This window comes from Mobula birostris, chromosome 10 (assembly GCF_030028105.1).
Source record: "Mobula birostris isolate sMobBir1 chromosome 10, sMobBir1.hap1, whole genome shotgun sequence".
NCBI classification, from domain to species: domain Eukaryota; kingdom Metazoa; phylum Chordata; class Chondrichthyes; order Myliobatiformes; family Myliobatidae; genus Mobula; species Mobula birostris.
The window spans coordinates 12,560,549-12,704,727 of NC_092379.1; the positions used below are offsets into that span (position 1 = coordinate 12,560,549).

Below are 144,179 nucleotides of genomic sequence, written 5' to 3' on the forward strand. Positions count from 1 at the left end.
CACCTCTCACTTCTCCACACATCCACCCATCTGCCACGTCTGCACCCACTCACTCAACCAGTCTATGTTCCCTCGGTGCCTCTGTAAATCCTCCTCACCACTCCTGTCCAGCTTTGTATTGCCAGCAGACTTGGATATATGCTGCTTGATCCCCTCATGTGAGCAATTGGGATCCCAGCACCCATCTCTGCAACAACTGACTCGACATGTGTTCCCAAACAAAAAATTGACCCATCTCAGGTTCTTCTTCAGCTTTTTGCCTCTTCCACCTATCACCACTGAGCTTCCTACACCATTGAAGTTCAAGTTCACTTGATCGTCATTCAGCTGTATACATGTATACCGTCAAATGAGACAACGTTCGTTCGGACCAAGGTGCACAACACAATTCATACTACTTACACACATAACTCATATGTGGCACGGTGGTGTAGTGTGGCTCAGGTTCAATTCCCGCCGCTGCCTCTCAGGAGTTTTTATGTTCTCCCCCTGACCACGTGGGTTTCCTCTGGGTGCCCTGGTTTCCTCCCACAGTCCACTTCATGGTTTTGTATGCTTGAAGCATGTTGTCAACCAGCTGCACGTAGTTTGCTGCGCTGTAGTTGCTAAGAAAATTTTCAACAACATCCTTGAATGCCTTCCATGCAATTTTCTCCAGTCCCACTAGAAGTGCTTCAAATTGCCTGTCGTTGATGACCTGTTTGATTTGTGCACCAGCAGAAATGCCGTTAGTTATTCTGACTTGAATTATGAATTGAAATAACAATTATAGACGATTTAAAAATGGTGATTTTCAAGTTCAGCAGCCCAAAATCCGTAAGATACACCCGAAAGTATTCAGGAAGCAAAATCTTTTTTGTCCAGTGTAACCAGTCCTCCTTCCACAACAGGATATTCCCCGCAATATTGTGCACTCACGTTTAACCTCCTCTGGTGCCTTGCACAAACACTAGGCTGAATTGCATAGAACACAGGTCAACGGCACTTCTATGTCATCAAAAACTTAGGCATACGTCTATAGATGTGTAGTGGTGAGTGTACTGACTGGCTGCATCATGGCCTGGAATGGAAAATCCTACAAAAGGTAGTGGATTTGGCCTAATACATCACAGGTAAAGGCCTCCTAACCATTGGATGGAACACTGTCGTAAGAACTCAGCATCCACCTGTTGGAGATCCTCCAACATGAGACAATCTGCAGATGCTAGAAATCCAAAGCAAAGCTCAGCGGGCCAGGCAGCATCTGCGGAAAAGAGTAAACAGTCGACGTTTCGGGCCGAGATCCTTCAGCAGGACTGGTAAAAAAGATGGGAAGTCAGAGTGAGAAGGTAGGCGGAGAGGAGGAAGAAGTACAAGGCGGTAGGTGATAGGAAAGGGGGAGGGAGTGAAGTAAAGAACTGGGAAGTTGATTGGTGAAAGTGATAAAGGGCTGGAGGAGGGAAGATCTGATGCGAAAGGGGAGAAGACCATGGAAGAAAGGGAAGGGGGAGGAGCACCAGAGGGAGGTGATGGGCAGGTAAGGAGAGAAGGTTAGAGAGGGAAACAGGAATGAGGAATGGTGAAGGAGGGGGAGGCGTTGTCATTACTGGAAGTTCAAGAAATCAATGTCCATGCCATCAGGTTGGAGGCTACCCAGACGGAATATAAGGTGTTACTCCTCCAGCCTGAGTGTGGCCTCATCGCGGCAGTGGAGGAGGCCATGGACTGACATGCCAGAATGGGAAGGAGATTTGAAATGGGTTGCTACTGCCATCACAGAGAAGGTACAAGTGCCTCAGGACTCACACCATCAGGTTCAAGAACAGTTACTACCCCTCAACCATCAGGCTCTCGAACAATACACTCACTTGCCCCATCATTGTGATGTTCCCACAACCAATTATCTCACTTTAAGAACTCTTTATCTTATTATTTCATGTTTGGGTTATTTATTGCTATTATTTACATTGGCATTTGCATGGTTTGTTGTCTTCTGTTTGATCGTTCATTGATCACAAGACAAAGGAGCAGAAGTAGGCCATTCGGCCCATCGAGTCTGCTCTGCCACTCCACCATGAGCTAAACTATTCTCCCATCTAGTTCCAATTTTCGGCTTTTCCCCCCATATCCCTTGATACCCTGACTATTGAGGCATCCATTAGTCTTGCGAGACCATGGATCTGCGCCTGGAAAGGCTTCACACTCCAGGGCGCAGGCCTGGGCAAGGTTGTATGAAAGACAGGCAGTTGCCCATGCTGCAAGTCTCCCCTCTCCACAACACTGATGTTGGCCAAGGGAAGGGCATTAGGACCCACTGGTGTCGTCGCAGAGCAATGTGCGGTTAAGTGCCTTGCTCAAGGACACAACACGCTGCCTCGAACTCACGACCTTCAGGTCGCTAGTCGAATGCCTTAACCACTTGGCCACGTGCCCACTACCCTGACTAATTAGATACCTATCAATCTTCTCCTTAAACACCCTCAGTGATCAATGATTGATCCTGTTACAGTTAGTACTCTATAGATTTACCGAGTACGTCCGCAGGAAAACGAATCTCAGTATCGCGTGTGGAGACATACTGTCCATGTACTCTATTCATAATAAAATTACTTTGAACTTTGAACACTAACCCCTGTTCCCTACACCTTCTAATCACATTGTGCAGACCCCGGGCTGCAATACACACATGTAGACTGGGAGATCTATCACGCAGACCCCAGGCTGAAATATATATATATAACTACATGGTGCTGAAAAGACGCAAATCCCAGTGAGTATTTCATCAACCCACGGTTCAGTTACACAAACGATAAACAGTGTCGCACAGACAACCGTCTGGATGACACAGGCAACAGGCTGCGATAGGGGGGAACCAGCCGACTGTAACCACCTCAAGGTAGGGGGTACAGCTTTCCTGAGGCGCTCCCTCTCCCCTGACCTTTTCTCTCTCCATTGCCACGCTCCCCTCCCAGCTCCCCGAGGAACCCCTGGGTCTGAGGTGATGCAGCGGCTGACGGGGAAGGGAATGTGTTTGTTTTGGCGGGGGAGGCGGGTGGGAGGAAGGATCCTGGAGTGACGCCACACGCGCATCCGCGCCGCCCAGGCAAGCGGGAGCGCGCAAGAGCCGCGTGCCCGCGCCCGGAGTCGAGTGGCTGTGTTGGGTGAGCGAGGCGGAGGAGACGGCAGCGCATCGCCGGCTGTGGGCTTTAAACGGGAGGCAGGAAGGTAAGGGGGGGGGGTTAGTGCGAGGGCATAGGGTGGGGTGGAGGGTTGGCATTGCCCACTCTGCACTGCCCGGACACAGCAAATGAAACCTTGCCCCGTTCGCTGTGGTGAATCCCAGCCGTTCTCTCTCATTATTAACGTGTTAGTGTGAGTTAGGTCGCTGGAACTGGTCTCACTGTGTTGTGCTCTGCCGTACCAGCCTTACATCTGCTGCCCACTCGCTCCTCTTCCCTGGGCACCAAACCGCTCAGTCAGTGTCACCGCCGGCTCTCTTCCCTGGCGAGCGCTCAGTTCAGAGACTGTCTGTTTATCTGAATCGAACCCCTTTATTAGTATCAGTAGCTGGCTGGCAGTCCGCTTGTTCCTTTTGATTTAAATTTGTCGTGACTTACCCGGCATAACACAGTTTAAAAAAAAGACACTGGTGCATTCCGTTGTATATTTATATATTATTGCCCTAGTTTTCATAATGTTGCTTGGAAGCTCTTGCCTTCTGTAGGCAGCCCTCGCTGTCTTGTGCCCACTCACCGCTCTGTTTAGGAGGTATATTGGGCACACTCTGGTTTCTGTTCAATACGATGTACTGTATGTACCTTCCCCTGGACCAGCTCAGTCGGGGCACGTCTGGGCATTGCTCGTCTGGTCACACAGTCGTGTCATAGGTTCACCCTCTGTCTTGTGTCTCTGGACCTCGTTCCCTGATGCCCCACCAGTGCCCTGCTGCCCCTCGCCGGTGCCCAGATGCATCATTGCCATGTCCGCCAGTGTCCAGTGCCCTGATGCCCCTGTGATGTGCCCACCTGTGTCCAGACATGCCTACCAGTGCCCCAATCCCCCCCACTGTCATGCCTGCCAGTGTCCAGTGCCCTGATGCCCCTGTGAGGCACCGACCTGTGTCCTGACATGCCTGCCAGTGCCCCAATCCCCCCCCACTGTCATGCCTGCCAGTGTCATGTCCTGATGCACCCACCATCATGCCTGTCAGTCTCCAGTGCCCCGATGCCCCCACTGTCATGCCTGCCAGTGTCCAGTGCCCTGAGGCCCCTGTGAGGTGCTCACCAGTGTCCTGATGCCCCCCACCATGCCTGCCAGTGCCCAGTGTCCTGATGCCCCCACCGTCATGCCCACCAGTGCCCTGCTATGCTCACTGCCATGACTGCCAGTGCCTTCCCCACCTCATGCCCCTGTCTTGTGCCCTGGTAGTTTTTCTCCTTGCTTGCTCACTGTCCTATACCTGACGTTTCCCCCCCCATACATTTGTGCTCATACTTGTCTTCAGTAGTACCCTTGCTATTTTCCGCCAGACCTTCCTCTCACAAATTCGCTCTCTGGAGCTGCATCTAACAGCTCTTGGTGTTACAAGGAAAGGCTGGCAGTCTTGCAGTCTGTACAGTTCCCACTGTTGCATCTGAGCACCTGCTTACAGAGGAAATGCCGCTTATAAAACTTCCTTTTGCTCCATAATTCTCAGTATTACTTTGTGCAGCCAATTGCAATAGACCCTACCCATCCCCTGCCCTGATTTGCTAAGCCTTTATAGAATAGGGCAGAACGTGGGCAGGGTGGGGGAGAAGCCTGGTGATCACAACTGGGCTAGCTCTCCTGGAGAGCGACTTAACGAGTCCCACTCTCCAGTTCTGAACCCTAAGCCCTGCAAAAACTTCCTCTTCAAAGTCGAATTGAATCTGCTTCTGCTGCCTTCTCAGACCGTGGAACTCTGTCCTCAGTAGCGCACTCCGTAGGAGAGCAGAGACCTCCACCTCTGGCTCACGTGGAGAACCTTCAGCGAAATGGTTTTCACTTGCACAGTTGCAGTGCCTGAGGGTGGTTGGGATCAGGCTGCATTGGAAAATAAGAATAATTTCATGAAAGACATTGCTTATTTTGTTTAAAGGTACATTCTTTAAAGCATGTATACACTCTGTGGATTAGATACAGAAGCCACTCAGTGTAAAGTAACACTCATGGTTTTCTGCTGCTGTAGCCCATCCACTTCAGAGATGTTCTTCTGCACACCACTGTTGCAATGCATGGTTATTTGAGTTACTGTTGCCTTTCTCTCAGCTTGAACCAATCTGGTCATTCTCCTCTGACCTCTCTGATTAACAAAGTGTTCTCACCCACAGAACTGCTGCTCACTGGATTTTTTTTTTGTTTTTTTTTCCCCCTGGCCAGACTCCGTAAACTATAGAGACTGTTGTGGGTGTAAATCCCAGGAGATCAACAGTTTCTGAAATACTCCGAGCACCCTGTCTGGCACCAACAATCATTTCACAGTCAAAGTCACTTAGATCACATTTTTTTCCCCCATTTTCAGTGTTTGGTCTGAACAATAACTGAACCTCTTGACCATGTCTGCATGCTTTTATGTATTGAGTTGCTGCCACGTGATTGGCTGATTAGATAAACACATTAATGAGTAGGAGTACCTAATATAGCCAGCCTTTGGTGTGGTGGTATCAGCACCAGACCTTGAGGTGAGTTGTGTTGTTATGTAACCCTTCTTGGTGTGAAAGGGAGCACCTCTTTTTCCCTTTATTAGGGAAAGAGAGAGAGAGAGAGAGCCTGTGGCGTGTCGAATTGTCGGGTGAATGATTAGCTTTTGTTATACTGCAGATTATGGTCTTTATTGGGGGCCTTGCAATTGCATGCTTAGTGGGTGGAGGGTGCCAATGCTTCTTTTTGTGGAAGTGGGGGTGGAGGAGGGCTGCTGCTTGTGAGTGAGGGGCTTTTGGGTTCTAACATTTTAACTGTCACCCATTCTTTGGGGCACTCCTCCGTTTTCGTGGATGTCTGCGAAGCAAAAGAATTTCAGGATGTATATTGTATAGATTTTCTGATATTAAATGGAGCTATTGAACTATTGGTCCTTGGTTCGAATCCGGCCGGCTCCTTGCAGGCTTTCCATCCATGCAGAGTTGAGCGTCGAGCTAGCAACTCGGCCTTGTAAAAAAAAAAGCAGGCAAATGCTGAAACAGCAGGCTTGCTGCCCGAGGTGTCACAGGGCACGGAGAGGAACAACTAGTCTATGAAGGTTCTCAGTCATCCAGGTCATTGTATGTCAAGCAATAGTAAATCAAGGCAACTGGGCTTGCTGTGTTGTCGAGAAGACGTTTTGCCACTCGCCCAAGAGGCTTCTTCAGTTCTGATCTATGGTGGGTAGTTCTCCAGTTTATAAACTCTGTGAGTTGTTTAAAGGCATAGCAATCACATGAGAGTCGTTAAGAGTCGTAGAGGTAATGAGAGGGTCATTAGTCTTATCTTTGCATGAATGAAGCTGTCAACTGTTGTGGAGATGCCGAGGTAGAGATGTTAAGACTGCTTTGTAAGTAGCCGATAGGTAGTGTTGAACCCCGACCCTCTCTGTTCAGGGATGGGTTTTTCAGTTTGACAAAGATGGCTTCCTTAACCCCTCTTTCAAGCCACCTGCCCTCCCTGTCCAAGATGTGCACTTTGATATCATCAAAGGAGTGTCCCCTATCCTTTAGGTGTAGATATACAGCCGAGTCTTGACCTGTGTTTTTCCAACCTACGAACACACTCGGACAGAAACTTGTCCACACCAGGGATCCTACACCCAAACATAAACAGAGCAATATTGTACATGCTATCCAATGCAATGAGAACCGCACAAATCTGTATATCGGCGAGACAAAACCACCATTTCACAAACAGATGGCCCAGCATAGGCGGGCTAACACCTCGGGTTAAGACTCAGCTGTATATCTACACCTAAAGGACAGGGGACACTCCTTTGATGATATCAAAGTGCACATCTTGGACAGGGAGGAGAGGTGGCTTGAAAGAGGGGTCAAGGAAGCCATCTTTGTCAAACTGGAAAACCCATCCCTGAACAGAGAGGATGGGGGTGCAACACCACCTATCGGCTACTTACAAAGCAGTCCTAACATCTCTACCCTGGCTCCTCCACAACAGTTCACACCTCCATTCATGCAAAGATAAGACTAATGACCCTCTCATTGCCTCTACGACTCTTAACAACCCTCATGTGATTACTAAAGCTTTAAACAACTCACAGAGTTTATAAGTCGGAAAATTTACCCAACATGGATCAGAACTGAAGAAGCTTCTCGGTCGAGTGGCAAAACATCTTCTAGACAACACAGCAAGCCCAGTTGCCTTGATTTACTGCTGCCTGATAGAGGAACAGCTACCTAATATAGTGACCACTGAGTGTATCCTTTAAAGCATGCATGATATCGCTCTGAGCTGAGCTCAGTGTAACGTGATCACTTTCACTTCCTCGTTTCCTCCGCTTTCACATAGAATACTTTTGCTGCTGTAACGGGTATTGTGTGTGCCCCACTTGAAAGTTCTGAGTGCTCTGTTTTGCACTGACTAGTCTTGTGCATTTTTTTAACCGCAATTATCTTAATATGTGTTTTGACACCTTGTGTCACATTGTGTTGAACACAGTCACTATGCTGTGAGTTCTGCCACTGTGGTATTGTACGTTGCGCTCACTTTTGTTTAACTTCACTCAGAATGCAGCGCGTTGCTATGTTGTATTGTGGCCTGATCGCCTGCACTTGTGGGTGCCACTAAGATCCTACCCATCCTGACCATGTATGGGGCACAGAACACAGTCATAGTAGTATTGTGAAGACTCAAGTCAGGTGATGCCACCTTCTCATTGCTATCACCAGGGAGGAGGTACAGGACCCGGAAGATATACACAACGATTTAGGAATGGCTTCTTCCCCTCTGCCATCAGATTTCTGAATGGGCTTTGAACCCATGAACACTACCTCACTACTTATTAATTTCTCTTTTTGCACTACTTAATAAATTTAACTTGGAAAAAATCTATACTTGAATTCACAGTTTTTATCATTATGCATTGTACTGCTGCTGCATAACAACAGATTTCGTGAATGTGCTGACTGTATTCTTCCTGTCCCATGTTCTGCTCTCTTGTTGTCAGTCATCTCTGTGAATTTGTGCCCCTGGTAGTTGGAGGATTTGGCTGGGCGACCTTCTTGGAGCAGGTCCAAGGCTTGGTGCTCGGCCCATAGCTATTTGACATCGACGTCAATGAGAATCCAGCATCTGCAGATTTTCTCTTGTCTTTGAACAAATTTCAAGACATTTGCCAGTGACTTTAAAACTGATTCTGAAGTATGATGTCCTCCTAAGGGGTTGTCTATTGGTAGGTGCTCAGGAGGCCATAGTTCCATATATTTTGGCCTCTTGCTGATCGTGCCACGGGACTTAGTCCGGCATGTTACAGTGGATCCCCTTAATAGAGAACGCCTGTGAGTGACGTTGTTTAACGTGTGGATGCTGAGGTACAGGCAGCCACCACAAAGTCCTTGACAGATTGACGCCAGGGTCCAGTGGCTTGGGCTACAAGCCAGTTGGGAACCCTTCACTGCTTCAGCTTTCCTCTGCCTTCACTGCTGTTGTGATGTATCATCATCTTCCACTGGCTCCACCATTAAGGTCTTGGTTGGATTGGTCTTTGTCTAGAACTTCCCTCTTGACCTTACCAGCGAGGGTGACCCTACTAGGAGCTGAGAGCCAGATGGCTGCGCTCCAGACAGCATCATTCTTGGGATCTCAGGCACTCCCAGGCCCCTCTACCATGAACAAGGAAACAATCCTTGGAGAGGGACACAATGCGCAGAATAGCAAAGTCCAGGAACTTGACCTTCGACTCACAATGCTGTGCTGAAAAAGTAAACTAGCAATTAAGTGCCTGCACCCTTTAATCTGCAAACAGCGAACACATTTTGAATTTAGTGGTAGTAGGCTGCCGTCGATCCCAGGGGATCATGGGTTTGCGCCTCTGGTGGACTGTGTCCTCTCCAGGGCACAAGCCTGGGCGGGAAGATTTGAAGAACCGGCTGTTGCCCACACAGCGGGTTCCCCCTCTCCACGTCACTGATGTAGCCCAAGGGAAGGGCAAGTGCCGGTACAGCTTGGCACCGGGTGTCATCGCAGAGGTTGCCAGAGTGAAGTTGTAAACAACACCAAACTGCCTTAGGGACCCCGGCTCCGGATTTCTTCCTCGGGGTTTACTCCCGAAGCCTTTCCCGTGGGTGGGTATGGCTGCGAGGCAGTGGAGGTTTAAAATCAAGAGTTTTCCTTCTCCTAGGCGGGCTGCCGACAAGGCTGACGAGCCCTACCTGCCCGAAGCAGCTGGTTTTGAGGCGCCAGTGGTCCGCCTTTGCCCCTTGTCAGTAGAAACAGTTCCACCGGGCCTAGTAGCTAAGCCACACATTAAGACCAAGAGTTGGACTTGGTTGTCGGAGGCTGTTAGAGTCACACGCCATTTGGAGTAATTTATAGGTAATGGGATCTTATCCCCATTACCATCCCCGGCTATGACATTTGAATTTAATCATGTTGTATTACTAGTTGAATAAACTAACTCTGAGTTTGATTCCTTTGCATCACTGTCTGGTATGGGGGTGTGAGGCATGGTGGGGGGAATGCTACTGCACAGGATCAAAATAAGCTGCAGAGATTTGTAAACTCAGTCAGCTCCATCATGGGCACCAACCTCCATGGTAGCTGAGACATCTTCAAGGCGCAATGCTTCAAAAAGGCTACATGCATCATTAAGGATCCCCATCTCCCAGGACATGCCCTGGTCTCATTGCTACTATCAGGAACGAGGTTCTTATAAGAGTTATTTATTTAAGTAACTAAATATTTACTTATTTAACTATTTGATATACATATATACGTATACTTACTCTAATTCAGTTTTTAAAAATTTATTTACAGGATGTGGTTGTTGCCAGCTAAACTAGCATTTATTGCCCATCCCTAGTTGCCCTTGAGAAGGTGGTGATGATCTATATTATCATGTATTGATAGATAGATTATTGATCCCAAAGGAAATTAGTCACAGTAGCATTCCAAGTGCACAGATATACAAATATTGGAAGAGAAGGAAGAAAGAATAAAAATTAACTTACCTTAAACAGTCGAACAAGAGGTTGTCATCATTTCCCCGGCTACAGATTGACTCATCATGCAGCCTAATGGGCTAATTGGATTGTACTGCTGCCGCGAAGTTAACAACTTTCATGACACATGCTGGTGATATTAAAATTTATTCTGATCCTGATGCCCTCTTCTCATTGCTACCATCAAGAAGAAGGTACTGGAGCCTGAAGGCACACACGCAATGATTCAGGAACAGCTTCTTCCCCTCTGCCGTCCGATTTCTGAATGGACATCGAACCCGTGACACTACATCAATACTTTTATTTTCTCCCTTTTTGCACTGCATATTTAATTGAACTTTTTAACTACCTAGGTGTGTGTATGCATATATAATCTAATTTACAGTTAATATTATGTATAACAATGTCCTGCTGCTACAAGGACAACAGATTTCATGAAATATGCTGTTCATATTAAATCTGATTCAGATGCCTTGAACACATTGACTATTCTTCCTGTCCCACGTTCTGCTCTCTTATTATCAGTCATCTCTATGAATTAGTGTCCCTTATAGTTCGAGGATTTGGCTGGACGATCTTCTTGAGCAGGTCCGAGCTTTGGTGCTCGGCCCATTGCTATTTGTCATCGATGTCAATGATTTGGATGAGAGTGAACGAGGCATGGCCATTAGGTTTGCAGATGACACTAAAACAGGCGATGCCGTTAACAGTGAACATATTTATCAGGACTTGTGGAAGCACCTTGGTCAGCCGGGTTATTGAGCCGAGGAACGGCAAATGGATGGGCTGAGTTGTTCTCTGATCTTGGCAATTTACTTGCAAACATTCCATCACTGTATGAGGAGACATCAGCATTGACTAGATGGGCTGAATGGCCTGTTTCTTGTGCTGTAGTTTTCTACGGCTCTATGATTCTAGCTCTTACCCACTGACACCCTCCTCCAAAAAAAAAAGTCTTGATAAAGGGTTCCAGCCCGAAATATCGACTGTTTATTCCTCTCTATGAATGCTGAGATCCTTCAGCATTTTATGTGTGTATTGCTCAAGATTCTTAGCATTTTCTGAATCTCTTGTGGCAGAGGTGACGCTGGCAACAAAGGGCCTGATTTATAAGGAAAGATTGGATAGCCTAGGGCTTTTTTTCTGGAGCACAGGAGACTGAGGGGTGATCGTATGGAGGATTGGAAAATCATGAGGGGCATGGATAAGGTGAATAGTTTGAGATCCCATCCCCCACCCCAGGAGAAAGGAGATAAAAAAAAGACGATAGGTCACAGGTTGAGGGTGAGAGGGGAAAGATATAAAATGGGGCAACTTAGTCACACAAAGGGGTTTTCCAAGATATAATCAAGAGAGAGGATGGTTGATTTTAAAGCTATCACAGAATAAAATACAATTTAACATTACAGTATTTGGCAAAAAGATCACAGAATGAGTGAGTGAGGACTCTGTTAGTCAGAGTTGACCATGGATTCTGCGTCCTAGCTGTCAAGATATGCAAGCCAGGGCAGTACGATATAGAACATAGAACGGTACAGATCCTTCGGCCCACAATGTTCTGCCGACCCTCAAACCCTGCCTCCCATATAACCCCCTACCTTAAATTCCTCAAGGTGACTAAGGAGAGCAAGCTGTTGCCCATGCAGCAAGCTCCCCCTCTCCACGCATCTGATGAACCCAAAGGAACGGCAGAGACCGACACGGTTTGGCACCAGCAGTGTCTCAGGAGTTGCTAGTCAGTGTTGAACTCAATGTAGAATTGCCTTAGAGACTCCAGCTCTGGAGTTTTCCTTGGGGATTACTCCCGAAGTCTTCCCCATGAGTGGATATGGCCTCAAGGCAGCGGAGATTCAAGATCAGAGCTTTCCTTCTAGATGAGCTGCCAACCATCTGCCTGAAGTGACTGGTTTTAAGGCATCAGTAACCCGCCTTTGTCCCTCCTCCTGTCAGTAGAAACGGTTCTGCCGGGCTTAGTAGCTAAGCCACACGTGAAGGCCAGGAGCTGGACTTGGTTGTCAGAAGCTATCTGAGGTGTACGCTACTGGGAGCATTTAATAGGTAGTGGGAGCTTAAACCCATTACTACCCTTGACTGTAACAACCTTAAGGAACCTCACAGGATTATTGCTTTAAATACATAGTGCAGTTCCTTAAGAAGGCATCTTACCCCTTCCTTTCCAGTCCTGAAGAAGGGTCTCAGCCTGAAACGTTGACTGTTTAATCGTTTCTATAGATGTTACCTGACTGTTGAGTTCCCCCGGCATTTTGTGGGTGTTCTTTAAGAATACAGGTCTTTTTTTAAAGAATCTATTTATTTTCATTTATTGAGATGCAGCATGGAATAGGCCTTCGAGCCGCGCCACCCAGTAACCCCCGATTTAATCCTAGCCTAATCACGGGTCAATTTACAATGACCACTTAACCTACCAACCGGTATGTCTTTGGACTGTGGGAGGAAACCGGAGCACCTGGAGGAAACCCACGCGGTCACTGGGAGAACGTACAAACTCCTTACAGGTAGGATACAAATATATATATAAAATATATGAGTATTTAGATATCCTGACCCACACTTCAGTTCAGAAAGTGGTGCTAATGCACCTTAAAGCCACAGAAGATGAAGAGGGTGGTTGGGATATAGAGCGAGCTGTCAGAGAAAGTAATTGAGGCAGGTATAGTAACAATGTACTGTGTAAAGGACATTTGGAATGTACATTGATAGGAAAGGTTTAGTGCAGGGTTGCCAACCTGGGAACCCCTGGCTTAGAGGGATATGCACCAAATTCGGGCAACTGAGACTACATCACATGTTTAGCCCGGTCGAGTTCAGAATCAGGTGTATTGGAACTGAGATATATTGTGAAATTCCCCAGCTATGGGTAAATAGCCCCACTGCCTTGTGGACAACCTCGAGAGAGACGAAGGCTACGGAAGTAAAGCTGGACAGAAAATCCAGAGTGGAATCCCTAAGACGGCTGGACATCACTGAGCATCCTTCCGGCAGCTCCTGCAGCCAAGCTGGTGCCAAACGTATTGCTTTGCTTTCTTTTGGACAACACCGGGCTGGGCGACTGGGCATCCCAAGATCTCCATACCTTCCGCCCAGGCTTGTGCCCTGTAGAGGTCAGTCCAGTGCCACTGTTCGTTGTGACAGAACGGACTGACCCATTCGAGACAGGTGGAAGCCATTATCATCGTCACGGTAATATTGTGAAATGTATTGTTTTGCGGGAACAGTACTATACATAAAATATATTATACATTACAATAAGAAATACATATTAAATAAGTAGTGCAAAAAGAGAAAAAATAGTGAGGTAGTGTTCTTGAATTCGTGGGCCATTCAGAAGTATGATGGCAGAGGGGAAGAAGCTGTTCCTCAAATGATGAATGTGTGTGTCTTCAGTCTCCTGTACCTCCTTCCTGATGGTAGCAATCAGAAGAGGGCTTGGGAATCCTTAACCATTAATGCCACCTTTTGAAGATGCCCTCTGGTGCCCATGATGCAGCTGGGTGAGTTTACAGCACCCCCCCCCCCCCCTGCAACCTATTCCACTCCCGTGCAGCAGATGGTAATGCAGCCAGTTAGAATGCTGTCCAGGGTATGTGTGTCGAAATTTTCCCATATGAAATCTCCTCAAACTCCGAATGAAATGTAGCTGCTGGCATGCCTCCTTTGCAAATGCGTTGAAATGCTGGGCTTGGGACAGACTTTCAGAGATGTTGACAATCAGGTACTCAAAGCTGCTCACCCATCTATGGTTGGCCTCTTGATGGGGCCAGAAGGGCTTGTTTCTGTGCTGTTTAACTCTGACCGTCCATCACTTGCATTTGTATTTGCACAGTTCGTTGTCTTTTGCAGATTGCTTGTTTTTTCGCCCTGTGGTGGTGGGGGAGGGAATCTTTCATTGATTCCATTATGGTTCTTAGGTTTACTGAATATGCCTGCAAGAAATCGAAACTCGTGGTTGTATATGGTGACATATATGGACTTTGACACTAGATTTACTCTGAACTTTGAATAGGCAAGAAAGAATGAGCATTGGGTTGTTGGATACGGGGGAAAGGGAATCCCCCTCAGTACCATCCTGAATTGTCCATCGGGCTTCAACAAGCACTGATGGCGGAGAGCTTGCTCGGCCACAGGTCACTGTGCTCTCTGTCCAAGGAGAATGGGAACCCTGTGTCTCAATTCCTGCTACAGTCACTCAACCTCTGCTTGGAGCTGGCGAACTTTCCCCATGCTAGCAGAGTGAGGTGGTGAGATGGTGAACTGGGCTGAGTGGCCAGCACTTACTGGCCTGCCCTGCTTTGCATCAAGTAAAGCAGTGATGGAAGTGTGCATTTTACCATTTAATTGAGCAGAGAGGGGCGAGTTGGAGGAGGTGATCAACAGACTATGTCACTCAGTTCAGTAGCCTGCCCTCTGTACTACAGCATAGTTCACACTCTGCATTTCATTCTGACATCTCAGAGAGGGGATTACCGATGGCCCAAATTAAATGGCAGATGCTGACTGTTTTACACATTTTGTGGAACATTCTTCAAGGTTGGAACTCCACGGGAATTGCTTTGACCAAAAAGTTCAAAGCAAATTTATTATATATTGAGTATTCTTGATCATAAATTTATTATATATTGAGTTAGTCTTGGTTTGTCTTGGGTTTCTGTGATATCTTTCTGGAGGAACATTGTATCATTTCTTAACACATGCATTACTAAATGACAATAAAAGAGGACTGCGTGTCCTCATAATCTAATCTAATGCTTGCAAGAAAATGAACCACGGGGTGGTATATTTATTTGATAATAAACTTACTTTGAACTTCATGTGTTGCCATGTACAACCTTGAGGTTCATTTTCTTGTGGGCATACACAGTAAATACAAGAAACACCATTCTTCTAGGTTCCTTGGATCCAGTGGAGCACAGGCCATTGATGATCTCCCGTCTCCATTGTCCAAAGTCGAATCGTATGGTTGAGTTCATCAATATTTTTGTAATCCATTGTATAGCTTCACCAGACCCCTGTTGGCCGGCCTTACCTGTTTCCACCTCTCACGATGTGGATGTAGGGTTGGACTTTGAGAGGCAAGAAACACAAAAGAATCAAGGAAAGACCACACTCAGCAGGACGGACAAACAACCAATGTGCAAAAGAGAACACATTCTGCAAATGCAAAAGAGAGGAAAAATATATATTTATTGTCTATAGCCAGAGGGGTAAACCTGTGGAATTCTTTGCCACAGGCAACTTTATGTATATTTAAAGCAGAAGTTTATAGATTCTTGATTGGTCAGGCCATGAAGGAATATGGGGTGGGGGGGGAGGTGTAGGCAGGAGATCAGGGCTGAGAGGAAAAATGGATCAACCTTAATATAATGGTGGAGCAGACTTGATGGGCCAAATGGCCTAATTCTCCTCCTATATCTTATGGTCATTATTATAAAATTATTTATTATAATAAAAAAAGAAGTAATTAATATCAAGAACATGAGATGAAGAGTCCTTGAAAGTGAGTCCATAGGTTGTGGGGAGAGTTCAGTGATGGGGCAAGAGATTAATCCTGTAATAACTCTTATTTCTTGGAATTTGTAATTTTTTTTTCATTTTCAGCACTAATAAGTGGACAGCGCCACACAGTAATAATGAGATGCCTTAAGCCATGATGTGTCGTGGTATTTGTAGTGGCTGCTCACGTCTGTCCTTGTATAGCATCGTTGCACTCCATCTTTACTTGAAGCTTTAACTAGTTGAGTGGAAGCAAATACAAATTGGTTTCTGCTTGAGCTACTTCAGAGTAATAGAAAAATACAGCACAGAAACAGGCCGTTTTGCCCATCTAGTTGATGCTGAGCCGTTTAATTAACCTACTCCGATCGACCTGCACCCAGCCCATACCCCACCAACCACGGACCTATTCAACCTTCCCTTAAACCTTGAAATCGAGATCGCATGAACTATTGGTGCTGGCAGCTCGTTCCACACTCTCACCACACTCAGAGTGAAGAAGTTTCCCCTCGTGGTCCCCTTAAACTTTTCACCCATCACCCATGGTTGTGGATCCATCCAAACTCAGTGGAAGAAGCCTGCTTGCATTTGCCTGATCTATACCCCTCATAGTTTTGAATACCTCTATCAAACCTGCTCTCAGTCTTCTACATTCCAAGGAATAAAGTCCTATCCTATTCAATCATCCCACTTAGCTTCAGGTTCTCCAGACCCAGCAATGTTCTTGTAAGTTTTCTCTGTAATCTGAATCAAAGGTTATGGGGATAAGACAGAACTGGGTACTGATTGTGGATGATCAGCCATGATCACAGTGAATGGCGGTGCTGGCTCAAAGGGCTGAATGGCCTACTCCTGCACCTATTGTCTATCTTTCAATCTTACTTGCATCCTTCTTGCAGGTAGGTGACCAAAACTGCGCACAACACTCCAAACTAGGCCTCATTGATGTCAACATAACATCCCATCTTCTGTACTTAGTACTTTGATTTATGAAGGGCAAGGTGCCAAAAGCTTTCTTTGTGACCTTCTCAATCTGTGATGCCACTTTCTGGAAATTACAGTGTTTGTGTTCACATACAAGCATGTGTCTATGTGTATCACATGTGTGTGTACTGCCCACTTGTCGTGATGCGCATGTATGTGTGCACATGTTAACAGATTTGCCTTGCCACTAGTGACCTGTTAACAAAGCAGACTCATTAACATGTTCATTTGTATTCTATGTTGCTTCATGCGGGGAAAGTGGCCAAGCAGAGTTTGCTTTTGGGTATTAGTTATGCCTTATTTCTTATTGTGAGAAGATTAATTTGTTTTACAACAGAAGACAGTAGGCTGATCACTCTGACAATCAAACGTGGCGAAAGGGGCGAGGAGAGCTCGCCACCATTTTCTTTCTGAGAGAATCAAAATTGTTTTTAACTGTGAGTTCCGTGTTGAGGTTTCTCTTGAGGGTTTTGAAGGATCCCAAAGGCAGCAGCACTGGACTTTTGAAGCGAGTGGTCCTAGGTTCGAATCTGGCTGGCTCCTCGCAACCCGTGCTGGGTTGTGCATCGAGCCGGCAACTTGACCCTCGTTTTTAAAAGACGAAAAAGACAAGGGCTGAAGAAATAGCAAAGTTGTCACCCGATGTGCCATTAGGCGCAGAAGGGAACAAGTACAAGGGCAGCTACAGTACTGTGATATATGTATATATGTAGCTGGGGTGCCTAAGACTTTTCCACAGTACTGTATTTTTCAACTTTATACTTTATTGTCGCCAAACAATTGATACTAGAATGTACAATCATCACAGCGATATTTGATTCTGTGCTTCCCGCTCCCTGGATTATGAATATTAAATATTAAAAATAGTAAAAATTAGTAAATATAAAATTTTAAATTATAAATCATAAATAGAAAAATGGAAAGTAAGGTAGTGCAAAAAAAAACCGAGCGGCAGGTCCGGTTATTTGGAGGGTACGGCCCAGATCCGGGTGAAGTAGAGAGTGAGTTTGTAAAACTGGGCAGGAACGGTGAGGGTGGAGTGCTGTGCGAGGTGTGTGGAACAGGTGGCAGAGAAGGATTGCCAGGGACGGGGGAGGTGGCATGGGTGCAGATGGTCCCCCAGCTCTGAGATGCCAGGCAAGGTCATTTGATGCTAAACAACTGGTTTATTGATCATTACAGAATCTCTCTCTGGTGCTACCCGCTCCCTTCACGTTCTCCTCTCCCTGCATCCCCCCCCCCCGCCACCTTCCCACTCTCAGTCCACAATAGAGACCCAAATCAGAATCAGGTTTATCATCACTCACATATGTTATGAATTTTTTTTTGTTTGTTCTTCCATAACGTTTACTCCTCCCTCCGTAGCATTGAGGCAGTGAGGCTGCCCTGGCTGCTGCGTGCTTTGTGTATGCAAGCTTTGCGGTGATTTGCCCCGCTGCGTGATGAACTGAGGCTACGGGCTTACTTCGGCTGCTCTGAGTTCTGGATCTATGAACTCTATTTTATTCTGAACATTGTTCCTTGCTTTTATTGCTTGCACAATTTGTGTTTTTTTCCCTCTCTTTCCAATAAAATTTATTTATTATTATTATTTCTTCTTTTTGTATTTGCACAGTTTGTTGTCTCCTGCACTCTGGTTCAACACTGACGTTGGTGCAGTCTTTCATTGATTCTATCATGGTTATTGTTCTGTAGGTTTATTGAGTATGCCTGCAAGAAAATGAACCTTGGAGTTGTATATGGTGACTTTGTGTATATACTTTGATAAAAATTATTTTGAACTATCTCCGATTAGGAGCTTAGCTTAATGAACTTTGGTTAGTCTCATGCTGCTGTGCTAAAAGCTGAGGTTGGCATCAAGCCCTTCGGATAGTGAATAAACAAATTCAAAGCTCCAAGTAAATTTATTATAAAAGTATGTATATGTCACCATATACTATGCTGAGACTCATTTTCCTGTGGGCATTCATAGTAGAACAAAGAAATACAATAGTATCATTGAAAACTAATGTAAAAAAGACTGCCAAACAACCAATGTGCAAAAGAAAACAACCAATGCAAATACATAATAAATAAATAATACTGAAAACATGAATTGCGGAGTCCTAGAGAGTGAGTTCATAGATTGAGAAATCAGTTCAGTGTTGAGGTGAGTGAAGGCGGTTCAGAAGCCTGGTGGTTATAGGGTAATAACTCTTCCTGAACTTGGTGGTGTGGGACCTTGATCTCCTGTACCTCGTTCCCAATGGCAGCAGCAAGAAGCAAGCGTGGCTGGGATGGTGGGGGTCCTCGATGATGGATGCTGCTTTCATGTGGAGACACTCCACAATTAGATGTGCTCAACGCTGGGGAGGGCTTTTCCTGTGATGGAAGAGTGGCATTAATCACACTCTTCCAGTGAATAGGGGTGGAGATGTGGAGGATGACCAGGTGGGGAGAAAAGACCTCATGACCATGACAATAGATGGAGAGATTTTCCTGGTGTCTTGGCTCAGTAATTGGCCTTTAACCAACAACACTACTGCAGATTATTTGATCATTTATCTAACTGGTTACTGAGTTTCCTGCATTTCAAAAATTGCTAATTAGCAAAATTTATTTATTGATTACTTGGGATTTGGTCTTTGTTGGCATCTATAGACTCTTGGCAAGGTAGAGGTGATGAAGACAGAGTGGTCTGCTAGGCTGTTGTAATGGAAATTGGCATCAACTGGACTGGTGGAGCACAACCTAGTTGTAGGGTTTGGAGGCTTGTGTGCCTCAATGACCCAGAAAATTATGTTGCCTGCAGTCAGGGCATTATGATTTGGCTCTTGGCAGGGTCACCCATACCAAACAGATCAGAGGGTAGAGGCCAGACTAAGAGTGGCCACCGATTCTCCAGGATTGGGGGATCAGCTCAGAGCTAACAACCCTGACTGGTAAAACAAAATTGTTACGGAAACAGCAATGAAGCTTCTACGTCTGAGTGTGACGGTATTCCTGAGTCTCCACCCGGGACTTGCATGACTGGCAGTAGTGAAAACTGAGAGGAAGCTACTGGCATGATGAAGGAAGCCCTGAACACCACCAGAGATGGAGGACCTTCATTGCTGCCTGAAACGCCAGTGGTGTAATGGGTAAAAGAAGACGACTGGTGGATTTGGAGCCACTTTCAAAATTCAAAATTCAACGTTGAGAGTAAATTTATTATTGAAATATGTATATGTCACTGAAAACTATCTCAAGATTCATTTTCACTGTAGAACAAAGAAATGCAATAGAATAATTGAAAAACTACACACTGACTGGCGAACAACCAGTGTGAAAAAGAAGACAAACTTTTAAAACAGTATTAATAGATAGAACATAAGTTGCAGAGTCCTTGAAAGTGAGTCCATAGGCTTGGAATCAGTTTAGTGTTGAGGTGAAGGAAGTTATCCACATATAGGTCAGACTGTGTATAGGTGGCCAGTTCCTTCCTTGAAGGCTATAAGTGAACCAGATGGGTTTTCACACCAATCGAGTGGTTTTATTTTGTGGTCATTACCACAAAATAAATGTAGTGATAATTATCACATTATCACTAAGAGTGGTCCAAATTTCAGATTTGAACGTGGGTCTCTGGATTACTTGCCCAATGACTTGACATTTTGTCCAATATTTCCTGCCAACATTGGGGTACATTCAGCCCATTGAATTTCTGCTGCTCACAGAAAGGATGGAGTATAGAGACAAAGATTAGCATTAGTTGTCACATGCCGATGGAAACGTGTTTGCGTCTCATTAACCCTGACTGTAGGGAACCCATGCAGCCACGGGGAGAACGTACAAACTCCTCACAGACAGCACTGGGAATTGAACCCTGATCAGTGATAGCTACTCCCTTTGACTCTCTTGCCACCCTCCTGCAACAGGTCCATTAGCCAGCCTGCAAACGCCACGGAGCTTCAGTGCTTAGCATGACACTGTTACAGCTCGGGGCTTCAGAGGAGAGAGTTCAGTCCTGGTGTCCTCTGTAAGGAGAACTGTATGTCCTCCCTATGGAATGTGTGGGTTTTCTCTGGGTGCTCTGGTTTCCTCCCACTGTCCAAAGACGTACCAGTTAGTAGGTTGATTTGTCATTTGTAAGTTGTCCTGTGATTACATTAGGGTCAATTTGGGGGTTGTTGGGGCATTGCTGGGTGGTGTGCCTCGAAGGGCTGCAAGGATCACGTAAAGCCGTGGGAACAGGTTATGTGAGCAGCCGGTGCATATTACAAGTCCTGGTTCTGTGATCACTGACGCCAGGCAGACAATCTCTGAAGAGTATTGATAATGGCTGGGGTCACCCGTCTTGTAAAGACACACTGCCCAGAAAAAGGCAATGGCAAGACACTTCTGTGGAAAAATTTGCCGAGAGCAATCATGGTTATGGACAGACTGTGATCACCTACGCCATACAACACAGCACAAGATGATGATGAAGTCTCAGTAAAAATAACTCTTCGGGGTACTGGATGAAACTGGAACACCCAGAACGTCCTGGCGGAACAGACAATTGGTTGAATAGCCTAACTCTGCCCCTATACTTTATGGTCCCGTGGAAGCGCATCTGGTTACAGGGAGAAGCTACAAGCTGGATGTTGGCCTTGAACCTGGGTTAGTGGAGCTCCCAAATGCAGCAGTGCATGGGTGCATCCCGAGGACGTGTGTGTCAGCTTGCATACCGCGAAGAGCGTTCTGACTGGTTGCGTCGTCATCTCGTATGGAGGCTCCAACGTGCAGGATGGAGGAAGGAGCTACACAGGGTTGTAGACTTAGCCGGCTCCACCATAGGCAACACCCTCCCCACCATCGAGGCCACCTTCAAAAGGCAGTGCCTCAGGAAGGCAGCTACTATCACCACACAACACGCTGGAGGAACTCAGCGGATCAGGCAGCGTCAATGGAGATGAGTAATTGGTCAACACTTTGGGCAGACTGAAATGGGCTGAATTCTGCATGACAGAAATGGAGGAGGGGGAAGGGAATGAGGACAGCTGGCAGGCAAAGGATGAAGCCAACTGGGTGGGAATGGAGAAGGAGTCCGATAGGAGAGGAGAGTGGACCATGGGAGAAAGGGAAGGAGGAGGAGATCCAGCAGGAAGTGATAGGCAAATGAGTAGAGGTAAAAGGCCAGGGTGGACACTGAGACCTTGCCCGCTTATAGCTGTATTTGGTGTGGCAGATGATGATCTGGGTTTAAATGCAAGCCAGTTGGATATCATTGCATTTACATTGCTATTGGCCCGTAGGAGAATTTTGCTGGTTTGGAAATCTGCCACTCCTCCAACTGCTGCTGCTTGGTGAGAAGATGTAATGTTTTTTCTGAAATTAGAAAAGATTAAATTCACTTTGAGGGGTCTGTGAAAAAGTTCTATTCGAAATGGGGACCTTTCTTATCATATTTTGGGAGTCTTAAGGAATTACCTACTAGTTGAGGGGATTTGATTATACTTGGGAAGTTGCCTCACTTTTAACGGGCTTATGGTTTACCTCACAGGGTGGTTGATGAATTGTAAATATGAGTGTATTTTGGATCATCTGACATGTTGCAGATGTGTGTGAGCCGTCGTCTTGAAGTAGTGTGGGGGTATGGTTGTGAAATGTCCGTACTTGTATTTGTGAATTGTTGTGTTGTAAATATTGTAGCTGCCATGATATGTTCGGGGAGGGTGGGTGGGGGGAGGTTTGTTTGGGGGTACAATATAAAAGCAAAATGGAGGAAAATGTAATCCATTATATATTCTGTATTGTGTCATTCCTTCAATAAGATTAAAAAAAAAAGGCCAGAGCGGGGAATAGAAGAGAGGACGGGGATGAGGAGGGAAAATAATTACTGTACTAGAATGAGAAATTGATATTCATGCCATCAGGTTGGATGCTACCCAGACGGAATACAAGGTGTTGCTCCTCCACCCTGAGGGTGGCCTCATCTTGGCACAAGAGGAGGCCATGGGAATGGGAATTGGAATTAAAATTTTTGGCCACTGGGGTGTTCTGCTTTTGGCGGATGGACCGGAGGTGCTGGACATGAAGGACCCTCACCTCATCTGGGATGTGCCCTCCTCTCTTCACTTGCCATCGGTGAGGAGGTACGGGAGCCTGAGGAGGCATACTCACCATTCTTCCCCTCTGCCGTCAGATATCTGAGCAGTGCGTGTGCCGTTGAACGTTACCTCACAACTTGCTCTACCTGTCTTGCACGAAAGAAGTTTCACGATTCGTCAGTGATTGATAGATCGATCCGTCAGCGATCAATAGACCTTATTCTGCTGCAAAAAGTTGCTGTAAAAGTGCAGGTCTTCCTTTCCTCCTTCCTTCCTCACCCCTTTCAGTCTCCTGTGAGGTGGCTAATGGCATTGGCCACCCGCTGGCACAGAATTCTGCCCTGTCCCCTGTCCCGAATGGTAGCTGCACAGGCAGACACGCCTCGCAATCGGATCCAAAGCAGAAGCATGGAAGGAGGTTAAGGGGCCGTTTTCACTACTGCCTTGGAGCAAGGGCTGTTTTCCTAACATCTGCTTCCCTGCCATTTTCAATTAAGGAGCAAAGCTGACGAGGAGTGTTGGGAGTTGCTATTGCCGGTGGATAGGCTGTCACTGTCAAGCACTCGACAGTTCAGGTTCTCGGTGTTATTAATGTACTGTTTACTTTTACTATTATTCATTTTTTTTGGTATTTGCAGAGTTTGCCCTCTTTTGCACATTAGTTGTTTGTGCGCAGTTTATAATTGATTCTGTTGTATTACGTTGTCCTACTGCGAATGCCTGCAAGAAAATGAATCTCAGGGTGGCATATGGTGACATATTGTACACGTACTTTGATAATAAATTTCCTTTGAACCTCATACAAAATTCAGATGAAGCAAGCAGTCCTTGTAAAAGTTGGAATGCATTGGACAATGCATTTTTTCAAAAGTGTTGCTTCCTCAGAATTTTTTCTTTATGATAGACCGTTTGAAGCTGAACACAAATATAATTTCAGACTGATTGTATCATGTAGAACTTTGGAGAAACTATAAATTAACTTTTATTGCCACACATTTTAATTCCACATCCCATTCCGATTCTGACATGTCTATCCACGGCCTCCTCTACTGTCAAGATGAAGCCACACTCAGGTTAGAGGAGCAACACCTTATATTCCGTCTGGGTAGTCTCCAACCTGATGGCGTGAACATTGACTTCTCTAACTTCCGTTAATCCCCAACCTCCCCTTTCTACCCCACCTCTTTATGCATGTATTTATTTATTTATTTTCTCTTTTTGTTTTCTCCCTCTGTCCCACTCACTATAATCTCCTTGCCCAACCTCTGGGTTTTCCCCCTCCCCCTTTCTTTCTCCCTAGGCCTCCCATCCCATGATCCTCTCCCTTCTCCAGCCTCGTATCCCTTTTGCCAATCACCTGTCCAGCTCTCAGCTCCATCCCTCCCCCTCCTGTCTTCTCCTATCATTTCGGATCTCCCCCTCCCCCTCCCACTTTCAAATCTCTTACTAGCTCTTCCTTCAGTTAGTCCTGACGAAGGATCTCAGCCCGAAACGTCGACTGTACCTCTTCCTAGAGATGCTGCGTATGCCAGCATTTATTTATTTATTTTTGTGTGTTGCTTGTATATAATCTGTTTAATTGCATAACAGTGTATGATGCTTTACAATAGTTCAACTAAGCTAAAAATGTTTTGTTGATGGTTTTCGTTTGTACTCAGTGTCTGAGGCTTCGCGCTGAGGTGCCCAACAATAATCAGCCGGTGTTGATGGATTCCAGTTGCCCTGATACCGTTTCTCCTTGACCGCAATATCCTGGTGAAACCTTTCGCCGTGCTCATCACTGACAGCGCCAAGAACTTTGAATTCTCTACCCATTTAAATAATTGTCTGCCCGTTTATTTCTTCTGCCAAAGTGCATAACCATACACTTTCCAACATTGTATTTCATTTGCCACTTCTTTGCCCATTCTTCCAATCTATCCAAGTCCCTCTGCAGACTCTCCATTTCCTCAGCACTACCGGCCCCTCCACCTATCTTCGTATCGTCAGCAAACTTAGCCACAGAGCCATCCATTCCATAATCCAAATCGTTGATGTACAATGTAAAAAGAAGCAGCCCAACACGGACCCCTGTGGAACACCACTTGTAACCGGCAGCCAACCAGAATAGGATCCCTTTATTCCCACTCAAACAACAGGAATTCTACAGATGCTGGAAATTCAAGCAACACACATCAGTTAGTCTTGACGAAGGGTCTCGGCCTGAAACGTCGACTGCACCTCTTCCTACAGATGCTGCTTGGCCTGCTGCATTCACCAGCAACTTTGATGTGTGTTCCTTTATTCCCACTCTCTGTTTCCTGCCAATCAGCCAATGCTCTATCCACGTATGTAACTTTCCCGAGACTGCAAGAAACCACAGCGAGTAGTGGACACAGCTCAGCACACCACTCAAGCCAGCCTCCCCAGCCTGTTCAGAGGAAGTTCACGCGAATGACTCCGGAAATGAGAATTATCATATGAGCAGCGATTGAAGGCTTTGGGCCTGTACTTGTAGTAACTTAGAAGAATGAGAGGGGAGATCTCATTGAACCCTATCGGATGCTGAAAGGCCTCGATAGCGTGGATGTGAAGAGTCTGTTTCCTTTGATGAGGGAGTCTAGGAATGGAGGGCTCAGCCTCAAAATACAGGGATGTCCATTAAGAACAGAGATGAGGAGGAATTTCTATACCTATTGCCACAGGTGATCGTGGAGGCATTTAAGGCAGCGGTTGATAGGTTCTTGATTAGTCAGGGTGTGAAAGATTATGGGAAGGAGGTAGGAGAATGGGGTTGAGAGGGAAATGTTTCAACCACAATGAAATGGCAGCTACTGGCTGCCTTAGTACAAAAGACAACACCATTTCCACCATGAATATTCTCTTTTCTACACCCTTCCATTCAGCAGGAAGTACAAAAGCTTTACTAGGCAAAAGGGCACCTTCCATTCCGCAGTAATATGTACAACAGAGGTGGACTGTAGACCTCACAATCTGCCTTGTTACATCTTACTGGTTGCCTGCACTGCACTTTCTTTTTGACGGTACCACTTTGTTCTGTATTCTGATATTATTTTCCCTCAATGCACTGATGTGATTAAATGGGTTGTTTGGACGGTATGCAGAACAAAGATTTTCAGCGTACCACAAGTATACACTCAGTGGCCACGTTATTAGGTACCACCCGTACCTAATAAAGTGGACACTGATTGTACGTGAGTGATCTTTCCGCTGCTGTAGCCCATCCACTTCAATGTCTGGTATGTTGTGCATTCAGAGATGTCCGGCTGCACACCACTGTCGTGACGTGTGGTTATTTGAGTTGCTCCTGCCTTCCTGTCAGCTTGAGCGGGTCTGGCCAATCTCCTCTGACCTCCCTCATTAGCAAGGCATTTTTGTCCACAGAACTGCTGCTCACTGGATTTTTTTTTTGTTGTTGTTTCTAGCACATTCTTTGTCAACTCTGGAGCCTGTTGTGCGTGAAAATCCCTGGAGATCAGCAGTTCCTGAGATACTCAAAAGTTCAACAAAGTTCAAAGTAAAATTTATTATCAAAGTACATACATGTAATCATGTACAACCCTGAGATTCACTTTCTTCTGGGCATATTCAATAAACTTAGACAATAATAACCATAACTGAATTAATGAAAGACCACCCAACCAGGGCGTTCAACCAGAGTGCAGAAGACAACAAAGTGTGCAAATACAAAAAGAAGAAATAATAATATATAAATAATAAGTATCGAGAACATGAGATTAGATTAGATTATGAGGACACTCAGTCCTCATTTATTGTCATTTAGAAATGCATGCATGCATTAAGAAATGATACAATGTTCCTCCAGAGTGATATCACAGAAAAACAGGACAAACCAAAGACTAACACTGACAAGACCACATAATTATAACATATAGTTACAGCAGTGCAAAACAATACCATAATTTGCTAAAGAGCAGACCATGGGCACGGTAAAAAAAAAAGTCTCAAAGTTCCGATTGACTCCCGATAGTCCCCGATAGCAGGCGGCAGAAGGGAGAAACTCTCTCTGCCATAAACCTCCAGGAACCGACAACTGTTGATGCATTGGAAGCACCCGACTACAGCCGACTCTGAGTCCGTCCGAAAACTTCGAGCCTCCGACCAGCCCTTCGACACCGAACACCGAGCACCATCTATGCCGAGTGCTTCGGCTCTGCTCCGGCCGCCGAGCAACAAGCAAAGCCGAGGACTTTGGGCCTTCCCTTCCGGAGATTCTGGATCACGCAGTAGCAGCTGCAGCGAAAAAGGCATTGCAGAAGTTTCTCCAGATGTTCCTCCGTTCTCTCCCGTCTGTCTCCATCAAATCAGGATTGTGCACGGCACCCTACTTGACAGATTACAGATATCATTCACCAGAGTGGCCGCGCACGCTGCTTCACGCCGCCATCTTCTCCTCTGCCTAGATGAAGAATCCTTGAAAATTAGTCGATTGATAGTGGGAACAGTTCAGTGATGGTGTAAGTGAAGTTGACTCAAGAACCTAATGGTTGAGGGTAATATTGTTCCTGAACCTGGTGGTGTGAGTTCTGAGGCTCCCGTATCTTTTTCCTGACTGCAGCAGTGAGAAGAGGACATGACTTGGGTAGTGGGGGGTCCCTTTTGATAGATGCTGCTATCTTGTGCTTAATATAGAAGTGCTTAATGGTGGGGAGGGGTTTACCTGTGATGGATTGAGCTGTATTCACTACTTTTTGTAGGATTTTCTGTTCAAGGGCATTTGGTGTTTCCGTACCAGGCTGTGATGCAGCCAGTCAATATTCTCTCCAGTTTGTCTTTCTTCTTCTGGCATCAACAATCGTTCCATGGTCAAAATCATTTTGATCGCATTTCTCCACATTTCTGCCACATGATTGGTTGATTAGATATTTGGATTAATAGGCAGGTAGATGTATACCTAATAAAGTGGCCACTGAGTGAGGTACGCCAACACTAACCAGCTGGAACATGTGCCTTGTTGCTGGGCTATATATATATACCCAATAAAGTTCAAAACAACACAATGGAAATAGATTTAAGATCGGAATAACTTGGAAAATGTGTAGCTCAGGTGGCTGATGGTTGGGTTGAGTTGTTCTCGGATCTTGGCAATCCATTTGCAAACGTTTTCTCACCATATGAGGAGACATCATCAGTGTGCTGTTAATTTGTGGTGTGTCTTCCATATTCTTGACCTTTGTATTGACAATTCAATCAGTGGATTAGTCGTCATTATAGAAGCTCAATAGTGATGCAGGGAGGGGATTTTATCACTGATTGGCTGTTTGGTGAACCCAACCAATCAGCGATGGAGATCCCCTCCCGACATCACAATTGAGTTTCCGTAGCGATGACCAATCAGCTGATTGATAAGTATATAAAGGCCAAGCATACAGAGGACCCTAGGTGGGTAATGCACCATTAAGCTGGGTGTCAACCGCTGTAAAACAAGAAGAAGAAGACCCAGCACACTGACGATGTCTCCTCATATGGTGATGGAATGTTTGCTAATGAATTGCCAATATCAGCAAACAAGTCAACCCAACCATAGGTTTAAGATTATGATATTGTTCTCATCATCCACACAGTCAAAGAAAGAGATACATTTGTTGAGATTATTGGATCTGAGCAACAGACTGAATATTTTTAAGCCTTTGAGCAAGTTTTTTTTTCATTATTGCTATGATTTCCATGTTCCCAATTAGCATTGTCACGAGTATGGCATCCAACTCCTTATTGAGAGACTTTATGGGGAGCTATTGCCTTCAGAAGGAATTGTCATTATTGGTGCTGAGTTCAGAGGCTTGTTGGGAAGATGAAGGCCTCAATGAAATATAGACACAGAGTTTTTGGCACTGTCTGATAGTCCGAAACCTTGCTTTCCTGGTTGGACCTCAAAGGACATTTTCTAACTTACTACCCGTTACACCACTGGCGTTTTGGGCAGTAATGATGGTCCTCCATCTCCAGTGGTGTTCAGAGCTTCATCGTGTCAGTAGCTTCCTCTCAGTTTTCACTACTGTCAGTCATGTAAGTCCCAGGTGGAGACTCAGGAATACCATCACACTCAAAGGATTCTTCATTGCCATTTCTGTAACAATTTTGTTTGACCAGTCAGGGTTGTTAGCCCTGAGCTGAATCCCTGAACCTGGAGGACCAGTGGACCACTCTTAGTCTGGCCTCTACTCTTTGACCTGTTTGGCATGGGTGACCCTACCCAGAGCCAAAATATAAAGCCCTGACTCCAGCCAACAATGGTCTCCGGGCCACTGAGGCACACAAGCCTTTAAACCCTTCAAAAAGCTTGTAGTCCTCTTGGAGGGATATTTTCTAAATGGAGAGAAAATTCGAAAATCTGAGGTGCAGCAGGAATTGGGAGTGCTTGTGCAAGATCCCCTAAAGGTTAACTTGCAGGTTGAGTCAGTGGTGAGGAAGGCAGATGCGATTTTAGCAGTCAGTTCAATAAAGGATGCAATATTGAGACTTTATAAAACAGCGGTAAGACCTCACTTGGACTATTGTGAGCAGTTTTGTGTTTGTAGTTATTTTACTTCTTGCATCCAAGGGAGTAAAAACCTTTATGTTGCGTCTCCGTCAAGCAATATACTAGCAATAAGGAAGGGAAGTGTGGGAGGATATTGCCCAAACACTAAGATTGTATGCATCATTGTTTTGTATATGTGTATGTACAGTCAGATATGCAATTGGATCCATGAGTATTGATAAATCTGATGGCCTGGTGAAAGAGGCTGTCCCAGAGCCTATTGGTCCTGTCCTTAATGCTAATCCGTACTGTTTGCCGGATGGTAGCAGCTGAAACAGTTTGTGGTCAGGGTGGCTGGAGTCCCTGATGATCCTCTGGGCCCTTTTTAAGCACCTGCTGCTGTAAATGTCCTGAATAGAGGGAAGTTCACATCCGCAGATGGGCTGGGCTCTCCGCACCACTCTCTGCAGTGCCCTGTGATTGAGGGTCGTACAGTTCCCATACCAGGTGACACAGACAGTCAGGATGCTCTCGATGGTGCCCCTGTAGAACGTCCCGAGCATCTGGGGACTCATGCCAAACTTTTTCAGCTGTCTGAAGTGAAAGGGGCGCTATCCTGCTTCTTTTCACCACACAGTCGCTGTATACAGTCCAGGTGAGATCCTCGGATCCTGAGGAATTGAAATTACTCTTCTACAGTCCCATTGATGTCAATAGGGGCTAGTCTGTCTCTGTTCCTCCTGTAATTCATGGGCAGCTCCTTCGTGTTTTTTTTCGACAGTGAGAGAGAGGTTGTTCTCTTGGCACCACTGGGGTCAGGGCGTTGATTTCTCCTCTGTAGGCTGTTGGAAATAAGGCCTATCAATGTTGTGTCATCTGCAAATTTGATCAGCAGATTGGAGCTGTGCGTGGCAACACCGTCGTGGGTGTATAGGGAGTAGAAGAGGGGGCTCAGGACACAGCCCAGGGGGGCTCCTGTGTTGAGGGGCAGAGGTGATGGAGTCCATCCTTGCCACCCGCCCCTTAACTAAGAGAGGACGTGCTGACGTTGAAGAAGGTTCAAAGGAGGTTCATGAAAATGATTCTGGGATGAAAGGCTTGTCATATGAGGAGTGTTTGATGGCTCTGAGCTTCTACTCACTGAAATTCAGAAGAATGAGGGGTGAACTTATTGAAAGGCTTTGACAGAGTGGTTGCGGGGAGGATGTTTCCTGTGGTGGGGGAGTCTAAGACCAGGGCACACAGCCTCAGAAATGAGGGACGTCCATTTAGAAGAGGGATGAAGGGAAATTTCTTTGGCCAGAGAGCAGTGAATCTGTGGATTTATTGCTTAGACTGCTATAAAGGCCAAGTCTTTAGGTATACTTAACAGAGAGGTTGATAGATTCTTGATTGATTAGGGATGAAGGGATAAATGGAGAAGGTAGGAGATTGGGGCTGAGAGGGAAAACATCAGCCATGATGAAATGGTGGAGTAGACTCAATGGGCCAAATGGCCTAATTCTGCTCCTATATCTCATGGTCTTATGGTCTATACTTTCATCCAGTCAAGAGTGGTAAAGGAATTGTCAACATTTTGGGTCGAAGCCTTGCATCAGAAGATAAGATAGATTTAAGGTGTGAAGTTGAAGATTGAGAGATCTGAGGGGGACATTTATCAAACATACAGAGGAATTTCTGCGATATAGAAACATAGAAAACCTACAGCACAATACAGGCCTTTTGGCCCACAGGTTGTGCCAAACATGTCCCTACCTTAGAAATTACTAGACTTCCCCATAGCCCTCTATTTCTCTAAGCTCCATGTACCTATCTAAAAGCCTCTTAAAAGACCCTATCGTATCCGCCTCCACCACTGTTGCCGGCAGCCCATTCCACACACTCAGCCCTTTCTGAGTAAAAACTTACCCCTGACATCTCCTCTGTACCTACTCTCCAGCACCTTAAACCTGTGTCCTCTTGCGTGGCAGCCATTCCAGCCCTGGGAAAAAGCCTCTGACTATCCACATGATCAATGCCTCTCATCATCTTATACACCTCTATCAGGTCACCTCTCATCCTCCGTCACTCCAAGGAGAAAAGGCCGAGTTCACTCAACCTGTTTTCATAAGGCATGCTCCCCAATCCAGGCATCATTCTTGTAAATCTCCTCTGCACCCTTTCTATGGCTTCCACATCCTTCTTGTAGTGAGGCGACCAGAACTGAGCACAGTACTCCAAGTGGGGTCTGACCAGGGTCCAATGTAGCTGCAACATTACCCCTTGGCTCCTAAATTCAATTCCACGATTAATGAAGGCCAATACACCATATGCCTTCTTAACCACAGAGTCAACCTGCGCAGCTGCTTTGAGCTTCCGATGGACTCAGACCCCAAGATCACTCTGATCCTCCACACTGCCAAGAGTCTTACCGTTAATACTATATCTAGTCTTAGAAAGTTTGTAGAGTTCTGGTTTCACTTTGACATGGGTCTTTTTCTGTTGATCAGTGTCAAAAAAGCCAAATTAAATGCACTGTGATTCAATGTTGTGAAACAATAAAACATGAAAACCTCCCGGGGGGTGGGGGGCATGAATACTTTTTATAGGCACTTTAAGTATATATTTTCTTGCCTAAAGTGACACTCGAGAGCAAGGAGCAAGCCTGTGTTTGGCCACTGCTGGACTTAAGGCCAAATCGAACTGGCAGACCCAGAGTCCAAGGGCAGGGAACAAGTCAACGTTTGGCTGATTTAAGCGCTGACCAGACTGAGGCGAGGGACTTCCAATCTAAGTCATTCCTCATTCTCCAAGGATTGTCACCTTGTGGAGAGGCTTGTCAGTTCCTGTGATTCCCTAGAGCGAGTTCAGACATCTGGCGCTTGGCTCCCGTAGGCTCACTTATGGCGGTAAGGTGTAGGTCCTAGACAGAGCGATCCAACAGAGGAGCTGGCGGGAGATGATGATGCATCACAAAGGCAGTGAAGGTGGAGGAAGGCTGCAGCAGGTGAAAGGTCCCCAGTCAACTTGCACTCCGTGTCCCTGGACCCTCATCTGTCAAGGACTGTGTGGAGGCCGCCCGTGCGTCAGTCTCCCCACGTTAAACAAAGCCGCGAGCAGGCATTGTCCATTAAGGGAATCCACCCTAACATCGCGGTTATGTGGATCCCAGATCAGCCACCTGGGGGTCCACCGATAGACACCCCCCGTATGACACATCATACTCGTCTTCTCATGAAGTATATTGCTGTTCCATCATGGTTACTGAATCCTGGAATCCAACAGTATCACGAGACTGTAGGGCGACAGATGACGCATATTCATAATAGAAGCTGTTCTGCTTAATTCACAAACACCATCATTGAGTTGCTGTGTTCACTTTCAGAGACTTTGACAAAATGATGTTGGTGTAAGGTGACTGCATTTGGCTTGTTCGCAACAGAAGTAAAGGGTTGCGGCTTTTGTAAAGCACATGAAACGACTCTCGTGCATCTTATTTGCGAAATCCTACAAGACTACCCTCAGGTGAGGACGGTCGTGTAGGGTTGTGGCTTATTTGCCGGTCGAGAGCCATGTCGGTCGTTGATTGGTCTGTTTCAAGCTTGCAGCTGCTCTTTCCTATTGGGTGGTATCCACGCCATGGCCACTTTTCCTGGTTCCGGGCTGCCTTGGTTGGGAGGGAGTTACACGTGCGAGAGGTTCGTTCTCTCTCCCTTCTCTTTATCCCCAGGGCACGCCTCACAGAAACATCCGGAAGGTATGCTCCGCACGCACTCCTAGCTGGCGGGGTAATGTAATTGGTGGGAACAAACAGTATTCACAACCACTGACATTGGTTTGGGGTTCGCTGTAAGGGACTTCTGACGCAATGATGTAATTACATGAAGTACTTTTGTGTTCAGAGTTTGGGAGTTCAATAAACATGTTGTTACAGTTTTCTTAAACTTAAAACGTCTCACTTCATTTTATTTACAATACCCTGCAAGCTAAATTTCTGTTGTTGAATATTTAGTTCTGTAGTTTCTGTAACTTCGGAGGACTTGAATGTTTGGTCTAACTTTTTTACTGTTTGTACTACTACTACGTCGACTCAGGCCTAGGGGGCCTAAGGCAAGGCAAGTTTGTAAATAAATGATTAATATGCTTATTCACAGTGTCTTCTGTCTCATCACCAAACCCGTGAACCCGCTTCCACGTTACAGGGACCACAGTGGTTCGAGAAGGTGCTGACCACCATCTTCTCAAGTCCAGCTGGGAATGGACAAAAAAAAAACTCTTTGCCTTGCTCGTGAATCCCAAGCCCAATAAAATCATGACGGTCACCGATCTCCATGTGGCACCAGAGGGATAGCCTTTGCTAGCAATGCCTGTGGATGGATTAAGAGCAAACTAGGTACTCAATGGCTTAGAGAGTCATGTGAGCATGATAATGTGCCTGAGGAGAACCTTCAGTCAAAATGTGACTGTGCCCTTTCGAGCACTGTTATGAATTTCCCAGGATGTGACTATCATTAAGCTGCACGTTGCTGGCACCAGAAAGCTTAAAATTGCCATTTGTATTTAAATGTTCCTTGAGCCCGGCTTGCTGTCTGCTAAGATAAATGTTACCTTTCACTTTGAATCAGATGTTGCTTTCGCTTCTCGGAGATGCAACCTGCTCCTCTGTTGAGGAATGGCTCATATTCTGGGCTCGGGGAGCTATGAGTTGACTGACTCTTATCAAAATTGCGCTAAATCTCCATTGCGCTCGCTGGGGCTTTCATGCCGTCAAATTTGGGGGGAGGGGGGTGCGGTTTATGATCCCCTTCCTGCTGCTGATACGTAATAAAATATTCGTTGTGTCAGCTTACGCTGATTGAGAGTTGAGCTACGGGCAGAGAACTGAAAATCACAGGGGTGGTGTTCTACGAGGCCGAAACCTGTCTCCTAACGAAATGTCATCTTGTAGCTTCGTTCCACCCAGATCGATTCGCTCCCTTGAGCACGCTAGCGGAACCTGCGATGCTTGCTACGTTTGGATCTATGGGCATCACTGGCAGGGCGCATATTTACCAGACACCACTAAATGCTTTGGTGGGGCTGCAGCCACCAGCTCAGAAAACTGTTGAGAGTCAACCACATTGGAATGGTGCAGTTAAGCAGCAGGGAATTTCCCTCTATGAAAGACACTGGTCCCAATTTTTATTATTTCCGCCCATTGCATCGTTGGCGTTTCGAGCAAGAATAAAGGTCCTCCGCCTCTGGCGGTGTTCAGGGCTTCCTTCATTGTCAGTAGCTTCTTCTCTATTTTTACCACTGTTAGTCATGTAAGTCCCGGGTGGAGACTCAGGAATACCGTCGCACTCAGATGTAGAAGGAATCTTCATTGCTGTTTCCATAACAGTTTTGTTTTAACAGTCAGGGTTGTTAACCCTGAGCTGAACCCCCGAACCTGGAGGACCGGTGGGCCGCTCTTAGTCTGGCCTCTACCCTTTGACCTGTGTGGCATGGGTGACCCTACAAAGAGCCAAAAGCACAATGCCCTGACTCCAGCCAACATAGCCCTCTGGGTCATTGGGTCACTCACAAGCTTCCAAACCTTATGGCAAGGTTGTGCTTCTCTTGGAGGACTGGACCCAATGCTACAACAGTAATGCCTTAACCCTGGGGTTCCCAACTGTTTTTATGCCAAAGGGCCCATGGATTGGCAATGACTGCTTGGGGCAATTTATTGACAACCACAGGCTCCAAAGGGGCGAGAGGTACAAGTTCAGAATGAGCTAATTTGCTTTGTATGGTCTTTTAATGGGTGCTTTTCGGGTTCTTTGTTTTGTGGCCCGCCTATACGGAGATGAGTCTCCAGGGGGCGGCACAGTAGCGCAGTGGTCAGCACAATGCTTTTTAGTACGAGCGACCCAGGTTCAACTCCCGCCGCTGCCTGTAAGGAGTTTGTACGTTCTCCCCGTGGCCACGTAGGATTCCTCCAGGTGCTCTGGTTTCCTCCCACAGTCCAAATACGTACCGGTTTGTCGGTTAATTGATCATTGTAAATTATCCTGTGATTAGGCTAGGATTAAATTGGGGGATATATATACATGTATAATAAATGTATTTTAAACACAGCAGATGCTAACAGAAGATGGTTGTGGTGGTCAGAGGTCTTATCGTTCCAGTCCCAGGACATGACTGCAAGATGTCAATGGTTCATTGGTTCCATTTAATAACTGAGAATGTATACAGCCTGAAATTCTTACTTTCCACAGACATCCACAAAACAGACGAGAGCCCCAAAGAGTGAATGACAGGAAAACGCTTGAACCCCCAAAGGCCATCTCTTCCCCCCCCCCTCCCACTCACAAGCTGCACCCTCCCGCACTTATTTCAGCAGGAAGCATCAGTGCCCACCACCTACCAAGCAAGCAATAGCAAAGCCTCCAGCGAGAGAGCAAGATTTGTAGTCCAACAAAAACTAATTGTCCACCCGACAATTCGACATGCCGCGGGTTCCCTCTCCCTCTTCCAGATCTTTTCAATCTGGCCTGGAGCTTAAATAGTCCAAACATTGAGTTCAGTTGCTTAGATACGCTCTGGGTCCTGGACCTTGCCACCTCGATTCAACCTGTACCCGACCTTTCCGATTCGACCTGGTGCTTAAATCAATCAAACGTCGGGCCTTCCTTGCTCTCGATGACGCTGTCTCGCCTCGCCTTGGTTCTGCCACATTGAATCGCCTCCAAGTCCAACGGGAGGCTACGTGCTACTGTTGGCGATGATTGTCTACCCGAAGGAGAGTGAGTAACGAAGCACTTACTCGTTTTTCTTTCTTTAGCCACCGGCCAGAAATCGCTTAGATTCACCTGCGCCACCTTAAACCGGAATACATGGTATTGAAACGTTGCGTTTATTGTCAGATGCACAGGGAAAAACTTACTTGCAGCAGCGTTACAGGCTGTGGTGATTATCCGTCGTGTCCAATGATGACAGAACTTTTGGGGAGAGTTTTAAAATTGGAAAAGCTGTTGCACTGGGGCAGTTCCACTCTGTTGACCTCAGAGGTCTGGGTCCCGTGTTATGAACAAGCGTTACAAACGGGGTCTTCCGCGGTTGTAGTGGATAACCATGGCCAGGATATGTCACTCAGGGACTTGAGTTGCCATGTGACTGCTTTTTCTTTTGCTCGCTATTTTGAATGCGCTGTGTATGTTTTGCACTTTGGCCCCAGAGGAAAACTGTTTTGTTTGGCTCTATCCATCTGTAAGTAAGTCGTAAAGGCATCCGATAGTCTTGCGAGACCATGGATCTGCGCCTGGAAAGTCTTCACTCTCCAGGGCGCAGGCCTGGGCAAGGTTGTATGGAAGACCGGCAGTTGCCCATGCTGCAAGTCTCCCCTCTCCATGCCACTGATGTTGTCCAAGGGAAGGGCATTAGGACCCATACAGCTTGGCACCGGTGTCGTCGCAGAGCAATGTGTGATTAAGTGCCTTGCTCAAGGACACAACACGTTACCTCGGCTGGGGCTCGAACTCACAACCTTCAGGTCGCTAGTCCAATGCCTTAACCACTTGGCCATGTGCCCATATGTGGTTGAATGATAATTGAAGTTGATATGCTTTCTGTTGTTGGTGTCTTCTGTGCCTCGTCGTGCCCTCCAAGGAACGTTGCAGCATTGCCACCCTGGCCAGTGGATCTCACTGTAGACCTCATCCGCCCTGTCAGCCGGAGCTGACTTTGGATGCTAGGGTAGGCATGTTGTATCATACAGGCCACATTCACACACAAAGATATAGGTGAAACATAAAATTAAACAATCTTTACAAGAAAAATAAAACAAAAGGACATAAAAAAAGTCTGCTTTGGTTCAAGGTGGTCAGAGTGGTCATAGTGTTGTGATTAGAGTTTTGCAGGTTGGTTTGAGAGCTGAACGGTTGAAGGGATTATTTGTTGCTGAACCTAGTGGTGTGGGTCTTCAGACTTCTGACACTCCTGCCCAATGGTAACTGTGAGAAGACGGCGTGGCCCGGGTGGCAAACATCTCTGTTGAAGGATGTTTTCCATTTGCTTTGGATGACTGTCGTTCCAGAAACCTTTGAAAAGCTTGACCCCATTCAGGACAAAGTGGCCAGGTTGTTTGAAGCCTGGTTCAGCTCCCTACACATGCATTATCTCCAGCAATGGCAAACAGTGGCCGCCTATGTGCGTTGAAAACAAAACACACCATAGTTATTCACCTGGTCCACGCTGACAAACTTGCACCAATAAAGGCCAGGAGGAGCAGGCTTTTCAGAACACCACCACCAGCAGCTTCCCCTCCACTGTGCCCACAAGAATAAAAAGCTGCTGACATTGACTACTGGCACATCTCAGGGATGTGTACTCAGCTCACCGCTCTACCCTCTCCACACCCACAACCGTGTGGCTAGGCACAACTCAAATGCCATCTACAATCTTGCTGATGATACAACCATTTTTTGTCAGAATATCAGACGGTGATGAGTGGGCAAGTATATCTCAGCTAGTTGAGTGGTATTGCAGCAACAACCTCGCACTCGGTGTCAGAGCTGATTGTGGATTTCAGGGAGAGTAAGACGAGGGAACACATAGAGGCATCAGAAGTAGAAAGAGTGAGCAAATTCAAGTTCCTGGGTGTCAGCGTTTCGGAGGATCTAACCTGGATCCAGCATGTTGGTGCACAGCAGCAGCTATATTTCATTAGGAGTTTGAGGAGATCCGTTATGTCACCAAAAATACTCGCAGATTTCAACAGATGTACTGCGGAGAGCATTCTAGCTGGCTGCATCACTGCCTGGTACGGGGCGGTGGGTGTGTTGTTTCTGCACAGGATCAAAGTAATCTGCAGAGAGTTGTAACCTAACTTAGTCGGCTCCATCATGGGTACTAGCCTCTGCCGTGTCTGGGACATTTTCAAGGAGTGATTCCTCGAAAAGGCAGTGTCCAGCATTAAGGATCCCCATTGTCCTGTTATCATTACACTATCAGGTAGGAGGTACAGGAGCCTGAAGGCACACGCTCAGTGATTCAGGAACAGTTTCTTCCCCTCTGCCATCCAATTTCTGAATGGACATTGAACCCATGAACACTCCCACACCACTCTTATTTCTATTTTTGCACTACTTAATTAGCTGTATATGTACCTTAATTCACAGTTTTTGTTCTCCTATTATGTATTGTAGTGCACAGTTGCCGCAAAGTCAAAAGATTTCCCGACAAACACGAGGAAATCTGCAGATGCTGGAAATTCAAGCAACACACACAAGATGCTGGTGGCACGCAGCAGGTCAGGCAGCATCCTGACGAAGGGCTTCGGCCCGAAACGTCGACTGTACCTCTTCCTATAGATGCTGCCTGGCCTGCTGTGTTCCACCGGCATTTTGTGTTGCTTAGATTTCCCAACATACGCTTGGACCTGACTCTGGTAACTGGGTCTAGATCTCGGAACTCCCTCCCCAATGCCACTCTGGGAGCACGAGTGCCTGCACCTTCACCTTCACCAGAGGAGGTGCTGCGGTTTCAGAAGGCAGCTCACTTCTGCCTTCTCAAAGCAAAGTAAGGAACAGGCCTGAATAAGCAGGCTTAAAAAGCAAAAGTGGCCATACCAACAACAGCTGGCATTGATGTAGCACCTTGAAGACAGTAACATTCTTTATCAAGCTGAATTTGATACTTTGCCCAATCAGAATCAGATTTGTTATCTCTGACTTGTAAGGCATGAAATTTGTTGGTTTGCAGCAGCAGTACAGTGAAATATATAATGCAAGTAGGATAGGCAAAGGAGAATCAGTTAATGTTGTGTGCTTAGATTTTCAGAAGGTGCCACACATGAGGCTGCTTAACAAGCTACGAGCTCATGGTATTACAGGAAAGATTCTAGCATGGATAAAGCAGTGGCTGATTGGCAGGAGGCAAAGAGTGGGAATAAAGGGAGCCTTTTCTGGCTGGCTGCCGGTGACTAGTGGTGTTCCACAGGGGTCTGTCTTGGGACCAATTCTCTTTACGTTTTATGTCAATGATTTGGATGATGGAATTGATGGCTTTGTTGCTAAGTTTGCAGACGATATGAAGGTAGGTGGAGGGGCAGGTAGTTTTAAGGAGATAGATAAGCTACAGAATGAATTAGACAATAGAGCTACTTGGACTTGACGTTTCAATCCCTATGGTAAGTCGGCAATCTTGATATTGGAGTTGTGACAAGGAGGGAGGATAGGTACGTCATCGGGGTCATCAGGTGGGCACTCTCCTTCTTTGACGTTTCGTTGATAAGCCCACGACGTCTCCAGAGGGCTCAATGGTGCTACCTGGCGTCCCAGATACACCTCCCTCAGTTCCATAGCCTCCTGTCTTCATCTTGCAGCCCTGTTGTTGTCTTTCCTTTTAATCCAAATCCAATTGCTGCTTTCTTCTGCTGAGTTTGACAAGGACTATTTTAGGAGAATGGGCAAAGAGGTGGCAGATGGAATATACATAGAACATAGAACATAGAATAGTACAACACAGTACAGGCCCTTTGGCCCACATTGTTGTGCCGACCCTCAAACCCTGCCTCCCATATAAGCCTCCACCTTAAATTCCTCCATATACCCATCTAGTAGTCTCTTAAACTTCACTAGTGTATCTGCCTCCACCACTGACTCAGGCAGTACATTCCTCGCACCAACCACTCTCTGAGTAAAAAAAACCTTCCTCTAATATCCCCCTTGAACTTCCCACCCCTTACCTTAAAGCCATGTCCTCTTGTACTGAGCAGTGGTGCCCTGGGGAGGAGGCGCTGGCTATCCACTCTATCTATTCCTCTTGTATCTTGTACACCTCTATCATGTCTCCTCTCATCCTCCTTCTCTCCAAAGAGTAAAGCCCTAGCTCCCTTAATCTCTGATCATAATGCATACTCTCTAAACCAGGCAGCATCCTGGTAAAACTCCTCTGTACCCTTTCCAATGCTTCCACATTCTTCCTATAGTGAGGCGACCAGAACTGGACACAGTACTCCAAGTGTGGCCTAATCAGAGTTTTATAGAGCTGCATCATTACATCGCGACTTTTAAACTCTATCCCTCGACTTATGAAAGCTAACACCCCATAAGCTTACTTAACTACCCCATCCACCTGTGAGGCAACATTCAGGGATCTGTGGACATGTACCCCCAGATCCCTCTGCTCCTCCACAATACCAAGTATCCTGCCATTTACTCTGCCTCGGAGTTTGTCCTTCCAAAGTGTACCACCTCTCACTTCTCTGAGTTGAACTCCATCTGCCAGGAAGTGTATGGTCACTTGGTAGAAGACATGAAAGAGTTGACTGTTTTCTAAATGGAGAGAAGATACAAAAAATTAAGGCTCAGAGAGACTTGGGAGTCCTTGTGCAGGATTCCTTAAAGGTTAATTTGCAGATTGAGTCTACGACGAGGAAGGCAAATGCAATGTTAGCATTCATTTTCATGAGAACTAGAATATAAAAGCAATGTTGAGACTTTATAAAGCACTAATGCTGCCTCGCTTGGAGTATTGTGAGCAGTTTGAGGCTGCTTATCCTAGAAAGGATTTGCTGAAACTGGAGAGGGTTCAAATGAGGTTCACGCAAGTTATTCCAGAATTGAACAGCTTGTCCTATGAAGAGTGTATGATGGCTCTGGGCCTGTATTCACTGGAATTCAGAAGAATGAGGGGGTGACCTAATTGAAACCTATCGAATGGTGAAAGGCCTTGATAGAGTGGATGTGGAAAGGATGTTTCCTGTGGAGGGAGAGACTAAGACCAGAGGACATGGCCTCAGGCGCCATCTTAGAATGGAGATGAGGAAGAATTTCTTTAGCCAAAGAGGAAGAAATCTGTGGAACTCATTGCCATATGTGGCTGTTTTTATGTATATTTAAGGTAGAGTTTGATAGATTCTTGATTGTTCAGGGCATGAAGGCAGGAGATTGGGACTGAGAGAAAAAATGGATCAGCCATGGTGAAATGGTGGAGTAGTCTCGATGGGCCAAATGGCTTAATTCTGCTCCTATTTCATATGGTCTTATCAAAAAGTACTACAAGTTAAGAAGTTGCAGTACTGTGCAAATATCTTAGGCACACTAGTGAGGGTAAGACTTTTTTGCACAGTACTGTAATAATTTTATGTATTGCACTGTACTGCTGCCGCACAAAAAACAAAATTCGTGGCATATGTGAGTGATGATAAACCTGATTCTGATATGAGTCTCTACTGTGGACTGAGAGTGGGAAGGGGGCAGGGAGAGGGGAATCATGGTTGGGAAAAGGGGAAGGGAGAATAGAGTGAGCGAGAAGCATCAGAGAGACATTCTGTCATGATTACTAAACCAATTGCTTGGAATCAAATGACCTTGCCTGGAGTCTCAGGGCTGGTTGCGTCTGCACCCACCCCATCCCTTTGCTCCCTGCACACCTTCTCTGCCACCTGTCCCACACCCTTCCCGTGGCACTTTGCTCCCCACAGATTTGCAAACTTGCTCTCCGCTCCACATGTACAGTACCATGCAGGAGGCTTGGGCATCATAGCGATTTGCATTCTACGGAAAATGTTCAGAATTGGGTTTAATATCAGTGACATATGACATGAAACTTGTTTTTTGGCAGCAGTACAGTGAAATGCATAAAAAGTGCTATAAATAAATAAGTGTGCATTAAAAATTAAATCAAATATGTAGTGCAAAAAGAGAGCAAGAATAGTGAGGTAGTGTTCATGGGTTCACTCATAGTGGAGGGGAGGAAGTTGTTCCTAAAACGTTGTGTGTGTGTGTGTGTTCAGGCTCCTGTACTCTTTCCTTGATGGTGGTAATGAGAACATGTTCTGTGTGATGGGTATCCTTAATGGTGGATACCCCCTTTTTGGGGATATTGTCTTTTGAAGATGTTACGTACCCTGTAACCAGCAGAAATGGACCATGTGTTGGAGTCTGGTTTAACAGAAACTAATAAAGTTTTATTAAAGAAATAAGTAACACAGTACTCTAATCGTAAGGATATAAATGCAACAGGTTAGCAATGATAAAACACACATGTACACAGAACTAGGATAATAGGAATCAACCAAGCTCTACCGCAGTCTAGGGGTAAAATGATCAGTCTCAAGTGACGCAAAGCTCATTTCAGCTTAGTACAGTTCGCAGTAATCGCTGTTGTGCTGTTGGAGAGAGAGAGAGAGAGAATGCAAATTTTGATTCAAACAGACCTTTGATGTTCTTCGCAGTTAGCTTTCGGGCGAACCCTTTTATGTCTTCTGTGGTCACCGATTGTGACCCCTCCGTTCCGGATAGGACCGTTCTTCCGCGGTGAACTCGGCACCCAGGCAAGGGCGGACACACACACCAGGTTCCTGCCGATCGTCCCTTTTCACCCTGTCAGTCTATGGTTGGTTCCCTTGAACCAGACCTCCAACTCCCACCAACTTGTGGGGGCACACCGCTCTTCCAGGGTCTCGTTATCTCGTGATCTCGTGGTGTGTGTCGTGCCTTAGCGAACCCGTTCTTTTTATCCCCCTGCTGGGGTATCATCTGTCCATCAAACTTCAAACAGTTCAGGTTCAAAGCAACCGGTCTGTCAATACTCGGAATTGTGTCTCTTTTCGTTATCTCTCTCTCCTCTCTCATTAACATTTTGAACGTTTCTCCATTTGTCTCCCTTATCTCTCTCATCAGCATCAATCTTCTGATAACTTGGTTTTTCGTCACAAAGACAAATGTGGGGAGGTAAGTGCCTACGACGGAGCTGGCTGAGTTTCCAACCCTCTGCAGCTTTTTCCAATCTGATGGTAGTGCAAAAATCGAAATAGGAGAATTAAAAATAAAAAAAAATAAGGCAGTGTTCGTGGGATCATGAACTATTCCAAAATCTGATGGAGGAGGGCAATGTTCCCTCTAATTTTCAGTAGTCAGCGTGTGCAAAAATCTTATGCTGTGCAATTTTTTTCCTGTGACAGAAGTATGTGCGCACTGAATGCACACATGGTACAGTTTATGTAGGTTTACAAAATATTTGACGTAAAACTGCACAGAATAACAACAAAATAACATACATATTTAAGCAAACAACAGGAATTCTGCAGATGCTGGAAATTCAAGCAACACACATAAAAGTTGCTGGTGAACACAGCAGGCCAGGCAACATCTCTAGGAAGAGGTACAGTCGACGTTTCAGGCCGAGACCCTTCGTCAGGACTAACTGAAGGAAGAGTGAGTAAGGGATTCACTCTTGCTTCAGTTAGTCCTGACGAAGGGTCTCGGCCTGAAACGTCCACTGTACCTCTTCCTAGAGATGCTGCCTGGCCTGCTGCGTTCACCAGCAACTTTTAAGTGTGTTGTTACATATTTAAGTCACTAGTTAACAGAAACATTCAGCTAAAAGATAATTTTCAATAAGTATAATTATTAATTACTACATTATTTTAGCTAACTAAACTTTTGTGCGCACATTAATTTCCTTTGTGCGCTGGTTGAAAAACGTGTGTGTGCGTGCACACGCGCACAGCTTAGAGGGAACATAGGAGGCGGGAAAGAAACTGTGTCTGAATTGTTGAGTGTGGATCTTAGATTGTAACGAGGAGAGGGCTTGTCCCAGATGACGAGTAAATGGTAGTGAAGAGTTGCATTATTAGAAACTCAAGTGAGGGTCTACCTGGAGAATTGGGTGCGGTTTTGATCCTAATGAAAAGAAACACTTCCTTTGAAGATGGAAGCTAGAATAAGTCCTGGCGCGGCCTGAGTCAGGCGCCTTCGGGGTGCCGTGTTGCGCAGCCCTGTGGACACGAATTGTTGTTGTCGTCATGAGCTGAAGCGTGGTGGGAGCTGGAACACCGAGACAACGAGAGCGGCTGTCGGAGGCGTCTGAACTCGGGTGGTCACCTGCACTCTCTTGGTGGCGCGTGAGAGCTTGCTGCTGAGTCTTGAGTTGGGGAACTCGAAGTGAAAAGCGACCCTTCAGACTGTGATTGTAACATCGAAACATGTGATTGTCTCCCCTCTCACTGCGGAAAGAGCTATATCTGTCCCTCCCTTGTTAGTGAGAGAGAGGGAGCCTGAGGGATGTTGAATTGTTGGAGTGAGCAGTTAGTTTTTGATGGACTGTCGCCCATGGTCTCTCTTTGGGGGGTTTGCTGTTGCTGGCTTGGTGGGTGTTGAGAGTGCTGATGCTATCCGCTAGAATATTTTGGGGGGGGGGGGTTGCTGCTGTTTGTGCGTGGGAGTGGGGCAAGGAGCTTTGGGATTCGAACATTTTTTTTCTGTTGTTCATTCTTATCTGTTTTGTGGATGTCTGTGAAGAAGAATTTCAGGTTGTATATTGTATTCATTCTCAGATATTAAATGGCACCATTGAAGTTTGATTAAACTGTTTTCAGATAGGAAGGGGTTATTGTGTGAGAAAAGATTAAGCAGATTTTGTTTATCCTCTCCAGAGTATGGAAGAGTGAGAGATATCATCCATATTCATGCCATTCTACAGTAGAGAGCATCCTAACAAGCTGCATCACTGCTCAGTATGGAAACTTCACTGTGGCGGACAGGGAGGCTCTACAATGGGTAGTCAAATCTGCCCGATGCATCACTGGCACCTACCTACCCTCCATCAAGGACATACATACAGAAAGGTGCCGGAAAAGGGCCAGTAACATCATGAAGGATCCCACCCACCCTGCTCATGGACTGTTTGCCCCACTCCCATCAGCAAGGAGGCTATGCAGCATCCATGGCAGAACCACCAGACACAAACACAGTTACTTTTCAACACCACCACCCACCGACTCCCCCACTACTTTATTATTTCCCATCAGTCACAGCCTTATGCCTTATACACAATCTGTCGTCACTTTATGGACATACAATCATAAGCTATCTTATGTCTTTATATTGATTGAGTTTTATTATTATTACTACAGTAATTATTTTTATTATTTTATTATTATTACTATTGTGTTCTTTATCTTTTTGTGTTTTTATTTTCCTGATTTGGATCTGGAGTAACAATTATTTCATTCTCCTTTACACTTGTGTATAGGAAATGACATTAACCAATCTTGAATTTTGAATCAAAACATGTAAGATTCTGATGGGTCCTGCCAGAATGGACGCTGAGAGGATGTTTTCCAAGCTGGGGTAATCTACAGATAGGGGGTATACACTTGGTATCCACTTTTTTATGTACACCAGCTCATTAATGCAAATACTGAATCGGCCAATCACGTGGCAGCAAAAAAAGCACGCATACATGGTCTGAAGGTTCAATTGTTGTTCAGGCCAAACATCAGATTGAGGAAGAAATGTCATCTAAGCGACTTTGACAATGGAGGGATTGCTGGTGCCAGAGAGGGTGGTTTGAGGATCTCAGAAACTGCTATTCTCCTGGGATTTTCATGCATAACAGCCTCAAGAGTTTACAGAGAATGGTGCGAGGAAACAAGGAAATATCCAGTGAGCGACAGTTCTGTGGACAAAAACGCCTTGCTAGTGAGAGAGGGGTGAGAGGAGAAAATGCCTTGTTAATGAGAGGAGTCACTGGTTCAAGCTGACAGGAGGGAGTAACTGAAATAGCCACGCGCTACAACAGCGGTGCGCAGAAGAGCATCTCTGAACGCATAACACATCGACCCTGGAAGTGAATTGGCTACAGAAGCAGAAGACCACGAACATACACCCAGTGGCCACTTTATTAGGTACAGGAGAATAAAGTGGCCTCAAGTATATTCTCCAGATTGGGAGGTCCCATTCAAGAAGGGACCTCCCTACCTGGATGAGATGAGGAGGAATTTCTTCTCTCGGAGGGTTGTGAGTGCTTTAGAATTCACTGCAGCTGAGAGCTGTGAAGGCTGGGACAATAGGTTTATTCAAGGACGTGTCAACAAGTACACTCAAAAACTTCTATAGTTGTACCGTGGGGAGCATTCTGACAGGCTGCGTCACTGTCTGGTATGGAGGGGCTACTGCACAGGACCGAAAGAAGCTGCAGAAGGTTGTAAATCTAGTCAGCTCCATCTTGGGTACTAGCCTACAAAGTACCCAGGACATCTTTAGGGAGCGATGTCTCAGAAAGGCAGCGTCCATTATTAAGGACCTCGAGCACCCAGAGCATGCTGTTTTCTCACTGTTACCATCAGGTAGGGGGTACAGAAGCCTGAAGGCACACACTCAGCGATTCAGGAACAGCTTCTTCCCCTCTGCCATCCGATTCCTAAACGGACATTGAATCTTTGGACAACACTTTACTTTTTTAATATACAGTATTTCTGGTTTTGCACATTTTTAAAAATCTATTCAATATACATAATTGATTCACTTGTTTATTTATTTTTTCTCTCTCTGCTAGATTATGTATTGCATTGAACTGCTGCTGCTAAGTTAACAAATTTCACGTCACATGCTGGTGATAATAAATCTGATTCTGATTCTGATTGATTTTTATAGTTAAGTGGTAAGATCAGCGGCAATTTTATTGAACGTTGAAGGAGCCTCTAGGGTTGTTTGGGCTGCTGCCATTGCCTTTCCTTATGTTTTCATAAAGCCAAGATATTTAACAAGGAGCACTGCGGGAGAGGAGAGAGGGGGCTTTTTACATCACGGTTACGTGACCGTGATGCTGCTGCAAGTAATTTTTTCACAGCACCTGTGTATAGGTGTGCAGTACTGTGCAAAGTCCTGTGCTAGGGTGCTTAAGACTTTTGCACAGTACTGTATTTGTCAATGTGGAGCTTATAAATCTCACGGGACCAAAGGATGTTGGGAATGGTGGGGTTTGGTGCCGTGGGCAGGATGTGGGACAGGTGGCAGAGAAGGAGTGGCATGTGTGCAGACACACCCAACCCTGAGACACCGGGCAAGGTCATTTGATTCCAAGCAGTTGGTTTATTGATCATTACAGAATGTCTCTCTGGTGCTTCCCACTCCCTCCCCTCTTCCTTCCCCTTTTCCCGACCATGATTCCCCTCTCCCTTCCCCTCTTCTGGTCACCTCACTATAGGAAGGATGTGGAAGCATTGGAAAGGGTACAGAGGAGATTTACCAGGATGCTGCCTGGTTTAGAGAGTATGCATTATGATCAGAGATTAAGGGAGCTAGGGCTTTACTCTTTGGAGAGAAGGAGGATGAGAGGAGACATGATAGAGGTGTACAAGATAATAAGAGGAATAGATAGAGTGGACAGCCAGCGCCTCTTCCCCAGGGCACCACTGCTCAATACAAGAGGACATGGCTTTAAGGTAAGGGGTGGGAAGTTCAAGGGGGATATTAGAGGAAGATTTTTTACTCAGAGAGTGGTTGGTGTGTGGAATGCACTGCCTGAGTCAGTGGTGGAGGCAGATACACTAGTGAAGTTTAAGAGACTGCTAGATAGGTATATGGAGGAATTTAAGGTGGGGGGCTTATATGGGAGGCAGGGTTTGAGGGTCGGCACAACATTGTGGGCCGAAGGACCTGTACTGTGCTGTACTATTCTATGTTCTTTGTTCCTACTCTCAGTCCACAATAGAGACCCAGATCAGAATCAGGTTTATCATCACTCACATATGTCATGAATTTTCTTTTGCTGCAGCAGTACAGTACAATACATACAATTACTACAGTACCGTGCAAAAGTCCTAGCTACCCTCACTATATGGTATACTGTATGTTGCCTAACACTTTTGCACGCTACTACACTTGTGCAAATGGCAATAAAGTTGACCTTGACTTGCTCTCGTGATCTCTTCATCATTCGCGGCAAGTGGTGGAAGCTCCAGAGGAGCCAACCGTGCACCGTTTCTGTGAATTGGCTCCTGGGTTTAGCAGCTGGAGACAAGGTGAACAACAATGATGCAATCTGTAGATGGCCACTGTTGTGCCCCTGCTTTAGGCATTGAGATTCCCCATTGGTATCAGTTGCCCCTTCCCTCTCACCAATAAACAATCTACCGGAAGATCCCAGCTGCATCTGTGGCGGGGAAAGAACTGTCGATGCTTTGGGTCGAAAACCCGCAGTTCTTCCAGAAGAGTGTCACTGCAGACTCCAGAATCTGCAGATTCTGCTGATAGTATTGCCTATTCTGTTAGATCTGCATGGGAAATAATTAGCATTTGTTTATTCTCATGTCACAGTGAAAAGGTTTCGTTTTCATGCAACACCATCAAGGTAGTACTAGACCAAGCGTACCCACTCTTCTTTACATTATGAAGACGCGTACTCCCTTTTTATTGTCATTTAGTAATGCATGCATTAAGAAATGATACATTATTTCCTCCGGTGTGATATCACAAAAACACAGGACAAACCAAGACTGAAAAAACTGACAAACCCACATAATTATAACATATAGATACAACAGTGCAACAATACCATAACTTGATGAAGAAGTCCATGAGCCCAGTAAAGCTCAAAGTTTCTCATATGTCCCACATCTCACGCAGACGGGAGAAGGAAGAAAAACTCTCCCTGCCATGTGGACCACAATCCGACTCTGAGCCATCCGAAAACTTCGAGCTCTGATCAGCTCTCCGACACCGAGTACTGAGCGCCATCTCTGTCCGAACGATTTGACCTCCTTCTCGGTCGCCAAAAGCAGGCAAGGCCGGGGATTTTGAGGCCTACCCTCCGAAAGATTCCCGACCGCGCAGTAACGACAGCAGCGGACGGGCGTTTCAGAAATTTCTCCAGATGTTCCTCTGTGCTTTCACGCCTGTCTCCATCAAATCAGAAATTGTCCACGGCCCCTATTTAACAGATACGACATCATTTTTCACCTGAGAGCTGCGCACGCGTGATGTGCTGTCATCTTCTCCTCCTGCCTTGACTCTTTAAATCCCTGGACCAATGCCATTAAACAAGGGGTTTGAGAACCCCTGTCTGGGTAGCATGTCTGGTAGGAGTGCAATCACTCGAGTTGAGTATAATGTTCTCCTGAGGGGTTGCCATTTGGTGAGGCTGTAGAGACCGATCCGGGATCCTCATTTTCAGGAGTGAGTGGTGGCTGTGGTTAGCTGTTGGATCTCCTTTTTCAGCTGCATAGCAGAGGTTGCTTTCATGTAGCGCAATTCCCTTTTGAACACATTTCCTCCAGGTGTATCTACTGAGTGCAATGTCTTCCCAGTTTACTGTTGAACCTCCTCAGGCGGATTTTGATACCATCTCCGTGCGTTCACTCTGCCTACCAGGGGTCGCTGGCCTTCCTTCAACTGGGAGTGAAGGATCTGTCCGGGGAGATATGAGGCAAGCATCTGGATGATGTGACTTATCCATCGGAGCTGGTGTTGCTTTATCAAAGTAGCACAAAAGGAAAAAAAAAAACAGAATGACTTAAAAATATAGATGATTAAAATAAATGTAATGATCTGCAGAACACAGCTTGCAGAGAGTCATCACAGTCTGACACCATCACCCTCACATGTGTAAGTCAGTCGTGTTTGAGAACAATATTATTCAAAGACTGGCCAGGAGCACTCGGAGTCCACGGCTAGTTCAATGTACTGGAGGGTTTGCCTCTAGCAAGAGTCTTCAGCTGCCCTGCATCACAGGTCCTGGCAGCTACCGAGATCACTCGAGTGGCATTTGGCAGACCTTGTCTACAATAGCAGTAGATGAGCAATGCCATCCTTCCTGTGAATGGTGCGTGCCATATGCCCAATCATCTGCTACACACAGTGCAGTTTGAGATGTGACCTTCACTGGGAGAATGTTTACTTATGTAAAACATTTTGGGCTGCTGATCATGAAAATCACCATGAAATTTCCCTATCACGCACCATTTTCTTTTGAAATCGCCTATATTTGTTATTTCAATTCATAATTTAAGTCAGTTAAAATGTTGTCCACAATGTAGGCTGAAAGGTTCTCTGGAATTAACTCAGAAAATGTGTGGCTTGATGGTTGGGTTCAGGTGTTCTTTGATCTTGGCAATCTATTTGCAAACGTTTCATCACCATACCAAGAGGCAAGTGAACAACACATTGATAAATGTCTCCTCGTATGATGATGAAACGTTTGCAAATGGATTGCCAAGATGGAGAAAAGTCCTCTAACTTTTCCGGGCATGTCTGCCAATGCTTAGGCAGGGTGGATGCTGCATGGCGGGACAGGTTTAGAAAGGCTATAAATTTTGATTTTTGAGACACGTTTCCCAGAATAACTGATGCCAGGATTAAGGAAGGCATTTTTATTGGGCCACAAATCAAACAGGTCATCAATGATGGGTAATTCAAAGAACTTCAGGTGGGACTGGAGAAAATCAAATGGAAGGCATTCAAAGGTGTTGTTGAAACTTTTCTTGGCAACTACAGAGCACTAAACTATGTGTAGCTGGTTGACAACGTCCTTCAAGCATATCAAACCATGTCACTAAAGATACATTTTCTTCAGTCCCATGTAGACTTCTTCCCTGCAAATCTTGGTACTGTCAGTGATGAGCTCGGTGAAAGGTTTCACCAGGACATTGCGGTCAGAGGGAAACGGTATCAGGGCAACTGGAATCCATCAACGCTGGCTGATTATTGTTGGACACTTAAGTGAGAAGCCTCAGACACTGAGTACAAATGATAATCATCAACAAAACATTTTTAGCTTAATTGAACTATTGTAAAGAGTCAGCATTGGTTTATGCAATTAAAGGCATGATATTCAATCAAAGTTAATTTCATGTTTCTCCAAATTCCTATGTGATGCAAGTTTTCTGAAATTATATTTGTGTTCAGCTTCAAGTGGTCTATCATAAGCCAAAAAAAAAATACTGAGGAAGCAATACTTTTGGAAAAAAATTGTTGTCCAGTCATGTAAAAAGAACAAATCAGATTATCTGCGTTATATTTTTAAGCTGGAAGAGAAAGACTGCAGACGCTGCAGTCTGAAGACTCAGCAGGTCAATCAGCATTTGTGGAGGAAAAGGTGTAATTTGACACTCTGGATCATGACCTTGCATTAAGGGGAAAGGAAAGATTGATGGCATACAGTAGTACAGAGAAGAGAGGGAATAGAGGCTAGTTGGTGATGGTTGGAGTCACATAGAGGGAGGGATAGAAAAGCTGAACAAAGGGAGAAGAAAACTAGATGGATAGATGAGATCACCAGGGAGTGGACTACCTGAATGTGAAGTTTATGGAAAGTCTGCGACTTCTGGGTAGGCAAAGTAAACGCTTTGAAGATAATCTACCTGAGGAAATTCAACATTACATCTAAGAATTTGGAAGACATCACAGTCAATAGATACACCTGCAGGAAATCTGTTCAAAAGGGAACTGTGCTGCATGAGAACGACCTCTGCTACATTGCAGTGAACAAACAGCAGCCGCAAGAGGAAAACAACCAGAAGACCCAACGGCTAATCACAGCCACCACTTACTCTTGAAAATGAGGATCCCAGATCTCCACAGCCTCCTGAGGACCCCTCAGGGGATCATCAAACTCAACTGGAGTGATTGCGCTTCTACCACTCAACCTGGAGTCCTCAGACCCCTTGTTTAATGGTAGTGGTCCATGGGAGATTGGGAACCCTTGGTCTAGTACTACCTTGATGTTTCTGCATGCAAACAAAATCTTTTCACTGTATCTCAATACACACAAGAATAAGCTAATTACCAATTATTTCCTATGCAGATCCAACAGAGTAAGCAATACTATCTGCAAGAAACTCCAGATGCTGGAGTCTGAGGTGACAGTCTTCTGGAAGAACTGCCGGGTTTCGACCCAAATTATCTTTAAGAAGGGAGGAAGGCAAAAGTAAGGAAATTATAGGCAAGTTAGCTTAACCTCAGTGGCTGGGAAAGTGTTGGAGTCTATTATTAATGATGAGGCTTTGGATACTTGGAAACTGATGATAAAATAAGTCAAAGTTAGCATGGTTTCTGTAAAGGGAAATCTTGCCTGACAAACCTGTTGGAGTTCTTTGATGAAGTAATAAGCAGGGTGGACAAGGAGAGGCAGCAGATGCCGTTTACTTGGATTTTCAGAAGTCATTTTGATAAGGTGCCACACATGAGACTGTTTAACAAGATAACACCCAGTGGTGTTACAGGAAGGGTACTAGCATGGATAGAGGAATGGCTAATGGGCAGGAGGCAGTGAATGGGAATAAATGGGGCCTTTCCTGGTTGGCTGCTGATGACTAGTGGTGTTCCTCAGGGATCAGTATTGTGACCGCTACTTTTCCCATTGTTTGTCAGTGATTTGGATAATGGAATTGATGGCTTTGTGGCAAATTTTGTGGATGATATGAAGATAAGTGGAGGGGTAGGCAGTGCTGAGGAAGCAAAGTGATTGTAGCAGGACTTAGAGGCATTGGAAGAATGGGCAAAAAAGTGACAGATGGAATACTATGTTGGGAAATGTACGATAATGCATTTTGGAAAAAGGAACAATAGTGCAGACTATTATCTAAATGGCGAGAAGGTTCAAACATCAGAGATGCAGAGGGACTTTGGAGTCCTTGTGCAAGACTCCCAGGAGGTTAATTTACAGGTTGAGTCAGTGGTAAAGAAGGCAAATGCAATGTTGGCATTTATTTCAAGGAAAATAGAATATAAAAGCAAGGAGATAATGCTGAGCCTTTATAAGACACTGTTCAGGCTGCACTTGGAGTATTGTCAACAGTTTTGGCCCCATATCTCAGAAGGGATGTGTTGACATCGGAGGGAGTCCAGAGGAGATTGACGAGGATGATTCTGAGATTGAAGGGGTTAACAAGTAAGGAACGCTTGGCAGCTTTGGGCCTGTACTCACTGGAATTTAGAAGAATGTGGGGGGTTTCATTTGAAATCAACCGAATTTTGAAAGGACTAGATAGCGTGGATGTTTCCTATTGTGTGGGTATATAGAACGAGAGGGCACAGCCTCAAAATTGAGGGGCATCCCTTTAGAACAGAGTTAAGGAGGAATTTTTTTTAGCTAGACAGGAGTAAGTCTGTGGAATGCTCTGCCACAGACTGTGGTGGAGGCCAAGTCCGTGGGTATATTTAAGGTGGAAGTTGATCATTTCCTGATTGGTCAGGGCATCAAAGGATATGGCGAGAAGGCAGAAGTATGGGGTTGAGTGGGACCCGGGATCAGCCATGATGGGATGCTGGAGCAGACTCAATGAGCTGAATGGCCTAAATCTGCTCCTTTGTCTTGTGGTTTTATGGAAAACCCAGTGCTCACCCCATTGGGTTGTGCGTTCCACAAATGTTTTTGACATTACTCTGTTGGTCAGGTAACCACAGGAAGATATTAAAAGGTGAAAAAAGACAGACTGCTCAGGGCTGAGATGAGGAGAAATTTCTTCAGGGAGAGGCGGATATCTGGAATTCTCTGTTCCCAGCGGGCTGTGATAGTTCCGTCAATGAGTTCATTCCGACAGGGCGAGAGAGCTTTCTGGATGTTCAGGCATTCGAGGGTTGTGGAGATAGAACAGACAGAACATAAAGCTCAGAGGTGTTGGATGCTGGAGCACGCTCAAAGGTCCAGGTAACCTGTTCCTAATCTGGGTTGTTGTATCCATGTACCAACCCTTTGTTCAGTAGTTATATGACTGAGGCAGTGGAGATATCAAAGTAAAATTTATTATCAGAGATACATACATGTCACCATATACAGTCGTCCCTCGGTATCCGCAGGGGATCCGTTCCAGGACCCCCAGTGGATACCAAAATCTGTGGATGCTCGTCCCTTATATAAAATAGCGTAGTATTTGTATATAACCTATGCACATCCTCCCGTATACTTTAAATCATCTCTAGATTACTTATAATACCTAATACAATGTAAATGCTATGTAAATAGTTGTTATACTGTATTGTTTTGGGAATAATGACAAGAAAAAAAAGTCAGTATACGTTCAGTTTTAGATGCAACCATCGTGATCCGCGGCTGATATTTTTGATCCGCGGTTGGTTGAATCTGCGGATGCGGAACCCATGGATACGGAGGGCCAACTGTATAACCCTGAGATTCATTTTCCTGTGGGCATACTCAGCAAGTCTATATAATAGTAACTATAAGGCGGGAGGAGAAGATGGTGGCGCGACGCAGCTCGCAGCGGCCACTCCGGTGGTGATGTCTGTTATTTGTCAAGTAGGGTTCTGTACACAATCCTGATTTGATGGAGACGGACGTGAGAGCACGGAGGAACATCTGGTGAAACTTCTGAAATGCCTGCTTCGCTGCCGCTGCTACTGTGTGGTCCAGAATCTCCGGAGGAGAAGGCCCCGAGTCCTCGGCTTTGCTTGTTGCTCGGTGGCCGGGGCGGGGTTGAAGCATTCGGCAGAGGATGGCGCTCGGAAAGGCTGTGTCGGAGGCTCGAAGTTTTTGGACGGACTCAGAGTCTGCTGCGGTCGGGTGCTTCCAATGGTGCTACATCAGCAAGTTGGCGGCGCTTGGAGGTTCATGGCAGGGAGAGTTTCTCCCTTCTACCGTCTGCGTGAGATGATGAGTCTATCGGGACTTTGAGACTTTTATCTACCGTGCCCATGGTCTGCTGTTTATCAAATTATGGTATTGCTTTGCACTGTTGTAACTGTATGTTATAATTATGTGGTTTTGTCAGTTTTAGTCTTGGTTTGTCCTGTGTTTTTCTTGTGATATCATTCTGGAGGAACGTTGTATCATTTTTTAATGCATGCATTTCTAAATGACAATAAACGAGGACTGAGTGTCCTCATAATCTAATAACAGGATCAGTGAAAGATCAACCAGAGTGCAGAAGACTGCAAACTGTGCAGATGCAAGTATAAATAAATAGCAATAAATAATGAGAACATGAGATACAGAGTCCTTAAAGTGAGATCATTGGTTGTGGGAGCACTTCAATGATGGGGCAAGGGAGTGCAGTGAGAGTATTTAGATTATTTATTTGAGAGCTTGATGGTTAAGGGGTAGTAACTGTTATTGAACCTGCTGATACTTATCTAGAGGCTCTTGTACCTTCTACCTAATGGCAGCAATGAGAAGAGGGCATAGCCTGGGTGGTGGGTGGGGGTGGGGTCAGGGGTCCCTGATGATGGATGCTGCTTTCCTGTTGTATCGTTTCATGTAGATGTGCCCAATGGTTGGGAGGGGTTTACCCGTGATAGGCTGGGCTGTGATGTAATCCAATACACGTGAATAGAATTAAACAAAATGATTGCGGGGAGTCTTGGTAACGCTGACTATATTAGGTCCTGTCTTTGAAATCTGGTGTTTGACCTACAGAGAGAGATGATATTGGGTCATAGTCAGGAACTGAACCTTCGCATCTTTGATTTATTGATTGATTGTAACTTATGGTAATGTACTGCTTGCCACCAAGTGACCAATTTAATGACATACGTCGGTGATAATAAGCCTGAATCTGAACTCTCCCAGCAGGGCCATACAGCCATTTCATGGCCAGGATCTGCACACGGTAATGCTGGCACTTTCTCGTCCTTTAAGGAGTTGGTGGGTTTCTGATGGGGCTCCTGCAGTGAGTCTTGTCTCGTCTTGTCCACACTGCACCAGCCGCCGCCACTGGGCTATAAATGTGCAGGAGCACTGTGTGGTTAAGTGCCGCAACAGCTGAGGCTCGAACTCGCCACCTTCAGATCACTAGTCCAACGCCTTAACCACTTGGCCACGTGCCAACACGTAGCAGACTCCAGGATATCGGTGAAGCATTGGGAAACCTGGGGGTGAAGATGTTTCTAATGTTCTGAAGTTTCCGAACTACAAGAATTGTCCAGCAGTGTCAGAATCAGGTTTAGTATCACGGGCGTATGTCTGAAATTTGTTGTTTTTGGCAGCAGCAGTGCTTTGCAATACATAATAAAAACTGTGAATTGCAGTATGTATGTATATATGTGTGTGTGTATATATATTACTGTCCATTACGCCGCTGGCATTTAGGGCAGCAATAAGGGTCCTCCAACTCTGACTGTCCATGCAGTCACACACAGATGTAGAAAGATTCTTCGTTTCTGTTTCCGTAACAGGTTTGTTTTACCAGTCAGGATTTTTAGCCCTGAGCTGAACCCACAAACTTGAAGGAATAGAACAAAAGTTAAATTAACTAAGTGGTGCAAAATAGTAGTGAGTTAGTGTTCATGGGTTCAGTGTCCATTTAGAAATCTGATGGCAGAGGGGAAGAAGCTGTTCCTGAACTGTTGAGTGGGTGGCTTCAGGATCATCACGGGCACGTTAAACAAAACTAAATTATGACCACAGTAGTGCAGTGGTTAGCATGATGCCCTTACTCCTCAGGGTGTCGGAGTTTGGAGTTCAATCCCAGCGTCCTCTGTAAGGAGTCTGTGCATCCTCCCCGTGGAATGTGTGAGATTTCCCCAGGTATTCTGGTTTCCTCCCACATTCCAACGATGTACCGGTTAGTGGGTTAATTGTCGTTGTTGCTCTCCACACCCTGTGGCGTATCAGGCGGGAACCTTGCCGTTTCTTTAGCATTGGACTTTTTTGCACAAGGCCTGGTTGCCAGCTTGATGCTGAAAGCCAGCGCGGACGGAAAGCATGCAAGGGAGCCGGCTGGAATCGAACCTGGGAGCATTCGCCTCGAAGTCCGGTGTGGATGCCACTACACCGCCGGCTGGTCCAGTAGGTAAACGGTCATTGTAAATTGTCCGGTGATTAGGTTTAAGGTCAAATCAGAGTTGCTGGGCAGCGTGGCTCGAAGAGCCAGAAGGACAATTCCATGCAAAATAAATAAATAAATAAAAACAACACAAACAAAATGCTGGTGGAATGCAGCAGGCCAGGCAGCATCTTTGGGAAGAGGTACAGTCGACGTTTCGGGCTGAGACCCATCGTCAGGACTAGTCGTAGTCCTGACGAAGGGTCTCAGCCCGAAACGTCGACTGTACCTCTTCCTATAGATGCTGCCTGGTCTGCTGCGTTCCACCAGCATTTTGTGTGTGATCCTTGAATTTCCAGCATCTGCAGATTTCCTCGTGTTTGTGTAAATAAATAAAAACTATGTTTTGGACTTTATGAACCAAAACAGTGAGCTTAGCAAAATTGGATGGATAGGGGCATATTGCTTGATGAAACCTCCATTCTGTCCTGGCAGAACAGGCAGTAATGGTGTTTCCTGATATTTCTGGCCCTGTCTTAGAAGTGGCACAGTGCTGCTGGGAACGCAGGTAATGGATTGTAGTGTGTTTATAATGTAAGGTTTTTAGATGAGTTCCAACAATGTTAATTATAAGAAGAGGCTCTTAAAATACATTAGAGATAGCCTATGATAGTGTGGAAAATGAGAGCATGTTTTCGCATGATTGTCTATCCTCCCACCCGATGAATATTAATGAAGAGCACTCTTTAATGATGGTGTTGATGCATTTGGGGGCTGGTGAGGTGGAGGTGAGTGACCCTCTCTGTGGCAGGCCAGAGTCATTCTGGTTAATGAACATGGAACTGAAACACTTTCTTGCAGTGGCTTCCAGCTTTTTCTCTGCTCCCGAGGCAATTGATTACGAGCGCTGCGCACGTCGAAAACAGAAAGTCGCAAACAGCAACAGCAAATGCTTGAGGTGGCTCGGTGGCTGTTTTCGGAGCAATCTCTCTTAAGAGAAGACGTTCAGTTATGAGAGCACACTCGAGCGTAATGACCAAAGCTTGGCTCCTCCTAGCAAAACACCAGCCTGCTGCTGACAATATCAACTGTAATATGCAGTGCTGACGGCTTCGCATGTGTCTGAGGCAGGACTGGGCTATTTTCAGACCAATAAAGTTCAAAGTAAATTTTATTATCAAAGTTCATATATGTCACTGTATGCGATCCTGAGGTTCATTTTCTTGTGGGCATACTCAATCTGTAGAATAATAACAGAATCAAAAAAAGACCACCCAGATTGGGCGTTCAACCACCGGGCAAGAGACAACAAACTGTGCAAATACAAAAAGAAAGAAATAATAATAATAATAAATAAACAGAACATGAGATGAAGAGTCCTTGAAAGTGAGTCCATTGGTTGTGGGAACATTTCAATGGTGGGGCAAGTGGAAGGTGAGTGAAATTATCCCCTGTGGTTCCAGAGCCTGATGGTTGAGGGGTAGTAACTATTTCTCCTGAACGTGGCGGTGTGGGTCCTGAGGCTCCTGTACCTTCTTCCTGATGGCAGCAGCAAGAGGAGGGCATGACCTTCGGTGGTGGGGGTCCCTGATAATGGATGCTGCTCTCCTGCGACAGCGTATCATGCGGATGTGCTCAACGGTGGGGAGGGCTTTACCTGTGGCGGACTAGTGATACTGGTTTATAATGGAAGCTTTAAAGTGGAGCTTCCCATCCAATTTGGGGTTCCTGAGACCCTTCACATCCACATGCTGCTGGGTTATATGGCATCCTTCCCTTGGTCTTTTCCAGACGGTCCCTTTCCGAGAACTTCACCAGAGCCAGGAAGTGTAAAATTCAAAGTGAACGTGTTATCAGAGTAACCCTGAGATTCATTTTCATGCAGGCATTCAAAGTAGAACAAAGAAATACGATAGAATCAATGAAGTGCTACACACACACTGAGAAGGAGCCAATGTACAGAAGAAGATAAACTGTGCAAATACAAAATATTAATAATAATAATAAATAAGTAAGCCAATAAATGTTACTGAGAACATGAGTTGGAGGGTCCTTGAAAGTGAGTCCATAGGTCCTGGAATCAGATTTGAGGTGATTTAAGTTATCCACATGCTGGTTCAGGAGCCTGATGTCTGAAGAGTAGTAACTGTTCCTGAACCTCCTTCCTTTCGGTAGCTGTGAGAAAAGATCATAGTCTGGATGGTGGGGGTCATTGATGATGGAAGCTGCATTCTTGTGGCAGTGCTCCTTGTAGATGATGTCCGTAGCAATGCTGAGGTCAGAGAGGGAAAGGGTCTTCTTTCTATTTCCCGGCTTTGCCATTGCAGAGACTGTTGGCATTTCAGTCGCACGCGGCTCTTCCGTTCAGGAATATGCAGCAGAGAATGAACACTTTCCGGAGTGAGATGTAATATTGACCATTTCAAGAGGACTAGAATATAAAAGCAAGGATGTAATGTTGAGACTTTATAAGGACTTTATAAGACATCCAGCATGTCACCTTACTTCAGAATTTCAAGTGGACATCTTGTTGGATCGGATGATGAAGAAAGAAGAAATTTACTTCCGAGGCTGGAGCTGGTGTGTTTTGTGAAACTTGCAGGTCATGGCCCTCCATTTCATTTGTTGCCCTGTCCTTGCTGTGGAAGGTGTGAGTTTTAACCATATAACATATAACAATTACAGCACGGAACCAGGCCATCTCGGCCCTTCTAGTCCATGCCGATCTCCTACTCTCAGCTAGTCCCACCGACCTGCACTCGGTCCATAACCCTCCATTCCTTTCCTGTCCATATATCTATCCAATTTAACTTTAAACTTTTTGGGGGTGTTGTTCTGGATTATTTTATAGATTGTTTACAATGTGTCAGAAAGTGAGTGGATGAAATTTTCATGTGTTTCTAAACAGGCATGTATGATTTTAAGCTTCTTGAGTGTGATTGGACCTAAGAGACTGGACTGACCAGCTAGATTTCTGACTCTCTCCCTCGTTTGCAGTGGAGCATTAAGATTTCACTCATTATATCATTTAGTCCTCTGCTGCCACCTGAAAGTTCTGAAGGATTTTTTACAGAGCCAGTTTCCATAAGACCATAAGAGGTAGGAGCAGAATTAGGCCATTTGGCCCATCGAGTCTGCTCCACCATTTCATCATGGCTGATCCATTTTCCCTCTCAGCCCCAATCTCCTGCCTTCTCCCCATATCCCTTCATGCCCTGACCAATTAAGAATTTATCAACCTCTGCCTTAAATATACATAAAGACTTGGCCTCTACAGCTGCCTGTGATAAATAATTCCACAGATCACCTCTCTCTGGCTAAAGAAACTCCTCCTCATTTCTGTTCTAAAAGACCACCCCTCTATTCTGAGACTATGTTCTCTGGTCTTAGACTCTCCACTCTTTCAAGGCCTTTCAACATTCAATAAGTTTAATTGAGGTCACCCTTCATTCTTCTGAATTCTAGTGAATATAAGCCCAGAGCTATCAAATGCTCTCCATATGACAAACTATTCAATCCTAGAAACATTTTCGTGAACCTCCTTTGAACCCTCTCCAGTTTCAGCTCATCCTTCTAAGAGAAGGGGCCCAAATCTGTTCACAATACTCCAAGTGAGGCCTCACCAGTGCTTTATAAAGTCTCAACATTACATCCTTGCTTTTATATTCTAGTCCTCTTGAAATGAATGCTAACATCGTATCTGCCTTCCTCACCACAGACTCAACCTGCAAATTAACTCCTAGGGAATCCTGCACAGGGACTCCCATGACCCTCTGACCTCAGATTTCTGTATTTTCTCTCCACTTAGAAAATAGTCAATCCTTTCATTTCTTCGCCCATTCTCCGAATCTGCCTGTCCTTCTGTAGCCTCTCTGCTCCCTCAAAACTACCTCCCCCTCCATCTATCTTCATATCGTCTGCAAACTTTGCAACAAAACCATCATTTCCATCATCTAAATCATTGACATATATTGTAAAAGAAGAATTGGTCCCTCTGGAACACCCCTAGTCACTGGCAGCCAGCCAGAAAAAGGCTCCCTTTATTCCCACTCTTTGCCTCCTGCCAATCAGCCACTGCTTTATCCATGCTAGAATCTTTTCCGTAATACATGGGCTCGTAGCTTGTTAAGCAGCCTCATGTGTAGCAACTTGTCAAAGGCCTTCTGAAAATCTAAGTACACAACATCAACTGATTCTGCTTTGTTTATCCTGCTTTTTATTTCTTCAAAGAATTGCAACAGATTTGTTGGGCAAGATTTTCCCTTGAGGAAACCATGCTGACTATGACCTATTTTATTACGTACCTCCAAGAACCCTGAGACCTCATCCTTAATAATCAACTCCAACATCTTCCCAACCACTGAGGTCAGACTAACTGGCCTACAGTTTCCTTTCCTTTGCCTCTCTCCCTTCTTAAAGAGAGGAGTGACATTTGCAATTTCCCAGTCTTCCGGGACAATTCCGGAATCTAGTGATTCTTGAAAGATCATTACTAGTGCCTCCGCAATCTCTTCAGTCACCCCTTTCAGAACTCTGGTGTGTACACCATCTGGTCCAGCTTGCTTATCCGCCTCCATACCTTTCAGTTCCCTGCATCTTCCTTTCCCAGATTGATCCAGGATTCGCACTATCTGAATTAAGTGTCATAATCTCTGTGTTACCAAGCTTTTTGGCCCCAATCTAACTTGAGCCTTTAATTCTGTTACTCTCTCCACCTCAGTGCTCTCAGCTTTTATGTCAAACTTTCAGCAAGTTATAAGTTTTTTTTTTATTTTTCATTATTTAGGACCTTCTTGTCTTCTATTTTCATCTGATCAATATCTCTCAATTCTTTCTTAAAGACATTAACATCATCCCTACCCTGAAGGCAGATATAACGCAGTAACATCTATCATACTCTTGCATCATTAATCTGGCACTATGTTCCTGAGTGCCTCCCAGGTGTCTTATCAATCAGAAATTAATGTCGATAAATATTAGGGGAGCTGACCAAGTGATTCCCAAAGAGCAGCATGTTAGACCATCGTTGGCAGAGAGATCGTTGGCAAGGGCGAGCAAAAGACTAGAATGAGAAAGCTGGATTGGTGAACGTGTCTCATGAGGATAGGATGAACAAGCTAGTGCTTTTCTCTTTGGAGAAAAGAAGGATGAGAAGTGACTTGATAGAGGTGTACAAGATGACGAAGCATAGATTGAGTGGAAAGTCAAAGACATATTTTCCCAGGGCGGAAATAGTCACTACAAGGAGGCATGCCTCCTTCCCTTTCTCCTATGGTCCACTCTCTTCTCCTGTCTCCAGCCCTTTACTTTCCTCACCCACACAGTTTCACCTATCACCCTCCAGCTAGCCTCCTTTCCCTGCCTCCCCCCATTTTTATTCTGGCACCACCCCCTTTCTTTCCAGTCCTGAAGAACGGCCAAAAACATCGGCTGTTTATTCACCTCCATAGATACTGCCTGACCTACAGAGTTCCTCCAGCAGGTCGTGTGTGTTGCTTTAGATTTCCAGCACCCGCAGACTTTCTTGTGTTTATGACTTTATGGTGTTGGAAGGGAAGTTGAAGGGGATTATATATAAAAATGTGTGTGTGTGTGTGTCACTTGTCATGTACCCCGTGACGGGTTAAAGAAACAGCAGAGATGGAAAACAATTTGGAGTCCAGTATTGCTATTAACTAATAATATTTTTTAGTAACTATGCAATACAGTAATACAAATGTAGATAAATCAAACAGGTTAGCAATGATTATATATAAGTAAGTGTGGAAATATATGAAAAACCAAGCTTCTTCAAGTCTAGAGGTAAATAGATAAGTCTTATGATGATGAGTAAAGTTCAGTTCAGTTCATGGTGTTCAGTTGAGTAGTGATGGAGAGAGAGAGAGGGAGAGATTTGAGTCTTCAGGTGAGCTGATCCCGTCGATCTTCTCGTTGTCCTCCGAAATCCTTCAAAAGTCACTGACCGTGACTTCAACAAAAGGGACCGTTTTCCTGTGGTGGAGCTATCAACCCAGGCAAAGGTTGGACACATGGACAACTCCCTACCAGTCAATCCCTTTTCTCACTGCAAGAGCCCCTAATCGATCTGCCTGATCGATCTTCCAAAAACCCACTTTTTCTGTGGGCACAACAAAGCTCATTCAGTGTCCACAAACGTGTCTGAGGTCTATATCATCTGACCTCCTATTTATCTCACCATACTGAGTACCAACTGTCGCTCAAATAACTCCTCCTTCCTTTGACTGTGTAAGAAATGTACAAGCAGGCAAATGTCCTTGGAAGTATAAACACGCTGCCAAAAAAATCATAATATCGATTGTCCATCAAATAACGCCGCCCTCGGTCCCAATAACGACTTACAAGCTGCTCGGTGCTCTCTCTCCAACTCAGCAGAAATCTAAAAGTTACTTAAAGTGACAGTCCAACAGTTAGTCTTCGCCTCTCTCTCTCTTTTCAAAAGCACAGTTCAAAGGGGTAATCCAGGACCCCGTCACACACTATATATCACTATTTTCTTGTGGACATTCACAATAAATATAAAGAAGCAAAAAAGGTGAAATAATAACACTAATACAGCAATAAATATCAAAAACATGAGATGAAGAGTACCTGAAAGTGAGATAATAGGTTGTGGTAACAGTGCAGTGTTGGAATAAGTGAGATTAAGTGAAGTTATCCCCTTTGGTTCAAGAGCCTGATGGTTGAGGAGTAATAACTGTTCCTGAACCTGGTGGTGTGGGACCTGAGGCTCCTGTACCTACTTCCTGATGGCAGCAGCAAGAAAAGAGAGTGGCCTGGTTGGTGGGGATCTCTGATGATGGATGCTGCTTTCTTGTGCTAGTGCTTCATATGGATGTGCTTAGTGGTTGGGAGGGCTTTACCCATGATGGACTGGGCTACATCCACTACCTTTTGTAGGATTTTCCATTGAAGACCATTGGTGTTTCCATACCAGGCTGTGATGCAACCCCCAGTCAATATTACACTCCACCATACTTCTATAGAAGTTTGTGAAAGTTTTAGATGACATGCCAAATCTTCACAAACATCCATTCTATCTTTGTAATGTCACTTAGGTGCTGATCCCAGTATAGATCCTCTGAAATAAAAACACCGAGAAATTTATGAACCTCTCCACCCCTGATTCCCCCTCCCCCCCCCCGATGAGGATTGACTCATGGACTTTTGGTTCCCTCCTCCTGAAGTCAATAATCAGCTTGTAGGTCATGCTGACATTGAGTGACCTCTAGGGGTGGAGGTAGAGACAGATATATCGGGACATTTAACAGACTCTGAGATAGGTACATGGGTGAAAGAGAAAATGTAAGAGGGAGGGGTTAGATTGATCATGGAGCAGGTAAAAGGGTTGGCACAACATAGTGGGCCGAATACTCTGCTGTTCTATGTTCTATATGTTCTAATTAGAAGCGGGGTTAAAGCGATGGGGAAGGTTTCAGAGATAGATGGGGAAGGGCTAGAATTTGGAGAGATCTGTAAGCAAAGGATGAGAAATGTCATTGCTTCAGATATGAGCCACCGCTGTCAACTGGCACAGAGATAATGGGTAAGCAGGAATTAGTGAGAGTCAGTACACAGGCATCAGAGCTTTAAATCAGCTCAGCACAATGGAGAGAAGATTAATTTGCCATTCAGTTTCAGTAACTCCCCCTCTTTCTTTGCCCCTAAGGATCCCACTATTTCTTTGGGCTCTTTTATGTTTTATTTATGTATTTTTTTTATATTATGCTATCCGGGAATCCTTTCCTCTTCTCTTCCAACACACATCAAAGTTGCTGGTGAACGCAGCAGGCCAGGCAGCATCTCTAGGAAGAGGTACAGTCCACGTTTCAGGCTGAGACCCTTCGTCAGGACTAACGTTAGTCCTGACGAAGGGTCTCGGCCTGAAACGTCGACTGTACCTCTTCCTAGAGATGCTGCCTGGCCTGCTGCGTTCACCAGCAACTTTGATGTGTGTTGCTTGAATTTCCAGCATCTGCAGAATTCCTGTTGTTCCTCTTCTCTTCCGTTGCCTTTGTTGGTTAGGTCAAAGTACCCAGCCTAGTTTCTACTGCATTCAGGACCTGATATTCGCTAAAGTTCATTTTTCTTTATTTGCTTTGGTCGTAATTGTTGTTATAGTCCTCATAGTTCCAGCTTTGGCTGACCAGTTTTTCCTTCCTTTGGGCACTTGAATGGTTTCACCTGTTCTATCCTTGCTCTGAAGGTTACTTTAAACCTAATTATATTATGGCTTTCCTACCTGGGCTGAAAGGTACTGAAAGTTGTGGTGTGTACAGTAGATTATACCAGAAGTTCTAGTCCTAAAAAATTCGGTCCAGCTTGGTCTGACTTGGTCCACCCAAGCAGAGTCCACTGCCAAGAAGGCCCAACAGCACCTTTACTTCCTGAGAAAGGTAAAGAAATTTGGCCTGTCCCCTAAAACCCTCACTAATTTTTATAGATGCACCATAGAAAGCATTCTTCTAGGGTGCACCACAACCTGGTATGGAAGTTGTCCTGTCCAAGACCGGAAGAAGCCAACCTTGGACTCATTTTACACCGCACGCTGTTGGAGCAGTGCTGCCAGGATAATCAAGGACACGACCCACCCAGCCAACAGACTTTTCGTCCGTCTTCCCTCCAAGAGAAGGCTCAGGAGCTTGAAGACTTGTATGGCCAGATTTGGGAACAGCTTCTTTCCAACTGTGATAAGCCTGCTGAACGGATCCTGACCCGGATCTGGGCTGTACCCTCCAAATATCCGGACCTGCCTATCGGTTTTTTTACACTACCTTACTTTCCCTTTTCTATTTATTTATGATTTATAATTTAATTTTTTAATATTTACTATCGATTCCTACTCCAGGGAGCATGAAGCGCAGAATCAAATGTCGCTGTGATAATTGTATGCTCTAGTATCAATTGTTTGGCGACAATAAAGTAAATCTACTGTTTTCCAATCACTTGCACAGCAGGGACAATTTTCAGTAAGTAATTGCCCTACCAGCCTGCAAGTGGAGGAAACTGGAACATCAGAGAGGAGAGTCCATGGGGTCACCAGGAGAATGTGTGTAAACCTCACATACAAGTAGCACCCGATGTCAGGATTGAACTCACGTGGCTGGAGCTGGGAGCCAGCAGCTCTACCTTACTGCCTCGTAATCCATAACTGTGGAACCTCTGAAATGCAATTACATTGCATTTGGAGTATCAGTAGCATAGTGGTTAGCACGACGATATTGCAGCTTGGGGCGTCAGAGTTGGGAGTTCAAACCCAGCCGTCCCCTGTAAGGAGTCTGTGTGACCTCCCTGCGTGGGTTTTCTCCGGGTGCTTTGCTTTCCTCCAACAGTCCAAAGACAAACCGGTTGGTAGGTCAATCGGGCATTGAACGTTGTCCCGTGATTAGGCCTGGGCTAAACCGTGGATTACTGGGCGATGCAACTCAAAGGGCAGGAAGGGCCCATTCCACTCTATATCTCTAAATAAATAAATCAACACATAGCTTGAGAACGTGGAACCTTTAGATGGATAATATATACAATTTTTTGATGTTTAAAAGATTCTGGTTGATATAGAATCTCTAAATTGAATATATATAAATATATATAAAACACATATTCAATTTAGAGATTCTATATACACACATAATATCTATATGTTTGTTTCTCTCTCTCTCTCTCTCTCTCTCATATATATATATGTGTGTGTGTGTATATATATATATATAAAAGAGAGACCTATGTTCTCAATATTATTTATTTGTATTTGCATGGTTTGTTGTCTTTTGCACATTGGTTGTTTGTCCGTCTTTTTTTCTGTGTACTTTTTTTCATTGATTTTATTGTATTTCTTTTGTATCTACTCTGAATGCCCACAAGAAAATGAATCGCGGGGTAGTATACGGTGACATACATGTGTACATATGTTTGATAATAAATTTACTTTGAACTTTGGGATATGGAATCTCCAAAGTGAATATGTATGGTAGAGATGGAGGACTTCTAAACCAAGTGGCTATGCCAGGAATGTAAGATCTTTGTATCAGCCATGTGTGAGATCCATAATCTGAGTACGTTTTGCAGTCCATCTGAGTTACTGATGCAAACTGCTGGTATTCTCACCATGGCGAGACCCCAGTGCTGTCATCAGTGTTTTTATGAGTAGCTGCTTTTTAATAGGACAACACTCTGTAACTGATGGCTTGGCCATGGTCAATTCTAACAGACTGCAGAATCAATAACTGGAGAGGTACCAAGCCACTATGAGTATAGGAAATACTGTAGGGTGAATGCATAATTGTGATTGCTCAAGTGTGATGCAATCTATATTGTCTGACTGCTTTCCATTTTACACATTCTTTCCCCTTACTACTGAAGATAAGCACATAAGAACGAGGAGGATAATTGCATTGGCTGCTCAGCCCCAAGAGCCTGCTCCGCTCTTCGAGAAGATCATGGTTGATTTGATCTTGGTCTCAGCTTTTGTGCCTGTTCACTATACCCCTTCATATCACCCTGTGGATCAAAAATCTATCTTGCCTTGAACATGAGGCAGTCTCTGCAGCTTCTTGGGTAGAGGATTCCATAGGTTGACAGTGAAAATGCATTCACCCTTCTGATATTGTCCCATATGGGGACACGTTCAGCATTTACTGTGGTGCCACTCTAGAATTTGATAAGTTTAAATAAAATCGCCTCATTTTTTTTTCGATGTGCAAAACGTGGCAAGCTTTTCAAATACGGAAAGGAGAAAAACCAAATTAATAATAAATAAACAATAACTATCAGGAACATGAATTGTAGGGTCATTAGAAATGAATCCATAGGTTGTTGAATCTGTCCTTGCTTCACTCCTTTCCCTCCACTCGTTATACGCTTACAGGATTACCTCGAGTCAGTGGACTGAGCTGTGTTCCAGAACTCATTTGACGATCATAGAAACATAGAAAATAGGTGCAGGAGTAGGCCATTCGGCCCTTTGAGCCTGCACCACCATTCAGTATGATCATGGCTGATCATCCAACTCAGAACCCTGTACCTGCCTTCTCTCCATACCCCCGATCCCTTTAGCCACAAGGGCCATATCTAACTCCCTCTTAAATATGGCCAATGAACTGGCCTCAACTGTTTCCTCTGGCAGAGAATTCCACAGATTCACCACACTCTGTGTGAAGAAGTTTTTCCTCATCTCGGTCCTAAAAGGCTTCCCCTTTATCCTCAAACTGTGACCCCTCGTTCTGGACTTCCCCAATGTTGGGAACAATCTTCCTGCACCTAGCCTGTCCAATCCCTTTCGAGTTTTATACGTTTCAATCAGATCTCCCCTCAATCTTCTGTGTGATCATTACAGACCTTATTAAATAAGCTGTGGATGAGTGTGTCCTTATGAAATCGTTCAGGCTTTCTCCAATCAGAAGCCCTGGATGAACAATGAAATCCGGAACCTGCTGAGAGCCAGATCAGTGGCGTTTAAGTCTGGAGGTCAAGAATACTACCAGAGGTGCAGGTATGACCTCCGGAAAGCCATCTCGCGGGTGAAGTGGAGGTCTGGACTAGACTGGGATCAACGAGGGATGCTCGACAAGCTGTGGCAGGGATTGAATGTCACGACCTCCTACAAAGTTAGATCTTGTGACATAGGGGACAGCAGAGCTTTGAGCTCAATGCCTTCTGTGCTCACTTTGACCACCAGAGCAGGGAGGAACCATTGCGCGCCCCCATATCTCCCGAGGATCCTTTGGTCTTAGTATCTGAAGATGACGCACGGGCTGCCTTCAAGAGAGCGAATCCAAGGAAAGCATCCAGTCTGGAAGGCATACTTGGCTGTGTACTGAAGACCTGTGCCAAACAACTGGCTGGTTTGTTCACGGATATCTTCAACCTCTCACTCTGGTGGTGTGTGTTACCCACCTGCTTCAAACAGGCTTCAATCGTACCGGTGCCCAAGAGTGTGATGATGCCCAGTGGCACTTGCATCCACAGTGATGAAGTGTTTTGAAAAGCTGGTGTTGAAGCAGATCAGCTCCTGCCTGAGTGGTGACTTGAATCCACTCCAGCTCGCCCACCTCAGCAACAGGACCACAGCAGATGCCATCTCCTTGGCTCTTCACACAAACCTGGAACATCTGGACAGCAAAAATGAATACATCAGGATGCTCTTCATCGATTACAGCCCAACATTTAACACCATCATCTCCTCAAGACTAATCAGTAAACTCCAAGACCTGGGCCTCAATACCTCCTTGTGGAATTGGATCCAGGATTTCCTCACTTGTAGACCCCAGTCAGTTCGGATTGGCAAAAAAAGTCTCCCCTCAATCTCTATCAGCACAGAAGCACCCTAGGGGTATTACCTAGACCCTTGGTCTACGCATTTTACACCTCTGACTCTGTGGCTAAGTATCACTCCAATGCTATATACAAGCTTGCTGATGACACCACTGTGGTGGGCTGTATCAAAGGTGGTGATGAATCAGCACACAGGAGGGAGATTGAAAACTTGGCTGAGTGGTGTCATAAAAACAACCTCTCACTCAATGTCATTAAGATCAAGGAGCTGATTGTAGGCTTCAGGAGGGGGGAAACCAGAGGTCTATGATCCAGCAATCATCGGACGATCAGAGGTGGAGAGGGTCAGAAACTTTAAATTCCCGGGTGTCACTGTCGCAGCGGACCTGACCTGGACCCTCACAGAAATCTAATTGTGAAGAAAGCACGGCAGCGCCTCTACTTTCTCAGGAGTCAGCGGAGATTCAGCATGACATCAAAAACCATGTCAAACATCTACAGATGTGTGCTGACTGGCTGCATTATGGTCTGGTATCGGGACACCAATGCCTTCGAGCGGAAAATCCTACAAAAGGCAGTGGATTCAGCCCAGTACATCACGGGTAAAGCTCTCCCAACCATTGAGCACGTCTACATGGAACATTGCCATAGGAAAGCAGCATCCGTCATCAAAGATCCTCACCACCCAGGCCATGCTCTTTTCTCGCTGCTGCCATCAGGTAGAAGGTACAAGAGCCTCAGGACTCGCACCAGCAGGTTCAGGAACAGTTACTACCCCTCAACCATCAGGCTCTGGTACAAAAGTGGATAACCACACTAATTTAAGGGCTCTTGTATCTTGTTATTTCATGCTCGTTATTTATGTATATCTGCATTTGCTCGGTTTGTTTTCTATTGATCCTGTTTACAGTTACTGTTCTATAGATTTTGTTGTCCATTGATTCTGTTTACAGTTACTGTTCTATAGATCTGCTGAGTATGCCCACAGGTAAAAGAATCTCAGGGTTGTATGTGATAACATGTATGTACTCTGATAATAAATTTTACTTTTAACTTTGAACTGGCTTTCTCCCTTCTGTCATGGACCCCCACCACCCAGGCCATGCTCTCTTCTTGCTGGTGCCATCGGCAAGAAGCACAGAAGCCTCAGGACCCACCCCTCCAGGTTCAGGAATGGTAGCTACCCCTCAATCACGAGCCTCTTGGAAAAGGGGATATCTTCACTCACCCCCTTCACTGACGCCTTCCCACAACCTTTGGGCTCATTTTCAAGGACTGCATAGGTTCTCCATCTCTATTTATCTATTTATTATTTTTTTCCCTTTTGTATTTGCAAGGTTTAGATTAGATTTTTTTTATAGATTATGAGGACAGGCAGTCCTCTTTTATTGTCATTTAGTAATACATGTGTTAAAGGTTTGTTGTCTTTTACACATTGGTTGTTTGTCCTGTTGGAAGCAACATTTCATTGATTCTATTGCATTCCTTGGATTTACCTGCAAGGAAATTGAATTTCAGGGCTGTATATGGTGACAGATGTATGTACCTTGATAATAAATTTACTTCGGACTTGGGTCTGTCTGTGGGATGGTTCTCCGTACATGGAGTGATTTGTCTGGATGGCACGCAGACAAAAGCTTTTCACTATCTCTCCGCAAATGCGACCAGAGTAATCCAATTACCAATCCATTTCTCAATCCCAATGAAGGGGAGCGCCGAGTTCCTTCAGTATTTTCTGCTCAAAAATAGCAGGGGTGGTGCTGAGATGCAAGGAAGGGAATCCCGACAGCAGGAGCGCCATATACGCCGGGTTTTACGGTAGTTCTGGGGCTGTCAGTCTGTTCCGTGCATTCAATTAATAATTTCACACCGCTTCCTACAACCTGCTGCCTGTTCTGACACGGTCCCCAGAGCGCGGTGCTCGCTAACGCTCCGCTGTGTCACACATTCCTTGGGAATCCCCCGTGGTTTCACGGAATCCCGGCAAAATTAGCTGTGCTTCCCGGGAAATTTTTTTTTCCCCGTTTGTTTTTGCTTTGGACTGGGTGTTCCCGAGGCCGGGATTTCGCTCTGCTGGTGATCGACGCGGCTGCCCCAGGATCTCCCCGTCCCAGCGGATCACCTCGTGTCGAGGCGGGGGCTCCGGCGGCTGGCGCGCCGTGAATCCCGGGGTCTCCCCCAGCTCCGCGCCAGGAATTCCCAGCGTCGGGAGTGACCCTGCTCTCCGTCCGGTGACTGTGAGTAAACTAGAGGGGATGGAAAAGAAGAGGGAAGGGGAAATTCTCCCCAGGAGGGTGTTAATCTTCCTCTGAGGAAGAGAGGAGAGACTCTTTCTCTGGAGGGGAGGGGGTTACTTTTCCTCTGGGAGGCGAGGTGGGATCTTCCTCAGGAGGGGAGTGGGATTAATATTCCTCTGACTAGGCGAGGGGGAATCTTCCTCAGGAGGGGAGGGGGATTAATCTTCCTTTAACTAGGCGAGGGGGAATTTTCCTCAGGAGGGGAGGGGGATTAATCTTCCTCTGAGGAAGCGAGGGGGAATTTTCCTCAGGAGGGGGATTAATCTTCCTCTGAGGAGGCGAGTGGGAATTTTCCTCAGAAGGGGAGGGGGTTAATCTTTGCTCAGAGGAGGCGAGGGGGGGAATCTTCCTCAGAAGGGGAGGGGGTTAATCTTCCTCAGAGGAACGAGAGGGAATCTTCCTCAAAAGGAGTGGGGGTTGCGGTTGAGATAAACATCAAGCTCAAAATTCAGAGGGTAGCAAGAAAGATGCGGCTTGGCAGAGGGATCTCCTTTCTCTCGCCCCCCCCCCAGAGTCTGGGGTCCTCCATCTCCCTCCTCCCCTTCTGTCTGCTGCAGCGCTTCCATACTGATGAACCTGTAGGTCTGTCTCTTATCTCGGCTGCTTGCCTGGGAATACTCCGTTCCCACCTGCCCCTGCTCGTTGAGACGTTCACACGGTCCGAATCTCTAGATTGGTGGATTTTTGACGCATGGTTCACTCCCCACCACCCCGCACCTCAAGCCCGAGGGCTGTGTGCAGTATTAATACTAGCAGCAGTCGGCCATTCGGCCCCTCGAGGTTGATCTTCCACCTCAGCATCATTTCCCTAGGCTTTGATCTCCCTGAACAATTTGGACATCTGTTTTGAATGAATTAAATGACCGGAGCTCCTCTGGGTTGGAGAATCCCAAAGATTAACCTCCCCCCCCCCCCCCCCGCCCCAGCTTGGATGTTTCCCCTGGTCTTTCTTCTCTCTTATTTTTGAGAGGGTGACCCCGGTTGTAGACTCCTCAATCAGGAGAAACACCTTTCCCCAATCCATTTCCTCAGCTTCTTCCACAGACACTGCTAGATTGGCCGGGTTCTTTCAGCACTTTCTGTTTGTTGCCGATTCTAGCAAGTGCAGCTGAATTTGTTCCGCCCCTCTTCACCCTGCCCAGCCCTGTAAGGATTTGATGCTGCCCTCGCCTGCATCTCCTCCATTTCCCGGATGTCCGTGCTCACCCTGTCTTCCCGCCGCCTTAGCAGTGATGGAGCTCCTCTTGTCCTTACTAATCAGCGCCCACATCCAACGCATCATTCTCCGCAACTTCCGCCATCTCACCCCTTCTTCTTGGTGGTGGGGGGGGGGGAGGCTTGCCATGGACCCGTGTGAGATAGTCAGACAACACCCGGCGTTTTGGTTCATCAGCAGGTCTCTGGGTCAGGCAAGGTTGTGGAGCTAGGGATGGCTCTGGTGTAGGGGAGTGGGATGATAGATTTGCCCACAGATCTTTATGCGGGCGGTAGAGATGAATAATGAAATCGGGATGAGTTGAAGGGGTGGGGGGGGGGGTGGATGGTAAGGTTCAACACCCCGATCCCATCTCTGTGAAGCATTTGGATGTCAAGTGCAGCAAGAGCTTGCATTTGCACCCAGAGGCCACTCTATTAGATACCAAATTAAGTGAGACTGTGGGTATATTTCGTGGTGTTCTGGCTGTAGCCCATCCACTTCAAGGTTTGACGTGTTGTGCATTCAGAGATGCTCTTCTGCACACCACTGTTGTAACGTGTGGTTATTTGAGTTAATGTCACTTCCGGTTACCTGGAACCAGTCTGGCCATTCTCCTCTGACCTCTCTCATTAACGAGCTGTTTTTGCCCACAGAACTGCCGCTCACTGGATTTTTTTTTGTTTTTCGCACCATTCTAGAGCAGGGGTGACATAGATGTACTCTGAAAATAAAATTTATCTTGAACTTTGAAAGCTATTCAATTACTCAGCAGTACTCCAAAGGCCATTCAGCCCCCTCCAGCCCATTTACTAAAATCATGGCTGATCTCTTGTTTACTTTAACGCGATACAGCACGGAATGGGAGGCCCTTCCAGTCCTTCGAGCCGTGCCACCCAGCAACCCCTGATGTAGCCGTAGCCCAATCACAGGACAATTTACATTGACCAATTAACCAACCAACCGGTACGTCTTTGGACTGTGGGAGCAAACCGGAGCACCTGGAGGAAACCCACGCGGCCACGGGGAGAACATACAAACTCCTTGGCGGTAACGGCGGGAATTGAACCTGGGTAGCCTGTACTGTAAAACGTCATGCTAACTCCTACGCTACCGCACTGCAGAGTCTTTTCTCGCAGTAGAGGTCCTCCCCAGCTCACAAACAGCTGACTTATGTACAGCCCACCCAGAGGGGCAAGCACTTTGGGAGACCAGCAGGACAGAATTGCCGGCTGCCCTCACCTGGAAGCTCGGTTCATGGACGTATTTCCTGACGTTTGCAAACTGTTCAGATTACAAACACTTCACCAGAGCAGAACCCTGCCATAACCTAGGGGGTGACCTTCCCGCTGCTCGGTTCCATGAATCTGATGGAGATGTTTTGGTGCGTTAAAGGAGCTTAGTACACTCAGTGTCCACTTATTAGGCACACCTGTATTACTATCCACCTGTACTAATCTGCCAATCAAGCAGCAGTGACTCAGTGCATAAGAAACGTGCAGACATGGTCGAGTCATTAAAAGGTACCCCAGGGTTGGGGACGCCTTACTCCCTCTGCATTGGAGAGAGAGGAAGATGTCTGCGCCTAAACGAGGTGTTTCCAAACTGGGGTCTATGGCATAAAAAAAGGTTGGGAGCCTATTGGTCAAAATTCTTTAAATTGTCACCATGGCACGCCAGCTATCGTGTTTGAGGGTTTAGGTATGCCTACAGTGGCAGGAGACCCAAAGTGATTTGCAAGCAGGACTGAACATTTGCATGTTACTGCTTTGTCCAGGAGCACTGCAGGCTTTTCCAGGGTGGTACAGGCTGACCTGGGGCAGTACAGGCTGATCTGGGGCAGTACAGGCTTTACCAGCATGGTACAGAGCAGTGGAGACTTCCCTGGGCCGGTACAGTCGGCAGTGGAGATGCCCCTGGGCCAGTACAGTCAGCAGTGCAGACGTTCCTGGGCCAGTACAGTCAGCAGTGCAGATGTCCCTGGGCCAGTACAGTCAGCAATGCAGATGTCCCTGGGCTGGTACAGTCGGCAGTGCAGACGTCCCTGGGCCGGAACAGTCGGCAGTGCGGGTACTCCAGTCGAGTTGAGTTACTTGCATCATGCAGACAATCCCAAGGTGGCCTGGACTCCCAGAGTAATGCTGGTACCCATCTGGTGCGGATAGACGCTTGGCAACACAGATGCTCCTGGGAGACTGTGGATATCCCCAGGAAAGCCACACACGGCAAAGATTCCAGGTTCCTGTCTCCCTCACGGCTGGGTTTAATTTGTTGATTGAGATGTGCATGCAGAGCTGCGGGGCGTTTGTTCGAAGTGCAGTGACTGGAGCCAGCCACTGTGCAAGACAGCTCTTACTTAGAACAGAGCGGTGTAATCATCGGGGATCCCCGAGGCTGTGTGGGAGTGATTTAATAAATGTATTCCATATTAAACGTGCAGGAAGAAAGCTGGAAAATTGATTCAGAAGAGCAATCACAGGCTGCTTAAACTGTCTGTATTTTGCTTTTGCTGTTCAGCCTTCAGCTGTGGCTGGCAAACCCCCCTTTAGAGCAGGGGTCCCCAAACTTTGATGGCTCTGGGCTTGTATCCTCTAGAATTCAGAAGAATAAGGAGTGGCCTAATTGAAGTTTATTGAGTGGTGAACGGCCTTGATAGAGTGGATGTGGAGGGGATGTTTCCTGTGGTAGAAGAGGCTAAGTGCGGAGGACACCGCCTCAGAATAGAGGGCCCTCTCCTTAAACGGAGATGAGGAGGAACTTCTTTAGCCAGAGGGTGATGAATCTATGGTATTTGTTGCCACAGGCGGCTGTGGAGGCCAAGTCTTTATGTATATTTAAGGCTGAGGTTGTTAGGTTCTTGATAGGTCAGGGCATGAACGGATAGGGGGAGAAGGCAGGAGATTGGGGCTGAGAGGGAAATAGATCAGCCATGATGAAATGACGGAGCAGACTCGATGACTCCTAGGTGTTATGATCTTATGGTCTTTATGCCTTGAACCGGTACCACGAACTGAGGGGTCAGTGGACCACAGGTTGGGAACCCCTTGCCCAAGAGAGTTGAACTCGTGTATCGACTGATGTTGGGTTCAGTATTGAGTGACCGCTGGGCCAGCAAAGGTGTTTTTTTCTCATCGGAGGCCCCGCTCGCCATCGCCAGTGGAAGTTCAGCATTCCGTCACACTGCTTGTTTTTTATTCCCTGTATCCTGATCATTCTTCATTCATTCCTCGGGCTGATTCCCTTAAAATAAAACGGAAACGATCCAGGAATTAAAACCGTGGCTGTGTTGTGGAAGCTGGCTGTCCACGTTTTAGTGTAGAGGCCACCCATGCCTTGAGATCATCTTCCAACACAGGCTGAGGCTTTATCAGGCTGTATATGGAGTCAAGTTTATTGTCATTTAACTAGATACATGCATACCGTCAAACTAGACAATGTTTCTCCGGACCAGGGTGTAAAGCACAGTAGTACACATAACACACAGTAATTTAGAAAGTAAAACCTACAGATGAATTAGAAACATACAGCACAATACAGGCCCTTCGGCCCACATAGCTGTGCTGCACATGTCCCTACCTTAGAACTACCTAGGCTTTACCCATTGCCCTCTATTTTTCTAAGCTCCATGTAGCCATCCAGGAGTCTCTTAAAAGACCCTATCATTTCTGCTGCCAGCAGCCCATTCCACGCACTCACCACTCTCTGTGTGAAAAAACTTAGCCCTGTCATCTCCTCTGTACCTGCTTCCAAGCACCTTAAAACTATGCCCTCTCATGTTAGCCATTTCAGCCCTGGGGAAAAGCCTCTGACTAACCACACGATCAATGCCTCTAATTATCTTGTACACCTCTATCAGGTCTCCCCTCATCCTCCGTCGCTCCAAGGAGGAAAGGCCGAGTTCACGCAACCTATTCTCATAAGGCATGCTCCCCAATCCAGGCAACATCCCTGTAAACCTCCTCTGCACCCTTTCTATGGTTTTCACATCCTTCCGATAGTGAGGTGACCAGAATTGAGCACAGTACTCCAAGTGGGGTCTGACCAGGGTCCGAAATAGCTGCAACATGACCTCTTGATGTACACATGAACAAAGCAAAATGCATAAATTAAGTATTGCGGTGCTCAGAACAGATTAACCGGTGACACTTCGAATGTGACGTGGCAGGGAATTCAGAAGCCAAATGGCCTGAAGGAAGAAACTGTTTCCCATCCTGCCCGTTCTTGTCTTTATGCATCGGAGTCTCCTGCCTGATGGTAGAAAGTAAAAGAGTACACTGGATGGATGGGTGGGATCCTTGATAATACTAAGGGCTCTGTGTATGCAGCGCTCCTGATAAATATCCCTGGTGGATGGTATGGAGAGCCCTGTGATCCTCTCAGCTGTTCTCACAGCCCTTTGTGGGGACTTCTAGTCTGACGCTGGGCTGCTCCCATAGCAGATGGAGATGCAGCTCGTCAGGACGCTCTCAATGGTGCTCCTGTAAAATGCAGTTAAGAGGTGGCGGTGTAGAGGAGAGGGAGCCTTGCTTACCTCAATCTCCTTAGGAAGTGGAGGCTCTGCTCTACCTTCTTGTTCAGGGAGGTGATATTAAGGGACTGGGTGAGTTCATCCATGATGTGAACTCCCAGGGACTTGGTGCACTTAACTATTGCGAGGAGGCAATTGTGAACAGATTTACATGCATTTCATGTAGCAGGTTCACACTAAAGCTGACATAATTGGCGTACCGTACCTGAGGAGGGACGTGCTGGCTTTGGAGAGGGTCCAGAGGAGGCTCATGAGAAAGGGTTGAACGTACCATATAAGAAACACACACACAGTGCTGGAGGAACTCAGCAGGTCAGGCAGCATCTATGGAAATGAATAAACAGTCGACGTTTTGGGCTGAGACCCTTCCCCAGGACTGGAAAGGAAGGGGAAGACACCACAATAAAAAAGATGTGGGGAGGGGAAGGGGGATAGCTAGAAGATGATAGGTGAAGCCAGGTGGGTAGGAAAGATCAGGGGCTGAGAGGAAGCGATCTGATAGGAGAGGAGTACAAGGAGTACTCCTTGTGTTGGCGCATGGCCAAGTGGTTAAAACGTTCGTCTAGTGATCTGAAGGTCGCTAGATCGAGCCTCAGCTGAGGCAGCGTGTTGTGTCCTTGAGCAAGGCACTTAATCACACATTGTTCTGCGACGACACCGGTGCCAAGCTGTATGGGTCCTAATGTCCTTCCCTTGGACAACATCGGTGTCGTGGAGAGGGGAGACTTGCAGCATGGGCTACTGCTGGTCTTCCATACAACCTTGCCCGGGCCTGCAACCTGGAAACCTTCCAAGGTGCAAATCCATGGTCTCACAAGACTAACGGATGCCTATTACAAAGAGTGTTTGATGGTGCTGGGTCTGTGTTCACTGGAGAGCAGCCCCAACACTCCGAGGGATTCTCATTAAAACCTATCGAACATTGAAAGGCCTGGATAGAGTGGACATGGCGAGCATGTTTCCAGTAGTGGGAGAGTCTAGGACCAGAGGCCACAGCCTCAGAGTAGAAGGATGTCTTTTTAGAACAGAGTTGAGGAAGAATTTCTTTAGCTGTGGGGGGGGGGGGGAGTCATTGGGTATATTTAAAGTGGAGGCTTACTGGTTCTTGATTAGTACGGGCATGAAATACAGTACCGTGCAAAGGTTTTAGGCACTGTAGTGCCTAGAAAAAAAATTCAAACCCACCCCCCCCAACCAGAAGTTTTCATGTTTTACGGTTTTACAACATTGAATCACAGTGGATTTAATTTGGCTTTTTTGACACTGATCAACAGAAAAGACTGTTTAATGTCAAAGTGAAAATTAATTTCTGCAAATTGGACTGCACTTATTACAACTATTAAACACAAAATAATTGATAGCATAATTACTCACCCCCTTCAAGTCAGTATTTAGTAGATGCACCTTTGGCAGCAATTACAGCCTCCAGTCTGTGTGGATAAGACTCTATCAGCTTTGCACATCTGGACACTGAAATTTTTCCCCATTCTTCTTTACAAAACAGCTCAAACTGTCAGATTGCATGAGTGAACAGTTCTTTTCAAATCCAGCCACAAATTCTCAAATGAAATGAGGTCTGGACTTTGAATTGCCCACTTTAGGGCATTAACTCAGTTGCTTTAAGCCATTCCTGTGTAGCTTTGGCTTTATGCTTGTGGTTATTGTCTTGCTGGAAAATAAATCTTCTTCCAAGTTGCAGTTCTCTCGCAGACTGCATCAGGTTTGCCTCCAGGATTTCCCTATATTTTGCTGCATTCATTTCATCCTCTACCTTCCGAAGCCTTCCAGGGCCTGCTGCAGTGAAATATCCCCACAGCATGATGCAGCCTCCGCCATGCTTCAAGGTGGGGGTAGTGTGATTTTGATGTGCGACGTTTGGCTTACATCAAATATAGCATTTAGTCTGATGGCCAAAAAGCTCAATTTTGGTCTAATCAGACCATAGAACCTTCTTCCAGCTGACTTCAGAGTCTCCCACATGCCTCTGGCAAACTCCAGCCGAGATTTCATGAGAGTTATTTTCATCAGCGGCTTTCTCTTTGCCACTCTTCCATAAAGCTGCGACTGGTGAAGCACCTGGGCAACAGTTGTATGCATGGCCTCCCATCTCAGCCACTAAAGTTTGTAGCTCCTCCAGAGTTGTTATAGATCTCTGGGTGGCTGCCCTCACTAGTCCCCTTCTTGCACGGTCACTCAGTTTTTGAGGACAGCCTGCTCCAGGCAGATTTACAGCTGTGCAATATTCTTTCCACTTCCCGGTGATTGACTTAACTATACTCCGAGATATTCAGTGACTTGGAAATTTTCTTGTATCCATCTCCTGATTTATGCTTTTTAGTAACCTTTTTGCAGAGTTGCTTGGAGTGCTCTTTTGTCTTCATGGTATAGTTTTTGACAGGATACTGACTCACCAGCAGTTGAACCTTCCAGATATAGGAGTATTTTTACTACAAACAATTGATACAGCCTGTCTGCACGCTGGTGATCTCCACTTAACTAATTATGTGACTTCTGAAACCAATTAGCTGCACCAGTGATGGCTTGGTGTGTCATACTAAAGGGATGAATACTTATGCAATCAATAACTTTGCGTTTTATATTGTAATTAATTTAGATCACTTTGTAGCAATTTGTTTTCACTTTGACACGAGTCTTTTTCTGTTGATCAGTGTCAAAAAAAAGTCAAATTTAATTCACGGTAATTCAATGTTGTAAAATAAGAAAGCATGAAAATTTTGGGGGGTGGGGGTGAATTCTTTTTATTGGCACTGTATATGTGCCTAAAACTTTTTGTACAGTACTGTATGCATACTTGTACACGTGCATAGGTGACAATAAACTCAACTTTGACTTTAATTTTGATAAGTCACCTGCATTCTTTTCACTGAAATCATGAATAAATGAGGCAACATTTCAATTTCTGTGACTTACTCTTCCATCCTGAGAAAGAGTCACTCAACATGACTCATTTCTCCATCCTTTCAGTTCAAGATTATACATTACCCCCAACCCCATAAAACCTTGGTTTCTTTAGTAACAACCTTAGTAAATGCCTTTTGATACGTTGCGTCTACTTAACCGTTTGACTAGAAACATAGAAAACCTACAGCACAATACAGGCCCTTCGGCCCACAAAGCTGTGCCGAACATGTCCTTACCTTAGAAATTACCTAGAGTTACCCATAGCCCTCTATTTTTCTAAGCTCCATATACCTATCCAGGAGTCTCTTAAAAGACCCTATCATATCCGCCTCCATCACTGTCACCAGCAGCCCATTCCATGCACTCACCACTCTCTGCATAAAAAACTTAACTCTGACATCTCCTCTGTACCTACTTCCAAGCACCTTAAAACTATTCCCTCTCATGCTAGCCATTTCAGCCCAGGGAAAAAGCCTCTGACTATCCACACGATCAAAGCTTCTCATAATCTTATACACCTCTATCAGGTCATCTCTCATCCTCCGTCGCTCCAAGGAAAAAAGGCCACGTTCACTTAACCTATTCTCAATAGGCATGCTCCCCAATCCAGGTAACATCCTTGTAAATCTCCTCTACACCCTTTCTATAGTTTCCACACCCTTCCTGTTGTGAGGTGACCAGAACTGAGCACAGTACTCCAAGTGGGGTCTGACCAGGGTCCTATATAGCTGCAACATTACTTCTCGGCTCCTAAACTCAATCCCATGATTGATGAAGGCCTATGCACTGACTGCTTTCTTAACCACAGAGTCAACCTGCGCAGCAGCTTTGAGTGTCCTGTGGACTCGGACCCCAAGATCCCTCTGATCCTCCACACTGCCAAGAGTCTTACCATTAATACTAGATTCTGCCATCATATTTGACTTACCAAAGTGAACCACCTCACACTTATCTGGGTTGAATTCCATCTGCCACTTCTCAGCCCAGTTTTGCATCCTATCGATGTCCAGCTGTAACCTCTGACAGCCCTCCACACTATCCACAGCACCCCCAACCTTTGTGTCATCAGCAAATTTGCTAACCCATCCCTCCACTTCCTCATCCAGCTCACAGATTTAAACATATTCTGTCATATCTATCTCACATAATTTCCCGATTAGAATGCCATGTTGATTCTGTCTAATCTGATGATGATCTTTTTCGAAACGACCGGTTACCATGCCCTCGGTAATGGATTTCAGCAATTTCCTGATGATTGATAGATTAACATCCATTCCCTTTTCCCTCACCAGTTTCTCTTTTGGGATTATTTCCTAGATTACAACAGTAGCATCACGTAATGAGTACGTAATTGGCTTGGGACACCTTGTGCCTGAGAAATGTTCTCTATTGAAACTGCAAACATTTTTTGGACTTGGAAAGCAATTGTGTTAGTATTTTTTTCTTGTTTTGGTTGGACAGTAACATCAATATTGCTCCCAAAGTAATGCAAATACGCTCAGAGCAGTGTACTTTACTTCCAGTGGTTGCCCCCCCTCCCCTTCACCATCCCCCATTCCCATTTCCTTTTCACAAACCAAAAACTGAGAAAAACTGTAGATGCTGGAAATCAAAGCCACACACATAAAATGCCAGAGGAACTCGGCAGGCCAGGCGGCATCTACGGAAAGAAGTACAGTCGGCATTTCGGGCCGAAACCCTGGATCTCGGCCCGAAGCGTTGACTGTACTTTTTCCCATAGATGCTGCCTGCCCTGCTGAGTTCCTCCAGCAATTTGTGTGTGTTGCTGCCATTTCCCTTACTCACCTTACCTGCTTACCTGCCCAGAACCTCCCACTGTAGCTCCTCCCCCTTCCCTTTCTTCCGTATTCTCCTGTCCTCTCCTATCAGATTCCCCCTTCTCCAGCCCTTTATCACTCACACCAATAAACTTCCCAGCTCTTTACCTCACCCCTTCCCCTCTCCCGGTTTCGCCTATCACCTGCCTCCCTGTACTTCTTCCTCCCCTCCCCCTCTGACTTCTCATCTTTTTTGTTTCCCAGTCTTGATGAAAAGTCTTGGCCCACGTCGACTGTTTTCTCTTTTCCACAGATGCTGCCTGGACTGCTGAGTTCCCCCAGCATTGTGTGTGTGTGTGTGTGTGTGTTTGTGTGTGTGTGTTGCGTGCATCATTCCAGGTAGCCCCAGGCATACACTACTCCCTCAGCCCCCTTCCTCCCAATGTAGAGCCTGCGGACGGTCCCAAGAAGGACATACATCCCAGGACAAAATGTGGTCAAGACATCTGCAAGCGGTTCATTTACTCTTAGGGATATCACATCTCGCCTCCCCCTCATCCCTACTCAGAGCAACACATACCCACCAATACATTACATCCTCCAGGGCTTTGCGTAGTGGGTTTTGTCGTTTGTTATGTGCCTGTTGTGTGACGGGGCGACCATGACCATTATTGTTCCTGACAGATTTTTCTACAGAAGTAGAAAAATTGCTGTCTTCTGGGCAGTGTCTTTACAAGATGGATGAACCCCAGCCATTGTCAATACTCTTCAGAGATTGCATGCCCGGCTTCAGTGGTCGCATAACCAGGACTTGTGATCTGCACCAGCTACTCCAGTGACTTCACATGATCCTGCTTGGAGTTGTGAGTGGCTAAACAGGTGCTACATATTGCCCATGTGTGACCTGCTGGTTAGTGGAGGGAAGGAGCGCCTTACACCTCCTTTGGTAGAGATGTATCTCCACCCCACGTGGAGGGTACACAGTGCGTATATCCCCAGGGAAATGTGCAGATCATCTTCTCCCCAAGAGAACTTCGCATCCATTCTCAGAACAGTAAAGGCACCCTTTAACGCAATGCAAATACCAAAAGGGATGTGAATGCCCTCTTTGTCGTTGTCAAGGCCAACACACATTTTCTCTACCCCTTTCCCCTCCACCCCCCCCCCACCGATCCCAGGCAGTACTCACCACAGAACTGAAAGCACAACTCCAGGGGCTTGTCTGGGGCAGGACCTGTACCAACCCAGACAGCGCAGCACGTGTGCACCTCAGGGTGGTGTAGATATCCGCAGCAGAATTAAACGCCAGGGTAGCGTTGACTGAGGGTACACTGTCCAAGTCATTGTACATTCTCTATGAAATGCGTGGAAGCCTAAATCCTATCAGTCTGATTAATTTGTCTCACCGTTGATCCCAGCGAAGGGCAGCGACTTACCTCAGAGTCAGAGAGACCTTTCCCTTTCCCGCAAATCGTAGCGGTTAGCGTAACGCTATTACGGCGCCTGCGACCCAGGTTCGATATCCGCCGCTGTCTGTACGGAATTTGTACCTTCTCCCCGTGACTGCGTTGCTTTGCTCTGGGTGCTTTGGTTTCCTCTCACTGCCCAAAGACGAACAGGTCGCACAGGTGTAATTGGGCAGCAGGGGTCAGAAGAGCCTGTTACCTTGCTGTATCTTGAAATAAGATAAAAATATTCACAGCCAATGCAATAAAGACACTCATTGTATCAGGCATTTCCAGGCACTGTCCCACAATATGGTTCCTTCTTCAAAGTTCAAAGTAAATTTATTATCTAACTACGTTTATGCCACCATATACAACCCTGAGATTGATTTTACTGCAGGCATTCAGAGGAGAATAAAGGAACACAATAGAAATTATAAAAATAACCATAAATAACAAAGGCAGACAAGCAAACAATGTGTGTAAGAAGACAAACCATGCAAATAGCTTTTAAAAAAAAAAGTAAATGGCGTCACGGTAGTGTAGTGGTTAGCACAACGCTTTACAGTACAGGCGACCCAATTCCCACCGCGGCCTGAAAGGAGTTTGTATGTTCTCCCCGTGACCGCATGGGTTTCCTCCGGGTGCTCCGGTTTCCCCCCACAGTCCAAAGATGGTAGGTTAATTTGTCGTTGTAAACTGTCCTGTGATTAGGTTAGGATTAAATCAGGGGGAATTACTGGGCGGCGTGCCTCGAAGGGATGGAAGACTGTACCTCAATAGGCAGATAAATAATTAGCAGCAGCATCTCCGGCATTTTGTGCGTGCTGCTTGGATTTCCAGCACCTGCAGATTTTCTCGTGTTTGCACTGAGAATTCGAGTTGCAGAGTCCTTGAAGGTGAATCCGTTGGTTGTGGTATCAGTTCAGTGTTGCAGTGAGTGAAGTTAGCCACTCTTGTTCCGGAGCCTGATGGTTGAAGGGTAATAACTTGTGGTTGGGACCTAAGACTCATCTGCCTCCTATCCAATAACACTGCATCAGTGAAATGTTTATTAAGCTGGATCCAGCCTGTCGATCTGTAATCACAACCACCTGGGACCCGAGGTTCTCTCTGATTAAGGGTCAGATCCAGAGATGCATAATGGTTTCTGTTCCCCACTTCTTACTAACATTGGATATAAATTGTATGGAACATATAATGGGGGTTGTATAATGGCCAGTGCCATAGTTCCTTAAGGTTATTATAGCTGGGGGTGGTAATGAAGACAAGCTCCCACTACCTATTAAATAGCATGTGTCTCAAATAGCCTCTGATATCCAGGTCCAGCTCCTGGTCTTCACATGGGGCTTAGCTACTAAGCCCGGCGGAACCATTTCTACTGACAGGAGAAGGGGTAATGGTGGGTTACTGGCACCTCAGAACCAGTGGCTTCTGGCAGATGGGGCTTGCCAGTCGTGGTTGGCAGCTCATCTAGAAGGAAAACTGGATCCCTGAGCCAGTCCTACGTTGAGCTGAACGCTGACTGGCAACTCATGCGACGCTGCTGGTGCCGAACTGTATCGGTGTCTGCCGTTCCTTTGGGTTCATCAGATGAGTGGAGAGGGGGAGCTTGCTGCATGGGCAAAGGCTTGCTCTACATATCGTACTGCCCAGGCTTTGCATTAGCGACACACAACATGCTGGAACACTTCAACAGTTCAGACAGCGTCCGTAGAGGGGAATAAGCAGTCGACGTTTCGAGCCGAGACCCTAAAATGGGGGAGAAACTCAAAAACTCAGGCAGCATCCACGGAGGGGAAAAAACAGTCAACGGTTTGTGCCAAGACCCTTCATCGGGACTAATGAAGAGTCTCAGCCTGAAACGCAGTCTGTTTGTTCCCTGCCTGACCTGCTGAGTTCCTCTCTCATTTTAGGGATGGCTCGAAAGGTTGACTGTTTATTCATTTCCACAGATGCTGCCTGACCTTCTGAGTTCCCCCAGCATTTTGTGTGTGCGTGTGTGTTGCTCTGGATTTCCAGCATCTGCAGAATCTCTTGTGTTTATGATTTGGGAGTAGCGAATTGCTTTAATGGAGAATAAACTCCAAAGCAGGCCAGGCAGATTCCTTAGCCTGTCTCTGCATTGTAGTGTTTATGTCTGACATCTTAGTTTCAATGCCCTTATGTCAAGACAGCAACAGGAGTTAATGGGTAGGAAAATAAATATAAAGGAAGCCAAATTATAATTTGAGACCCTGCTGACTGGTAAGACTGAGGCCTTGAGGATTTCCATAGGAATATAGTTGAAGAGTCTACAGTAGAGGATAGTGTATAGAAATGCAGATTGCAGCCTCACTAGTCGCTACATTTTCAGAGAACTCTAAACAAGTGCTATTTGTAAATGCTGTGTAGAACCTCAGAAGATGAATTAGGTTTAATATCATTGGCATATGTCATGAAATTTGTTGTCTTTGTGGCAGCAGCACATTGCAATACATAATATTAGAAACAAGACTGTGAATTACAATAAGTGCATATGTGTGTGTGTGTATGTATACATACATATATACATTAAATAAGTAGTGCAAAATTGGAATTAAAAAGTAATGGGGTAGTGTTCATGGGTTCAATGTCCATTTAGGAATTGGATGGCAGGGGGGAAGAAGCTGCTCCTGAACCGTTGAGTGTGTGTCTTCAGGCTGCTGTACCTCCTCCCTGATGGTAGCAATGAGAACAAGGACTGGCCTGGGTGATGGGGGTCCTTAAAGATGAGTGCCGCCTTTTTTGAATTGAAGATGTCCTGGATACTATGGAGGCGAGTGTCCATGATAAAGCTGACTAAGTTTACAACTTAACGCAGCTTATTTCGATCCTGTGCAGTAGCTCACCCACTCCCCCCCTACTAGACGGTGATGCAGCCAGTTAGAATGCTCTCCACAGTACATCTGTTGAAATTTGTGAGAGTTTTTGGTGATGTACCAAATTTCCTCAAACTCCTGATTAAATATGGGGTCTGTCCTGCCTTCTTTGTTGCTGATATGTTGGGACTGGGATAGGTCCTTTTCCATTGTCTTAGGATTGGGAAAAATTCTTCTTGATTAGTAGCAAAGAGCAGATGCCCGTGCATGTATTGAAACTACATACATTGTTTCTCTGGTCAAAGAACACTGAGGCTGTCTACAAGAAGGGTCAGAGCCGTCTCTATTCCCTGAGGAGACTGAGATCCTTTAACATCTGCTGGACAATGCTGAGGATGTTCTATGAGTCTGCGGTGGCCAGTGCTATCATGTTTGCTGTTGTGTGCTGGGGCAGCAGGCTGAGAGTAGCAGACACCAACAGAATCAACAAACTCATTCGTAAGGCCAGTGATGTTGTGGGGATGGAAACTGGACTCTCTGACGGTGGTGTCTGAAAAGAGGATGCTGTCTAAGTTGCATGCCATCTTGGACAATGTCTCCCATCCACTACATAATGTACTGGGTGGGCACAGGAGTACATTCAGCCAGAGACTCATTCCACCGAGATGCAACACAGAGCATCATAGGAAGTCATTCCTGCCTGTGGCCATCAAACTTTACAACTCCTCCCTTGGAGGGTCAGACACCCTGAGCCAATAGGCTGGTCCTGGACTTATTTCCTGGCATAATTTACATATTACTATTTAACTATTTATGGTTTTATTACTATTTATTATTTATGGTGCAACTGTAATGAAAGCCAATTTCCTCCGGGATCAATAAAGTATGACTATGACTATGGAGAAAGAAATGAGCAAATGTGGAGTTAGAAGCCGATTTGCTACCAGCCATTTTAGTGACTGTGCACGGTCCACATTCTGGAGTAGATTCTCCAACGTGTGTTGATGTTCTGTGTCTGGACTCACTGTTGAAACATAGCTGGATGTCGAAAGTCATAGTAAACTTATACTGAAGTACATATGTTATCATGGTAGCATAGTGGTTAGCATGACCGTTTATAGTACAGGTGACCCAGGTTCAATTCTCACCACTGACTGTAAGCACAGGTGCACCATTAGACTGTGTGCTTAGCCCCCTTGGTCTACTCACTTAGCCTCACCTATGACTGTCAGGCTAAGTGCAGCTCCAATGCTGTATTTAAATTTGCTGACAACACCACATTTGTTGGCCAGATCGAAGATGGTGACAAATCAGCATATGAGGGGGGAGATCAAGGAGCTGATCATTGAGGGGAAGGAAACCTGGTCTATGAGCCAGTCTTCATTGGAGGATCAGAGTTGGAGAGGGTTAGAGGTTTGCAAGATTTCAGCATATCATCTAAAACTTTGACAAACTGCTATAGCAGTGTGGTGGAGAGTATATTGACTGGCTGCATCGCAGCCTGGTATGGAAACACCGATGCCTTTGAAAGGAAAATTCTACGAAAAAAAGTAGTGGATACAGCACAGTCCATCACAGGTAAAGCCCTCCCCACCATTGAGCACATCTACACGGAGCGTTGTCGCTGGAAAACAGCACCCGTCATCAGGGATGCCCACCGCCTAGGACGTGCTCTCGTCTCGCGGCTGCCGTTGGGAAAGAGGTGCTGCAGCCTCAGGGCCCTCTCTACCGGGCGCAGCAACAGTTTTTACCCCTCAACCATCAGTCTCTTGAACCAAAGTGGATAACTTCACTTGGCCCATCACTGAGAAGTGCTACAACCCATGGACTCCCTTTCAAGGACTCTACAACCCTGATTGTTTCTCATTATATTATTATTATTTCATCCTGTATTTGCACAATTTTTTGTTTTATTTAACACTGGTAGTTTGTCCACCCTGTTGGCTTTGGCCCTTCATTCATTCTATTGCGTTTCTCATACTTATTTAATTATAATTTATTTATTGAGATACTGTGTGGAACAGGTCTTTCAAGCCATGCCGCCCTGCAAACTCCAATTAAACCCCAGACTAATCATGGGGCAATTTGCAGTGACCAGTTAACCAGTGACCAATGACCAACCCAGGGCAGGTTCTCGCTGCCGCCATCAGGTAGAAGGTGCAAGAGTCTCAGGCCTCGCATCACCAGGTTCAAGAACAGTGACTACCCCTCGACCATCAGGCTCTTAAACCAAAGGGGATAACTACACTCAATCTATTTCCAGTGTTCCCACAACCGACAGTCTCACTTTAAGGATTCTTTGCCGTGTTAATTCACGCTCTTGTTATTTATTGCTATTTATTTATATTTGCATATTCATAGATCTTGTTACAGTTGCTGTTCTATAGATTTGCTAAACATGCACACAGATAAAAAGAATCCCAGGGTTGTGTGCGGTGACGTGTATGTACTCCGATAATAAATCTTACTTTGAACTTTGAACTGGTACACCTCTGGGAGGAAACCAGGTCACCCGGAGGAAATCCACGCGGTCACGGGGAGAAGGTACAAACTCCTTACAGGCAGTGGCGGGAATTGAACCCAGGTCACTGGTACTGTAAAGTGGCTGTGCTAACCATGACGCTACCGTGAATGCCTGCAAGAGAATGAATCTTAAGGTTGTGTATGGTGACATGTATGTTCTTCAATAATAAATTGACCTTGAACTTTGACGACAGTGGGGAAAGAGCACCGAATGCGGCTAATTTAGCATTGGTCACAAAGAGACAGCACAGACTCGAAGGACCGAATGTCCCTCTTAACTAGCAGCTCTTTATAGTTCTTAATAAGTTTGCCTGGAATTAATAAAACATAGAGTCAAACACTTGAAGGTTTATTAGAAGTTAAATGAACCAGAACATACTCAGAGCCAACATTAAATAAGATTTAGTCGTAAGAAGTGCTATTACTGCAGCCAGTGGAATTTAATCCTCTTGGTACCTTTCCTCCAATCTCCCAGCCTCTTGTTCTGACTCCAGCGCATTTCTGTTGCCGCGCGCTGCAGTAATTCATATACTCCAGCAGTCAGGCCTTCAACAGAAGATGCTCTGCAGGTGCTGGAAGTCTTGAGGAACACACACAAGATGATGGAGGAACTCAGCAGGTCAGGCAGCATCTATGGAGGGGAATAAACAGTTGACGTTTTGGGCCAAGAGCTCTGATCAGGACTGGGAAGGGAAGGGGGGGGGGCGCGTGCAGGGAAGAAGCCAGAATAAAAAGGAGGGGGAGGGGAAGGAGTGCAGGCTGGCAGGTGATCGGTGAAACCAGGTGAGAGGGAAGGTGTGGGGCAGGGCGGATTGAAGTAAGAAATGATGGGGGATAGTGGGGAGGGGGAAGAGATAAAGGGTTGAAGGAGACTGAAAGGGGAGGAGGGTAACTTGTACTCTTCCCCCCCCCTCCCCTTCCATGTTCTGGCTTCTGACCCTTCCTCTCCAGTCCTGATGTTGGGTCACACGCACAAAATACTGCAGCAACTCAGCAGGTCAGGCAGCATCTGTGGAAAGGAATAAAGAGTCAACGTTTTGGTTTGAGACCCTTCATTAGGACTGGAAAGAAAATGGGGTGCGGGGGTAGAGTTCTTCTTTCTTGACGCTGCCTGATCTGCTGAGTTTCTCCAGCATTTTGTGTGTGTGTGTGTGTGTGTGTGTTACGTGTTACTCTGGACTTCTAGTATCTGCAAAATCTCCTGTGTATCTGATGAAGGGTCTCGGCCCGAAATATCGACTGTTTATTCCACTCAGTAGAGGCCGCCTGATTTGCTGAGTTTCTTCCTCATTTTGTGCGTGGGTTACTTTGAATTTCTAGCATCTGCAGACTTTTTTTTGTGTTTGCAGTTGAAAGTTTACTTTATTGTCGCCAAACAATTGGTACTAGAACGTACAATCGTCACAGCGATATTTGATTCCGCGCTTCGTACTCCCTGGAGTACAAATCGATAGTAAATGTTAAAAATTTAAATTATAAATCATAAATAGAAAATAGAAAAATGGAAAGTAAGGTAGTGCAAAAAAACCGAGAGGCAGGTCCGGGTATTTGGAGGGTACGGCCCAGATCCGGGTCAGGATCCGTTCAGCAGTCTTATCACAGTTGGAAAGAAGCTGTTCCCAAATCTGCCATACGAGTCTTCAAGCTCCTGAGCCTTCTCCCGGAGGGAAGAGGGACGAAAAGTCTGTTGGCTGGGTGGGTCGTGTCCTTGATTATCCTGGCGGCACTGCTCCGACAGCGTGCGGTGTAAAGTGAGTCCAAGGATGGAAGATTGGTTTGTGTGATGTGCTGTGCTGTGTTCACGTTCTTCTGCAGCTTCTTCCGGTCTTGGACAGGACAACTTCCATACCAGGTTGTAATGCACCTTAGAAGAATGCTTTCTACGGTGCATCTATAAAAATTAGTGAGGGTTTTAGGGGACAGGCCAAATTTCTTTAGCTTTCTCAGGAAGTAAAGGCGCTGGTGGGCCTTCTTGGCAGTGGACTCTACTTGGTTGGACCAAGTCAGGTCATTTTTGATATTGACCCCTGAGGAACTTAAAGCTTTTGACCTGTTCCACTTGCGCACCATCGATATTCATTGTATTGGAGGTGAAGACTTTCGAGTGGACCAGTCTGGTTATAATCAGTTATTATTGGAAAGAATTGAGTTCAGATTCACACACTGGGTCTGTCCTAACCATCAACCACCCATCTACATCAACTTACAATAATCATTTTTTTTTAAAGCTTCCTCACATTGTCACCTTGTACCCCCCCTACCCTACCTCCCCCCCGAGATTCTGCCAATCACACTTGGGACAACTCACCCTGGTCGATGAATCTGTTAACTTGAATGTCTTTAGAATGTGGAGGAATGCAGAGCTCTGCATGGTCACAGGGAGAACAGAAGAAAACCCACACAAAGACGATTGAACCAAGGTCTCTGGCATTGTGAGACAGCCGCTCTGCCTGCTGTGAGCCTCTTTTCAGCCTCTGGTTAGATTTATATGAGGATTTTAAAAAGAACACTCCTCTCCAATTATACTCCTTTTGTTCTTTTCACTGGTGAAGAGCTGATGGACATCATCTCGGTCCCGAAACATCGACTGCTTATTCATTTCCATAGATGCTGCCTGACTTGCAGAGTTCCTCCAGCATTGATTGTGTGTGTGTTTTGCATTGGATTTTTCACTAGGCTTTAACGACAGCTTCCAATTAGCTCTGAGCCCTAGTGTGCAGGCTAGCATTTAACTAACATCATGAAACCAGATGGCCCTTGTCAATATTCCACTGCTATTTATGCTGAATTACTAATGGATTAGGAGCAAGAATGGGCCACTTGGCTCATTGAGCTTGCCATGGCAATCAGTCAGATCATGGACTGTAAACTCAATCCCATGTTCCAATCTAACTGCTTTCTGCTCCGTTGTTTATTTCTGTTACCTTAAAAAAAAAATCAATCAAAGAGCTGCACACACAAAATGCTAGAAGAACTCTGAATTGGAATCAGGTTTAATATCACCAACATTTGTTGTCTTTGCAGCAACAGTACAATGCAATGCATAATAAAAGAGAAAAATGAACATGAATCACTAAGTGTGTGTGTGTGTGTGTGTGTGTGTGTGTGTATAATAGTTAAATTACACAACTAGTGCAAAAATAGAAATTAAAAAAAGTAGTGAGGTAGTTTTCATGGTTTCAATGCCCATTTAGGAGTCGGATGGCAGAGGGGAAGAAGCTGTTCCCGAATCGCTGAGTGTGTGCCTTCAGGCTTCTGTATCTCCTACCTGATGGTAGCAATGAGAACAGGGCATGTCCTGGGTGATGGGGGTCCTTAATAATGGACCTTTTTGAGACCCTGCTCCTTGAAGATGTCCTTGATTCCTCGGAGGCTGGTGCCCATGATGGAGCTGACTGAGTTCACAACTCTCTGCGGCTTCTTTCGGCCTAGTGCAGCAGCCAACAAGCCCAACCCTCCTCACGCCCATACCAGACTGTGATGCAGGTCAGGCAGCATCTACGGAAAGGAGTAAAGAGTGGATGTTTTGGGCCGAGACCCTTCGTCAGGAAGGGAGGAGAAGGCAGAATAAGAGGAGTTGCGGGGAGGGAGAGGAGGACAAGCTAGAAGATGTAGGTGAAGCCAGGTTGTTGGGGAGGGTGGATGAAGTAAGACGTTGGGAGTTAATAAGTGGAACCAGGAAAGGGTTGGAGAAGAAAGTCAAGTCACTTTTTATTGTCATTTCAACCATAACTGCTGGTGCAGAACGTAGTAAAAATGAGACAACGTTTTCCAGGACCATGGTGCTACATGAAACAATACAAAAACTACACTGAACTATGTAAGAAAAAAAACACAAAAACCACACTAGACTACAGACCTACCCAGGACTGCATAAAGTGCACAAAACAGTGCAGGCACTACAATAAATAATAAATGATAAACAAGACAGTAGGCACAGTAAGTGTTCGTGCGTGGCCAAGTGGTTAAGGCATTCGTCTAGTGATTCAAAGGTCGCTAGTTTGAGCCTTGGCTGAGGCATTGTGTTGTGTCCTTGAGCAAGGCACTTAACCACACATTGCTCTGTGACGACACTGGTGCCAAGCTGTATGGGTCCTAATGCCCTTCCCTTGGACAACACCAGTGGCGTGGAGAGGGGAGACTGCTGCTCTTCCATACAACCTTGCCCAGGCCTGTGCCCTGGAAACCTTACACGGCGCAAATCCATGGGTTCATGAGACTAACGGATGCCTATAAGGGCACAGTAGAGGGTACAGTAGGTTGGTGTCAAGCCGGGCTCTGGGTATTGAGGAGTCTGATGGCCTGGGGGAAGAAACTGTTACATAGTCTGGTTGCGAGAGCCCGAGTGCTTCGGTGCCTTTTTCCAGATGGGAGGAGGGAGAAGAGTTTATACGAGGGGTGCGTGGGGTCCTTCATAATGCTGTTTGCTTTGCGGATGCAGCGTGTGGTGTGAATCTGATAGGAGAGGAGAGTGCGTCATGGGAGAAAGGGAAAACGGACTGGCACCGGGGGGGGGTGTGATTGGCGGGTGAGGAAAAGAGTTAAGAAGCTAGAGCGGGGAAATGAATCAGAGGGAAGGGGGATGGGTAAACATTTACCCAAAGCTGGAGAAATCAATATTCAGGTCAGCAGTCTGGAGGCCACCCAGATGGAGTATGAAGTGTTGCCCGTTCAACTGGATAGTTGCCTCATTATGGCAAAAGAGGAGGCTGTGGACTGGCATAGTTAAATGGGAAGGGGGATAGGAATTAAGACCATAAGACAAAGGAGCAGAAGTCATCCATTTGGCCCATCGAGTCTTCTCTCCCATTTTATCATGAGCTGATCCATTCTCCCATTTATTCCCACTCCCCTGCCTTCTCACCATAACCTTTGATGCCCTGGCTACTCAGATACCTATCAATCTCTGCCTTAAATACACCCAATGACTTGGCCTCCACTGTTGCCCATGGCAACAAATTCCATAGATTCACCACCCTCTGGCTAAAAAAATTTCTTCACATCTCTGTTCTGAATGGGCGCCCTTCAATTCTTAAGTCATGCCCTCTCGTACTAGACTCCCCCATCATGGGAAGCAACTTTGCCACATCCACTCTGTCCATGCCTTTCAACATTCAAAATGTTTCTGTGAGGTCCCCCCTCATTCTTCTAAACTCTAAGGAATACAGTTCAAGAGCGGACAAACGTTCCTCATATGTTAACCCTCTCATTCCCGGAATCATTCTAGTGAATCTTCTCTGTACCCTCTCCAACGTCAGCACATCCTTTCTTAAACAAGGAGACTGAAACTGCCCACTGTACTCCAAGTGAAGTCTCACCAGCGCCTTATAGAGCCTCAACATCACATCCCTACTCCTATACTCTATTCCTCTAGAAATGATTGCCAACATTGCATTTGCCTTCTTCACCACCAACTCAACCTGGATGTTAACCTTAAGGGTATCCTGCACGAGGACTCCCAAATCCCGTTGCATCTCAGAACTTTGAATTCTCTCCCCACTTAAATAATAGTCTACCCGTTTATTTCTTCTGCCAAAGTGCATAACCATACACTTTCCAACACTGTATTTCATTTGCCACTTCTTTGCCCATTCTTCCAATCTATCCAACTCGCTCTGCAGACTCTCCGTTTCCTCAGCACTACCGGCCCCTTCACCTATCTTCGTATCATCAGCAAACTTAGCCACAAAGCCATCTATTCCATAATCCAAATCGTTAATGTACAACGTAAAAAGAAGCGGCCCCAACATGGACCCCTGTGGAACACCACTTGTAACCGGCAGCCAACCAGAATAGGATCCCTTTATTCCCACTCTCTGTTTCCTGCCAATCAGCCAACGCCCTATCCACGTATGTAACTTTCCCGTAATTCCATGGGCTCTTATCTTGTTAAGTAGCCTCATGTGTGGCACCTTGTCAAAGGCCTTCTGAAAATTAAAATGGTTGGCTACCGGGAAATTCCACTTTTAATGGATGGAGCAGAGGTGCTCCACAAGGTGGTCCCCCAATTTACCTGGGGTCTCATCAAAGTAGAGGAGGCTGCTTTGGGAGCACCAGGTATAATAGATGACGCTGACAGAGTTACAGGTGGAGTGTTACCTCACCTGAAAGGATTGTTTGGTGCTCTGAATGCAGGTGAGGGAGGTGGTGAATAGGCAGGCGGAGCATTCTGGCCACTTGCAGGGATGTGTGCCAGGAGGGAGGGGGAAGTCGGCGAATGGACAAGGGAATCACGGAGGGAGCGATCCCCGTAGAAAGCGGAGAGCGGGGTGGGGAGGGGGGAAGAGTAGAGATGTGTTCGGTGGTAGGATCCCGTTGAAGATGGCAGAAGTTGTGGAGAATGTGTGTTGGATGTGGAGGCTCACAGGGAGGTAGGGGAGGACAAGAGGAACTCTATCCCTGATAGAGTAGGGGGAAGATGGGGTGAGCATGGAAACCTGGGAAATGGAAGGGATGCGGGCAGCTCAATGGTGGAGGAAGGGAACCCCCATTCTTTGAAGAAGGAGGACATCTCTGATGTCCTGGAAAGGAAAGCCTCATCCTGGGAATAGATGAGGCAGAGATGAAGGAACTGAGAAAGGGGAATGGAATTTTTTTTTTTACAGGAGACAGGGTGGGAAGAGGTACAGTTAAGGTAGCCATGGCAATCAGTAGGTTTATAAAAGATGTTGGTAGACACTTTGCCTCCACAGATGGAGACAGAGGGATCGATAAAGGGAAGGGAGCTGTCAGAAATGGACCAAGTGAATTTAAGGGCAGGGCGAAAGTTAGAGGCAAAGTTGATGAATTTGATGAGCTCAGCATGGGTGCATGAAGCGGCACCAATGCAGTCATCAGTGTAGCAGAGAAAGATTTGGAGATCTTTACCAGGAAAGGCTTGGAACATGGACTGTTCTACATAACCAACGGAAAGGCAGACATAACTGGGGCTCATGTGGGTGCCCTTGGCTATCTCTTGAGTTTGGAGAAAGTGGGAGGAACTGAAGCAGAAATTGTTGAGGGTGAGGACCAGTTCTGTCACATGGAGGAGGGAGGTGGTGGAGGGGAACTGGTTGGGTCTTTTGTTGAGAAAGAAGCAGAGAGCTTTAAGATCTTCTTGATGGGGATAAAATTGAAAAGGGGCTGGACATCCATAGTGAAAATGAGGCGGTCAGGACCAGGGAATTGAAAGTTGTTGAGAAGATCTAAAGAATGTGAATTGTCACTGATGCCGGTGGGAGGGGACTGAACCAAGGGGGATAGAATGGAGTCAAGGTATGTTGACCCAGTTCAGTGGGGCAGAAACAGGCAGAGACAACAGGCCTATCCGGACAGTCAAGTTTGTGGATTTTGGGTAGTCAGTAGAAATGGGCAGTGTGGGGTAGGGAACTCTGAGTCTGGTGGTAGTGGATGGGAGCTCTCCGGCACTGATGAGAATTATAATGGTCTCCAAAACGATCACTGACCTCATCAAATCTGGAGAACCCTTCAATGCCATCTGAAACTGAAAGATAATTTAGGTATTTTTGTATTCTGCTCCACAGCAATAAATAGTAACAATTGGCTTTACCTGCACTTGCATCTGTACACTAGCCTTTTGCAAACCTGGTAAAAGATCCTTCTGCATCTCAGGACTCTGCAATCTGTCACTATTTAGATAATATATATCATTTATTATGCCTGCCAAAATAGATATATTCACATCTATCCAATATATACTCTATTTGTCCAAAGGCCAAGTCCAGGCCAGGGACTGGAGGTTGTCTGACAGTGCAAGGCCAAGGACTGGAGGCCTGGGCGTTGCCTGCCCTGGAGTTGGAGGCCTGTCTTGTGTATGAGGGGGTTGGGGGGTGGGTGGGGAAGGGGCTTGCTTTGCTGTTATTGCCTTGTTTTGTTCTGTTCTTGTTCCTGCTGCTTGTGGTGTTGTGTGTTAGGTATTGTGTTGTGCTGGGTATTGGACGCATGCTCTGCTGGTGCGACACTTGCAGGCCGGGTTGCCCCAGCAAACCCTCGGGTATGCCAGGAGTAAAGATGTGTTTGGTGGTAGGATCCAATGATGTCTGCTGGTTTGATGTGGATGTGCACTCTCCAGCATCCAGGACCCTTCAAATGGAGATATCTCTAAAAGGCAGCATCCGCCATTAAGGACCCTCATCAACCAGGATGCCATCTTTTCACTGCTACATCAAGGAGAAGGTACAGGAGCTTGAAGACGCAGACTCAACATTTTTAGGAACAGTTTCATCCCCTCTGCCATCAGACTTCTCAACAGACATTGAACCCATGAACACTACCTCAGTGCTTTTTTCCCTAACTTTTTGCACTCTCAGTTTTTTTGCACTACCTTACTTTCCATTTTTCTATTTTCTATTTATGATTTATAATTTAAATTTTTAATATTTACTATTAATTTGTAATCCAGGGAGCGGGAAGCGCAAAATCAAATATCGCTGTGATGATTGTACATTCTAGTATCAGTTGTTTGGTGACAATAAAGTATAAAGTATTTTTAAAATTGATATTGTTTATATATATAAATTAAAATAAGAGATATATATATATGTAATTTATATCGTAATTAATAATTTTTATTATGTATTGCAATGTACTGCTGTTACAAAACAAAGGAGTATTACATACAGTTCTGGTCACCCCACTATGGGAAGGATGTTGAGGCTTTGGAGAGGGTGCAGAAGAGGTTCACCAGGATGCTGCCTGGTTTAGAGGGCATGTGCTATCATGAGAGGCTGGGTAAACTTGGGTTATTTTCTCTGGGGCATCAGGGAGATCTGATGGAGGCTTACAAGATTATGAGCCGCAGAGACAGAGCGGACAGGGAGTACCTGTTTCCCAGCGTAGAAATGACTAACAACTGAGGGTATGCATTGAAGATGAGAGGGGGTAAGTTTAAGGGAGATGAGAGGGGTAAGTTTTTGACTCAGAGAGCAGTGGATGCCTGGAATGTGCTGCCTGGTGTGGAGGTAGAGGAAAATCCATTGGAGACTTTCAAGAAACGTTTGGATATAAGGAAGATGGAAGGATATGGACATGGTGTAGGTAGGAGGGATTAGTGTTTTGGTGTTTTTGATTTGTTTTTTAGCTGGTTCGGCACAACATTGTGGGCTGAATAGCCTGTTCTTGTGCTGTAATGCCAGCGTTCTATTAATCCTGATTCTGATTCTGATTCTAAATAAATCTCAGTCTGCTCGATCTTCTCACACCCACTTAACCACTCTGTAACTTTCCCTGTGTCATTTTCACAACTTACTTTCCAACCTGTCGTCGTGTCAATCGCATATTTAACAACCATACTTTTGCTTCCTTTGTCCAAATCATTAAGATCAGTTTTAAATAAGTTGTCCTAGCACTGAACCTCTGGTCCCATCATTGTTAGACTTTGCCAACTATGCCTTGTTTCAGTCTTCTGGAAAAGCCAGTTCACTGACCCCATGGTCCATGAGCACTATCTCACTATGAGACAGTTTTTATTCCTGTTTTCACACTACTTATTTAATTTAATGCATATATATACTTGTAATTCCATTTTTAGATTAGATCAGATTATGAGGACACTCAATCTTCATTTATTGTCATTTAGAAATGCATGCATTAAGAAATGATACAAATTTTTTCTGTATTATCATGTTTTACTGCTGCTGCAAAGTTCAAAGATTCAAAGTACATTTATTATCAAAGAATGTCTAAATTATACAACCTTGAGATTTGTTTGCTTACAGGCAGTCGCAAAGCAAGGAACCAGAAAGAACCCAATTAAAAAAAATAAAGACCAACCCCCAATGTGCACAGAGAAAGAGGAAAAAAAACAAATCATGCAAACAACAAAAGCGAGTAACAACAGTATTCTGAACCAAATTGAGTCCCTAGATCCAAATCCCTGGAGCAGCCCAGAGTAGACCCAAAGCCTTGGTATTCAGTTCATCTTATTAGATTAACTGAATCACCACAAAGTTCGCAGACTGAAGCACGGAAGCTGGGGGCATCTCATCCCTTACAAATTTCAGGATATTTGCTGGTAATATTAATCCTGATTCTGATTCAGAATTCAGTATCTCATCAAATGCCTCTGGAAACAGAGTTGTTCCGATTTCAAAAATCGGAAGTGCAAAGGGACTTGGGGGTCCTCGTGCAGGATACCCTAAAGGTTAACCACCAAGTTGGATCGGCGGTAAGGAAAGCGAATGCTATATTGGCATTCATTTCAAGAGGAATAGTGTATAAGAGTAAGGAGGTGTTGGTGAGGCTCTATGGGGCATTAGTGAGACCTCATTTGGAATACTGTGTACAGTTTTGGGCCCCCTATCTTAGAAAGGATGTACTGATGTTGGAGAGAGTTCAGAGAAGATTTACGAGGATGATTCCTGGAATGCAGGGGCTAACATATGAGGAGCGTTTGTCGGCTCTTGCATTGTATTCAGTAGAGTATAGAAGAATGAGAAGGGATCTCATAGAAACATTTCCAATGTCGAAAGGGTTGGACAGAGTAGATGTGGAAAGGTTGTTTCCCTTGGTGGGTGAGTCCAGGACAAGAGGCCATAGTCTTAGAATTAGAGGGTACCCAGTTAAAACAGAGATGAGGAGAAATTTTTTTAGCCAGAGGGTCGTGGATTTGTGGATTTCATTGCCACATACAGCTGTGGAGGCCCGATCATTGAGGGTGTTTAAGGAGGAGATTGACAGGTATCTAATTAGTCACGGTATCAAGGAATATGGGGAAAAAGCCGGAAATTGGAGCTAGATGGGTGCATAGTTTAGCTCATGGGGGAGGTGCGGAGCAGACTCGATGGGCCGAATGGCCTACTTCTGCTCCTTTGTCTTGTGATCTTGTGAAACCTAACTATGTTACATTTGTTTGTTCCCTCTTAACCATTTCACATAGTACTTCTCCAAAGAAATCCATCGAATAGATTGAACATGGCTTTTCATTCATGGAATGATTCTGACGTCAATACAAGAGATTCTGCAGATGCTGGAAATCCAGAGCAACACACACAAAATGCTGGAGGAACTCAGCAGGTCAGGCAGCCACCTATGGAAAGGAACAGCAGTCGATGTTTTGGGCCAAGACCCTAAATTAGGTCCTAATGAAGGATCTTGGCCCGTAACATCCTCCTCCCTCACCTCCACTCAGGGCTTAAAGCTGTTTTTCTCAGTAAGTCAGCACTTCACCTGCGAGTCTGCTGGGGTTGCCTATTGTGTCCGGTGATCCTGATGCGGCCTCCTCTACATTGATGAGACCTGTCATAAACTGGGGGGGGAGTCACTTCGTCGAGCACCTCTGCTCCGTCCGTCCAAAGTGGAACCTCCCGGTGGCCATATGTTTTAATTCCGATTCCCATTTCCGTTCCGACATGTCAGTCCATGACCTCTTCTTGTGCCACAATGAGGCCACCCTCAGAGTGGAGGAACAACTTGTTTTCCGCCAGGGTTGCCTTCAACCTGCTGGCACGAATATCGATTTCTCCTTCTGTTAAAAACATTCCCCTCCCCACTTCTTCTATTCCCCACTATGACCTCTTACCTCTTTTCATCTGCCTACCAACTCCCCCTCCCCTGCCATGCCCTTCCTCCTTCCCTTTCTCCTCTGGTCCACTCTCCTCTCCTATCAGATTCCTTCCAATCTTTCCAACCCACCTGGCTTCGCCTTTCACCTTCCAGCTATCCTCCTTCCCTCTTCCCCACCTTTTTATTCTGGCGTCTTCCCCCTTCCTTTTCAGTCCTGAACAAGGGTCTTGCCTTGAAATGTCAACTGTTTGTTTATTCCCATAGATGCTGCCTGACCTACTGAGTTCCTCCAGCATTTTATGTCTAATACTGGCTTTGCTTCATTTCCTTGAATGTTTTTAACTAGTGATTGACTGCTGAACTTCCCCGTGTTACAGTGAGAAGGCTTTAAAAGTTTATTTTTTTGCCTGGACAATGCTTTATAAATAAGGTTGTAAAATACACTGCATTAATGCAGATTTTTTTTAACTGAACCATGCTAAATGATGGTCCAACAGAATAATTATGTTATTGTGTTTATAATCCAGAGCCAGCTTAATTAATTCAAAGTTATCCAGAGTCACGAACTCGTCCCAGCACACCAATCGGAGAATTTAATTTAGCAAACTGAATAAATCCAGAAATGAAATCTAGTGTTAGCCGTGGGGTTCAGAAAACTGCAGGAACGTTGCTGAGACGCGAATGGGTCCGTCTGCCTTTGGTGGGAAGTGTCCATCCAGACCTGGTCTGGGCCATACATGACTCCAGACCCACACAAACATGGTTGACTCGAAACCACTTTCTGTAAAGCCCACACTCTGTCTTGTCCCACTTTGTAAAGGGTTATCATTTTGCACTGAAGACTGACAAATATAAAAGGCCGAAGTTCACTTACTCAGCAAAGGCCTTGGCCGATCAAGGAAGAGCTGTCGGTAATTAAGGTTTCTAAGACCATAAGAAATGGGAGCGATTCCTCTTTGTATGTGATAAATGTCCCCATCAGATCTCCTCTCAACCTCCAACTTTGAACCTTAACTCTATATCTTATCTTCTGGTGCAGGGCTTCGACCTGAAATGTTGCCAATTCCTTTGCCACTCTCAGATGTTGCTCGACTGGATGAAAGTATAGACCATAAAACCATAAGGTATAGGAGCAGAATAAGGTCATTTGGCCCATTGAGTCTGCTCAGTTATTTCATCATGGCTGATCTATTTTTCCCTCTTAGCCTCAATCTCCTGCCTTCTCCCTGCATCCCTTTGTGCCCTGGCTAATCAAGAACCTATCAACCTCTGCCTTAAGTATACATAAAGACTTGGCCTTCACAGCTGCCTGTGGCAACGAAGTCCACAGATTCACCATTCTCTTGCTAAAGAAATTCCTCCTCATCTCCGTTCTAAAAGGACACCCCTCTATTCTGAGGCTGTGTCCTCTGGTCTTAGACTGTCCCACCCTAGGAAACATCCTCTCTACATCCACTCTATCCAGGTCATTAGTAACAACAGAGCAACATCCTGGCAAGCTTAGATCATAAGACCGCAAGCTGTAGGAGCAGAATTAGGCTATTCAGCCCATTGATTCTACTCAACCATTCCATTATGGCTGATTTGCTATCCCCCGTCAACCCCATTCTCCTGCCTTTTCCCCATAACCTTTGACACCCTTACCATTCAAGATCCTATCAACCGCTGCTTTAAATATACCCAGTGCTTTGGCCTCCACATGTGTCTATGGCAATGAATTCCACAGATTCACCACCCTCTGGCTGAAGAAATTCTTCCTCATTTCTGTTCAAAAGGGACGTCCTTGTATTCTGAGGCTATGCCCTCCTGTCCTGGACTCCTGCACTGTAGGAAGCATCCTCTCCATGTCCACTCTATCTAGGCCTTTCAATATTCGATAGTTTGTAATGGGATTTCCTCTCATTCTTCTAAACTCCAGCGAGTACAGGCTCAAAGCCATCAAATGTTAACTTTTTTATTCCCAGGATCATTCTCGTGAACCCTCTTCAATGCCAGCACATTCTTTCTTGAATCTCAGTTTTCAGGCAAATGCAAATGAAAAATAATAATAAATAAATAAATATAAATATCAAGAGCAGGGGATGAGTCCTTGAAAGTGAGTCTATAGGTTGTGGGTACCGTCAGGGATGGGGTGAATGAAGTTATCCCTTTTGTTTCAAGAGCCTGATGGTTGAGGGGTAATAATTGTTCTTGAACCTGGTGGTGTGGGTACTGGGGCTCCTGTATCTCTTCCTAATGGCAGCCCTGAGAAGAGAGCATGGCTTTTCTGGTGGGAACCCTTCATGATGGATGATGCTTTCTTGCAACAATGCTCTGTGTACCTGTGCTCAATGGTGGGGAGAGCTTTAACCCTGTTGGACTGGGCTGTGCCCACTGCTTTGTGTTCAAGGGCATTGGTGTTTCCATACCAGGCCTTGATGCAACCAGTCAATATACTCCCCACCACACATCCATAGAAGTTCATCAAATTTTCAGATGACATGCCGAATCTTCACACACTTCTATGAGTGCAGAGGTGGTGCATGCTTTCTTCGTAATGGTACTTATGTGTTGGGTGCAGGACAGATGCTCTGAATTGATAACACCGAGGAATTTGAAGTTGCTGACCCTCTCCACCTCTGATCCTCCAGTGAGAACTGGTTCATGGACCTCTGGTCTTCTTCTCACTGAAGTTAATAATCAGTTCATTGGTCTTGCTGACATTGAGTAAGAGGTTGTTGTTATGGCACCACTCAGCCAGATTTTCAATCTCCATCCTATATATTGATTTGTTACTATCATTGATTTGGCCAGCAACAGTGGTGTCATCAGCATTTTAAAAATATGGCATTGGAGCTGTGCTTAACCTCACAGTCTTAAGTATAGAGCGGTGGGGGTGGGGTGGGGAAGCTAAGCACACAGTCTTGTGGTGCACCTCTGCTGGTGGTGAATGTGGCAGAGATGTTGTTGCTAATCCAAAGTGACTGGGGTCTGCAAGTGAGGAAATCGAGGATCCAGTTGCACAAGGAGGTATTGAGGCCAAATTCTTGAAACTTATTGATTAGCTTTGGGGGGAGGAGTGATAGTATTGAATGCTGAGCTATCATCAATGAAGAGCATCTTGACTTCTGCATCTTTGCTGTTGAGATGTTCGGGTTCGCTTCACCAAAGCAGCTCAATAGAATATGACTGTGTTGGCGCGTGGCCAAGTGGTTAAGGCGTTCGTCTAGTGATCTGAAGATCGCTAGTTCGAGCCTTGGCTGAGGCAGTGTGTTGTGTCCTTGAGCAAGGCACTTAACCACGCATTGCTCTGCGACGACACAGGTGCCAAGCTGAATTGGTCCTAGTGCCCTTCCCTTGGACAACATCGGTGGCGTGGAGAGGGCAGACTTGCAGCATGGGCAACTGCCAGTCTTCCATACAACCTTGCCCAGGCCTGCGCCCTGGAAGCCTTCCAAGGTGCAAATCCATGGTCTCACGAGACTAACGGATGCCTATATATTCTGCTGGGAGCATTCCTGCTTCGAGATTAAAAAGTTATGCGTTCAAGGCTGACTTCAAAGAATGAAAATGCATAAATCAGGCTAGTACAATGCACAGATGACATTCTTTGGATAGTCCAAGCTTCTCATTGTCAGCAAGTTTGAGCTTGTGCTCCTCTTTTGAAGAAGAACCGAGGGAGTTCTTCTGATGTCTGGCAAGCATAAACCCTTCAATTAACATTTGGTCATTTATTTACTGTAGTAATTATAGCCTGATGATTAACAGTTATATTACTACAGTTCAAAAGTTCAGGTTTAATTATCATTTAGCCATACATAGATATAGCCAAATGAAACTTCGTTCCTCTGGGCCAAGGTGCAAAACACGCTACTAACAGCACACAACACATAGCACAATGGTTAGGGTAGTAGAAAAGCAGCAACAAAGAAGAAAGTATCCAGCCCAAGACCTTGAGTGGCATGGTTTGTAGATTGATGGTAAGTTGGCCTGTTCTTCGAATGAGTGAACACCGATGGGGGGGAGGTGGTGGCCTGCCCCCAACCTGGTACCGATTCCTGTGCCACTTCCTGTCTCCCGTGCCACCACTGGTTTCTCCTCCTTTGGGTGGGTGCAACAGGCGACTCCGCGGCACGAGGGCCTAGTCCTCATCATAGCTGAGGCAACACAGCTCCCGTGCTGTCGGTCTCACCAAGAACCAGTGAACCGGACTTGGCGGTATTCTACCTTACCAATGCCCAACAGGGTCTTGCCACCCCAGTAAAAACATCCTGGACAGTCACTCACACCACACACCGCTTTGGCGCCACAGTGGTATGCAATAAGTCCAGCTCCATCACTATCAAAGAACCCACTGATGGGGCGGACCCGTAGTACTTGATGTTCTGTAGTATCCAGGAGTGTCTTACGATCATTATGCTTGTCAAAGTGGGGATGGTAATGGGGCCAAGCTCCCTCTAACTTTTAAATGTTCCCAATAGCATGCACCTCAAATATTCTCCGACGACCGAGTACAGCTCCTGGCTTTTGTTTGTAGCTTAGCTACTGAGCCTGGCAGGGAGAGGGGTAAAGGTGGGTTACTGATGCCTTAAAACCAGTCGTTTTGGGCGGATGGGCCTTGTCAGCTGTGGCTGGCGGCTCATCTAGGAGAAGGGAAACTCTGATCTCAAACCTCTGGTCCCTTGGGGCTGTACCCACTCGTGGCAAAGGCTTCGGGAGTAAACCCCGAGGGAAGAATCCGGAGCTGGAGTCCCTGAGGCAGCCCTACGCTGAGTCCAACGCTGACTGGCCGCTCCTGGTGCCAAACTCTCGGTCTCCGTCGTTCCTTTGCGTTCGTCAGTTGCGTGGAGAGGGGCAGCTTGCTACGTGGGCAACATATGCTCTCCACATCTGCCCAGGCTTGTGTATCTAAACTGCTAGGGCACAACAAACATCCATGGTCGACCTTGACCTATGGAGGCCTCAGACTAACGATTGTTAAAAAAAAGACGTAAAGGACAAACAATTACACCTTTGTTTGGACCTGGAGCGGCCACTGTGTCCAAGTGAGCCGCCACTCTTACCAGAAGAAACGGCGTAGAAACTGAGTGCAGAGGACTTGGGGATGCTGTGTGGATGAGAAGGATACTGAATAAATTTTATTTCTGATTAAGCTTGCAATATATGTGCTGATCTCATTCGTAACAACAGTCTCAAAGCTCTGCAGGACTAGGAAATAACTCAGCTGCTTTAAAATATCTCCAGAAGTAAAGAGACTGTATCACAATTTATTTCTGTAAGTTAGTAAACCATTGGGAGTAAATGTGAACTCTCTTCCGGGACATGGAACCATCCTAGTGTACTGTGTTTGGTTTGAAGTAAGGATTTGAATTTTCTCTGTAAAACTGTTTAAGCTCATTATTACCGCACAAGTGATGTGACATCAATCAATCCTGCATTTAAGCATTGGAATTAATGTTATGTAAGAAACTTCATTGCAAAATAACAGATCCTTCAAATTAATTTCTGGAACTATTACAGTCAGATCAAGTCTTTGTCTGATTTAAGTAAATTGCAAGTATTCCAACTACCAGTGCCTCACAAAGTGCGACGGTATTAATATATATATATTTTTTAATCTTTGCCGTTCCAGATATCCAAAGATTGGGAGACCTTGAAATCTGCGTTCCCTCCGACAGAAGACTGTGCCAATGGCCAGGTTGGAGTGGAGACCCTTCCTGTCCCCCCTCATGGGCACTGGAGTCCAGATCACTTTATTCATGATGATCCTCTGGGAGGCAGAAGCGACCAACACTCAAGATCCTGATGCTCCTTCCAACCTCACGTGTTTTGGGTCCTTCCAATGTAACCGTGGAATCATACTCCCAATCTGGTACCCACAAAATCCATCCCTAGGAGACAAAGTTGCCAGGGCCATTGTCTACTTTGTTGCGATGATGTACATGTTCCTTGGAGTCTCCATCATCGCCGACCGCTTCATGGCTTCTATTGAGGTCATCACTTCACAGGAGAAAGAGATTACCATCACCAAACCCAATGGGGAGACCAGCATAGCCACCGTTCGAATCTGGAATGAGACTGTGTCCAACTTGACACTGATGGCATTGGGCTCCTCGGCCCCAGAGATCCTAATGTCGGTTATTGAAGTGTGTGGGCACGGCTTTTTGGCTGGAGAACTGGGACCTGGCACCATTGTTGGCAGCGCAGCATTCAATATGTTTGTCATCATTGCTGTATGTGTCTACTGCATCCCTGACGGTGAAGTTCGGAGAGTCAAACACCTCCGGGTCTTCTTTGTCACTGCTTCCTGGAGTATCTTTGCCTACATCTGGTTGTACCTGATCCTAGCGGTTTTCTCCCCAGGCGTGGTCCAGGTTTGGGAGGCGTTACTGACTCTCCTCTTCTTCCCAGTTTGCGTGGTCTTCGCCTGGATTGCCGACAAGAGGCTGCTCTTCTATAAGTATGTCTACAAAAGGTACCGTGCGGACAAACGCAGGGGAATTATTATCGAGACCGAAGGGGAGCTTCCCAAAGGGATCGAGATGGACGGCAAAATGATCCTGGAACACGGAGACGGTGTTCTCCCTGATGGAACCGTGATCACCCTGGAAGCCAAGGATCTGGATGAAAGTCGAAAGGAAGCCATCCGGATCCTTAAGGACCTCAAGCAGAAGTACCCGGATCGAGAGCTGGAACAACTGGTCGAGATGGCCAACTACTACGCCTTGCTCCATCAACAGAAGAGCAGAGCGTTCTACCGCATTCAAGCCACCAGGATGATGACTGGCGCAGGCAACATCTTGAAGAAGCACGCCGCCGATCACGCCAAGAAGACAACCAACCTCAACGAGGGGAAGTCGGAGCCCGGGGAAGAGCTGTGCAGCAAGATCTGCTTCGAACCGGCCAACTACCAGTGCCTGGAGAACTGTGGGCTCGTCACTCTGACCGTGGTGTGTAGGGGTGGTGAGCAGAACAGTACCTTTTATGTAGACTACCGGACGGAGGATGGCTCGGCCAACGCTGGCTCAGACTACGAATACAGCGAAGGCACCTTGATCTTCAAGCCAGGAGAAACCACAAAGGAAATCACAGTGGGCATCATTGACGATGACATATTCGAGGAGGATGAGCATTTCTTTGTCCGCCTGGGGAATCTCAGGAGCGGTGACGCTGAGGGCATGTTTGACTCCGATTCAAACAGCTTTCCCAAGGGGCGCCTCGTCTCACCCTTGACTGCCACGGTGACGATCCTGGACGACGACCACGCGGGCATCTTCACCTTTGAAGACAAGGTCTACCACGTTAGCGAGAGCGTTGGCATGATGGAGGTGAAGGTCCTGAGGACATCTGGAGCCCGAGGGACGGTCATCATACCATACCGCACGGTGGAAGGCACAGCCCGGGGAGGTGGAGTGGACTATGAGGATGCCTACGGGGAATTGCAGTTCTTGAATGACGAGACAGTGTAAGTACAAAATGCTAAGCAGTCATTGTTTTATAAACCACTACAAAAAGGAAGGAGAGTAATGTTCCATTGCCAAAGTATGAGTAATTGGGTGAATCATTCACTATTGGAATGGACACTGTAAATAATGCTGGTATGCCACGTGTGTGAAGCCCTTTATATTTCTATAGTTCTGCATTTTGATTTGCATGTTCACAGCCTCTTCAGATACCTGGTAGAGCCAACACTTGAGATGCGTATGATGTTTTCTGAAGGGATTGTCTGTTGGTGGTTTGGTGGAGGCTGATCCGGGATCCACATATCCTGGCGCAGTGTGGCCAAGAGCAAGTGGTGGTTTGTGGTTGACGCTCGGGTCTTTTCGTTGTTGAGCCTCTCCTTTCAGAGCCGCCGCTTGCTTTCCGTTCTCATGTAACGCAGCTGCCTCTCGATACCAACAGCAGGCTGTAAACGGATTAGATCTTTAAAGTGCATTTAGCATTCCCCACCCTCTCATTAATAAAGGCAATTTTAATTAGTCTGACCATCAGAGGATGGGGTTGCATTGATGCCCCAGCCCTCTTTGCATTCCAGTGACAGTGTAAGGCCTCTATCTCACTGAAGGAAAAGCACTAAAATAATCCTTTCCATTTTAAATCAACTGGGGTCACAGAGGCTGCATCTCCCTACTCCCATCTCACCAAGCTGACTGTGCTTACAGCTGTGGTGACCCTTAAGCTATTGGTGGAGGGGAAGTAAGTTTCCAATGCATTTAGTGTTGGTAAATCCTGCCTTGTGCTTTTTCTGGAGGGTGCATGAACAACTGAAAATCTTTGTGGAAGAATTAAATGCAGGGGGGTCTGATTTTAGCCACTGTCAATCAATCTGTACTGCAGTAGTTCCCATATTGGCTCCTTGCGTCATTGTCAGTCGACACCTGTCAAAGGAGAAGGTTTTCGGTTAAGGTCTAAAGCTGGATTATTTCCTGAATGTTTCTGAGGAAGTACTTGTTGTTCTTGCATGAAGAGGATGCGAAGACTTTGAAGTAAATTTGCGGGATTAAAGGTGAGCTGCTGTCACTGTGGTACAATTACGTTTCGGTGGTATGCTCTGGTGATGTAGATTGAATGAGAGCACCTTGCCATCATTGCTTGTGGATTTATACTAATCCTCCACCCCTACTTATGGCAGAGGTTGACTTGTGTAATTGGTAATTGGCCAAATTATTACAGTGAAGCTCTTCAGATTCCAGAATGTTCTGCTTTCCATTTACAAACCTGAACACTGAAGAGAATATATCAGGAATGGTGTAGAACCTTGCTGGCCTCTATTAATAAAGGTGTTCTTTGCTATCATCTCTCTATAGAAAATAAACTGTTATTTTCTTTATGTCTTGGAACTTGCATTTCTGTGGCGGCATTCAAAAGGCAAGCAGTGCTGAGAAACAGTAGTATCACAAACACGAGAAAATCTGCTGGAAGTCCAAGGTAATAGACACAAAATGCTGGAGGAACTCAGCAGGTCAGGCAGGACCTATAGAAAAGAGTAAGCAGTTGACATTTTGGCCTACCACCTTTTACTACTTCCTCCCTGTCCCCCCCCCCCCCACCTTCTTATTCTGACTTCTCTCCTTCCTTTCCAGTCCTGATGAAGGGTCTCAGCCCATAATGTCAACTGTTTATTCTTTTCCATAAATGCCGTCTGGCGTGATGAGCTCCTCCAGCATTTTGTGTGTGTTGCTCTGAGAAACGGTACTCCAGCTCTCCTTAAGGTTGTTATAGCCAGGGTGGGGGTGGTAATGGGGACAAGCTCCCTCTACCTAGTAAATGCTCCCAAAGGCATGTACCTCAGATAGCCTTTGATAACTAAGTCCAGCTCCTGGCCTTCATGTTTGGCTTAGCTACTAAGCCCAGTAGAACCATTTCTACTGACAGGAGAAGGGGCAAAGATGGGGCTTGTCAGCCGTGGTTGGCAGCTCATTTAGGAGAAGGAGACCCCTGTTGCCTTGTGGTTATACCACCACATGGGGAAGGCTTCAGGAGTAAACCTCAGGGGAAAAGTCTGGAGCTGGAGCCCCTCAGGCAGTCCTATGTTGAGTTCAATGCTGACTGGCAACTCCTGTGGCACTGCTGGTACCAAACCGTATCGGCCTCTGCCATTCCTTTGGGTTCATCAGCTGTGTGGTGAGGGGGATCTTGTTACATGGACAACAGCTGCTCTTCATATTGTACTGCCCTAGCTTGCGTTTCTAGACAGTTAGAGTGCAACATCCACGGCTGACCTTGATTGACGGAGGCCTCACTCCAACTCTCTCCTCATTCCATGCAAGTGCTGCTAGTATTAAGAAAAGGTTAGTTGTTGCATGCCATGAAATTTTAGCAATTTAAAAAAATCCTAAGGTACTTGGTATTCAAAAACAAATGTTAATGTTCTATAAGTTTTGTGCACTACTTGGTTAATAAACAAACGATACTGTTTACAGAGCTATTACCTCTCTTCTGAGTTGGTGTGGGGGGTGAAGTACATTGAGGTTTCAGAAGCTCCTTCCCATCTTCTCCATCTTTTGGTGTCAATGTTTATAGCAGGGGTTCCCAACCTGGGGCGCACCGACCCCCTCGGTTAATGGTAGGGGTCCATGGTATTAAAAAAAGGTTGGGAGCAGCCCACTGTGTCATGTGCCATGGTCTCTCTCTGGGTGCACAGGAATATTTAGAGTAGACTGGGAGTATCTGCTTCCCAGGGTTGAAATGCTTAATCCCAGAGGGCATACACTGAAGGTGAGAGGGGGTGGGTTCAAAGGGGGATATGAGGGGTAAGTTTTTTGTTTAGAGAGTGGTGGCTGCTTGGGATGGTGGTAGAGGCAAATACATTAGAGGCTCTTAGGAGACGTTTGGATAGGCACATAGAGGTGAGGAAGATGGAGGGATATGGACAAGGTGTAGGTAAGTTGGAGTGATTAGTGTTTGGGTGCTTTTGATTCGTTTTTTAGTTGGTTCAGCACAACACTGTGGGCCGAATGGCCTGTTCCCATGCTGTACTGTTCCATGTTCTATAAGCCCTGGTCTACAGAATGACTCTTGCAACACTGCTATTTGATAAGACTAAGGAAAGCAATGTTTATCTCAGCATATTCCAAGAAAAATGAGACTTAATGTGTAGATTGGAGATATGAAACTGCAGGGGCTGTGATCTGGAGCAGAAAACTAGAGGAAAACTGTGGGTGCCTGTGCAGGGAGGTGGGTAGTTGCTTTTGCAGATCAGGACTCTGCATCAGTCCTGATCTTGTCTTTTATCTTTTTCACATTAAACACTTTATTCGGAGAGTTTACTGGGGTGCTTCCATATTTGCACTTGTAGACTTTCCATACAGTGAATTGTAAGCATGGTTGCATGTTTCTTGAAATGTTTAAACCTGCCTTGAATGTATTGGTGTTGGTTTATTAATGTCACATGTACCAAGTCAAGTTTATTGTCATTTAACTATATACATGTATATAACATACCGTGGCATGCAAAAGTTTGGGCACCCCTGGTCAAAATTTCTGTTACTATGAATAGCTATGCAAGTAAAAGATGACCTGATTTCCAAAAGGCATAAAGTTAAAGATGACACATTTCTTTAATGCTTTAAGCAAGATTACTTTTTTATTTCCATCTTCTACCATTTCAAAATAACAACAAAGAAAAAGAGCCCGAAGAAAAAGTTTGGGTACTCTGCATGGTCAGTACTCAGTGACACCCCCTTTGGCAAGTATCACAGCTTGTAAACGCTTTCTGTAGCTAAGAGTCTTTCAATTCTTGTTTGGGGGATTTTCGCCCATTCTTCCTTGCAAAAGGCTTCTAGGTCTGTGAGATTCTTGGGCCATCTTACATGCACTGCTCTTTGGAGGTCTATCCACAGACTTTCGATGATGTTTAGGTCGGGGGACTGTGAGGGCCATGGCAAAACCTTCAGCTTGCGTCTCTTGAGGTAGTCCATTGTGGATTTTGAGGTGTGTTTAGGATCATTATCCTGTTGTAGAAGCCATCCTCTTTTCATCTTCAGCTTTTTTACAGATGGTGTGATGTTTGCTTCCAGAATTTGCTGGTATTTAATTGAATTCATTCTTCCCTCTACCAGTGAAATGTTCCCTATGCTACTGGCTGCAATACAAGCCCAAAGCATGATTGATCCACCCCCGTGCTTAACAAGTTGGAGAGGTGTTCTTTTCATGAAATTCTGCATCCTTTTTTCTCCAAAAAATTCATGAATTTCTCACCACAAAATTCGGCGTCAGAAGTTTGCAAAGGAACATCTAAACAAGTCCGATGCATTTTGGAAACAAGTCCTGTGGACTGATGAAGTTAAAATAGAACATTTTGGCCGCAATGAGCAAAGGTATGTTTGGAATTGCACAGAATCGCACAGAACTAGAAGCCTTTTACAAGGAAGAATGGGCGAGAATCCCCCAAACAAAAATTGGAAGACTCTTAGCTGGCTACAAGAAGCATTTACAAGCTGTGATACTTGCCAAAGGGGGTGTCACTTAGTAATGACCATGCAGGGTGCCCAAACTTTTGTTTCGGGCCCTTTTCCTTTTTTGTTATCTTGAAACTGTAAAAGATGGAAATAAAGAAGTAATTTTGCTTAAAACATTAAAGAAATGTGTCATCTTTAACTTTATGCCTTTTGGAAATCAGCTCATCCTTTACTCGCTTAGCTATTCACGGTAACAGAAATTTTGACTGATGTGCCCAAACTTTTGCATGCCACTGTATATAAATATATTGTGTATATTGAAATAAGACAATGTTTCTCCGAACCAGGGTGTAAAGCACAGTCGTACGCATAACATACATAGCACATGGTAACTTAAGAAGGTAAGTATAAAATCTACAGATGAATTGCGCGTAAATAACAAACTAAAGTGCATTAATATTAAATGTTGCCAAATACGGAAGAGATTAACCAGTGATGCTTCGAATGCGATGTGGCAGGGAGTTCAGAAGTCTAACAGCCTGAGGGAAGAAACTGTTGCCCATCCTGACTGTTCTTGTCTTTATACATCGGAGTCTTCTGCCTGATGGTAGAAAGTCAAAGATGATACTGGATGGATGGGTGGGATCCTTGATAATACTAAGGGTCCAGTGTATACAGCGCTCCTGATAAACGTCCCCGATGGATGGTAGGGAGATCCCTGTGATCCTCTGAGATGTTCTCACAGTCACTTGTAGGGACTTGTGGATTAATGCTTGACTGCTTCCATGCCAGATGGAGATGCAGCTAGTCAGGATGCTCTCAGTGGTGCTCCTGTAAAATTCAGTTAAGATGGGGGTCAAGATACAGTGAAAAGCTTGTCTTGTGCGCTGTTCATACAGATCAAATAATTACACAGTGCATTGAGTTAGAATAAGCTAAAACAATAATAGTCCAGAATAAAGTATAAAAGTCTATCAAAAGAGTGCAGTTGCAAGTAAACGATAGGTGCAAGACCATAATGAAGTAGGTTGTGAGGACAGGAGTCCAACTTATTGTCCAGGAGTTCGACTGAAGACTCTTAAAAATGGGATAGATTTGGGGTTCACAACCGTTCTTATGCCATGGACCATTTCCATGAACCGTGTAGTCCTTGGACTCCAGGTTGGGAACCCCTGGAAGCTGGTGGTACGAACTTTGTGCCCGATGGGAGAGTGCTGAGTATGCTGGCTGCATTCCTGAGGCGGCAAGAAGTACAGAGAGAATGGTGTTGCAGTGGAATTGAGACCCACTGCATTCTTTTGCCTTGCCATAACAAGCCACCGCGGACGAGATCAATGTGGATGTTGTTGATTTTGCTAGATTGTAAGCTCTTTCCACTCTCTCCATTGCAACATCTCTGCCCTTTATTGGGCTTGGCACACTTCTGGGAGTAGTATTCTGCAACCAACTGCAATCAGTTTCCAATAACCAATTGTATCAATACCCACTTATGCCATTAGGCGCTCATTTTAATGATCTGTGGATCAACAGCAAACTTTTTCACAGCACAGCTTCATTCTGATGGCCATTGTTGACATTAGGTATGTCTGGGGCTTCATACATCACTTACTGTTATGTCCTTCCTGATATGGTTTGTTATTTTATTTCTAATGACTAGATCTGACTGCTGATTGTAAGCTCACAGCTGCTGTTGATTACTTATTATTGCATTGTTAAGCAATTAGCCTTCAAGATCATTTCAAGTTATTTGTATATTTCATTTAGTGGCTAGTAGTTAGAAGTCGAAGGAAGTTCAATCAATGTTTGAATCTATCTTTTGTGAGAACACTGAGAAGTACTGTCTTCTTACATCGGCCCCTTGTGTACTTTAATGCATTCCTAAATAATAAAACCATCATCAAACTCTGCCAGGACTGGAGTTTACCCACGTCTATCTTAAGAAAACTGGGAAATTCTTGAGCAAGGGCAGAATACTTATGACTAACATTGATCTATCTTTCTGCACCCTAATATGAAGAGTTGTTTGCCGAGGTTTAGAAGAATGATTTCAAGTTCAAGGTTGTCGTTCAGCCATACACGTGACTGAGTAGCAGGCGGCACTGCATTTGGTACACAGCCAAACGTAATAGTGTTCCTCTGAGGTCAAGATGCACAACACAGAACCGATAGTCACACACAGCATACAGTGCATATACGACATATAACTACGGTAGCAGAAAAAGGTAGAGTTACAAAATAAAACTCAAATAGTATAGCCCAAGTCCCTGAGTGTCATGGCCTGGAGATTGATGGTGCATAGGTGTTGACCTGAAGCCATGTTACTGCAAGAAGAACACAATCCAGTTTGTCTTACATTGAGTGATGGTGGGAGGAGAAGATGGCGGCACGACGCAGCGGCCACTCCGGTGGTGATGTCTGTTACCTGTCAAGTAGGGGACCGTACACAATCCTGATTTGATGGAGACGGACGTGAGAGCACGGAGGAACATCTGGTGAAACTTCTGAAATGCCTGCTTCGCTGCCGCTGCTACTGTGTGATCGAGAATCTCCGGAGGAGAAGGCCCCAAGTCCTCGGCTTTGCTTGTTGCTCGGCAGCCGGGGCGGGGTCGAAGCACTCAGCAGAGGATGGTGCTCGGTGTTGGAGGGCTGGTTGGAGGTTCGAAGTTTTCGGACAGACTCAGAATCCGCTGCAGTCGGGTGCTTCCAATGGTGCTGCATCGGCAAGTTTGCGGCGCTTGGAGGTTCATTGCAGGGAGAGTTTCTCTCTTCTACCGTCTGCGTGAGATGATGGGACTATCGGGACTTTGAGACCTTTTTTTACCGTGCCTATGGTCTACTCTTTATCAAATTACGGTATTGCTTTGCACTGTTGTTATAATTATGTGGTTTTGTCAGTTTTAGTCTTGGTTTGTCCTGTGTTTTTTGTGATATTATTCTGGAGGAACATTGAATCATTTTTTAATGCATACATTTCTAAATGACAATAAACGAGGACTCAGTGTCCTCATAATCTAATCTAAAATACTGGAGGGTAGCACTGATGGGAGGGGCCAACTCCCAACCCCAGTGTGGAATCCTGCGTCACACAGCCACTGCAGCCTCTCCTTCCTCGGTGTCCGCAACAGGCAACGCTGAGGCAGGATCGAGGCCCTGCTCCGCGCCACAACTGCTACCCCGCTAAAACGCCATTGAACTGGCCTCACAGTATTCTACATTACCAATGTCCAACAGGGTCTAGCGACCACAACAAAAATGTCCGAGCCAGAATCAGGTTTATTATCAACGACACATGTAGTGAAATTTGTTAACTTAGCAGCAGCAGTTCAATGCAATACATAATATAGGAGAGGAAAAAATAAAATAATAATAATACTTTAAAAGTAAATGAATTACAGTATACGTATATCGAATAGATTAAAAATTGTGCAAAAAACAGAAATAATATATATTAAAAAAAGTGAGGTAGTGTTTAAGGGTTCAACATCCATTTAGGAATCAGATGGCAGAGGGGAAGAAGCTGTTCCTGAATCGCTGAGTGTGTGCCTTCAGGCTTCTGTATCTCCTACCTAATGGTAACTGTAACAAAAGGGCATGCCTTAGGTGCTGGACATCCTTAATAATGGATGCTGCCCTTCTGAGACACTGATCCTTGAAGATGTCTTGGGTACTTTGTAAGCTGGTACCCAAGATGGAGCTGACTAAATTTACAATCCTCTGCAGTTTCTTTCAATCCTATGTAGTAGCCCCCACCCACCATACCAGACAGTGATGCAGCCTGTCAGAATGCTTTCCACAGTACATCTATTGAAGTTTTTGAGTGTATTTGTTGACATACCAAATCTCTTCAAACTTCTAATGAAGAATAGCTGCTGTCTTGCCTTCTTTGTAACTGCATTGATATGTTGGGACCAGGTTAGGTCCTCAGAGATCTTGACACTCAGAGACTTGAAACCGCTCACTCTCTCCACTTCTGATTCCTCTATGAAGATTGGTATGTGTTGCTTCATCTTGCCCTTCCTGAAGTCCACAATCAGCTCTTTTGTCTTACTGACGTTGAGTGCCAGGTTGTTGCTGTGACACCACTCCACTAGTTGGCACATCTCACTCCTGTATGCCCTCTTGTCACCATCTGAGATTATACCAGCAATAGTTGTATCATCAGCAAATTTATAGATGGTATTTGAGCAATGCTTAGCCATACAGTCATGGGTATAGACAGAGTAGAGCAGTGGGCTAAGCACACACCTCTGAGGTGCACCAGTGTTGATCAGCAGTGAGGAGCAGATGTTATCACCAAACCACACAGATTGTGGTCTTCCGGTTTGAAAGTCGAGGATCCAATTGCAGAGGGAGGTACAGAGGCCCAGGTTCTGTAACTTCTCAATCAGGATTGTGGGAATGATGGTATTAAATGCTGAGCTATAGGTGATGAACGGCATCCTGACGTAGGTGTTTGTGTTGTCCAGGTGGTCTAAAGCCACGTGGAGAGCCATTGAGATTGTATCTGCCGTTGACCTATTGTGACATAGGCAAATTGCAATGGGTCCAGGTCCTTGCTGAGGCAGGAGTTCAGTCTAGTCATAACCAACCTCTCAAAGCATTTCATCACTGTCGATGTGAGTGCTACCAGGCGATAGTCATTAAGGCAGCTCACATTATTCTTTTTAGGTACTGGTATAATCGTTGCCTTTTTGAGGCAAGTGGAAACTTCTGCCCGTAGCAGTAAGAGGTTGAAAATGTCCTTGAGTACTCCCGTCAGTTGGTTGGCACAGGTCTTCAGAGCCTTACCGGGTACTCCATTAGGACCTTCTGCCTTGCGAGGGTTCACCCTCTTTAAAGACAACCCATCATTGGCCTCTGAGACAGAGATCACGGGGTCATCAGGTGCAGCAGGGATCTTCACAGCTGTAGTTATATTCTCCCTTTCAAAGTGGGCACAGAGGGCGTTGAGTTCATCTGGTAGTGAAGCATCGCTGCCATTCATGCTATTGGGTTTTGCTCTGTCGGAAGTAACGTTTGCAAATCCTGTCAGAGTTGTCGTACATCCTATGTCACCTCCAACCTCGTTGGAAATTGTCTCTTCACCCTTGAAATAGCCCTCCACAAATCATACCTGGATTTCTGGCACAGGCCTGGGTCGCCAGACTTGAATGCCACAGATCTAGCCTTCAGCAGACGATGTACCTCCTGGTTCATCCACAGCTTTTGGTTTGGGAATGTACAGTAAGTCTTTGTAGGCACACACTCATCCACACAGGTTTTAATGAAGTCGGTAACAACTGCAGCATACTCGTCCCGGATTCGAATCTGAATCCATGAATACAGTCCAGTCCACCACTTCAAAGCAGTCCTGTAGGCACTCCTGTGCTTCCCTTGTCCATACCTTCTTGGTCCTCACTACTGGTGCTGCAGTCTTCAGTCTCTGCCTATACTCAGGGAGTAGAAGTACAGTCAGGTCATCAGGCTTCCCGAAATGAGGGCATGAGATAGCACGGTAGGCATTCTTGATGGTGGTGTAACAATGGTCCAGTGCGTTGTTCCCTCAAGTATTGCAAGTGATCTGCTGTTGGTAATTGCTTAGTGATTTTTTCAAACTGGCCTGGTTAAAATCCTCCAAAACGATGGTGCAGGCATTAGGATGCACTGTTTCGTGCGTGTTGATCCCATTGATCAGATCATCTAAAGCCTGATTTATAGTGAGTTAGTCCTGACGAAGGGTCTCGGCCTGAAACGTCGACTGTACCTCTTCCTAGAGATGCTGCCTGGCCTGCTGCGTTCACCAGCAACTTTGATGTGTGTTGCCCGATTTACAGTGGACTGACATAGCAAATGTTTATTCATAAATTCAGGGATTGTTGAGGTTACTTTTCTTATGCTCATCTCTGGATATCTTGTCTCTGGGCCAGCAGGTTAGAGGTTCAAACCCAACTCCAGAAGTCATTGTTATATGTAAACTCTATTCTTGGTTGGTGCAACTGTAACGAAACCCAATTTCCCTCGGGATCAATGAAGTATGACTATGACAAAGCATAAATCCAACTTGTTTCTGCTATTTATTCCTTGTTTTTTTATTTCATTCTCCCTAGATTACTCAATCCCCCTCCTATCTACCTTGCTGTTTCTGCGAAATTCCACCTTGTGATAAACCACTGGAGGGTGGGAAACACATACTGGCATGGCAATTAATGGGTCAATTCTATTATTCCATAAATCCTTTAATGAAAAAGAATACATCCAAAGGCAGGAAACCAATCAATGTTTGACCTCTTGCTACATATGGACAGATTGTGCTTGGACATAGGACTAGATCATAACACTATAAGGCATAACAACAGAATTAGACAATTTGGGCCATCAAGTTTCCTCTGCCATTTGATCACGGCTGATTTACTTTTCCTCTCACCCCCATTCTCCTGCCTTCTCCCCATAACCTTTGATGATCTTTTACTAATCAAGAACCTATCAACTTCCCCTTTAAATATACCCAGTGACTTGGCCTCCACCACTTTCTGTGGCAATGAATTCCACAGATTCACCACCCTTAGACTAAAAAAATCCTCCTTAGCTCTGATGTTCCCAGGATGTAGCTCTCTTCTTGCTGCTGCCACCATGAAGAAGGTATAGGACCCTCAAGGTTCACGCCACCAAGTTCAGGAACAGTTATTACCCCTCAATCATCAGGCTCTTGAACCAAACTTCACTTGCCCCATCATTGAGATGTTCCCAAAACCCTTTCGAGCACTCCTCACCTCATGTTCTCGATATTTATTGTTAATATTGCTTTTTGTATTCGCACAATTTGTGGTCCTTTGCACACTGGTCGAACAAAAGGCAAAGGGTCTTCCACTGAGCGTATTATGATTATTATTCTGTTAATGATTTATTGAATATGCCCACAAGAAAATGAATGTCAGGATCGTATTTAGTGACATATATGAACTTTTATAATAAAGTTAATTTGAGCCTTCTTCTATTCTGGGCTGTGCCCTCTGGTTCCAGACTCCCCATCTATTGGAAAAAACCTCTTCATGTCCACTCTATTCAGCCCTTTCAATATTTCATAGAGCTATACAAAATTGTGAGGGGTATAGATACAGTAAATGCAAGCAGGCATTTTCCACTGAGAAGAGAAAATCTGCGGATGCTGGAAATCCAAGCAACACACACAAAGGTCGGGTGGGGCTACAACCAGAGGTCATGGCTTAAGGGAGAAAGGTGAAAAGTTTAAGGGGAACATGAGGGGAAATTTCTTCACTCAGAGGATCGTGAGCGTGTGGGACAAGCTGCCAGTGCAAGTGGTGCATGCGAGCTCGATTTCGACGTTTAAGCGAAGTTTGGATAGGTACATTGCCATTAGGGGTATGGAGGGCTAACGTCCCAGTGTAGGTTGATGGGAGCAGGCAGTTGAAATGGTTCAGCATGGACTAGATGGGCCAAAGGGCCTGTTTCACTGCTGTACTTTTCTATGACTCTATGAGACACCTCACTTATTCTTCTAAGCTCCAGTGAGTACAGGCCCAAACAGATCCTTAGGTGATCAACTGATCCTCATGACCCTTTCATTCCCGGAATCATTCTCATAAATCTGCTCAGGACCCTCTCCAGTGCCTGCATGTCTTTTCTTAGGTATGGGGCCCAACCTCCGCCATCTTTAGTGTGATACTGCTCCTTGAAGTACCTGCAAATCTTTCCATTTTGGCAACCTAATGGTAACACATGGGCTAGCTTCAAAAGGTTAACTTGCAGGTTGAGTTGGTGGTGAGGAAGACAAGAGGTCTGGAATACAAGAGCAGGGATGTGATGCTGAGGCTTTGTAAGGCACTGGTGAGGCCTCACCTTGAGTATTGTGATCAGTTTTGGGCTCCTCATCCAAGGAAAGATGTGCTGGCATTGGAGAGGGTTCAGAGGAGGTTTGCAAGGATGATTCCAGGAATGAAAGGGTTGTCATATGAGGGATATTTGATGGCTCTGGGTCTGTTCTCACTGGAATTCAGAAGGATGTGGGGGAATTTCATTGAAATCTTTCAAGTATTGAAAGGCCTAGTTCCAGTAGATATGGAAAGAATGTTTCCCATGGTGGGGGGAGTCTAGGACAAGAGGGCACAGCCTCAGGATAGAGGGCAGTCCACAGAAAACAGAGACATGGAGAAATTTTTTTAGCCAGAGGATGGTGGATTTATGGAATTTGTTGCCACAGGCAGCTGTGGAGGCCAAGTCATTAGATATATTTAAGACAGAGCATGAATGGACATGGTATAAAGGGTTACGGGGAGAAGGCTGGGCAGTGGGGCTGGAGAAAGTGAAAAAAATGGCTCAGCCATGATTGAATGGCAATGCAGACACGATGGGTCAAATGGCCTAATTCTGCTCCTATGCCTTATGGTCTCATGGTACAAATTCCATTCAGGAGGGACAATGGCTCCTTGTTAGAGAGCCTTAGGTGATCTCTTACTATGACGAACAGCACATGACGAACGTCGATCTCTATGACGACCTACCGACGCTCACCACTAAAATCAAGGCGAGAAGACTGCAACTAGTGGGACACTATCTACGCCACCCCGAGCTACCTGCCGGCCTAGTCATTATATGGGAGCCCAAGCACGGGAGGATGAACCCTGGGTGCCCTCCCAAGACTATGGTCAACACGCTCCTAGAAGACAGCGGCGCGGCGAATGTAGATGAACTGAACACACTGATGAGGGAGAGGGAGAAGTGGAGAGTCCGTCATCGTGCCCGATGCTGGCCCCCTAGGCCTGAGTCGACATAGTAGTAGTAGTAGTAGTAGTAGTAGTACTTAATACGGAAAAGAGGGAGAGGGAGCTTGGAGGAAATTCTCTGGAGCATGATGTGTTGAAGAGCCTGTCTCTGCGACTGTAAGATCCAGCTACCGCTGATGGATCAAAGTCAGCACGGAGCAAGGGGCCAGAATTAGGAAAACACAACGAGGTTGCTTGCTGTTAGATGTACTTTGATAAGATGGCAGCTCCTTCTGCCTCACCATTTGACCACCTTCCCTCGCCCCGACAAGGCCCGGAAGTCCTGCTGTTGGACTTTGCTGTTCATTGCACCACTAATGTTAATTTCTCACGAAGCTAACACCGTCCCGCGGATAGACACAGCAGTTCCATCTGGGCATCGAATGTCCTTCGGTCACCTGCAAATCTGCTTGGCCTTTCTGGTTCTCCTACTTTGCTTAACAAAATTTAACCTTTGTGTCCTAGCACGGAATGGTAAGGCAAGTAATTTCTGCGGCCATTTCTGGCGCCGATGAAGCCGTACAAAGAATTGAGTCGGTGACTGGAAACTCTCAGAAATGGAGCATCCTGTGCAAGTTGTGCTGGAACATATGCTTTCATCAGTTGGAACATAAGCCGAGGATCCCAGAGAGCTGCTTCCTCTGTCTGTCTTCCTGCATTGCTTCCGATTACGTAGTGCTGGGCAATTCTCGGAGATTCAGAAGGATGGGATTTCCCATGTTTGAAATTGCATCCCTGTACAGTTCAACACATAAAATTACTACGGTCCTGTGCAACTATATATATAGTTCGGGTGCCTAAAATTTTGCAGAGTACTGTAGCTATTTTAGGTATTGCACTGTACTGCTGCGGCAAAAAAACGTATTTTATGAGAAATGTGCCTGATGATAAACCTGATTCTGATCGCCATCATCGTTATGGTCTTATCCATGATCGCGATTGTTCTTGGCAAATTTTTCTACGGAAGTGGTTTGCCATTGCCTTCTTCAAAGTTGCTGGTGAACGCAGCAGGCCAGGCAGCATCTCTAGGAAGAGGTACAGTCGACGTTGACTGTACCTCTTCCTAGAGATGCTGCCTGGCCTGCTGCGTTCACCAGCAACTTTGATGTGTGTTGCTTGAATTTCCAGCATCTGCAGATTTCCTTGTGTTTGCCATTGCCTTCTTCTGGGCAGTGTCTTTACAAGATGGGTGACCCCCAGCTATTATCAATACTCTTCAGAGACTGTCTGCCTGGCGTCAGTGGTCACATTAACAGGATTTGTGATGCACCAGTTGCTCATAGACCATCCACCACCTGCTCCCATGACCCTGGGGTCTAAGCAGGTGCTACACCTTGCCCAAGGGTAGCCTGCAGGCTAGCGGAGGGAAGGACTGCCTCACACCTCCTTTGATAGAGATGTATCTCCACCCTGTCACCCATTGATTCTGATATGGGTCTCCCTTGTGGACTGGGAGAGGGGAACCATGGTTAGGAGGAGGGGAAGAGAGAGGGGAGGAAGTGGGACATTTTGTAATGATCAATAAACCAATTGTTTGGAATCAAATGACCTTGCCTGGTGTCAGATCAGCCATGATCTTATTGAATGGTGGAGCTAGCTTGACAGGCCAGATGGCCTATTCCTGCTCCTATTTCTTATGTTCTTATGTCTCAGAGTTGGGTGTGCCTGCACCAATACCAACCCCCACTTCGCCACTGGCACTCCTGCCCTGCCACCTGTCCTACACTCTTCCCACAGTGCTCCGCACTCGCCATTCCCAACATTCTTTGGACCTGCCAGATTTACAGCTCTGCTCCATGTTGACAAATACAGTACTTAAGCACCTTAGATATATATAGAGTATATATGCCCAAGACTTTTGCACGGTTCTGAACTTGAAAGTTATCAGGGATGCATATTTGTATCACCTGTGTCTGTGTAGATGCCCACCTACACTTCCATTTGAGTACTAACCATTAAAGGCATCTATTAGTCTTGCGAGACCATGGATCTGCACCTGGAAAGTCTTCACTCTCCAGGGCGCAGGCCTGGGCAAGGTTGTATGAAAGACCAGCAGTTGCCCATGCTGCAAGTCTCCACTCTCCACGACACCAATGTTGTCCAAGGGAAGGGCACTAGGACCCATACAGCTTGGCACCAGTGTCATTGCAGAGCAATGTGTGGTTAAGTGCCTTGCTCAAGGACACAACACGCTACCTCGGCTGGGGCTCGAACTCACAACCTTCAGATCGCTAGTCCAATGCCTTCACCACTTGGCCATGTGCCCACACCAACCATTATGCAGTCAATTAATGCAAGGTGCTTCACAGGACCTTTAAAGTAAGTTTGACATTGTGTCTTTAATTAAGAGAAATAACACCAAGCTTGGTTAACAAGATGGCCTCATAGGACACAGAGGGCGGAACTTAATGGCATTTGATGTGGGCCGATGACTGATTGGGAACGGTGGCATAGTGGTTAGCACAACGGTTTACAGTACAGGTTGACCCTGGTTCAATTCCCGCCGCTGCCCACAAGGAGTTTGTCTGTTCTCCCCGCGACTGCGTGGGTTTCCTCCGGGTGCTCTGGTTTCTTCCCATAGTCCAAAGACGTACCTGCTAGTAGGTTAATTGTTCATATAAATTGTCCCGTGATTAGGCTAGGATTAAATTGAAGGGGATTGCTGGGCGGCGTAGCTCAAAGAAGGACCTAATCCATGCTGTATCTCAATATATAAGTTTTTAAAAACTTAATGAAAAAGAGAACTGGCTGACGTTTTTAATACAGCTTCAAGCTGTGGATGACCATCTGTAATATAATTTGCTGTAGATGGTGTTAGGTCTGATGCTCATTTACTTGGTTATCGGTGTCCCTTTTAAGAGGTGAAGATGCAAGGCCTGATGTTGGACGGTGCAGCCCATGGCTGTGCAGCTCACTGTCCTGACAGGACTATCTACCTACCCTCCTGAACAGGCGGCTCCTTGGCTACGGCTGGCAGTGCGGTGAAATCCCTGGGGGGCTGCAGGTGGCCTTGCTCCTGCTCCTGATTGGTGCGGGAATTCTGATGCCACTGTGATGTGATCATATTTGCATTACAGGGCGGCACGTTGGCGCAGCGGGTAGTGTCGCTGCCTGACAGCTCCCGTGACCAGGGTTTGCTGCTGACCACCCCCCCCCCCGCCCCCGATGCAGCCCACGTGGAGCTTGTATGTCTCATCTGTGACTGTGTGGGTGGGTTTACCCTGGGTGCTGAAGTTTCCAGTCACATCCCAAAGGCACGCAGTTTGGAAGGTTAGCTGACCCAAATTGTCCCAAGTGTGTCACTATGTGGTGAAATGTGAGAGGTTCCCAAACTTTTTTAAGTCTTAGACCAATACCATTAAGTAAGGAGTCCATGGAACCCCTCTAAAGAAACTTCTTAATTTGCTTGCAAACATGAGAAAGTTGGCAGATGCTGGAAATCCAAAGCAGCACACACAAAATGCTGGAGGAACTCAGCAGGTCAGACAGCATCTAAGGAAGTGAATAAACGGTCGACATTTTGGGCCAAGACTCTTCTTCAGGACTGAGAAGGAAGGGGGAAGAAGCCAGAGTGAGAAGGTGGGGGGGTGGGGAAAGAGGACAAGCTGGAAGGTGATAGGTGAAGCCAGGTGGGTGGGGAAAGGTCAAGGGTCGGAGAGGAAGGTATCTGATAGGAGAGAAGTGTGGACCATAGGAGAAGGGGAAGGAGGAGGTGATCCGGGGGAAGTGACAGGCAAGCGGTAAAAGGTCAGAGTGGGGGAGGCGGTGGGTGGAGGAATATGTTTACCCGAAGGAGAAATGCATATTCATGCCATTAGTTTAGAGGGTACCCAGACAGAATACAAGGTGTTGCTCCTCCACCCTGAGGGTGGCCTCATCTTGGCACAAGAGGAGACCACGGACTGGCGTGTCAGAACGGGAATGGGAATTAAAACGTTCGGCCTCCGGGAAATTCTGCCTGTGGCGGATGGAGTGGAGGAGCTCGACGAAGCGGTCTCCCAATTCACAACAGGTCTCACCCATGCAGAGGAAGCCCAGTCAGGAGCACCAGACACAATGGACGATCCCAGCAGACTGGCAGAACGTATTTGGAGACATTCTGATTTCCACCGAGGCAAGTTTATTTGCAAGTCCTTGCTCTTTAAAGCAACTTCTGCTTTTTTTTTTTGAAGGCGATTTTCAGTTGCTTCTTGGCTCCTGCTGACTGTCCGATGGAATTTGGAAAAAATATTTAGATCCAAGCCAAGCTGGCTGTAGTTCATGAGGACTGGTTATGCAGAGGCTCCTTGCTCTCTTTCTATGTGAGATGCTGCTTGGTTCTCTCAGCTCCCTACAGGTTTGTAACCATAACCGATTTTACAAAGCTTCCCCCAACACCCCCACCCATGCGTTCCCTCGAGGCTGCAGCCATACCTTCACTTTAGCACAGGCTCACTCCACCGTTTGGGTGGCAGTGGACAGATGGGGTAGTGGATAGATGTGAGATGATAACGGGAGTGCTGGCATTTACGCTAATCCCTTATTCCAACCCACGCGATCTGTCAACACATCCTCCTCTGCTTGCTAACCTAATTGGCTGTCTACTGCAAAGTTCTTCTAGTTTTTTAAAAAAAGTTTCTTGTGACTTTGCCCTCTGCCTTTCAGACAATCTTGGTCTCTGCACTCTTGCATTCCCTGGATTTTGACTGGTCCACCACTGGTGACTGTCATAGAATTATACAGCAAGGAAACAGGCCTTTTAGGCCATCTCGCAAATTGTTTTGTTGAGATACAGTGCAGACAGAATAGGCCCCTACAGCCCTTCAAGCCACGCCACCCGGCAATCCCCCAATTTAATCCTGGCCTAATCGCGGGACAATTTACAATGACCAATTAGCCTACCAACCGGTACGTCTTTGGACTGTGGGAGGAAACCAGATCACCCGGGGGAAACCCATGTGGTCACGGTGAGAACCTACAAACTCCTTGCAGGTAGCGGCGGGATTTGAACCCAGGTCGCACATCCTGTAGAGCGTTGCACTAACCACTATGCTATTGTGCCTCTCCCTTGAGACAGTTCCATCTGTCTGTGTTTGACCCATACCCCCTTAAATTGGGGCGGGGGGTGTCATGGACCCCTCCTTTAATGGTAAGGCTCCACAGCATATAAAAGGTTGCAAACCCCTGCTCTAAATCTTTCCTGAATCCATTTACCTGAATAAGTGTATTTTAATTACTGCACATTTCGCTGTCTTCGACCACTTCTTTCAGCCGCTGATTCCATATACTCATAAAAGTTGCTGGTGAACGCAGCAGGCTAGGCAGCATCTATAGGAAGGAGTTAGTCCTGACAAAGGGTCTCAGCCCGAAATGTCGACTGTACCTCTTCCTATAGATGCTGCCTAGCCTGCTGCGTTCACCAGCAACTTTTATGTGTGTTGCTTGAAATTCCAGCATCTGCAGATTTCCTCGTGTTTGGATTCCATATACTCACTGCCCTCGGTGTGAAAAAGGATTCCCCTCAAGCCTCTTTCCTCTCCCGTTTTAATCCTAGTTTAAAACTCCTGTAACCTGGGTAGAAAGACCGGGACCATTCACATTGTCCATGCCCCTGATGATTAATGCACACAGTGGCCACTTTATTAGGTATGTACACCTGTATACCTCAAAGATTCAAGGTACATTTATTATCAAAGGAAATATTCAGAGTACAACTCTGAGGTTCGTCCTCCCACAGGCAGCCATGAAACAAAGAAATGCCACGGAACTCCTTCAAGAAAACGTCAAACACCCAGCGCCCGAACTACGAACAAATTGCGCAAACGGCAAACAGCAAGTGGACAACACATAGAATATCAAAGACCAAACCAGGGGTCCAGTAATATTGAGGTCAGTTCAGCACTGCGCCGCTAGCCCACTGCAGGCCGCACGGCAAAGAATTCTTTGGCGAAGCGCCTCAGAGCGCATCGATCACCCCGATCAAACCGCTCCAAAGCAGCAATAAAAAGGGTAACACACACAAAATGCTGGAGGAACTCAGCAGGCCAGGCAGCGTCTATTGAAAAGAGTACAGTCGACGTTTTGGGCCTAGACCCTTCAGCAGGGCTGGAGGGAAAAAAGACAAGGAGTGGAGTTAAAAGTTGGGGGAAGGGGAGGGAGAAACACAAGGTGACCAAAGAGTTCGGAGGGCAGCAGAGATCACAGAGAGGGAGCAGTGAGAGAGGGTTTCACTCAACCCCCATCGAAGGGAAGATTTAAACTTCTTCGGAATCCAGGAGCACATGCAACAAGAATCCCAAAGTCCCCCAAAATGAGACTTGTTAATGCAAATACAGTGGGTTTTGGAATAAAGGGAAGGAGGAGAGGAAGTGGATACCTATCTCCCACACCCACCTACTTTCCCCCTTACCTGGCCTTACCTATCACCCACCCACTCTCCCCACTTGCATATTCTGGCTTCTGCCTCTTTCCTTTCCAGTCCCGCTGAAGGGTCTCAGCCCAAAACACCCTCTGTTTACTCATTTCCATCGGTGCTGCCTGACCTACTGAATTCCCCCAGCATTTTGTGCGTGTTACTGTGGATTTCCAGCGTCCCTAGAATCCCTTGTGTTTTCCTCTCTTGCGAAGACATGTTGAGTTCTGAAAGGTATCTCATCGCATTCTCTCGATTGCCCTGGAGCCAGGCTCCTCCACTGGCAGCGGTCAAGGTCACATTTGCTTTTGGATCATGTCAGGCTTGCGCTAGTTCCAACTCTACAGCCCAGCAAACCACTCGAAGGTGCGTGATGCCAAGTGACCAGAACTTCTGTTCTGCTTGAGCTGATAATTTCATCTCTTTCCACATGGAAAGGCAGCAGCCGTATGCAAGTGCTCCAGTGTGCTGGAGAGGCAGGGTTTTGGAAGGTACGATGCTGGAGGTGGTGTTGCTGGGTGTGTGTTGTCAGCCATGGCTCAGTCTTGGCATTCATGCCCATGCGTCATTATCGATGTGCCTTCGGAGCCAGCAGCCCAAAGTCAAGCCTGACTTTTTGGTGCATTGCTGAGGAAGTGCTGAGTTAGACCATAAGACACAGGAGCAGAATTAGGCCAATTGGCCCATCAAGTCTGCTCTACTATTCAATCATGGCTGATACTTTTTCCCCTCCTCAGCCCCACTCGCCGGTCTTTTTCCCGTTACCTTTGATGCCGTGTCCAATCAAGAACCTATCAAGCTCTGTTTTAGATACACCCAATGACTTGGCTTCCACAGCAGCCTGAGGTAAAAAAAATTCCACAAATTTTCCACCCTCCGGCTAGAGAATTTTCTCAGCATCTCTGTTGTAAATGGATGCCCCTCTGTCCTGAGGCTGTGCCCCCTTGTCCTAGACTCCCCTACCATAGGAAACAACCTTTCCACATCTACTCTGTCTAGGTCTTTCAACATTCAAGGTTTCAATGAGATCCCCGCTTCATCCTTCTAAACTCCAGTTGGAGACAGATTCAGATCAGTTTGTTGTTTGTATGCACCAGGTTGGAATGAAATTTGCTCACATTAAATTTGCAAAGTAAACGTGGTTCATGTCCAGAGATCCCTGAATAGTTACCATGCAAGCTGATGGGGTTGTTAAGAAGGCGTATGGTGTGTTGGCCTTCATTAGACAGGGGATTGAGTTCAAGAGCCGTGAGGAAATGTTGCAGCTCTATAAAGGCCTGGTTAGACCCCCACGAGGAATATTGTGTTCAGTTCTAGTCGCCCCATTATAGGAAGGAGGTGGAAGCTTTAAAGTGGCTGCAGAGGAGATTTACCAGGATGTTGCCTGGTTTAGGGAACAATTCTTATGAGGGTAGGTTGAGCAAGCTAAAGTTGAGTGATGGGCCAAATGGCCTAATTCTGTTCCTTTAGCTTAGGTCTTATTCAGGGCATGAAGGGGTGGAGGGATAAAGTGGAAGGCGGAGCAGACTCGAATGGTCTAATTCTACTCCTATAATCTTCTCTCTCTGCAGTGGAGGAGGATTAGAGGCATAGATTGAGTGGATAGCCAGAGACATCTTCCCAGGGCCGAAATGGCTGATACGAGAGGGCATAATTTTAAGAGTGTTTGGTGGAAAGTATGGTTGGGCCATAGATGTCAGAGGTATGTTCTTTACATGGAGGATATTGTGTTCAGTTCTAGTTGCCCCATTATAGGAAGGATGTGGAAGCCCTGCCTTTCAGCTGTGTAACTGAGCTGTGAAACCCATAATGTCCCACTCTTAGTGTCATTTCCTAGAATCGTTCTGTTGCAGGATGAGGAAAAGACAATAGAATGTCAATTCATGGAATTGCTACAGCGTAACGAGGTCAATCAGGCTTTTAGGTCTGTGCTAGTGATCCAGCTAGTCCTGTTCTCCTTCCCCTCCTTGGTAAATTATTTTCAGCGGCCTTAAGACTGCTGCAGTTGAACCTGGTTTCACTGGTCACTCTCGGGTAAGGTGTAGCACCTGCTTAGCACCCCACCGATCAGGGTCACGAGAAGCCACGGGTGGTGGATGGCTGTATGAGCAGCTGGTGCAGATCACAAGACCTGGTTATGCGACCACTGACACCAGGCAGACAGCCTCTGAAGAGTATTAATAATGGCTGGGTGGGGTGTCACCCATCTTGTAAAGGCACTGCCCAGAAGATGACAATGGCAAACTGCTTCTGTAAAAAAAATTTCCATGGTCGTGGAAAGGCCATGATCACCCACGTCATGCGACATGGCAGATATTGACGATGATGGTGATATCTCTGGGCCATTTGTGATACTACTTGACTTACTTGCTGAACTCTTTGAAGTCCTTTTCTGTTTGTTATGTTATTTTGCACCTTTGGATTTTAAATTTTACACCCATCCTCTCTTGAAATATATCTGCCACTGATTACCTTGTTAGCAGGGCAAAATGTCGAAATGCTCAACAAGTTGGAAAGTGTCAATGGCCAATGTATTGAAGGTTTCAGGTCCATTGCTTGTTTTCCGAAGTTTCGCTGCAAAATATGTGAAATATTTTATTTCCTTTAGAGCTACAACATAGGCCCGTCTGGCTCAAGGTTCCTGCACTGTCCAATTACACCCATATGACCAATTAACCTACTAACCTGTACATGTTTGGAATGTGTCTGCTTTAATTTCAGATTTTTAGCAACCATACCATTTTTGCTTTTGTAAAAACCCAATCAAATTGCCTAGTATTCTTTCAAGACTTTGAGTTGAGATCACAGGTTACATATCAATGCTGATTTAAAGGACCTTTGAGCTCTTCTGGGTCTTATAAATCTCATTCTTCTTTACCATTGGTATAAGTAGGCTTTGGGGAACTATCTAATTCCCACCCACTTTGGACCTGTCATCAAATCTACTAGGGGTGATTGATAAGTTTGTGGCCTAAAGTAGAAGGAGATGAGCTATACAGCTCTCGTTACACGCTTATGCAGTTAAACTCTTTGAGTGATTATGCAGAGAGTTTGAAGTTAATAACTCATCTCCTTCTTCCTAGGCCACGAACTTATCAATCACCCCTGATGCATTATTAACTGATGAGTTATTAACTTCAAACGTTCTGCATAATCACTCAAGGAGTTGAACTGCATGTGCATGTAACGAGAGCTGTATAACTCATCTCCTTCTACCTTAGGCCACAAACTTATCAATCACCCCAGCTGTGGACCACCTGGAGGTCCAAGACACTCTTGTTACCTGCATGTGCAGTTCAGCCCTTTGAGTGATAATGCAGAAAGTTTGAAGTTAATAACTCATCAACTTCTACCTTAGGCCACAAACTTATCAATCACCCCCGCTGTGGACACTTGCTGCAGGTCCAAGATCCGTATGCTCCACGACCGCTGGACTAAGTGTGTAAATGTAGGAGGGGACTATGTTGAAAAATAAATGTGCTAGGTTTTCTAAAATTGACTCCTTCAACCCTAGGCCACGAACTTATCAATCACCCCTTGTATTTCCTTGCATGCATTCTACGTCCATGTGTTGTGATTGATCTGCGTTGCCCCAGTTTTTAAAGTAATGTCTTATTCTTCAAGGCACTGCATGCATTTTGACCCATTTGGCTTATCCATATCAATGGATCTCCCAGTTGCCTCAAGAATGGGCAAAGAAGGGGACTAGGCCTCAAACTGCAGCACGGCCTGAGAGAGGCCCAGGAGCCGGTGCATGCCACTGGGGGCAGTGTGGTGCGGCGTCCAGGCTGGAGTCAGTGCTGCCCCCCGGTGTCTGCTTGGCAGAAGACAAGCTCCATTTTGATCTGAAGGGTCTGGACTATATACATAAATATTTTGTGTGGTTGCAGTTTACTGATATTCTATATGTCGGAGAAGGGGGAGGAGAAGATGACGACGTGACGCAGCGCGTGCGGCCGCTCTGAAATGATATCGTATTTGTAAGTAGGATGCAGTGCACAATCCTGATTTGATGGAGACGGACGTGAGAAGCACAGAGGAACATCTGGAGAAACTTCTGGACTTGCCGCTTCGCTGCCGCTGCTACTGTGCAATCGAGAATCTCCGGAGGGGAAGGCCCCAAATCCTTGGCTTTGCCTATTGCCTGTTGCCAGGGCCAGGGTCAAAGCGCTTGGCAGAGATGGTGCTCGGTGTTGGAGGGCTGGTTGGAGGCTCGAAGTTTTCGGATGGACTCAAGGGTTGGCTGTGGTCGGGTGCTTCCAGGGTGCTGCATCGGCAAGTTTGCGGCGCTGGAAGCTCATGGCAGGGAGAGTTTTTCTTCCTTCTCTGTCTGCGTGAGATGACGGGACTTTCGAGAGACTTTGAGACTTTTTCTTACCGTGCCCATGGTCTGTTCTTATCAAATCACGGTATTGCTTTGCACTGTTGTAACTATATGTTATAATTATGTGGTGTTTGTCAAGTTTTCAGTCTGGGTTGTCTTGTGTTTCTGTGATATCATTCTGGAGGAACATTATATCATTTCTTAATGCATGCATTACTAAATGACAATAAAAGAGGACTGCGTGTCCTCATAATCTAATCTAATCTAATGTGCTGTTGTCTTGTATATGTGAGGACTAAGCCTCATGCTGCGGTGTCACCTGAAAGTGGCATCGCGGACGGTGCCACTGGGGCGGTATAGTGTGATGCTGCCCCCCAAATCTTCGCTCGGCAGAAGACAAGCTCTATTGTGATTGACTACAGATTGATGGTGTGGGCTTTAGAATCTTTTATTGTGTGATTGTGATACCATTTATGCTTGATACCTTGAGTGTGCTTTGTGCTGTGAGTGACTGTTGGTACTATGTTTTGCACCTTGACCTCGGAGTAACACTGTTTCTCTTGGCTGTATTCATGAGTATTTATTTATGGTTGAATGACAATTAAACTTGAATTGAATTGAAATGAAATGGACAACAGTGTTGGGAAGTGTACAGTCAAGCAATTTGGCAGAAGGAAGAAAAACACAGATTATTTTTTAATTGGGGAGAAAATTCAAAAAAGTGAGTTGCAAGGGGACTTATGAGCCCTCACGTAGGATTCCTAAGGGTTAACTTGCAGTTTGGGTCTTTGGCAAGGAAAGCAATTGCAATATTGGCATTCATTTTGAGAGGACTAGAATATAAAAACAAGGATATAATGTTGAGCCTTTATAAAGGACTGGTGAGGCCTCACTTGGAATATTGTGAGCAGTTTTGGGCCCTTTATATGAGAAAGGATGTGCTGATATTGGAGAGGGTTCAAAGGAGGTTCGTGAAAATGATTCCGGGATTGAAAGGCTTATCATATGAGGAGTATTTGATGGCTCTGGGTCTGCACTCGCTGGACTTCAGAAGAATGAGGGGAGATCTCATTGAAAGCTAATGACTGTTGAAAGGCTTAGATAGAGTGGATGTGGAGAAGATGTTTCCTATAGTGGATGAGTCTAGGACCAGAGGGCACAATCTCAGAATAGAGGGACAACCATTTAGAATGGAGATGAGGAGGAATTTCTTAGTTCAGAGAGTGGTGAATCTGTGGAATTCGTTGCCACAGGCAGCTGCAGAGGCAAGGTTATTGAGTGCATTTAAGGTGGAGGTTGATAGGTTCCTGAAAGGTCAGGGCACAAGAGGTTACTGGGTGAAGGCAGGAGAATAGGGTTGAAAGGGAAATGGATAAGCCATGATCAAATGGCAGAGCAGCATCAGTGGGTTGAATGGCATAATTCTGCTCCAATATCTCGTGGTCCTAAGGAAGAGATTTCTAAAGCCATTCCATTGGAGGTTCTGCAGATGCTGAAAATCCAGGGTAACACACACACCACGTTGGAGGAACTCAGCAGCACAGGGAGATCTACGGGAAGGAATAAAGAGTCAATGTTTTGGGCCGAGAGATGGCCTGAAACTTTGACTCTTCATTTCTCTTTATAGATGCTGTCTGACTTGCTGATTCCTTCCAGCATTTTGTGTGCATTATTATAGTCATAGTCATACTTTATTGATCCCGGGCGAAATTGGTTTTCGTTACAGTTGCACCATAAATAATAAATAGTAATAAAACCATAAATAGTTAAATAGTAATATGTAAATTATGCCAGGAAATAAGTCCAGGACCAGCTCATTAGCTCAGGGTGTCTGACCCTCCAAGGGAGGAGTTGTAAAGTTTGATGGCCACAGGCAGGAATGACTTCCTATGACGCTCTGTGTTGCATCTCGGTGGAATGAGTCATGAGTCTCTGGCTGAATGTATTCCTGTGCCCACCCAGTACATCCTGTCATTAGTTAGGATGACTTTCTAGCTGGCAATAGTTTGAGATGGTACTGCAGCAATTATAATCAAGTTCAGGTTTAATTATCATTCAACCATACATGAATACAACCAAATGGAAAAGTGTTCCTCCACGGCCAATGGGCAAAACACAACACCAACAGTCATACACAGCACAAAACACATATAAAGTAAGTAAGTAAAGGCATTTGTTAGTCTTGCGAAACCATGGATCTGCACCTGGAAAGTCTTCACTCTCCAGGGCGCAGGCCTGGGCAAGGTTGTATGGAAGACCAGCAGTTGCCCATGCCCAGTTCTCCCCTCTCCACGACACCAATGTTGTTCAATGGAAGGGCATTAGCTTGGCACCAGTGTCGTCGCAGAGCACTGTGTGATTAAGTGCCTTGCTCAAGGATGCAACACGTTCCCTTGGCTGGGGCTTGAACTCACGACCTTCAGGTCGCTAGTCCAATGCCTTAACCATTTGGCCACGTGCCCACAAAACACACATAAGCTAGCAGTAAACACACAGTCACACAAGGACTAGTATTATAGCCTGAGTTCCTGGGTGACATGCCCTGTAAATTGATAATGCATGGATGTTATCAGCAAAAACAAGCAGTTCTTCGCAGTCCACAGACGAACATATTTACTTACTTAGGGCAGCAATGAAGATCCTCCATCTCTGGCAGTGTTCAGGGCTTCCTTCATCGTGTCAGTAGCTTCCTCTCAGTTCTCACTACTGTCAGTCACGCAAGTCCCGGGTGGACACTCAGGAATACTGTCGCACTCAGATGTAGAAGGATTCTTCATTGCTGTTTCCGTAACAATTTTGTTTTTGACCAGTCAGGGTTGTTCACCCTGAGCTGAACGCTGAACCTGGAGGACTGGTGGACCACTCTTAGTCTGACCTCTACCCTTTGACCTGTTTGGCATGGGTGACTCTACCAAGAGCCAAAGCATAAAGCCCCTGACTCCAGTTCTCTGGGTCATTGAGAGATGCAAGCTTCCAAACCCAGTAACAAGGTTGTGGTCCTCTTGGAGGGACTGACATGCACATGCATGCAATCCACCTCGTCATTCCACTGAACTAACACTGGAGGGCAGCACTGACAGGAATGGGCAGGCCCCTAACCTAGTATGGACGCCACGCCACACCGCCTCTGGTGTCTCCTCTCCTGGACTGATGCAACAGGCTTGAGACCTCTTCCTCACCATGACCAAAGCCACACAGCCTCTCTGCAGACAAATGCTCACACACATGCAATCCAGCTGGCCTAACAGAAGATGGAAATGATTATTTCTAAGCAACGTAGAAATAAAAGTGATAGAAATATGCTAAAGTCGTGAATTCTGGATAGGACTAACACAGCAAACAGAGCAGAGAGGTGTGGATGTTGAGAGAAATTGATCAAATGCAGGGTAACGACTTTGTGATTAATCTAAAACTTTAAAAGTCATATTTTTGCAAATGTAAAAATGTACCTTGACTCATCAGAACTAGAAAGTGGTGGAGAAATTTGAAGTATAAATGAATGGGCTGTGTTCCCTGGTTAAAATTACTTACGCACAAAGCTGGTCTATTCTGGGAGCTTATTGAGATAAATAGTGACTGTGTTTCAGGAAGAGATTTTGTAAGAACTGGGAGGCAGTGACACTTCAGAAGGATCAGCAGTGATGCTACCTCGAGCTCACCGGTGCCCTTTCATTGAGATGTCATGCGTAACCCAATCCACCTTCTCAAGGCTTCAGGAAGGCTCACTCAGGGGTGGGAGCCCAATATCAGGGGCACAGATGTTACCCCTGCCGAGGGTAGTATTCCGAGTACCCGAGGTCTCCTCGGACCACAGGCTTAGAAGTGGTTAGCGCAATCGCTTTACAGCACCTACTGTGAGATTGGGGCTCAATTCCCGCTGCTGTCTGTGAGGTGTTTGTACGTTCTTCCGGTGACTGTGTGAGCTCCTTCCTGGTGCTCCAGTTTCCTCCCACGGGCTCTATCGTGGTCAACTGTGGATTGATGGCGTGAGTTCTGGAATCTTTTATTGAGTGACTGCGATACCATGTTCGCTTGCTATCTTGTGTGTGCTTTGTGCTGTGAGTGACTTTTGGTACTGCGTTTTGTACCTTGGCCCCAGAGTAACGCTGTTTTGGTTGGCGGTATTCATGAGTACTCCTGTATGGTCGAATGATAATTAAACTTGAATTGAAATGAAATGAACGTTGCCAAGACGCACGAGTAGGGTTAGCAATGTTGGCATCGGAAGCGTGGCGATACTTGTGGGCTGCTCAGCACAGTCCTCACTTTTTTTGATTTGATTTAAGCAATGAATTTCACTGTATGTTTTGTTGTACACGTGATAAGTAAAGCTCATCTTTATCTTTCTTGTACCAGAAACGCGGTTCCCCGCGCCTACAGTAACAAATCCAAAATGCTGGAGGAATTCAACAGGTCAGGCAGCATCTGTGGAAAGGAGTAAGTAGTCAACGTTTCGGTCTGAGACCCTCCACACCTGCCTCAGGGTAACAGAGTCGAACAGCACAGAAAAGGGCTGTTTGGCCCATCGAGTCCATGCTGGCCATTATCCTCATTACAAAGATTCATAGATTCAGGGTACATCTATTATCAAAGTATGTGTGCGGTATGCAACCCTGAGATTCGTCTTCTCCACAGACAGCCACGAAACAAAGAAAACCGTGGAACCTGTTCAAAGAAAAATATCAAACCTCCAATGCACAAAAAAAAGAACAAATCATGTAAAAAAACAAATGATAAATGCAGAATATAAAACATCAAACCACAAAGTCATCGAAAGAGTCCAGGCATATTCAGTTCTGTTCAATCTAGCTCTGTGTCGTCTGTTGACTGCAGAGCACAGAGCCAGTCCGTCCCCATCAAAATTGTACAAAATAGCAACAAAAGGAGTGACCAGAAACCAGAAACACACCATAACGTGAACTAATGAGTCCAATCCACTAACCGCGATGGTTAAACCTTGCCCAAGAGCCAGGACTCCCCCACCATCCTCCAGCAGCACTGAGCGGGAGAGGGAGAGGGAGACCGTTCACAGGCAGGTAGACGGTGCTGAACTTCCTCGGAGACAGCAAAGCGCCAGACCGCTCGATCCGCCCGAACGCACACCGCCAAAATGTAGATCACAGTGGCAGAACCACGTTCAAAAGAAAAAAGAAGCCATAAAAGAAGAGAAAGACATAGTTTTGTAAATCGCCTGGAGGATGTCACCCTTGGCCGTGTAGTTCGTTGGCGCCATCTTCTCCGTTCTCACTGTTCACAATTACCATCATTTGGTCTGCAGTTTTCTAAGCCACGTCAGTTCATGTGCTTGTAAGGCAAACTCTGCATTCCAGCCACATTCTGTGTGAATAAATGCCCCCTCGAATCCCCTTTAAACCTTAAGCCTAAGCCCTCTTGTTTTACACAACCCCGCTGTGAGGAGAAAGACTTTTACAATGTACCCTCACAAAATGCTGGTGGAACTCTCCAGCATTGTGTGTGTGTGTGTGTGTCTGTTGCTTGGATTTCTAGCATCTCTTGTTTACAATGTACCCTGTCCATATTCTCTCAGCCATCCTGTGAATCCTTCCGGATTCTCCTCCTGATCTCAGGGCAAAGGACAGACGCTTCTGTACTGCTGTTGACAGATTTTTTAATTGTCAGCTTATTCCGAGTGTCAGTTCGCCCTCCGAGATCTGTTGCGGTGTGCCAGGAATAGATCCCGAAGGCAGGCAGGTTATGTGTGAGCCTGAACTGGCACATGGCGTGATAGAATTTTGCCAGCTTCTGATTCAAAGTTATTGCGCTCTGAGGTGCCGCGTGCCCTTGGATTTTGCACGCTAGAAAGGTGTTGGTGTTGGCACCGATCTTTGGAACCGTGTCAGCACAGAGCAAAGAACAATCTTTTTACAGTTTAAAGAATGCGGAAAGAATAAGATATCCTCAGCACAGGAGCATTTGTTCAGACAGCATCCTACTTTGAAGTCCTCCTCAGAGAGAAACCATTGGGTTACAGGTCTTACCCCGTAACCACCACTTGTCCGGGGTCAGAGCACCAAATTAGAGAATCATAGTCATGCAGTACAGTACGATGGCCCTTCAGCCCATCGAGATCAACACGCACCGATTTACACTTTTATATATAGGCATCCGTTAGTCTCATGAGACCATGGATTTGCGCCTTGGAAGGTTTCCAGGGTGCAGTCCTGGGCAAGGTTGTATAGAAAACCAGCAGTTGCCCACGCTGCAAGTTTCCCCTCTCCATGCCACTGATGTTGTCCAAGGGAAGGGCACTAGGACCCATACAGCCTGGCACCGGTGTCGTCTCAGAGCAATGTGTGGTTAAGTGCCTTGCTCAAGGACACAACACGCTGCCTCAGCCAAGGCTCGAACTAGCGACCTTCAGATCACTAGACGGACGCCTTAACCACTTGGCCACGCGCCAACACTGACTTACACTAATGCTGCCATAAATCCTATGTAATTCCCTGGCTTTACCATCCATCCACATACTGCTAGGTAAATTAAGGTCATAAGAGATAGGAGCAGAATTAGGCCATTTGGCCTATTGAACCTGCTCCGCCATTCCATCATGGCTGATTTATTAATCCTCTTAGCCTCATTCTCCTGCCTCCTCCCCATAACTTTTGATGACATTACTAATAAAGGAACTATCAACCTGTGCTTTAAGTACATCCAATGACTTGGCCTCCACAGCCGTCTGTGGCAGTGAAATTGTTAATCTGGACATCCCCGGGATCCAGTAGGAAGCAATTTAGTCAAGCAGAGATAGGCTGGACTCCACAGAGACAGCACTCGAGATCAGATCTGAACCCCAGGTCACCAGAGCTTTCAAGCAGTATTCTGTGTCACTGGGCAGCTCTTTAATGCAGTAAGTCTTCTGGCATCAAGGGAAGAGGCAGGTAATTTGGTGATTTGAAACTCAGGGATTATCAGTGGGGTGCTTGTGCTTGGAGGCAGGGAACATTGAAGTCAATAGGATTACAAACACGAAGTCTGCAGATGCAGGCAGTCCAGAGCAACACACACAAAATGCTGGAGGACCTCAGCAAAAGAGTAAACAGTTGACGTTTCAGGCCGATACCCTCTTCGCGACTGAGAAGGTAGGGGGAAGATGCCAGAATAAAAAGTTGGGTGGGGTGTGGGGGGAGGGGAGGTGAGGGGAAAGAAGCTGGAAGGGATTAGTTTGAATACTGATCTAGTCCAGATATAGTGGCATGAATGGCTGGCCACCCTGGTATGATTGAAAAAAATCCAATACCCAATGAAAGATGTCAGGGAGTAAATGTGCTTAAAATGATACTTTTCATCGCTGATTAACTGGGCCCTGAAAACCCACACTCGTTCCTCAGACACACTTTATTTACTTGTGCACAAGGAGAACAGTGTGGTCCCAGTCGCCCACACTGTTCTGAAGTCTGAGCAGAGAAATGACATCTTTATACAGAATTCTCGAGTTGGATACAGACAGTGACCATTTGAAAACCTTATGGATATCTAAGTTCCTTATTTGCATAATAGTCACCAATCGTATGACAATAATACAAGTAATTATAGCAACACACACAAGATGCTAGAGGAACTCAGCAGGTCAGGAAGTATCTATGGAGATGAATAAACAGTTGAAGTTTTGGGCCAAGACCCTTCTTCGGGACCAGAAAGGAAGGGGCAAGACGCCAGAATAAAAAGGTGGAGGGAGGGGAAGGAGGATAGCTGGAACGTGATAGGTGAAGCCAGGTGGGTGGGAAAGGTAAAGGGCTGGAGTGGAAGGAATCTGATAGGAGAGGAGAATGAACCATAGGAGAAAAGGAAGGAGGAGGGGACCCAGAGGGAGGTGTTAGGCGGGCAAGAAGGCCAGAGTGACGAATAGAAGAAGAGGGGAAGAGGAGGGAATTTTTTTAAGGGAAGGACAAATCGATATTCATGCCATTAGGTTGGGGATGCCCCAGACAGAATATAAGTTGCTCCTCCACCCTAAGGGTGGCCTTATCTTGGCACAAGAGGAGGCCATGGATCGACACACTGGAATGGGAATTGGGAAGAAAATGCTTGGCTGCCGGGAAGATCTGCTTTTGGCGAATGGAGCGGAAGCGCTTGATGAAGCGGTCTCCCAACTTACAACGGGGCTCGCCAATGTAGAGGAGACCGCATCGGGAGCATCGGACTCAATAGTCGACCCCAGCAGATTCACAGGTGGAATGTTGCAGGTATTAATAGCCAATAAATCTACACGTTAAAATTAGTGAGGCAACTGACCAATAGTAAGTGTCACCCCACAAACCTTTGTTTGAATCTTTATCTTGTCTCTGTACGTCAACTAGCTCTGGACCCTTGCTGTGCAAAGGGAAACTGTGCTCTTTAAAGGCCTGGGTTGACGGCGCACTATTTGTAAAATGTCCTTGCCTGGATATTACCTTAACTCTTGCTGTAACTTCCACTTACTCTACAGGTCGGGCAGCACCTGTGGTGAGGGAAACAAATTTAATGTTTCAGGTTGATAACCTTTCACCTCCTGTTCCGTTAAGTGCCATTAACCTTAAAAGTTAACTTTCCACACACACACTGCCTGACCTGGTGAGTATTTGAAGCATTTTCAGCATTCCTTACAGATTTCCATCATCTGCCTATTTTTTTTTCCTCAAGCACTTGAAACCATCTGAGGGCGCACAGCTATTTGGCAACTTGAAGAATGTAACACATAAGTGGCCACCAGTTTTGATCGTGACATTAAACTGCCTGACGGCATGCAGTCTTTATAGAGAAGCACGTGTATAATGTTGGCAGGCTGGAGGTATAGTGGCACCAGCACTGGCCTTCGAAGCGAGCGTCCCCAGGTTCAAATCTGGCCGGCTCCTCGCGTGCAGGATTGAGCATTGAGCTAGCAGCTTCATTTACTACCGCTCCCTGCCTTGTGTGAGCAAGCCAATTCTGAATCCCCACAGTCAAGCTCAAATGGGTCCCATCCCTCATGACTGTCAGAATGAATCTACCTGGGTAAACCTTGTCAAATGCCTTCCTAAAATCCATACACACCACACCCACTGCTCTAACTCCATTGGTATCGTCCAACCAGGTGGCATGAACGTTGATTTCTCCTTCCGGTAAAAAGTTTTTTCCCTTTCCCTCCCCTCTTCTTCTATTTCCCACTTTGACCTTTTACCTCTCCTCCCTTGCCTCTCACTTTCCTCTGGGGTCCCCTCTCCCTTCCCTTTCTCCTATGGTCTGTTCTCCTCTCCCCTCTTCTCCAGCCCTTTACCTTTCCCACCCACCTGGCTTCACCTATCACCTTCCAGCTATCCTCCTCCTCCTCCCCCTACCTGTTTATTCTGGCGTCTTCCCCCTCTCATTTCAGTCCTGAAGAAGGGTCTTGGCCTGAAACGTTGACTGTTTATTCATTTCCCCAGATGGTGCTTGACCCGTTGAATTCCTCCTGTATTTTGTCTGTGATGCTTCAGATCTACAGCGTCCGCAGACTTTATTGTGTTGTTACATCCTCAGTTAGGCTTGTGAGACCATGACTTGCCTCTCACAACTCCATTCTGATTATCCCCAATTTAGAAGATTGAGGGGGGATCTTATTGAAACGTATAACATTCTAAAGGGATTGGACAGTCTAGATGTAGGAAGATTGTTCCCAATGTTGGGGAAGTCCAGAACGAGGGGTCACAGTTTGAGGATAAAGGGGAAGCCTTTTAGGACCAAGATGAGGAAAAACTTCTTCACACAGAGAGTGGTGAATCTGTGGAATTCTCTGCCACAGGAGACAGTTGAGGCCAGTTCATTGGGTATATTTAAGAGGGAGTTAGATATGGCCCTTGTGGCTAAAGGGATCAGGGGGTATGGAGAGAAGGCAGGTACAGGGTTCTGAGTTGGATGATCAGCCATGATCATACTGAATGGTGGTGCAGGCTCGAAGGGCCGAATGGCCTACTCCTGCACCTACTTTTTATGTTTCTATGAGACTGAACAACACGCAGAAAAAGTGCTGGAGGAACTCAGCAGGTTAGGCAATATCTGTGGAGGGGAGTAAACAGTGGACATTCAGGCTGAAACCCTTCTCCAGGACTGGAACGGAACGGGGCAAGAAGCCAGACTAAGAAGGTGGGGGGAGGGAAAACAGTACAAGTTGGTAGGTGATAGGTGGGGTAGGGTGGGACAGGGGTATGAGGTAACAATCTTAGAGGTAATTTCAAAGTTCAAAGCTCAAAATAAATTTATTATCAAAGTCCAGATACGTCTCTGTATACAACCCTGAGATTCATTTTCTTGCGAGCATTCACGGTAATTCGAAGAAACACAATAGAATCAGTGAGAAAACACACACAGCAAGAAAGAAAAGCAGCCCATGTGCAAAAGACAACTGTGCAAGTACAGTAATTATAATAATGAATAAGTAACGAAGCAATAAGCATCGAGAACATGAGATGAAGTGCCCTTTAAAGTGAACCCATAGGTTTTGGGAACAGCTCAGTGATGGGGCAAGTGAAGTTAAGTGAAGTTATCCCCTCTGGTTTAAGAGGCGCATGGTTGAGGGGTAATAACTCTTCCCGAACCTGGTGGTGTGTGTTCCGAGCTCCCGGACTTTCTTCCTGATGACTACAGTGAGGAGCGAGCATGACCTGGGTGGTGAGGATCCTTGGTGATGGGTTGGTACTTTGCCGCAACACCACTCCTTGTACTATAGATGTGTTCAATGGTTGGGAGGGCTTTACACATGACGGCGTGGGCTGCATCCACTAATTTTTGTAGGCTTTTCCGTACAAGAGCTGGTGATTCCATACGAGGCTGTGATGTATCCAGTCGGTATACTCTCCACCACACATCTAGAGAAGTTTGTTACAGTTTTCGATGACATGACAAATCTTTTCAAACTCCTAAGGAAGTAGAGGCACTGCTGTGCTTTTCTTGTAATGGCATTTCCATGCCGGACCCAGGGCCGATCCTCTGAAATGATAACGCTGAGGAATTTAAAGTTGCTGACCCTCTCCACCTCTGATTCCCCCTGCGAGACTGGCTCATGGACCTCTGGTTTCTTCCTCCTGAAGTCAATAACCAGCTCCTTGGTCTTGCTGAAGTTGATTGAGAGGATGCTGTTGTGGCACCACTCAGCCAGATTTTCAATCTCCCTCCGATATGCTGATTTGTCACTACCTTTGATCGGGCAAAAGACAGTGGTGTCGTGAGCAAATTTAAATATGGCAGTGGAGCTGAGCTTAGCTTCACAGTCATGTGTAAAGCGAATGGCTGGGTAAGGTAGCCAAAAAGGGTAATAAAAGAATGTAAGCCCTCTCTCTTCCTACAATCACCCTACATCTCCTCATATACCTCTCTATCTCTCTATTTCTTCCCTCCCTCTGTTTCTTCTCTCCCTCTGTAAACACCCACCCTAATATCTCTCTCCACTTTCCCTCCGAATCCCTGAGGCCTCCACTCCCTCTCCTAAGGCCCGCCCTACTTCATATCTTTGAGTTTCCCCTCTCTATCTCCCTAAGGACCCCCTCCCTATCTCCCCGACAGATGCCCCCATCTCCTTATTCCCCCTTCCCTATCTCTCCAAGGCAGCCACCCTCCATCTCCGTCACCCTCTTTCCAAAATCCTCGAGGCTCCCTCTCCCCATTTGCCCGAGGCACCACCCTCCACCTCCCTGTTCCCCTCACCCTATTTCCCTGAGGCCCCCCTCCCCACATCCCCGAGACATACCCCCTCCATCACCCCAACCTTCTTCCCCTCCGCGTCTCTTCAAGGACCCATTCATCACCCTGAGGCCCATCCCCTGCATATCTGCGAGGCATCTACTCTCCACCTCCCTGAAGTACCCCCCCCATCCCTCTCTCTCTGTGTGGAAGGACTGTCATTGGTCTGATAGCCTCTGCTCTAGCACCCAAAGGGTTAAAGCTAACATACTAAGGAAGTACATCAGGTGACTCATTACTGCGTTGCACTATCATTGTTTAGCGTTGATGTCAAGAGTGAGAAGGGAAGCTAAAGTTAGAAATGGATAAAGACAGTAATTGTTAAAAATAGCATGAATGTGGCTTCACCTTCCAGTTGAGGTCTTCCGGTTGTGTGACAGGAGTGTCTGACATTAGCAAAAAACTGAATAAACTTATTCCACGCCTGGAGTCCGTTGTGTGTCAGGGAGACAAGGGAGCAGAATTAGGACAATCAGCCCATCGAGTCTCCTTCCTTCTCCCCCCAACCTTTGACACCCTTACTAATCAATAACCATTCAACCTGTTACTGTGCTGTATCTCTCAATAAAATAAAAATATTCACTGTCAATACAATAACGACACCCGTTGCGTCAAGCGTTTCTAAGCGCTGTCCCACAATATGGTTCCTTTGATGTTCAAAATAAATTTATTATCAAAATGCATTTATGCCACCGTGTGCTATATTGAGATTCGTTTTACTGCAGGCAGTTACAGGAAAATAAAGGAATACAAGATAAATTAATAAAAATAAGTATAAATAAAGACTGACAAACAGCCAATGTGTAAAAGAGGACAAATTGTGCAAATAATTCAAAAAAAGTAAATGGTGGCGTGGTGGCGTAGTGGTTAGCACATTGCTTTACAGTACAGATGACCCGGGTTCAATTCCCACCAATGCCTGTAAGGACTTTGTACATTTTCCCTGCGACTGCACGATGGGGCAGCACGGTAGGGTAGTGGTTATCACAACGCTTGACAGTACAGGCAACCCGGGTTCAATTCCTGCCACTGCCTGTAAGGACTTTGTGCGTTCTCCCCGTGAATGCATGGATTTCCTCCCACAGTCTGAAGCCCTACCGACTGGTAGGTTAATTAGTCATTGTAAATTGCCCTGTGATTAGGCTAGGACTGAATCAGAGAATTGCTGGGTGACGCAGCTCGAAAGGCTAGAAGGGCA

At 45.9% G+C, this 144,179-nt stretch overlaps 1 protein-coding gene across 1 annotated transcript; it reads left to right on the forward strand.

Annotated features, from left to right (window-relative positions):
• Positions 1–3,134: 3,134 nt before the first annotated feature.
• Positions 3,135–107,385, forward strand: LOC140203833 (sodium/calcium exchanger 3-like). Its single transcript, XM_072269937.1, has 2 exons — positions 3,135–3,204; positions 105,549–107,385. The coding sequence occupies exon 2, from the start codon at positions 105,607–105,609 to the stop codon at positions 107,383–107,385; it is 1,779 nt and encodes a 592-aa protein (XP_072126038.1). The 5' UTR covers positions 3,135–3,204; positions 105,549–105,606.
• Positions 107,386–144,179: the final 36,794 nt, after the last annotated feature.

Excerpts from the sequence above, each read along its gene's own strand:
- LOC140203833 (XM_072269937.1), top strand. The coding sequence starts at position 105,607 with ATGGCCAGGTTGGAGTGGAGACCCTTCCTGTCCCCCCTCATGGGCACT.